General features: G+C 39.3%; 2 protein-coding genes across 4 annotated transcripts; both read left to right on the top strand.

Annotated features, from left to right (window-relative positions):
- Positions 1-17083: 17083 nt before the first annotated feature.
- LOC311186821 (HBS1-like protein) lies at positions 17084-52007 on the top strand (the record flags this gene model as incomplete). Its single annotated transcript, XM_084258020.1, has 13 exons — positions 17084-17349; positions 23424-23683; positions 24152-24317; positions 26971-27088; positions 32299-32445; positions 33919-33993; positions 34593-34710; positions 35113-35181; positions 37729-37833; positions 40935-41025; positions 41791-41899; positions 48759-48859; positions 51845-52007. The coding sequence occupies exons 1-13, from the start codon at positions 17303-17305 to the stop codon at positions 52005-52007; spliced, it is 1569 nt and encodes a 522-aa protein (XP_084114146.1). The 5' UTR covers positions 17084-17302.
- Positions 52008-64611: 12604 nt separating this feature from the next.
- ALDH8A1 (aldehyde dehydrogenase 8 family member A1) lies at positions 64612-86948 on the top strand (the record flags this gene model as incomplete). Of its 3 annotated transcripts, XM_084228190.1 has the most annotated exons (7): positions 64612-64749; positions 68899-69046; positions 70311-70466; positions 72591-72740; positions 74065-74321; positions 78349-78510; positions 86496-86948. In XM_084228190.1, the coding sequence occupies 7 exons, from the start codon at positions 64612-64614 to the stop codon at positions 86946-86948; spliced, it is 1464 nt and encodes a 487-aa protein (XP_084084316.1). The 3 variants fall into 3 exon arrangements, with proteins under 3 accessions (XP_084084316.1, XP_084084318.1, XP_084084317.1); XM_084228192.1 differs by lacking the exon at positions 78349-78510; XM_084228191.1 differs by lacking the exon at positions 72591-72740.
- Between the last annotated feature and the right edge of the window lie 57231 nt (positions 86949-144179).

Consider the following 144179-nt stretch of genomic DNA (forward strand, 5'->3'; position numbering starts at 1 on the left):
AATTCCTTATTAATTTGAAACTTGTTTATATTGCAGATAGTAACATTTTATTAGTGATAGACATTATAATTTCCCCAGTCTTCTATTTCATTTATGATTTCTTTTTCTGTAGAAAAATCTAAACTTTGATGTTTTTCTACATCTTGTATAACTGAACAGGTTCTAGTGTTAGATTAAAAAAATGACGAAACTCAACCTCTAGCTTGTACATATTATAAATTTTCTCGTGAGAATGGTATATGAATTTTCATATGCAATACTTTTAATTCCTCTAAAATTTACTTTTATATGTAGTGTAAAGGACAATCACACTTTATTGACTCCCAGATTTTCATTAGACTTTTAAAAAAGCATCACCTTGAGTAGAAAGGAGGTAAAGTAGCTATCGATTAGATCAATAACATTTTGCTACTCTGCACTGTCATTTTCTGTCTATATGATCTCGGTAAAATTAGTGGATTTCTCTGAGACTCATTTCCATCTTTAAAATGGTAATATCTACCTCAAAGTATCTTGATTTATCTTTTAATCCAGTATCTACCAAATTAGTAGTCATCTTTTTTTGTAAGATTTATTCATTTGTACAAGAACTTGGGTGTAGGTCAGAGGCGCGGGAGGGTGTGAGAATTCACCAGAGACAGTGTGGGGAGCAGAACAGGCAGACTGACCAACGACACTGCTGATGGGAGCAGCTGGTGAGGCAGGAGAGGTTTGCCATGCCATGTGGGTTTCTCCCTGGCCGTCTGGGAATGGAACCAGTGCTGCAGAGGCTCGGACAGCTTCACAGCTCAGTGCTCAACCTGCTGCACCACCGGGGAGGCCACAATAGTAGTCATCTCTTCTAACAATGTTAGTTTCCTTTTTCAATTGCTTTAAGAGTACATTCATTATTATAAAGTTATTTCTGAATATTGGATATTATTCCATATTCCAATAATGAATATTACCAAGTCTTCTTAAACCATTTAGGAATGACTTTTGGTTCCATATATGAAACAAGCTGTCAGGAGATAGTCTATGACCTATTTCTTAAAACAAGTTTGTTTGGGGATATTCAAATGCAATAGCCTCTCCCTTCCTTCAAGGTGATATTCTTGAAAATCCTTAAGGTAGAGTTTAGGAAAGAGATTGAAGGCTAGGTTGAGATACAGATTAGGTTAAATTTGTATATGTCTGTGTTATGTATGCAAATGTGTATATTTTATCAATAAATGAAACTTATTGATACCTAAATGAGAATATTGATGAAATTTAATGCCTTTTAAATTTGATATAGTTTAATTTTCATTTGTCATCTCTTGCTAGTTGGACACCTTTCTTGAAGTTTTCAACAAGTTTTTTGTAAACTTTATTTTCCTTATTTCACTTCCTGTTCATAGTGTTAGACTTTTTTATATCCCTATGCCTTTTTCTCTGTCCAAATGTTCAATGTTTTTAATGATTTTATGACTTGAAGTTGTTGATCTACCTGCTGGTTTCCACACTAATTTGGAAGAGCACATGCACTAGTTAGATTGCTTGGATTTATATTGCAACTGAACTGCCTGTTGTGTGAATTTAGGAAATTACTTAACACCATGTGACATAGTTTCCTCATTTGCAAAATGGGATAATAGTACTTATTCTTTATGGTAGTTTTGATGTTATATATTTGGCCATATGGCATTTCTTGGCACTTAGTAGGTGCTCATTAAATTTAGATTCTGTATTGTTGAGGAAATATTTCTCAAGTATACTTGCCCATAATCACAGCATATCCAAGTTTAAAATACAAAGAATTATGATTGTTGGGAAGATAGTCAAGGGTAGCTAATTCAGGGATGGGAATATAAAATGAGATCTCTCTGAGAGAGTTTAGAATGAGTGAAGCAGAAGACCTGGGGAAGAATGGCCATCAACAGTGTTATATATGTTTAGGAATTTTTATAGGAATTTGATATATACAATTTTATTTTGTAAAATAAAAAGACTTTTGTAGTCTGGTCTGTTTCTGGTCTAACAAGTAAAAACTTATCAATATTTACAAATAAAGTATAAATGACTTCTCATTTTAAGGAAAATTGTTAGTAGTTCATTGTGTTTTGCCTTTATTCCATACCTCTTAAAGTAGCAAAAATTCTTATTGCTATAGAATGGTCATAATATCATAATTTGAATGTGTTACATAGATTATAAATTTTGTGGATATTACCTCAGGATATATAACCCAATGTAGTGTGCAGGTTGAAATCTTCATGTAAAGTTCTTAATTTAAAAAGAATTGTTGGCTCAGCAATATTTATAGACAATTGTAATCTGATCCCAATGAATCATTTTGAGTAAAATACCTTTTCTCTTCTTTGTGATAGATGAATACTGCCTGATGTGTTTAATGAAACAAGTTATAAGACATTTTAAAGTGAAAAAAAATTCCTACTTGAATAAATCACAGTCAGTGCAACGAATACAGAAGGAAGTGGTTTGTTCTCTGTAGCCTCATTGGTGTACTTTCTGAATGTACACTGGTAACTAGAATTTAAGTGTGTAGTCAGATTCAGTGAAATGATTATATATCTGAAATAGTTGTTTTTCTACTGAAAATTAACACTGATTTCTTTGAAATTCTGAAAATCTCTTGTTTGAATGTGCCTATATATACTGGCATATTGAAATATACGAACAATAATGATTGATAGCAGTAAGTGTGCTTACCTGGAAAACCACTGTTTTTGTTTTTGTTTTTTTTTTTCTAAATAACCTTAAATGTTTTTAAACTTAAGATTTTTGATTTCAGGTTTTTTGGTTTTGCTTTACATTGAGCCTAACAGACATTCAATCTATTCAAAATTTATTAGAATGTTTCTGTCTTAACCATAGAAATATAAAAATATCATTTCTTCCTTGATATCTTTATTGCATTTCCTCAAAATAATACATTCTTTTGATACATTCATGATTTTCTTTCCTAAAGAACAATCTTGTGTTTTGCCAGATTCCTTTTAGTTTTTTTTCCTGTGCATTTTATTCTTTTTGCTATTAACTTTTGCACATAGGGCAAAATTTTGTATCCTGTATTTTCATTTTATATCCATCTATTTATGTTTTTTAAATGTGGAATCAATTTTTAGTTCACAGTTTGATACGGAGAATACTTTTAAAGCATTTTTTTAAATTATGAAAGCATTTTTAAGGTGAAACAAAAATTAGTGTTCTATTATTTTCACGTTTTTATAGGTACCATTTGTATTTGAAATTACTTAATACCACCAGATAAATATGTTTACTTTTAAAGCTCTTCCTTGGAAATATTTCCTCATGTTTAAGTATGGATTTTCACATGTCAAAACAAAACAGATCTTGGTTGTTTGGAATTAAGAATATTATTTCCTAGACTACTACCCTTTTAAATTTGGTTGATGGTTTTAAAATGTTCAAATATTGCAGACAATATTATTTAGAGATTAATCATTTTTATTGGTGTGCTGGAGGGAGAGATTCTCGCTGAATTAGACTGAGTAGTTATTTTTACATACAGGATTATAAGGGCAGGAGCTTTGAAAGGTCATTTGAACTAGTTTCCTGACTTTAGGCAAATCTTTTAAGTTCTTATTAGTTTTTAGACTGAAACCATAAGTGGAAGATAGCTATAATTTGCAAACCATGTTAAACTGGGTTGGATAAATTTGTCGAATTTACAGAAACTTCACTTCTTCTGTGAAATTAGTTTCCTGCCATATAAGTGATTCTCAGTAATTTTTCTGTGCCAGACATTCAAGAAATAAAACACTTTCTTGTCAGTACCAGTTATCTGCCAGTGACAGTGATATTCCAAGGCAGGGGTGGGGAGGTGGACAAGGATGTCTTTGCCCTTTTGAATCTACCTTCTCCCAAGCAAAGAATTACCTCTTTTCCCCCAAATATAAAACTATATAACCTTATTAAATAATTGAATGCCCAGTATGCCACTAGACTGAATGTGAGGAAAATATTAAAAAATAACCTGGAGCTCACAAATTAGATGGAAAGGTAAGGCACATACTTTATATTGATATTTTATAATATAAACAGAAAAGAATATATGCTGCTTGAGGATATACAATAAAGGTTATTGATTTCAAATCATTTTGTCTGGAATTATTTTCAAGAATTTGAGATTATGAGGTGTGAACCACAGTTGATAGCATTGTGCTGTATGGTACATGCTTTAGAATCTCTATATCCCTTTCCTCATCTACAATTGCCATAAACGGAGGGTAAGAAGATAGTAGTACCAGGTGTTTATTATTACAGGAAAAGTAGGTCATCTACTTTCTTTGCATATTAAAATTATATTAAAGTTTTCCTTTGTTAGAGAGTGATTTAGATGCTCACCTCTATATATTATATATGTGTGTGCATATATTATATATATATATGTGTGTGTGTATATATATATATTTAAGAAATTTTGAAATGGAATCTTAAACCCAGTAATAAGAATTACTGATTTTTAACATTAATTATTATAAGAAGTGTCTGAGTAGATATTAATGATGATTAGCCTTACTAAACCCTCAAAAGCATGATCTGGACAAAGCAATTAATTTTTTTATAGAGGTACTGGGTTGAGCAATTTTTGTGATCATTTAACTGCAGAAAAGCTAGTTCAGTCATCTTGAAAAAAATCACTTTCATGGGGTCCTGATGAAATGCAGCTAGTGGAAAGGGGAGGGGATCTTGGAAGCAGCCTGAAGAAAATGAGCAAAATTTCCACTTACCAGGCATGTGATCTTTAGAGATTTACTTAAATTTTTCATCTGTAAAATGAGACACTTGACCAAATGACCTGTAAAATTATGTTCTATAAAATTGCATGATTGTATGAATCTAAATTCCATGCTAGGACTCTAGAAGGAATGTGAATACTATTTTCTGCCTGCCTCTTTATTAGAGTTCCTTTATTGGCTGCATTCTTGCCCTTGTTTTCTGTATGCGCTCTCATTCCCAGTTCTTAAGTTGCTTCATGTGTTTTAATGATGCTCTCATTATTTTTGCTCTGCAAACTTGATTATCCAGGTTTTTATACAGTTCTATTTTTTCTTAAGAGGCTCTCAGACCCACTCTATATTCATATTCTAATCTAGAGTCCTAGGGATTTGTATCTTTTTGTATGTGTGTGTCCATGCATTTAATTCATCACCATGATCTATTAGTGTATTGTCTCCCACGCCTCTTACATTTATCCTATGGTATTCACTTACTTATGGTCATAGCAATGGTGGTTTCCGCAGAATTTTTTGTGATTTCCTTGTCTGTATTTAAAAAACTCACTTCTTGGTCAATAATCCCCATTTATTTAGGAGGAAGCATTTCCTTTATGGATTGTTATAATTTTGCAATTGGTAGAATTAATCAAGAAGCAAGCTTCCTGACCTGCATTCTCTGGTCGGAATGGATTCTCTATTTGGTGATGATAAAGCCATCCACTCTTTCTTTCAAGCTAGACAACCTGGGACTGTTCTTTTTCTTACCTCCTGACATACATTCAGGCTTCAAGGGCTACTAATTTTACTTTGTATTATCTTTTAGATGCCTGTCTCCTTCATTCTTAGGTCAGGTCCCAGAATTTTTTACAATGTTCTGACTGCTTTCCCTTCAATTTTGCACTTTAATCCATTTTCTATACTGTGGTTAGAGGAAGTTTTTTGAAAACAAACTCTTATATGTCATTCCAGTGCCTGAATTCTTTTAAAGATTCTTCTTACATTTCAAAGTCAGGTACCTAAATACTATACATAACTGTAAATGATTTGTCTGATTTTCTATCCTGATGTCTCCTATTTAATCTCTTTCCCAAATGTCCCAGTCATGCTGATCTGCTCTCAGTTACATGCATTGTGTCATGTTGCCTCTTTTCTGTTTTTTTTTTTTTCCTTCAAGATTTATTAGGAATTTTTCAAAGGAAACTGCCTGCTACTTCCAGTGGGCCTTAGTACCTTTCCCCTGCACTCTAATTGTGTCTGCATTATAGCAGTTCACATTGTAAAATATGTTTGTGTAGTATGGCTGTTGGGTGTAACATTACTTGAAGATAGGAATATTCTTTTTTTTGCCCGGTAAATTCTCACATGGCGTGGCAGACCTCCCCTGTCCCGCCCACTGCTCTGTCTGCCTGTTCTGTTCCCTGCTCTGACTCTAGTGAATTCTCTCACCCTCCAGCTCCTCTGGTCTGTAACCCAGCTCTTGTATAAATAAATAAATAAATCTTTTTTTTTTTTTTTTTAAAGATTTATTTATTTATTTATACAAGCACTGGGTACAGTCAGAGGCGCGGGAGGGTGAGAGAATTCACCAGAGCCAGAGCAGGGAGCAGAGCAGGCAGAAGGACCGAAGTACACTGCTGAGGGGAGCAGCGGGCGGCAGGAGAGGTCTGCGTGCCATGTGGGACCCTCCTCCGGTGGCCGGGGAGCAGCCGGGGATCGAACCAGCACTGCAGAGGCTGCGGGCAGCTTCGCAACCCAACGCTCAACCACTGCGCCACCGGGGAGGCCCCAAATAAATCTTTTTTAAAAAAGAAAATCCATTGCTTTATGATGGAAAAATAGGACTGCAGTTTAGTTAGAGTATCTGGGATGGAGATTGTGAGAAACTCTGATGGCTCCAATTTTGTCTATTAGGTAGGAAGACATGTCATTATGTGAGAATGATGAGGGTCAAAATTATTAGGGAATGTAAAGAAACAGTCGTCATTGAGAGAGAGAAAAAAGAATTGTAGTTTGCTGGGTAGTGTACATTGCCAATTTGAAATTATGTATTTTAGGTTCTGTAGAATTTCTCAAATATTAAATTTACATTTTTAAGGTATATATAGGGGGGAAAGACATACACAGTGGAAAATAGAGATTGTTGTTGGATAATTTGGTTCCCTCCCTTCCTTGTATATTCTGTATTTAAGTTTGAAAATTATCTTAATATATTCATAATGGAAAAAATGTTTTAATTTTTCAAAAGATAGGGAAGTAGGGCCTCCCTGGTTGTGCAAAGTTAAGTCTCACCATTATCAAGCGAAGATAGGAATATTCTTTAATCTGTTTATGCCATTACCCAGCATAGTATCACATATTTGGCATGTCATGAATAAATATGTAATTATCAGGGAGCAATATATGACTTTAGAGTACCTTATGTCAAATGAGGAAATAGAAGTTGGATATTTGCTGATATCAAACCTGTAGACCCTGTTGTTTTCTGTTAATGATGTGAAGCATTGTGTAATTGATATCTGGAGGGAATTGTTCTTAATTCTTTTATAGTATTAGCTTATTTAATTCTCCTAACATCCTTTTTGGGAATGTTATCATTTTATGTATGAGCACCTAGGCTTAGGGAATATGCCTGAAATCATGTAACTAGAACATGGCTTCAACCTGGGCTATCTGGTTGCAGACTACAAACTCTTGGTCACCAGGAAATTGGATGATTTTGACTTGGAGTGGTTACTGGGGTTTTCCTGTAGGAGCATGAAAGTATACAAGTAAATTTACATGTACTATAGTCACTTGCCAGTTGCACAGGGGAAGCATTCAGTGTTTTTACTTCATAAACTGTTAGTAAATCTTCATGAAAGGAATCCAGGAGTCCTGATCATACAGTGCTGAAGTGGGCCTTATCAAGAAACCTTGACTTCTTTGTATTAATCATTTTCATGAAAATAATGATATTTGCATGAACATGGGCATCGCAAGAGCCATGCCATGCATGTGAGAAAATGATTGTGTATGCCAGAGTCCCTGTCTGTTTATAGGAGAGGTAAGGGAGAGATGAATCTTCAACAGTAAGTGTAGACTTTTTTTTTTGGTACAGAGTCACAGAATATACTTTAGCAAGTGAGTGAGGTGATTTAAAACAAAACAGTGTCAGTAGTAGGTCATGATTTGGTAAAACAGATGAAAAAGCAGAGAGACAGCATATTTAACTCTGCAGGGATGAGATCCTAAGGACCTGTCCTTGTTAGATGGGAAAAGAAAAGGAAGGGCAGATCGGAGTAGTGTTTATGAGGGAGAAGTTAATAGAATTAGTATTTATTAACTGTAGAGTTTTTGAAAGGAAAAATCAGAAATGAGATTTCTGACAACTGGATAGGAAAAGAATATTAAGAATTGCTTGCTTTGCAGGTAGGAGAATGAGTTTAGGAGATAATGTTTTTGTATGTAAAGTAATATGCATTTAATTTTTTTCTAAAAACTTTATAGAGTAATTATTCTCAATTGGAGGTGATTTTGTTCCAGAAAGGACACTTGATTATGTTCGGAGAAATTTTGATATGCTGCTGAAAATCCTGCAATACAGACGGCACCCCCCAACCCAAAGGAATATGGTTGTGCCAAGGTTGGGAATCCTGCTTGAGAGTCTGATAGGGCCTGATTTTACTAATTAGGTACATTGTCAAAGAAGTCACATAATTCCCTTTTAGTTTCATCTCATTCCTTTAGGGACTTAGCAGAGCACTGTGAAAGCTATCAGTGACTGCTTTTTTTTAGCACAGCATTCAGCAAAGGTCTAAGTGATATATAATGCTTAGGTTGTGGAAATAGAGAAATCCAAAAGATGCAGTCCTTGCTGTCAAGGATCATCAAAATCCTTTCCTTTCAATCTTGCTAGAGCATTCCTTTCAATCTTGCTAAAGCATTCTGAATATAAAGTTATTAATTATTGAATGATTGATTGGGTGAGTTTTTGTTTTTGTTTTTCAAATATGAGCTTTTTGGTGGATGTTTTCAGATGTAGGTGGTGATCAGTGTCATTGATGGAAAGAGTTTGAGTTGTGTATATAAATTGTAAAGAGTTTGAGGTCTGTAAATGGTAAATTCTAAGTATTGCTACCAAGTAGGTTTTTACTTTATTAACTTCTAAGTAAAATAAAGAGTCTGAAGAATAGTATGGAAATAAGAGTTTTGTATTTCAAGATGTTTGCTTTCATATGTATGCTTTTCACTTAAAATTTTTTAATTACGAAATTATTATGTAGTCATTGCCACACAGAAATCCATAAATTTTGAGTCACTTCCTCTCTTTCCTAATGCCACTCCGTAGAAGCAATCAATTTTAAAAGTTCACTACATTTTTATGGAATTTTCAGTGCCAATAAGATAGTGATACAACATCTTTGCTATATAAATACTGTATTTACATTTTCCACCTACTATGTTATGGCTTTTAATGAATATGTGTCTACTTTTATATCTGAAGCAAACTGTTTGGATGCATTATTATTTCTTTATTGATGCACATCTACAATATATATTTACCTTTACAAACAGCAACACCGTTAGCAGTCTTGTTCACAAGTTGTTACGCAGTAAAGTTGGTATTTCTGTAGGTCACACTCCCACAAGTACAGAGTACAGATTACAGTTTTTGATTTTATCAGGTTTCCCCCTACCAAAACTTGTGCCAGGCTGAACTCTTGCCACAACTGTCAGGTAACTCTCTTCCCCACTTTTCCCCTTGGCAGCACCAGAGGTTAATAAAAAGTGTAAATACTTATTCCTCCACCCCCTGAACCTTCCTCTTCCACCACCTCCTTTTAGTCCTCACCTCTCTATATTTGTTCTTCTTACCCTCTGCTGCCCTTCTATTCTGTGTTCTCTTTCCTCTGCCATACCTTTGACTTGTTTATTTTTACCTGGTTTATTTATTGCTCAATTTCTTTTTCTGAGATACCTTACTAGTTTGCAGGAGCTTTTTTATTGTATTTATTATCCCCTTGTATGTATTTCTCCATGTACTTTGTTTCCTTGTGGCATTTTAAATCAAGAAGAAATTTTTAAAACTTTATATAAAATTTATCAAGCTGCTTTATCTTAGGATTATAAATATATTTTTATATTTTCTTCTTAAATTATGTTCATATCTTGAATCAGCAAGGTGTTTATGTTATAGACATGATGGAACCCTTTTTTCAGATGAATGCCCAGAATTCCCAATGGAGTATTGCCATCCTTTTCCCACTGCTTTGGACCATCTCTGTGCATACACTGAATTTCTAACTACCTATACATGCACATACACACACATACATATTCCTATATATTTTTAATACACTGAATTCTTATTTTTAGATACAGTACATATATATCCCTATTAGTTGGCCCATTTGCAGATGCTCTATTCAAGCTATTCTTATGACACTACCACATTTAAATTTACTGCAGTTTCTGATCATTATTCTTAATTTAAAATTTTATTGATCATTCTCTCACATTGACTTTTCCAAAGGAACTTCAACATTGGCTTGGCATGTTTCTCCCCCAAATTATTAGATCATTATTTTGGTTGTTGTTGTTATATACTCTTGAAATTTACAGTATGACATTTAAGCAAATGAAAAAAAAACAAAAAACAAAACTGGTTCAAGCCAAGGTAAGGAATATTCTTTGTATTACTATTTTATCTATGATGAGGTACATATTTATTCAAGCATTTTTGATCCTATAATCACTTAAAATCAGTTTAAAAAAGAAAGGTTGATGGGTGCAGCAATAGCCAAACTAAAAATAATTATACTGAACATGTACAGTAATTATTTTCAGTTTAGTTTCTGGCAGGGATATTATATGAATGGTGATGAGATAATTTCATAGACTAAAGGTCTAGTTTTTAATAATACTGTTTTGAGAATTTCTTAGAAATAGTAGTCTGAATACTTTCATATATGTAATATTTATTACACCATCTTTGTGAAGTAACAGTAAAGTGGTAATATCTTCATTTTACAGATGGGATAAGCTCATTTTCAAGAATATTTGATGAACTATGTCAAAGCTCAAGTTTTGTGAATTATCTGGTGGCAGAGCCTTAGATTCTGGGCATACTGGACTAATTAGAATTGGTTACTCCAGGGTATGAGATACTTGTAGAGTTTAAATAGCATCCTGGGACTGAGGCTTGGGGGAATGCATCATTAATGACTTGGGAAAATTAAAGAAGTTATAGAATGATGAGACATGACAGTGTATTTAATGGAGAAATCATTATCGTGCATAAATTTCTATGGTTCTTCTCTTACCTAATCTTAATTTGACCTTCCCCACTCTAAGTAGTCTTAGTAATTATCATTCCTAATTTATTCTGTTTGATACTACTCTTTTACTTCCTGCTTATCAAATGAGAAAGATAGAGTCCTTGAAAATCTTAAGAAGATTTTATGTGTTTAAAAGGCCTTACATTCATAGCCTCAGTTTTATATATATATATATATATATAGTCTTATTTAAAAATGTATTGACCACTGACCAATCTCTTTTTTTAAAAAAGATTTATTTAGTTATACATACAAGAACCGGAGTACAGGCCAGAGGTGTGGGGGGTAAGAGGATTCACCAGAGACAGAGTGGGGAACAGAACAGGCAGACTGACTGAAATACATTGCCGATGGAAGCAGCGGGTGAGGCAGGAGAGATCTGCTGCACCACATGGGTAGCTTCCTGCCTGGGGATCGAATTCCTGCTGCAGAGGCTGTGGATAGCTTCACAGTGCTGTGCTTAACCCCTTTGCACCCCCAGGGAGGCCCTACTGACCAATCTTTTCCAGAATTTTTGTCGCATTGACTCTTAAATATATCTTTCCTCATGTTATTTTTGCCAACTCTTTTTTTATTTTTCCAGGTCAAATCTCATTTCAATTGTGAAGTATTCCTTAATACTCAGATGTATACTTTGAATTATTTTATGGTCTCTATAACTCACCTCCACAACTTTTATAACTCTCACTCAGAATAGTATGTAAGTTCTTTGAGAGTAGCCACCTTGTGAGTCATATCTTTTTTTAATCTAGGTATGTCATAGGCCAAGGTTGTATAGCCTTTGGCAAATCAACCTCTTTAACCTCAGTTTCTCTAATATAAAGTGGGAATAATTATACTTATTCTATGTGGTTGTTATAAAGATAAAAGAGCACATAAAGCACCCTGTAGGATAGTGTATGAGGGTGCCCATAGTAAGTGCCTAGTTGGCTTTCTAGAACCCAAATTTCTAAACATTGGGAAATGTTTTATGTATTAAGTGCAAAATAGAGTAAATTGAGGTGGTTATTGCTTGAAGAAGAAATTTAGGATAACTTGTACAAACAATAGAAATCAACTCATGGTTTTAAATTTTAAAACCATTGGGGTTAATCATTAAATTCTTTCTTGCATGCTTGTTGCAGACAGAGCACTGTCTGATGTGCTATGGACTATATATATGAGCAAAATGTATAAGACTGTTTCTACCTACAAAGAGCCAGTAGTCTAATATTGAGGATGCTTAAAGACTAAAGGAATGAGTCAGAAGTGAATCAATCGTGTGGGTATGCAAGCAGGGTGTGACAGTTGGGTGGTGTTAGGAAGACTAAACTTTGAATCCCTTACAAAGGACTATACAAAAATAACCTTCAGGACAAAACCTAGATATTTCATATTCAAGCATAAATGTTGACTTTGCTGTTTAGATCTTAACCCTAAAGAGAAAGCAGCGCAACTGTGAAGGAAGCAGCCCATCAGGCTAATCACAGGATAGAAGACTTAAGAGACAACTGGAGATTGAGTATGAGAAGGGTGAACTGAACAAAGTAGATCAGACCATTAAATACAGGCCCTCCCATTAAGATGAAGTCAGTTAACTTCTCTGTCTTCTGTTCATCTGGATGAAAGACCTAAATGATGATCAATTCTTCATTCTACTGGAGACTGAACATGAAATACTGATAAATAAATATTTAGAATGCTTTTCTTTTTAGTGACCATGATTTGGTGGGTGGGTTTTACATGACATGGAGGAGGATATTAATATTTTTGGGGAGGGATGGTACATTTTTATTTCATCTCAAGATGTGTGTAGTTTGGTTTGAAGGACATTATAGTGGTTTAGGAATCCTAGACAATATACATTCATAGAAAAAGAAATTATTCATTTTATGGATGAGAAAACTGAAGCAAATTAACTACTTAAGCTGCAAGATATGTAGCTAATTAGTTGGCAGAACAGGAACCAGAGCCCACTCTCCCTTTTACCATTAATTACTCATTCTATTCTGCCAGATTTGGGGACTTTCTGAAAATTTAATGTTCATTTTCTTAAGGTTGTTGTATAGTGAATGGATTTCTAGTGGAGAAACACACTTTCATATTATTTGAATGCTCATATATGCATCTCTCATTGATCCACATGACTGGTTTTTTTAGTTAGTGGTTCATTTCTGACCTATGTGAGTAGATTTTGCCAGCCATCAGCATGATGCTGTTTTTAATGCCGACTTTGGCATGTGGTTGGATAAGTGGAAGGAAGTACATCACATTGCTGTTAAAAGCTCAGTGGAAAATTTGCTCAGTGTGCATTTTCTCTTCTTTGACTGTGGATAAAACGTCAAGTTTAATTAACATATTTCCAGAGGAGCCTGAGTCAAGGTTGTCTCTCAAGAGGAGCATTCTAGAGTTCGAGTTACTGAATCACTTAAAACAGCATGCAAAGTTTTGTGTGTGTGGTGCTTTTTCTGTCAAGACTTTCCCATTGTTTCATTAGCTTTTTAAAGGAGTATCTGAGTGAACAGATTCATACATAATACTAGACTTTTTTCCTCTTTAAAAAAAACCCTTTATTAAACTAAAAATTTTGAAATACTGCATATTGAGTTTGATGTCCCACAAGTAAAAATCACAGAAATGAAAATATGTTTATTGTATTCCTAGAAATATTAGGGTATCATATTGTGATTTTTTCTGTTGAAGACTTTTTAATGTCATTTTTTGATCCACTTCCTATTTTGAAAGTCAAAATTACAGTATTTAAATGTGCTAAATATGTAAGTGGTAAAGAAATGTTTTACATTCAGAGTGGCTGGAAGATACTAAAATGAATCTTAGTGGGGAGTGAAGTCCTGAATAGCCTGAATTTAGGCATTTTAATGCTCTGTGTATTTTCCCCTTAAATCATTTTGGCACTTTTCCTTGTCTTAGAGTTTCTCCTCCCCGCCGCACCTGTACACACACATCAATGTTCAGTTTTGTCTTTCCTTATCCCTCACCTTCATTCCCCTCCGCCTTTGCAACTATAATTCTAGGACCTGCTTTTTTCATGAAAAGAAACCCCTTTTCTAGTTCTCAGCCTGTTTTCCTATTGTTTCTCTTCTTCCTGGTCTTCATTTATGTCCTCTCAAACCATAAAGTCTGGATGGTCAATTTTGTTCTCTTTACAGCTTTTCCCAACATTGTTATTCTTCCATCTTCTTTTTACCCCCCTTCTTTTAAATCTCTGCTACTTTGAAGTTTTTGTCTTTTGCCTGAATAGCCTTTTGTTAATCTTCACTGTTACCATCTACTGAACAGCCTCACAGTCATTTTTCCTTATTCATTAAAGTCAGACAATCTGCTTACAGTTTTCTTTCACGTTCTTCGCTCTTAATGATCATAGCTTATTTGTGCATTGATGTGAAAAAACCCAGTTAAGTCTAACACCCTAGACTTTCAGTTCCATGACCACCTCATTTCTCATCAGCAATTCACTGCAATCCCATCTCTTTCAAAATAAAAAAATGTACACATCCCTTGGTGACCACAGCCACCTAGTTGTACTTCTCACATTGTGACCTTTTCTTGATGTGTGGATCCCTCTCATTTTCCCAGTGTATTAGCACTCTTCCTCTGCCTTTTTGTAGAGTTCATGATGTATAGTTTCAGTAGTCTTCCCCCGCACCACTTTGCCTTGTTTATCTGCTTTGTCCTTGTTCTGCCTACTTTGTGATTAATACCAAAGGTGGATTGAGATCACTATAAATTCATTAGCTAGACCCTCAGTACCTCAATTTATGTTCCATTCTTTCTCTTTTTTGCAACAATTACTAAAAACATTATTTGCATCAACCATCATTTGCTTTCTTTATTCAATAAAGAAAGTAAATAACTATATCATGGAGAAAATGAAAGCCATATTAGGAATTTTCATCTTTCAGCTGCCTTCTATTACAATAAAAGAGCCTGTCTACTTGTGCTTTGTATCTCATCCTTTTTTACCTTCTCAGGAATTCTAAAATTTCTAAAATGATCTTTTGTCTTAATATATTATTCCACCAGCCCCTTTCAGCTTTCCATCTGCTGATCCCACATCCCTCTTTTGCTACCATTTGACCACATTCCTCCAGTTCCAGCTGAACTTTTTAAAAGCCATTGTACAGACTTATGATTTATCTAAATTATTCTTGAGGCCAGATTCGATTCAGAATTTTGGGATTTAGAAAAGCAGTAACATGTACATACCTCCTAAAATGTGGTGACTGCGTTAGGGGAAGAGGCAAGACCCTGTAATCATTACACTGCTCTTTCTGTACTGAAATGCATAACTTTTCACTTTAAGTAGGGTAAATAAGGGTTTAGATATAGCCACATGTCTGGTTTTGCTTTCAAATAAGTTATATATAAAAATTTTTTTGAGAGCTTTTACATTCTTAAGTTATAGATAAGAGGTTATAGACATGTACTTGATGTCTGTTTTCTTACCATATATATTTTTTTAATCCATTCTGGCTTCTATATCCCTCTTTCCCAGTGACTCTTGCTAATAACTCTACCAGTGACCTCAGGGGTCATAACACCAATGAGTGTTTCTAGTCCTTATCTCACTTGACAAAACAGCAGCCTCAAATACCAGTGATGCCAACTCCATCTAGCACTTCCCTTGGCTTCTTCAGCACCACCTTAACCGGCTCTCTCCTTTTGCTATTTTGTAGGTTCATGGCCGCTTTTGTCTTCTTTCAGTTGAAAATTGAATTATTCTAAGACTTTCCCTTATTCTGTATTCACTCTATTTGTGATCTCAGTATGTCTGTACATTTCAACTAATTGTGAGCTGATGAGTCACAAATACATGATCCAGCTCAGGCCTCTCCATTGAGTTTGATCTTTTGTTCTGTCTGCCACCCCCTCTCTCCTCCTCCTACTTGTTTACATCATTTTGGTGGCTTCCAAATTCTGTTCACTCTAACATTAGAATCTTTGGTTTACCTTGAAGTCCTGCATCACCTGGCTACTGTTCCTCCTCTGAGCTTCATTTGACTATGCTTCCCTCCCCCTCTGCTTTTGCTCCCTCAAAAAACATGATGCCTCCTACAATGGGGCCATTTTACAAGCTACTTTCTCTCTTTGCTTTTGCTTTTGCTTTCTATGTAGTTAATTCCTACTCATTTTTTACATATTTTCTCAATTCTCACTTTTCTAAGTATTCTGTTTATCTTCTTATCTATGACAGTAATGCAGCTATAACACTAATAAAAGAATTTTTTTTTTACTTTTCTTTTTGTAATGTATTTTACCCAGGATGCTACAAGCTCTCTGAGCATAAATAATATGTCTGCTTTTGTTCATAGTGCTTCTGTGTGGGATAATGTGTGGGATATTGTAAGAAGATAGCAAATATTCTGAATCAACTATCATTATCTTTTTTAATTTAATTTTAATGTTATTGAGGCTACATTGGTTTATAACACTGTATGTGATACAGAGGTATAGGATCACATGTCTTCAGTTGTATGTTCACCACACCACATCCACCATTTTCTAATTTTCAAAAATAATTGATATATATGTGTACATGCACGCGTGTACACACGAGTGTAGCATATATAGTCAGTAGTTTAATGTGGAATACATGCATATATATTTTTAAAAAGATCAAGTGTGTTAAAGTCTTACTTTGATGTGGTGCATAATTATCCTCCGTGTTCTTAATAATTCCTTTTTTCTACAGACTATTTCCCTTAAGTCTAACATTTTGTGCAAGGAAAACATATGCAGTGTTATAGCAAAAATCAACAGACTCTGAATTTTCTCATTAGTTTATAGATATCATAGGATTAAAAATAGTTTAGCCATCTGCTAACTGACCAGACAATTTTAGTAGTGTGAAAGGGCGTGGTAGGAGAGGGAGATACAGGATCTAGGTATAATGTCAGAACAAACTCAGTGTAGAAACCACTTCGTGACCTCTTAATACTGAAACTTAAGAGTCAGTTCAAAATTAGGAAAAGATTTGGTGGGGGTTAAGCATAGCAGAGTCCTGACAATAGGGGATTTCCCAGACTAGGGGACAGGAGGATTTTAGTATTTTAAAATTTCACTGAATTTTTTTAGAGGAAAGAATGTTTTTATACAGACATGAATTCTGTGAAATATAATTGTAACATGTATTTATACAATACACATGTCTAAAAAATCACTTAATTAATTATCTTTTTACATTTTATTCTTTATCTAGGAAAATCAATAGATTGCCAGTCATCTCGAAGTGAATCTGAAATTGTGCCAAAAGTTGCTAAAATGACTGTTTCCGGAAAGAAGCAAACTATGGGATTTGAAGTGCCTGGGTAAGGGTTTTAACCCCTCTTCCTCCTCTTTTTTTTTTTTTTTTTTTAATTCAGTGTTGTCTACTATGCCATAAGAAAAAGTATCTATTTCAGTTTTGCATAAATTTATTATTAGCATTGAAGGATCACAGGCCCTCTGTATGATGTTCTATAAAGTGAAAGGGTAAGAGACCAGACTTTATTCTAGACTTATCACTGTATATACTTGATCTGTCTCACTGTCAAATTCATCTTATAAGTTAAATAATTTACAGCTACTTGAATATAAAAGACTATCTTGTAAAATCTAGCACTGAGAAATAAGGGATCCCTGTGCCACTAGATGGCGCAGGTAAACAGATTTTGGGAATTATTTGTAGTTTGTAAATTATGGAATCATTAGTTAAAAATTTTAGTTCTTGTCTGCATAAATAAATAAGTCTTTAAAAAATTTTGCTATTGTTAAATTTATATTTTCATATTGGTTAAAATGTATCATTATAACAAAGACATAAAATGTAAAATTAAACATCCCTAGAATTTCAAATATCTAATGAAAAATAATAATAAGTCATATGCCAGTAGCATTCATTTATTCTTTCTTATCACAGTCTCTAGAATTCTCCCAGGAGTTCTCAAAGACAAGGAAAGTGGATTGCTAGGGGCTTAATAGCACAGTTTGAAAACATTAATTTTTGACCTCATTAAAATTTTGCAAAATTTTCAATCATTCCCTCCTTCATCTACTACTTGTAAATTAGATATATTTGTCTGCTATTTATATAGATAAGAATCCTTTTGATCAGATATAAACAATTGAGGTTTTTTCCCAAACTTCAAGAAATGTAAATTCAAAGATCATGTTGTTTCTCCTTTGCAGCATTCTTCTATCTAAATTTATGTAAGTATTATGAGCCTTGATTAGGAAGAATCTTAGTGATCACCTAGTTTAATTTTGGAATTTTATAAAAGCAAGATTTTATTCACTAGATTTCAAATTCAGGAAGAAAAGAACTTATGTAGGATATAATAGACCTTAGTATATGTTACAGACATGATTGGATGAATGAAAAGTTAATTTTTTTACTTTGGGTAATTTTAGCTGATTAAAGTAATTTTGAATCTGATTTAGTCACGGAAAGTTTGATGTATGTTTATTCTCTCTGAATTAGGGTTGGGTTATCAGAATCATAATTACCTTTTTAATTATTATTTCTTCAATGCCATTTAATCTCATTATGTGATATTTTCATTGAGAAAGGAAAATAAAATAAATAGAATATACGATTCCTTGTTCTAAGCATTTTATTCTCAATACAAAAATAATTCAGAAATATTAGAAAGCAACATGCAAATAAGTCCAAATTAATATGTTAGAAGTAAATGCATAGTTATCTATAAGATTAATTATAAAAAATGAATAATAAATCACCAAGAAATAAAAATAAATACTAAATACAAGTAAATGATTCTTTTTTTTTTTTTTTTAAAGATTTATTTATTTATTTATACAAGCACTGGGTACACTCAGAAGTGCAGGAGGGTAAGAGAATTCACCAGAGCCAGAGCAGGGAGCAGAACAGGCAGATGGACGAAGTACACTGCTGAGGGGAGCAGCGGGCGGCAGGAGAGGTCTGCGCCCCATGTGGGACCCTCACCCGGTGGCCGGGGATCGAACTGGTGCTGCAGAGGCTGCGGGCAGCTTCACAACCCAGCGTTCAACCGCTGCGCCACTGGGGAGGCCCAAGTAAATGATTCTTGAAAACTAATCTCCGTACTTTGTAAGTGCAATGTGCAATGTAAGCTTTTCCCAATCTTACAAGGCTATGCATGATTCATGAGGACAGGGGTCATGAATGTCCATGTTCCTTTCATGTTTAGATATTTATTGAGCAGACCTTGGGGAAATGCATTTTTTTTGTTTTAAAAATAAACTTGGAAATAGTATAGAAGCTTTTTTTTTAAAAAAAAGCAGAAACAGCTTATGAGTTGATATTTTGATGTGTTCCTTAGAAATTGAAGTCATTGGCAAGTGAAGGTCTGTAGGTGAAGATTGAGATACGCAGAAATGCATAATATTGCTTAAGGACCAAGCTTTATTTGATTAAGTACTTTCACTGAATTTTGGGGGGGAATTTATATTCTGATATCATCTCAAGAAAGCACAGAGAAACGTAAGGGAACTTAAGGGAGTCAGGATTTCAGTATCATAGATTTCTTGACAACGTAATTCCCAGTGGCATCTTACAAAAAAGATGATAATACTTTGCTAGAAAAAGCTGAAATAACAAATGTTTTTTTCACTAATGTTGAAAATAGTAAATACCTCTCCAGAAATTTTGTGTAAGTAAAAATGGCTAGAACCTTGCATAGAGAACACTCTGTTTAACCTCTTAAATCTCAATCATTAGCTTCCACTCTCAGGTAACCCAAGAAGATTCAACCTTTAGATTCATGTAAAATTGTTCCCACTGTTGGAAAGACTATAGTCATTTTGTAATACCAGATAAGTCTACAAAATTATATCAAAAAGCTCTTGAGAGAGCATTTAACCATCTTACTTCCTCTTTCATACCAGTATAGTACTAAACCCAGAATGGACATTTTTGTTATTTTTAAAATAAAACTGTATTAACTTACCACTCATTTATAGTATTATGTAAGTTTTGGGAGTACAGCTTCACACCTCAATATGTACATATGTATACCTTACATTGTCCACTACAAAGGTCCTAGTCAAACTATCGTATTGACCCTCCCTGTACTCCTTCCTCTCACCCAGTCCTCTACTCCTTCCCCTCTGGTAACAACCATATTTTCACACAGTTTGTGAGTTATTTCTGTTGTGTTCTCTTTGTTTATTTGCTTCATTATTTATATTCCACAAATAAGAGAAACCATCTGGTAATTGTTTTTTACTTTCTGATTTCTGTAGCATAATCTCAAGTTCTATACATTTTGTTGCAAAAGGAAAAATTTCTTTTTTATAACTAATACTATCCCATTGAGTAGATATACTGCAACTTCTTTATTCAGTCATCTGCCAATGGGCATTTAGTTTGTTTCTATGTCTTGGTTATTGTGAATAATGCTGCTATGTTTTCATATTCCTTGGATAAGTTATTAGGAATGGTATTGCTGGATCATACAGTATTTCTATTTTCAGTCTTTTAAGGAATCTTCATTTTATTTTCCATAGCTGCACCAATTAAATGTAAAGAGAGCTCTTTTTCTCTGCACCTTTGCCAACACATGTTGTTTCTAGTATTTTTGATGTAGACCATTCACAGTGGTGTGAGGTGTTATCTCATTGTGGTTTTGATTTGCATTTCCCTAATAATAAATCAAGTCGAGCACTTTTTCATGTGCACTTTGGCTTTTACTGTGTCTTTCAACAAGTTGTATTCAAACTTTCTGTCTACTTTTTTGAGTGGTGTGTTTGTTTTTTGGTTGTTGTTGTGCATGAGTTCTTTATGTACTTTGGATATTTAGCCCCTTGTCAGAGGTATGATATTAAAATATCTCCCATTGAATAGGCTACCTTTTCATTTTTTTGGTGGTTTCTTTTACTCTACAAAAACTTTTTATCTTGATGCAGTCCCATTTATTTATCTTTGCTTTTGTTTTCTTTGACATTGGAGTCCAGTCCCCAAAAGATATTTCGGTGGTTGATGTCCAGGAGTATATTGTTTATGTGGTCTGAGTATTTTGTTCTCAGATTTTATAGCTAAGTCTTTAATTCAGTTTGAGTTAATTTTTGTGTATGGTGTTAAATAGTGATCTAGTTTCATTTTTATGCATGTGACTGTTCAGATGTACCAGCACCATTTGCTGAAGAGGCTTTCCTTTCTCCATTGTATGATCTTGTTTCCTTTGTCATAAATTAACTGGCCATATATGTATGGGCTTATTTCTTGCCTCTCAACTCTATTCCATTGGTCTCTGTGTTCCCCCGCCCCCCAATACCATACTATTTTAGCTTTGGTTGCTTTTAGCATAGTCTGAATTCAGAAAGCATGATATAGAATGATCATTTTTAGACCTCATCATGGAGATTGTAAAACATTTAACAGTGCAGAAGTTTTTATTAAGTACAGACTTTCATAGGATACTTATCTAAATGCTTTGATTCCTTTCTTTTCATACTATAAAATTTATTGAACTAGTTCATCATTTTCCTAAGATTTACTTTAAAAGTTATAATGAAAGTGAGAGAAAAGCAAACCTTTGATGTGCTAAATTGTAAACGAAATGATCAAGTTAAACTCATTTTTTGTGAAGCCCTTCCTAGACTAAGCAGTCCCTCCTGTGGACTTACTGGATTGGTGGGTGAGTTGGTTTCACTCATTCTGTGAACTGGATTGTTCTGTTTCTATTTTCCACATTAGAATTAGTGTAAGTTTTCCTTGAAGAAGAGATTCTATAGCTAAAAACTAACATTTGAAGTAAGAGCTTATGACTTCTCTCACATCTGTCTGGTCATTCTGATTGAATACTTTGATTGTCATTAGTAGTATTTTGTTTTAACTCCACCAGATGCAGATGCAGATGCAGATGCAGATGCAGAGTTGTCATGTTTTGGGTTTAGAACTAGCTGTAGTTATTCAGGTAAATATTTGCAAATTAGAGCTTAAGCTTGATTTCATTTAATTTAGCCTGTTGCAATCCTTTGAAAAATAGGAACATTTTTTCACATATTAATTTTCCCCCATATTTAATTTCTCACATATTAATTTCTCCACCAAAATTAGTGGAGATTTGCAGAATTAAAATAGAAACGGATCTGAGCTTTTTAATGAAATTGCAAAGATAACTAATATGATTTTTTTTTTTCCTGAGGATTAGGATGAAGTGTCAGTGTTGAGCATGTAAAAAGGCACTGAAAAGGAAAAACTCATCAGTTTTTTGTAGCAATGGGCAAGAAGAAAATAGATATATGGTACCTGTACATTTCCATTATGCTGCAATTTTAAGTGATTTTTTTTTTTTTAAAAGATTTATTTATTTATTTATACAAGCACTGGGTACAGTCAGAAGCGCGGGAGGGTGAGAGAATTCACCAGAGCCAGAGGGGGGAGCAGAGCAGGCAGAAGGACCGAAGTACACTGCTGAGGGGAGCAGCGGGCGGCAGGAGAGGTCTGCGCGCCATGTGGGACCCTCCTTTGGTGGCCGGGGAGCAGCCGGGGATCGAACCGGCACTGCAGAGGCTGCGGGCAGCTTCGCAACCCAGCGCTCAACCGCTGTGCCACCTGGGAGGCCCTAAGTGATTTTTTTTTTAAATAAAGTCTTCTCTGTATGTAGTTCTTCTAGCTCCACAATGAGTTGGATACACTCACTTTAGTTCTTAACTTACATATAACCTGCCTTTTGCCCTAATTCCATTATATGTAGTTAAAGAGTTAATGAAGAGCTAAGATCAACGTTTGTTTGGGGAGGTTATCTTTAATGTTAAAAAGAGAATATATTATGTGGTCCTGTTTTCTGCTCTATGTGAGTCCCTCACTCAATTCTAAGTTTTGGGGAATAATAAATAACTTTTTCTTTTCTATATCCTCTTCTCAACACCATTGACTGGTTTATTTTGTAGTTGTTAGTAAATCAAGCATCCTTTGATTTAGCTATTGGAGGCCCTTTGTCAAAAGTATTTAGAAAAATGACGACATTTATAGATATCTCCCTTAAGGATAGTATTTGACAGATAATGTCCTGTCTTTGTCTTGTTAAAAGAATGAGTTAGTGATAGAACATTTTAATACTAATTTATCTCTAGGAACACATTTACTTACCAATTTTTTTTTATAAGATAATCTGCTTTATGCCACTTGTTTTGATAGGATTATATGGGCTTAGGCTTGAATTTCAGTTATTTTGCAGAGTATTTTCTTCTTATCTTAGTGTTTGGTAGACTCTTTCTTCTGGGGTCTTCAAAGTCTGTATTTGTGTGGTTAGGGTTAATTATCATTTCCACCTTAACAGACTCTAGCCACTTAGCAGAGATCATTTTTGGTCTGCATATATAAGGAATGCCCTTTTGACATTATAAGATGTCAGTAGAGTTGATTTAAACACTTTTTTCCTATCTCTGCTTTCTGTAGAGTAACTGCTGAAGAAAATGGTCATAGTTTCCACACACCTAACAAAGGACATCCTAGTGAAGATACCGGCATTACTTCTGATATTCTTGAGACTGTTTCTAAACCAGCTCTTTCATCCCACACCATTCAAGCCTCAGAAGAGCAGAGTACAACACCAACGCCAGTGAAAAAGTCTAGCAAGCTGAGGCAGCAAATAGATGTCAAAGCAGAACTGGAGAAGCGGCAAGGAGGGAAGCAGCTCCTCAACTTAGTGGTCATTGGTAATGCCCTTTGCTGCTCTGGATTGTCAGTCAACTCTGCTTAAGCCTGACAACTTTTCTGGTGGCAACGCAGAAACTCTTGTTCCACTCTGAGTTTCTGTATAAGCGTAATGGACATAAAGCAAGAAGGCATTGTGCTAATGCTTCCTAGTCACCCTGGGTGAAATAATGCCAAGTTAACCAAGGAGATTGTTAGACTTCGTTGTGGCATTTTCACTTTGTGGACATTTTGAAAATAGCATGCCTTATTGGCAATTTTAATTTCCAAAATCAAGGAAATTTTGCCCTTTTTCTAAACAGATTTGCTCTATTTTTCATCACTTGGATGTTTTAAATATCATTGCATTAAAAATTGGTATTACTTTAAACCCTGACATGAACTATTGAGTTACATATTCATGCAATCCCTCAATGTGAACAACAGCTGGAAAATGTACCTAGTATTAATCCTGAATCAATTTTCCTTAGGTCATGTTGATGCTGGGAAAAGTACTCTGATGGGCCATATGCTTTATCTTCTGGGTAATGTAAACAAAAGAACTATGCATAAGTATGAACAAGAGTCTAAAAAGGCTGGCAAGGCTTCGTTTGCATATGCATGGGTCTTGGATGAGACTGGCGAAGAAAGGGAAAGGTAGTCACTATATTTCAAAACTTTCAGTATGAAATGATATATAGTCTGAAATAAATATGTAATATGTGTTGAATATGTATGAAACATACCATAAACTATAATTTTAAACATTGCTTTTAGAAAAAAGCTTTTATTATCAAGGTTATATTTTTATTGTCATTCTTATTGCAATCTACATGTTTTTTACTCTTCCAAAATCTGTGATTTTGGTTTTGAAAAATGTTTATCAGAAAACTTAAACACACAGGAAAAATAAACCACTTAAAATCCCCTACTAATTATTCTATGGGAGAATTTTCCGTTTTCATTTCCCTAAGTATGTATCATATTATTTTGATTTTGAATTGAAATTATGAGTAAGATATTTGTATCAGGTATTTATATATAAATTATGAGTAAGATATTTATAAGAAAGGTAACTTTTTGGTAGTTAACTCTTATGTTTAGAGTCAAAATGACCGGTAAATCCAAATTACCAAACTTAATTCATTTTTATATCTTTCTGTACTATGTTTTAATGACAGAGTCAACAAAGAAGTAATTAAACCTTTTTCCCACCATGTAAATTGAATCTAGTCAGTTATGCCTCCTGTATCTGTTGCCATGTTCAATGCTAATTTGGGGGTGATCCTAGTAGTAGAGTGTAGCTAGCTACTCTTACGCCTTGGCTAAAGAACAGCACTTCTTCTGAAGTTTTAGAGTGGTGATATATATCATATTAGAAGTGTTCTGGATGGGAAAGCCCATGGCACCTTTGTCAGGAAAGAAAAAGGATACCTTAATAATTTAGTCAAATTACAAATATATCCACTGCATCAAAATAATGCCTCTAATAATGACTCTGAAGATTCTGAAGCCCTCTGAAACTCCTTCTAAATCAACAAAGAAATTATGTATTCCCTGAGGTCTTCATTCTGAATATGATTAGAGAATATATTTGGATTTTCATACTTTTTTTATATATGTATGTTTATTTTCTTGGAGTTTTGGATAATCTACATTGATATATGAGGTAATTCTTAATCGAGGAGGTTACAATATGCCTTACCTCTTCTGATAAATGGAAATTTATATCATAGTGGTTTTGTTTTTGTTATAGGTCCCTTTTTTATTCTGTATAGTATCACAAGCTTGTTTTCTACCCTAATAAGATAATTTGGACATTTGCAAATTTTTTGAAACTAGTAATTGGATAACAGTGGAATTTTTATATATCAATATTAGAAAACTAATTTCCTTCTATCAGTTTACCAAGCGAATTATTAAAATGTATACCTTTTTAATTTTCTTTGTTTTATATATTAAGTAGGTAATGAGATTGTGAGAGGTATAAGTAGAATGGCTTGTTTTACTTAATATGTGAGTGGAGCTGGCAAGTGAACTATAGTCTTAGTCCTAAAATAATCAATTTCAGTAGGTTATTTTTGGTGCTGCTAGTTCTCTGTTGCTTAGCATGATGAATTTTTTATAATATTCCTTCATTCTATAAATAGCAGAAACTTCCAGATGCATAATGGAAGTTTTAACTTACCACTAGCATTTTCCTTAATAGCTTTTCAAAAATATGTGTTTATTCCACTGTTTTAAGTATTTGTAAATCCTCTGTCTTGCTTGTTTGTTGTATGGAAATTGATAAAGTGAGTGACACTTTCATATCTTTAGGGTTATACAAACTAGACTAGAATTGGATCAAAAGAGTAAGCTCTGATCAAAGCAGACTAGGAAAGAGTTCTGAATAATTCTGGATCCACTTTTGAAGGCAATTATTTGGGGATCATTAAAGAAAATTAAGTTTTGTTTTAGCAAACTCAAATGGCCCATGGTTTCAGATTAAACTAGATTGACTTCACTAAGGAGACCCACAGTTGTTTTACTGCTAGGGTAAACACATAGTGTATCATTGTTATTATTAGGACACAATGGGAAACAGAGTGCTTTGTCTTTACTCTGGGCTATCATGGACAAATCAGAACGAATAATTACCTAGATTTTGTTCACCTGATTTCTGCTTCTAAATTCTTATAGTCTAGGCTCATACAGCAGTACTCTTGCCTAGGCTTTCTTATAACCTGAAACTACATTTTATGACTGAGAAGAGACCACTGCAGATCTGTTGTGAAGAATGAAATGGGATATAAAATGAACTACCATTCAACTTTCTCACGTTTTAAAAAACTGAGCATTTACTTTGATTTCTCCCTTTTGCTTTCTAAATCTGAAACATACTGACCAACATTACAAGTGAAATTTTTGTAAGTTTATTTCTATAATTAGTAAAGCATAAGATGAGGATAGTTGCCATTCTTCATTTTATCTCTTTTCATGTGAAATATTTGCTGTTCCCTCTTCCAAATATTACCCTTATATCTTCCTTCACAATCTGTACTGATTCTTACCAAAAAAAAGGAAATGGAAAACTTCCATTATTTTGATTAAGCTCTTGCTACATATATAACCTTGTTTTAAAGCCATGTGGATATATTTCTATTACAGCAGAAATTCCAGCCCCAATTGATCACTAAATATTGAAAATAATAGTCTATATAATAAAATTACCATTGTTACTTAAGAATTTAGACTATCATTTAGCTTATATTATTAAATAATTCGATAATTATTCAGTGGAGTCTAACTATTTTATTTTTTCTTTAAGGGGAGTAACAATGGATGTTGGCATGACAAAGTTTGAGACCACAACCAAAGTTATTACATTAATGGATGCTCCAGGCCATAAGGATTTCATCCCAAATATGATTACAGGAGCAGCTCAGGTATCAGATATTTCCTTAACTATAGTTCATTGAGTGTATATAAAATTTCCTGATGCTGAGGTTGTAATTCCAGGATTTTAACCCTTTAATTTTTTAAATGAAAAATGTATACTTTTTAAAATTTAGAAAAGAAGAGGAATGTTTTATTTTTATGTTCTCTTTTTTCTGCACTTTATAAAGCATTTTCTAATTATTTACAAAGAAGCAAATGTATAGAAGTAAAATTTACAGTAAAAATTTATAATTTATAATAAAAATATTGATAAAGTAATTGATGAGGTACAACTTTATTTTTCATCAGACTTTTTACTATATTTATATTCAAGTCCTATATGTATTTTTAAAGAGCTAATATATGCAGGTAATGAAGCTTGGAAGTTTTCTCCTGAGGCTTTTCTACTTCTTTGTACAATTAAAAAACAATTATAGTTTGTAAACGTACACAGTTCATAATAAGAACACTGAAAAATATCAAAGATAGCCACTTTAAATAATTAAAACAAAAATAGCTCTGCACATGTACAACATTGGTTTCTTTTATTATAAGTGATTGGAAAATGTGGGGAGTTCAAATATTTGCCTGTGTTACTTGGCAAAAGCTGTTGAGCATTTTCTGAGTCATTCTGCTCATTAGAGGGGACTGTTAATGTGAACATTTGACAATCTAAAAAGGATATTATTTAAGTAGATATATTTGAGGATACCTGAGGAAATATTCTATATTAGAATGCATAATTTCAGAATATTAATTAAGGGTGTATGGATTAAATGAGATAATGAAGACTAAAACTAATAGTTTCTATTAATTGAATACCTAATACGGGACAGTGACTATTTTTGGTATGCATTTAGTGTAATCCTATAGATTAAATCCTATAATCTGATTTTAAATTAGTATACTTCTCATTGCATTTACCAAGTGGTACAAAATTTTTTTTCCTTTATGACTGTGTCTTTGATATGTGAGTCTGTGTCTGTGTCAGTTAATACTTATTGAATGCTAGCTATGTGCCAGGTCCTATGGGCAACCTGGGATATGATGAACTGCAAAGTACATTTTGATAGTTTAACGCAAGTACCAGAATAAACAGTTATGTAAAATGTTTTTGAATTTTGGAATCTTTCAGAGTCTATAATAACTATAAATTCCTTTCCAAACTCCTTTTGTAATTAGAGTAGGAAAGGATTTTAGAAATTATCTAATTGAATTCCATTACGTGACAAATGTTAAACATACTGGCTTAAAATCAAAACTACCATGAGATACCATCTTACACCAGTGAGAATGGCACATATTAAAAAAACTAGTAACAACAAATGTTGGCGAGGTTGTGGAGAAAAAGGAACTCTCCTGCATTGCTGGTAGGAGTGCAAACTGGTCCAACCACTATGGAGAGCTGTGTGGAGATTTCTTGACCTACTAAACATAGAGCTTCCATATGATCCAGCAATTCCACTCTTAGGTATTTACCCAAAGGATACAGAAACATTAATTCCAAAGGGCACCTGCATCCCTATGTTTATAGCAGCACTATTTACAATAGCTAAGCTATGGAAACAACCCAAATGCCCAAAAATAGATGACTGGATCAAGAAGATGTGGTACATATACACAATGGAATATTACTCAGCAATCAAAAAAAGATAAACACATGCAGTTTGCGGCAACATGCATAGAGCTAGAAGGGATCATGCTCAGTGAAATAAATCAGAAAGAAAAAGAAAAATACCAGATGGTCTCACTCATAGCAGGAATTTAGAAAACCTAAATAAGAGACCAGGAAAAAGACTAATCAATACAAAGTAAAAATCAAAATCAGCAAGCAACTATAAACCAGAGACACACTATGGGTGGGGGGGAAGGAGGGATGAGGAGAGGAAGGACTAGGGTCAAAATAAGGGGGGTGCAATTGTATGGGGAATATAACCAAAATGAAAATGCATACATTGTGCAAAAATGAAAACTGATGTAAGAATTATATAAAATAAAATATTAATTATAAAAAAAACCCCAACATACTGGCTTCGCCAGTGTGCAAAATAATGAGTTAGGCTTTTGCGGGCACCAAGAAGCATACAGGGCATACTACCTCTCCTCAAGGAAATCACAGTGTAGGAAGATAAGACATGTAAAGAAAGGTTTACAAAAATACACAAGAAGATGCACATAGTATATATGATAAGGAGAGATCACTTTATGTTACATAAGAGACTGCCTTAAAAATGGCAGAATTTGAGCTTCCAAAGACAAGCTCTTTGCATAGAAAGAATATTTATAGAGAAATTGCCTGATAATTTTTTGGAGATAATAATAGTAATAGGAATAATGTTGATGGAGTTAGTATCTTAATACCACTTCAGTGAATTTTAAATTTAATCTAAGAACGAAACTATAACTTGACAGGCATTAGCAAAACCTGATGAAAAAGAGATTTGTAATTATTGAGCCTAGGATTTGCAAAGTCAGGGCTGAGTGCTTTATAAACTATGTTTACATCCCACTGTCTCTGTGAAATAGGTATATTGACACTGAAAAAGATTAGACAACTTGCGTGAGCTGTGAGACCTGTTAATGACAACATTGGAGTGAAAGAATCAATTTTCAAATTGATTGCTCCAGTTTGTGCTCTTAACTAAGAATTCTTGATCAGAAGAACTGAATTTCATTGAAGAAATTAGAATTCAATATTATAAATAAGACAGATTGGAAATGAATTTTGTAGTTAAGGGCAGAAGTAAAGAAGGGTAGTATTTGTGTAAGGATAAAAGGAAAGGAAAATAGAGTGTAAATTGCCCCACCAGACAAAGTGTATGGATGGGATGCACTTTTTTTTTTTATAGATTTATTTATTCTTGCATGCAGGAGCTGGGGTACAGACCAGAGAAGCGGGGTGGGTGGGGGGGGATGAGAGGATTCACCAGAGACAGAGCGGGGAGCAGAACAGGCAGATGGACCAAAAGTACTGCTGAGGGGAGTAGTGGGCCAGACAGGAGAGGCCTGCCATGCCATGTGATTTTCTCCCTGGCTGGGCCAGGAATCGTACTGCACTGCAGAGGCTGTGGACAGCTCCATAGTGCTGCTCTCAACCTGATGCGCCCCCTGGGAGGCCCTAAATTACTTTTTGAAATATGTTCTATGCATACTTTTCTAACAGATTCTGTAAATAGGAGATGGTAAAGGGAGTGGGGGGCGTCAGGGGAGGGAGTTACAATGGGCCCGGATGGGATGCATTTCTAATTTAAGTTTAAAGTTCTGTTCAAAGTATATGATAAATTCTTGACTTTATGATCATTTTATTTCTCATTATCTGAAGATTATATGATAAGTGAATTTTTTTAAAAATTGGCACGAACATAAAGTGCTGTTAAAGAAACAACTAACTGAAAAGCTGTTGTGGACGCTGTTCTGACCTAAAGGCCCAATCACTTAATGATTTGGATGGAATGTAAGAAATAGGACCCTTGAGAGGTGATTATCATGTAACAGTCTGAAATAACTAAAGAGGAGAATGCCAGATTTAGTCATAGCCTGGATTACAGAAGAGCAGATTTCCATGAGAACAGGTATCCATGCAAGGCAAAAACTATAAAAGGGGAAAATGAATGAGTATTCCTTTAAAACATGTCCTGACAGTGCACTGGCAGACATAACTGATGTGAATGAAAATGGAGGAACATCTGTAGTGGCACAGACTGTTTACTACAAATTTTCAGAGTCTGCATTCACATGATGCAAATGGAGTCACATGGAGAAATGCCAACACAAGAAAAAACGGGAGCCTGAGAAACTAGTGTCAGTTAAAGAGGAAATTGAGCTAAGGCTCAGGTTAGCTTTTCTTCTTTTTATATAAATTGAGTATAAGAGGGAAATCAACTTGCATCTGATTCTCAAAATAGTCCTCAAAGATTAGGCAATTGTGTTATTCAACGTTTTTCTTTCAGAGGCTGTAGAGGGTGAATGTGCTACTTTTTGATGATTCATTTATTTAGTTTTTTATTATAAATAAGACTTGTGACAAATGTCTTTATAGCTCCTTAATTAATTTCTCTAGGATAAATTCCTATAATAGCGTTGATGGATGCAAAATATACACCTTTTTAAGGCTCTTGAAACTGTGAAATGTCCTCCAGAAAGGCCGTGTGTTTAGGGGCCTCCCTGGTGGCTCAAGGGGTTAAGAGGCAACATATGAAGCTGTCTGCGCAGCCTCTGCAGCACAAGTTCAATCCCTGGCCGGCCAGGGAGCAAACCACATAGCGCAGTAGACATTTCCTGACTCGCCCACTGCACCCCTTAGAAGTGTACTTTGGTCAATCTGCCTGTTCTGTTCCCCACTCTGTCTCTGGTGGAATCCTCTCGCCCCCCACATCTCTGGCCTGTACCCCAGCTCTTGTATGCATAAATAAATAAATCTTTGGGGGAAAAAAAAGGCTGTGTGCTTACAGTGCCACAGGCAATGCTACTGTACCCCTTCCCTGTAGTCAATAATTCCTCTTTTAAATCCCTGCCATTGTGATTTGTAGAAATGGGAAAAGAGAGGAATCGGTCAATGTATCTCTCTTTTTTTTTTTTTAGATGTATTTATTCATGCATTCAAGAGCTGGGGTACAGGCCAGAGATGAGGGGGGTGAGAGGATTCACCAGAGACAGAGTGGGGAACAGAACAGGCAGACTGACTGAAATACACTGCTGAGGGGAGCAGCAAGCAGGACAAGAGAGGTGGGCTGCACCATTGGTTGCACCCTGGCCGGCCTGGTATTGGAGGACCTTGTCATTTTTTTTTTTTAATTTCATTTTTGGGGAGAGTTTCAATGAATTTGAATTTTTACATGTTTATTGGCCACATATTTCTTTAACAAATTGTCTGCTTACATTCTTCAACTGATTTTCTATAAAGTTATGTCTTTTCTGGTTTTTGGTAAAGATTTTATATTATGATTATAGCTTTTACCTTGTATGTTACAAATTCGCCCCTCTTGTATTTTAATTTAATTGCTATATAACTGAAAATAGGAATGTTTTATTGTTCTGGATGTCATTTTTGTGGCCTCATGTGCTTTTTTCAACTTTAAAATTGTATTTCTTCTATGTAGTTTTTTATTCAGCTTTGGTGTTTGGTGTCAGGTTTAAAATCTAACATGATAGAATAATCTTTCATTTGAATTAAAATGCTATGATGCATTTAGTTTTAATTCTTTTTTTCCTTCCTTAGGCAGATGTAGCTGTTTTAGTTGTAGATGCCAGCAGGGGAGAGTTTGAAGCTGGATTTGAAACTGGGGGGCAAACACGAGAACACGGCCTCTTGGTTCGTTCTCTCGGAGTTACACAGCTTGCAGTGGCTGTCAATAAAATGGATCAGGTATTTAAAGGCTTTATGAGAACTCATTTTAGATGCTAATTAAGATATTATTCTGCCATATAGATGATCTCAGATGTGACTAGTGTGCATTTTGTTAGTCATATTTTTCTGAGTTGCCATATTTGAAAAACATTCATGATACTTATTTTAAATAAATGAGAGTACTTTTTAAGCAAGAAGATACCTTCTCATTTTCAAAATGAATTTAAAAATCTTAAATTGTTTTTGTAAAATGTTTTGTAGTATGAGGAAAACCTGAGATAACCTATATTTGTAACTCCCATCCCCTCCCCGCCAAACATTTTTAGCTCTTTATTCTGTATATCCATCCAGTTTATTTTTACAGATAGAGATAAAAGTCTTTCATTATTGCATTGGGTTATAGTGTACTACCTGCTTTTTCAAAAAATTGAAAATTCTCGTGTGTGTTTCTAATATTTAGTAATTTTTGCATAAAAAAGTTGTTTTATGTCTTTATTCAAATCTGTTTAAAACATATAATTTATTCAAACAGTGTTCAAACTTTGGAACACTTCCAGTTTGTTTGTGTGTGTATAAGTTTAAAAATTATTTAATCTGTGGAAATTTCTGGGCCTAAGAGCATATACATTTTTAAGAGTTGCTATAGATAATCAAAATGCCTTTGAGAAAAGTTTTATTTAATTTCCTCATTTTAAAACTTTTTTCATATCAGTCTTTAAGCAAGTTTATTTATTAAACATCTTAACCCCTTTTCTTGTCTTTTGGTATTTTTCCCAATTTATTTTTCTTTTCATTTTGCTGATGGTATGTTTTTGACATATACTCAAATTTATAAATATTTCTGTTTGACTTACTTCTTTATATTTAGATATTTTTACCCTAGGATAGGCAACTTACTCTTTTCTTTTTGTTCTTTTATGGTATCATTACTATATATATTTTTTATTCCTACCTTTTAGTATGAAAATTTCAAATATAGAGAAAAGTTGATAGAATTTCATAGTTAGCAACTGTATTATACCCACTACTTAAGAGTGAACTTGTTCAGTCACACTTTTGTCTATTCATGTATCCACTCAATTTTAACATGATGTTCCAAGTAAGTTACAGACTTAATACAGCATGTGTATTGTTATCTAGGGTTTATATTATATATGCTTTTTTAGTCTGTTTGTTTTGGGACTCATTTATTTCATTTCAGCAGATAGTCCAAGCACAGTTTATTCACTTTTTTGAAATTTGAAATAACTTTTAGCATATATCAAAAAATTCTATATTATATTGGAGTTCGTTTCTAAGCTTTCTGTTATAGGTTACTTTACTTTTAGATCATGGTAATGGTAATACCTGATATTCTGAGTTTTAATATATTTCATACTTGATAGGTTTTATATTTACATTTTATAGCTTTATATTTTATTGCAGAAATTAAAATTTTATATATAGCATGGTCAGAAGCATAGTTTTAAAAATAAACTGAATCTTTATCAGGTTAATTGGCAACAAGAAAGATTTCAAGAGATTACTGGAAAGCTTGGGCACTTTCTTAAGCAAGCAGGTTTTAAGGTAAGATAAACTTTAAATTTATTTGGTTATTTTTCTTAAGTCTCATCTTACGGATTTGAGGGGAAAAGCTAATACTTTAGTAATTCTTTTCTTACTAGGTATGTTTATTTTTTTTCCCTCATATAATGTATGTATTTTCCCTCATATAATGTATATATTATATTCTTTGGATTATTGCACCTTAGAAAATTGTTTATATTGTATAGGTTGTCTTAATATAAGTAAATGACTTCCTCCACCTATTATATTAGCTGTCTAGGTTTAGGGAGGTCAGAGGAATGTAGAAACTAGTAGAAAGGAATTTTTCCAGCAAAAATGTGAAATATGACTGTTATCAGGAAAAATAGTTGAATTCTTTTGGAACAAATTTGTAAGTTGCAAAAAAATAAAATTAAAATAGCTGGGAATTGTTGGATCAGATAACTTCAGGGCTATAGTTCTAAAAATTCTATCACTTTTTAAAAATATAAATTCTATTACTTTTTAAAAAGTGTGTTGATGTTGCTCTTGCAACTTGGTGCAGTTATGGTAATGGTAAACACTATGACTTTTTAAAACAATGTTATATTAAGTTTCATATATTCAACCTTTTTTAATAGGAGAGTGATGTAGCATTTATCCCTACAAGTGGTTTAAGTGGTGAAAATCTAATCACAAGATCCCAATCAAGTGAACTCACAAAATGGTATAAAGGATTGTGTTTATTAGAACAAATTGGTAAGTATACTGTTTACTGATTTTAATACATTATCAACATGATATTATTTACTATTTAGCATTCTTTATGGTACTGTGGAAAGGCAAAGCATTTGTCGTCAAGAGAGCTAGGTTACGAGTTCGGAATCACATGTAATATTTAAACTAATACTTAGTTTTCCTTATTTAATTACTAAGACTCATGCCAACCTTGACTATCTTACAGATTCATGCTGATATTAAATGAGATAATGTGTGAAAACATTTTATAAACTGCAAAGTGTTATATGAATGTCTCTCAATTCGCTATTAGTATTTAGAAAAATACTATTTTCAAGGAGACATGGACTATAAAGGACACACTGGACAAGAGTGAAAAATTGCTTTCAAATTAAATCTTGCTTTTTACCATTTTTTTTCCAGATTCCTTTAAGCCCCCTCAAAGATCTATTGATAAACCTTTTAGATTATGTGTATCTGATGTTTTCAAAGGTAAGTGCTATCTCTGTATTGCTTCTTCCATTTGACTGCTGCCTTTCCATTCTTTCCTCACCTCTTTTCTGAGACAAATAATTATATTCCTGTCTTTATGCCAACCTAAGAATCATTGTTAAATTAATCCTAAAGTACACAGTTCTTTAATCCTAAATTAATTAATCATAATTAATCCTAAAGTACACATTTAAGTCTACCCAATCTTCAGTTTTCCCACCATCTTCCCAGCTCTTACTCATCTAACAGGTATAAAAAAACCTATCTCTTATCTTTCTAGCCTCATAATTTTTTTCTCCCATTAGAGTCCTTTAGTTTCTGTACTTCCAACCAATCTGGATTGTTTACTGTTCCTTAACCACATAGAATATTTATTGCTATTATATCTACCCAGGTTTTGCTCTTTGCTCTTGCCCATTTCAGACCCATCTGAAGTAGTCTGGGTCCAATCGGGAGACAGATAACACCCATAGCTGAAACAGAAAGTATAACAAAAAGAATTAGTAATATGAGAAAAAAGTGACTGAACTATAAGGAAATCTATAGGGAACTCTAGGACTAAGGAAGAGTATCTAAGGACAGACAAATTTAGAAGGGGTTAAGATCTTGTTGGAGAAGACATTAAATACTTAAGAGTGCATCTAACGTAACTATAAGACCCTACAGAAAATATGAAAACAGCAGAAAACTAAAAAATGGAAATGGAATATAACATATTAATAAATAATGGATTTGAGCAACAATAAAATCACTCCACACATACATATTCAGTCTCTCTGTATTCCCTGAATCCTCTCTTTGCATTTTTCATGTGTAGTATAATTGCATGCTGCCTATTTACTTCATGTAGATTGCGAACTTCTTGAGAGTAAGCACTCTCTCTTCTGTAGCTATTTTTTTCTATACCTGGCTCAATACCTACCACATAATACATGTTTAATAATCCCTTAGTGATGTTGAAATTTTTCATTATTGTTAATAGCTTCCAATATTTCCATAGTAGAGGAAATAGGATAATGCTTTGCAAAATACCTACTATCTATTTAAAATCTTTCAGTTAAGAATATTTGCTGACTCATGATTTCTTACCTCCTGTGCTCTCTACAGGCTGCTTCCTAATTGCTACCTGTACTGCTTCCCCCCATACATTCCCACTGAAGTGCCAAGTGACCCTTTGGTTGCCAAAGTCAGTACACATTTTTCAAATCCACCTTACTTCCATTTTACATGAAGTTGGTGCTAGTTCTGAGGCTGGTAGCCATGTTTACCTTGAAAATTTTCTCTTTTAGTTTCTATAACCCACTTTCTCTTGCTCCTCTCTACTTCTCTGACTTCTGTATGTTTTTTTCTTGGGCTCCTCTTTCTCTGGCTCTTAATGGGTGTTCTGTCGCCTCAGGCCTCTTTTTGCTCATGTTCCTTTTGAACAAATACCCTTGAACTCCTGCATTTTGATGCTTGCTTGCCAAGTTTGTATCTTCCACCCAAATATGTTGTGGTTCTTCAGATACATGTTCTAAGTGCTGCTATAGGAAGTGTCACCCAGAGTACCATTCTTAGAGAATTTGAATTGCTTGGTGCCCTCTGAAATGCATCTTCTCCACTTAAAATTCACCCAGGCTAAAGTGGATTTTGTTCCTTAATTTCTTGTCTCAGGTTGCTTCCTTTTGTCATCTCCTTCATCTGTCATACCTAATTTGTACTTTCTTGAGTTTATTCCCTTTCTGTAGTCAATACGTCATTTTAGTTCACCTCTCCCTGCTGTCAGAAATACCAATCTTGTCATTCCTCTGTTCATATTTCTTTACTAGTTCTCCTTGCTTAACTAAGGGTGAAAGTCAAGCCCTATGTATGATCTTTAAGTCTCCATTATCATTTGTCCTTTGCCCACCTCTGTCACCTCATGCTTGCCTTTTCTTTGTTATTCCACATGCTCTGCTCACATAAACAACACATATGCACATCCCATGTGCAGTTGCCACGGTGCCTGTGCACTTGCAGTTAACTGGGCCAGCAGTGCTTTGCTCCTTTCTCTCGCTCCAAAACACAGGCTCCTTGGTAACTCAGTCCTTCTCCTTCAAGTGCCAAGCCAAAGTGTAATCATTGCCCCCTATTATGAATTCTTCAGTGTGCTTTTTTCTGCTTTCACTATATATTATAAATTGCAGTTTATTTCAAGACAAAGTAAATGTTGTCCCTCTTCACAATTGTAAACTCCTTAGAGCTGGGACTTCTTAATTTCATCTCTTTATCCCCAGAGCTTAGCACAGTGCCTGGCACTTACTAAGTACTCATTAAATATTTGGGGGAAAAAAAAATAGAATGAATTCCCATGTTTCATAATATGAATACTTTATTTGTAGGAAAATCAAGAATAGATTGTAGTTTGCCATATTTAGTACCTTTGTTTAAAATTCTAAAATGAGCATTGCTCAATGTTTTTTGAACTACTAGTTTGGTATAACTACCAGGAAACTAAATAGAGCTAACATTATTAATCATCAGATAATACTTCTATATGAATCGTAAGATTTTGGCATTTTTTTACAGATCAAGGTTCTGGATTTTGTGTAACTGGTAAAATTGAAGCTGGTTATATCCAAACTGGTGACCGACTACTAGCAATGCCTCCTAATGAAACGTGTACTGCAAAAGGTACTCCTGAAAGATTCTTTTGTTAAACAGCACTTAAGTTGAGGCAGCAGATTTTTAAAGTAGTTTAGTTTTTAGCTCCAGAGTAAGTAACCTGTTACTGAAATTGTAACTGACTGTCAAAATGATACTAACTGTTAAAGATAAAAATGTGAAAACATTAAACGATTTTTTCTGACTATGTGTATGTATGTATACATATAACATTCTAACTATGGGAGCATTTTTTTCTTTGACACTGATCTGAGAAGCCTGGTTAAGATTTAACCAGATGTACAGACACCTGACTGGTATTTTTGAAATAGTACTCAGTAGCAGAAATTAAATCTAACCCCAACCTGGACTAAATAGTCAGTGACAAAGCAGACTGTATAGTCTGTTGTTTGGAGATAAGTATTTCACAATTACTATAAATTAACAGCTTCAGCTATCATTTTTAACTAAAAATATTTTACAAAGACCTTATTAAGAAAGTGAGATGCAAATGCAGAAATGCCTATTGTTGAAAGGAGAAACTGAATTGGTTCTAAGAGCCACAGATGTGTTTTTGCACATCAGTTTTGTATATTACTTTAATGGTGGCTGATATTTCTTTTTAGTCATTTGACTGTATACATATATACAGAATATATGTTATTCTTTTCTGAATTCTGTTTGGAAGTTTATATTTCTATATTTATCTTCATCTAGCTTCCAACTAAATTTCCAAATTAAGGAGAAAATTGAATATCTGCTTAATACTGCAAGTTAGTATTATTTGTAGTAATTATAAACAAAAGTATCTTACTGGGAATGTTAAAAAAAATTTTAAATTTCATTACTTTTTCTTCTGTTGCTCATATTTGTAGTTTATTTCCAGATTTGTACCCACTTGGGTGGTAAATAAGAATGTACATTTTGTTTGTATTACTTTGCTTACTCTGAAAGTTTATTTGTTAAAGTAATAAATTTATGAATATCTGTTTAGATAACAGATTAATTTTAGCTTAAACCTGAATAAGGGAATAAAAGCCAAAGTTATTTCCATTTGACCTTTTTCTTCTTGCTTACTTAGGGATCATGAAAATTCTGTTACATAAAAGTAATACGCACTTTTTAAAAAAGTATCATTTATAGTTTGCAAGTTCAAATCTCTGCTTTTGTTTTGTAAAGTGAGCGAGAACTTCAGTGCTTTTGAAATAATAATTACTGTGTCTATTGATGTTTTTTTGAGAGTGGGAATTTTTTTTTTTTACTATTATACATTAATTAAAACCACAGTCTGGAAATTATCATGGAACTTACTGATTGGCTCTTTTGGAACCTCCAAAATCACACTTTGATCACCTCTGAAAGTCCCACATTCTTTCCCTCTATCCTTCCTCCCTCTTTCCTACCAAAGAAACTCCAGCCAATTAGCTTTTTAATCCAATTAGCTTTTTAATCCAATGGCTCTTCAAGGATAAAGCCAGATCAGAAGTACCAGCTAGCAATATCTCACTCCTGGAAGCCCACACTTCTCATCCAACTTGTAGGTTTTCAGTCCTCAATTTCTGACCCTAGATTTTGTTTGATTTGCTTCAATTTAATGCACATTTCTATCTGAACACTTTAGGTGCTATAATGACTCACTAACCAGTAGTGTTCTAAAAGAGAGAACTGACTAAACCTATCACCAAGAAATGGAAATTCTTAAGTTTTCGCTTTATTAACATATCAAGTTCTGGAATGTTTGAAAAAGAATCTTTTTGTGTAACATCTATGCAGTAAAGAAGATCCTTAAGAAGAAAATATCAAATATGAGACAGTGTGACATGTTTTGGGGGAACAAAGATTTTATGTTGTATTTAGAAAACTTTATATTGTTAATTAACCATCTAATATGAAAGCTTTTCAAAATCTTAAGTCAAAGACAATCTCTAATATATGTAATTATCTATCCGTATTTCATAGCAGAAATCATAATCATAATCATTTTAAATGTACATTAAAGAAAACAAATTTAATTAGTTGAATATATAGCAAACATTCAAACATTTCTAAATATCCTAACTGTTAACATTTTTGGAGTCATGAAGCTCCTTGATGAAAGTTATGGTCCTTAGATTAATGCAGATATGCATATACATAAAATTATGAATAAAAGTCTAGGTGGTCTCAGAGCTCTTAAGTCCTCCTTGAATCCTTAAAAGTCTGAAAGAAACCACTTAAATGTATATTACATGAGAAAAGTGAGTATTTTTAGAAAAATGTGGATGAATTATAAATTTACTAGAATCATATCAATATAGGACTATTTTCACAGGGGTTGGCCTAACATCTTCAGCAAAAAAGTTAAGTTGCAGTGGAAAGCAACTTATATCATAATGACCCTATGGAATCATAAAGTATGAATATCTTTTAAAAAGCCTTTGAATAAAGTAGCTGAGTAGTCTTTGGAATTGTTCTCCAGGAATATGCCTCCTTAGTAGTACAGGTATATTGCTATCCTTATAGTGATATGTCGGATGACTTTTAAATTAAATTTTCTTACATTACTAATGTCTTCCTTCACATATAACCAGTTATCATTGTTTATAGCTCTCTGGAAAGCAGTTTTCTTGAGCCAGCAATAGTGAAGGGCCTGCCTAGAGGCCCAACTGAGTGAGCACTAGAATTGGAAAACATAGGTGATTATTCAGCTGGTTATCTAATTAATAGCAGAGCTCAAAGGAATAAAATACTGCTAGATTGCCTTCCCAAACTCACCTTTTATGTTATTAAAAGTATTTTGAAGTGTTATTATTACGCCTACATCCATTAACATAAGAGAAATATTTGAATGGGGACTGCTGAATAAATAAACTAGTTTTGTAGATGAATTTTAAAATGATTTAATAAACAGAAGTCAGCCTTTTGTGGACAAATGTAAGTCACTTTATTTTTAAGGTGGTGTTCCAGAAGGCTTAAGTCAAGAGGAAGTATGTTTTCCTCAATGCTCACAGTTATACTTCTCACTCTCAATTCATTCATACTGAAAATGATGAGTAGTGACTGATGAGGCACAAACCAGCCAAACTCCCTTGGTTGTTATGGTTTGATATTGAAGTGTTTCACTGTATGCTTTGGTTCTTACTCATTTCCAGGAATCACTCTGCATGATGAACCTGTGGATTGGGCGGCTGCAGGTGATCATGTTAGTCTTACACTGGTTGGGATGGATATCATCAAAATCAAGTAAGTGAGAAAATAAGTTTAAACAACCATTGTTTTGGATGAAGGGCCTCAAAACACATAAATGTTGCAATTCAGTGGCTCAAATGAAAGAATGACTATCATTTCTGAATTCTACTTGGCCAAAAATGTGCACTTGTGAAAGTATAAAAATTATAAGCAAAACTTATTTAAGGACCTCCCTGGTGGCACAAAGGGTTAAGATGCAACCTGCGAAGCAATCCATAGCCATTGCTGCACGAATTCAATCCCCGGCCAGTGAGCTACCCACATGGCGCAGCAGACCTCTCCTTACTTGCCCGCTGCTCCCCTCAGCAGTGTACTTCAGTCTGCCTATTCTGTTCCCCACTCTGTCTCTGGTGAATCCTCTCACCCTCCACACTTCTGGCCTGTATCCCAGTTCTTGTATGCATAAATAAATAAATCTTTAAAAAAACAAAAACAAAAAAACCCACCAAAACCTACTTAAAATTAAATTAATGCACATCAGTGCACATACTAACATGTTCTTTGAGTGAAAGCTATAATGTCTGAAAATGATAAAAGATTAATCATGGCATAAAGTCATGCTTTAACCAAGAAGGATACTTAGAAAAAAACCCTAATTTACTTAATTGTTTTATTTTGTAAGTGATTTTAGAGGGGTCTCTATTGGATATAAATTTATCTGCCAACTACCTTTTCTCTCTCTCTCTCTCTCTCTCTCTCTCTCTCTCTCTCTCTCTCTCTCTCTCTCTCTCTCTCTTTCTCTCTCTTTTTTGTTTACAGTGTTGGCTGCATATTTTGTGGCCCCAAAGAACCCATTAAAGCTTGCACTCGTTTCAGAGCCCGAATCCTCATCTTTAACATTGAAATTCCTATCACTAAAGGATTTCCTGTAAGTTTCAAAATGTTTATTGTTAATTGTTTTCATAAGTTAAAAATAACTGTATCCTAAAAAGTAATAACTTTCTTTGCAAGTGATGTGCTATAGTTATTTTGAACTAGCATCTTATTACTCTAACCCAGAAAAATATGACATTAGAATTTTTAAATCATTTTTATGTTATGCTTTTTTTTTTTTTTTTTTTTTTTTTTTACTTTGAGCCTTGATCTTGGGGATTTTTTTTTTTAAAGAGCGACAAGCTGATGATAATAATAAAATTCATCTAGGGAAAATGGTAGATCCCTTTTTGGTGTATTTCAAAGATTAAGTGACTAATCTTCCAATGGGTCTTTCTATTTTTGTTTTGTTTATATATATATATATATATATATATATATATGTAATTTTTCTGATTTAAAAAGTAACACATTATAGAAAAATTTGCAAAGCACAGCAAGTATAAAGATACTAAGAATGTTCTATAATTACTCTATCATAGAGAACAACTCTTCCCATTTCAGTGTATTTTTATGTGTACATGTTATCCACCCTTTAGTATTAATGGATAAACTGTGTTTAAACACTGTATTCAGACCCTGCCTACTATGAGGTTGTCTTGCAGGTCAACTCTGGCCAGTATCATTTGAATATACACATTTGAATTCCTGTTTTATATGTATTTTTTTCAGATATTTGGGTTTATACTATTCTTTTATGATTTCTTGTTTTTGCCCTTAGCAAAAAAGCATATTCCCATTAGACTTTTTTTCTTAATCACTTATATACAGTTTCCACATGACAAAAAATGTTAATCAGTAGGATTGACTTGCCTTTGAAAATATAAACAGATGATTTTCACCACTTGATGCATCTTTAAAACAAAAGTAAGCCTGGGCCTCCCCAGTGGCGCAGCGGTTGAGCGCTGGGTTGCGAAGCTGCCCGCAGCCTCTGCAACACCGGTTCGATCCCCGGCCGCTGGGCGGGGATGACCATGGCGCACAGACCTCTCCTGCCGCCCACTGCTCCCCTCAGCAGTGTACTTCGTCAGTCTGTCTGTTCTGCTCCCTGCTCTGGCTCTGGTGAATTCTCTCACTCTCCCGCGATTCTGACTGTACCCAGTGCTTACATAAATAAATAAATGAATCTTAAAAAAAAAAAAAAAAAAGTAAGCCAGTAAAAGTAATTGATCTGGAAACTTTTTTAAAGTTAGTGATGGTGTCACTTGTAATCAGGGAAATGCAAATCAAAACTACCATGAGATACCATCTTACACCAGTGAGAATGGCACATATTAAAAAAACTAGCAACAACAAATGTTGGCGAGGGTGTGGAGAAAAAAGAACTCTTCTGCACTGCTGGTGGGAGTGCAAACTGGTCCAACCACTATGGAGAGCTGTGTGGAGATTTCTGGACCTACTAAACATAGAGCTTCCATATGATCCAGCAATTCTACTCCTAGGTATTTACCCAAAGGACACAGAAACATCCATTCCAAAGAACACCTGCACCCCTATGTTTATAGCAGCACTGTTTACAATAGCTAAGCTTTGGAAGCAGCCCAAATGCCCAAAAATAGATGACTGGATCAAGAAGATGTGGTACATATATACCATGGAATATTACTCAGCATTCAAAAAAGATAAACACATGCAATTTGCAGCAACATGGATGGCGCTGGAAGGGATCATGCTCAGTGAAATAAGCCAAAAAGAAAAAGAAAAATACCGGATGGTCTCACTCATAGCAGGAATCTAGAAAACTTAAATAAGGGACCAGGAAAATGAATAACTATAAAAAAGTGAAAATCAAAATCAACAAAAACTATGAACCAGAGACACTTTTGGGGGGTGAGGGGCGGGAGGGGAGGTATTGGGGTCAGAATGGGGGAGTTGCAATTGTATGGGGAATATAAAAATAAAATTTATTATTTAAAAAAAAAAATAAAGTGCTTGCTTAGAAAAAAAAAGTTAGTGATGGTGTTTTAGAGGTTAAGAACTTATTTATTTACTTCATTACATGTTTAACCACCTATATTTGAGATAATTGTAATACTTTGCTTATAATTCTTTGTAATAATTTCTACGTAATTTTGATCATTTAAAGTCATTTGTAAGATGGTGTTTAAATACTTTAATTTTAACAATTATTCCTTTCATATGCTAAGGAAGTAATAAAAACTATGCAAAAAATTGTTACAAATGAAAATGTTTAATTTTTAAGTTATCAAAATTTATGTATTGATAGGCAAAAAAGATAACTTAATTGCTATGAGCGAATGGCACTCATTCTTAGAAAGTAGTATGTCCTATGGGGAGAAGCTGGAGAGGTTGGTTACTGTGTACTTTTACTCATGCAGCAATCATTTTTGCCAGTGGAGAGATAGAGAGGTCAAGAAGTCAATAGTTACTTTGAATAGTAATACTGTCTTCCTGTCTACTGTAGTTTCTTAAATGTAAGTATGAATTGAAAGTTTTTCAGTGCTGTTTTATTGGATTCTACCAGCATACATTGATTCACAAATACCTGGTTGAAATTCTTTTCAGAAAAAAATAGTCATATTTTCCCTTTGGGGGAAAAATAAACACCATAATTTGTTAAACTCAGAAAAGGCTTCCTAAGCAATTAAAATTTCACTATTTAGGAACTAATTCCTTAGCTCTGCATAGATATATTTAAATTTTCCTTGGTTTAAATGGTAAATTCCACATATTATTGTTAACTAAATTCATGTATTTTTGCAATAAAATACTCATAACATGAAATATACCATTTTAATAAGTGTAAAGTTCAGTGGCATTAAGTTCTTATTGTTGTACAGTGATTAGTACCATATATCTCCAGAACTTTTTCATCTTTTCACACTGAAACTCTGAACCCATTAAACAGTTACTCCCCATCTCACTCCCCCCTCCCCCTGGCAACCACCATTCTACTTTCTTTATGAATTTGCCTACCAAGGACCTTCATATAAGTGGAAACATACATTATTTGGCCTTTTGTATTTGATTTATTTCACTTATAATGTTTTAGACCTTTATCCATGTTGTAGCATATATTAGAATTTCATTTATTTTTAAGGCTGAATAATATTCCATTGTATGTATATGCCACATTTTGTTTATAAATATGAAGTGGTATATCATTGTGGTTTTGATTTGCATTTCCCTGTATGATTTACAGATATATTTTCTTCCATTCTGTGGGTTTTCTCTTCTCTCTCGATAATATCCTTTGATGCACAAGTTTTTGATTTTGATGAAGGCCAATATATCAATTTTTCTTTTGTTGCCTATCTTAGGGTATCATATCCAAGAAATCATTACCAGATTCAATGTAAAGAATATTTTTTTCCTAAGAGTCTTAAGGTTTTAGTTCTTGTATTTAGTTCTTTGAACCATTTTGAGTTAAATTTTTAATATGGTATGGGGTAGAGCTTCATCTTCATTCCTTTGCCTGTAGATTGCACTTTCCCAGCACCCTTTGTTGAAAAGATCATATTTTCCCTATTGGATCACATTGGTACCCTTGTTGAAAACCAGTTAATCATGTATGTGTTTAATTTTTAAATGCAGGTTAAGGAAGTGTAAGGAAAATAATTTATTTTTGACAACTAATAGATTCTGTATTCTGTTACAGTTTATAAAACACTAGATAGTTTGATCCCCATAGCACCATGTAGAGTCCCAACTTTTATCTGAAACTCTTCAAGCTAGTGTTTCAGGATTCAGAAATATTCACATTTGAGAAATGTGACATGATGCATGAATGTTATGGAAAACCCCTAACAGAGGGAGCAATACCCTGTGATCAAACATATTAATATGTCTGCACCACACCTTATAAATTCCCTCAACTCTAATCCCATTTTACTACTTAACTGGGTTTATAACAGATTTAGAAAAAACTTAGGTTTTTACTCTTTTGGAGTTTTGAAATTGCAGGCAAAGAGATTGTGGACTTGTATTATTAGTATTGACCCCAATACTGTTAGAGACTGAGAGGTTGTAACTATCTGAATAATAAATGATTAAGCCAGGACTCAGCACTTTTCACTCTGAAATTCAACACTTTTTTTTTTTTTCCTGTTACACTCCTGCATATTGCTTTAAGCTATAGATGACTTTGGTTGTATGCCACATGAATTAAAATGTTAAAAGATAGTGTACACTTACTTCCCACTTATTTGCATATGGATTTTTTTCTCTCATGTATTCAATAAGCATTTTGTTTGAACTGTGCTAAGCTATGGAGATAGAAAGGCAAATAAAATCTAACCCCATACTGCCACAACCCATTTTATCTACCCTGATTTTACCCTGGAACCCACATATAGCTCACAAAAGTTAAAAGTCTCTTAATTAGATTCATATGCCTCTGTTCTTTCAGATTTAGCAAGCCATAGAAACCAGTACCAGTTTCTTAGTCACACCCAAGCTGAGTGAAGGGAATCCTGCTTGTTTACCCAAGTTGCTTATTTCAGAAGAGCTATTTCTTAGATGTTTGGGCCTACATTTACCTTGGTGGTGTTTGAGTCCTTAGTTCTTTGAATGCACTAGCATGTTTTTCACCACTTTGCTATGCAGTATTAAAGTTTTATTTCCCCTAAGAGTTGATTTCTAATACTTTTTGAATCTTTCCACTTCACAATGGCCAAATGCCATTGAAAAAGAAAACTAATTTGTCTTTGTGGAATGATGAAGATTCAATTGTTTCTTTTAAAACCCCCAAGTGACTGACTTTGTTCATGCATTTTAGGTGTTCTTTATTCCTTCATTCTCATATTCACTTCACATATATTTAGTGAGTGTCAACAAATGTCTGTCACTGGTATACCTACTTCCTTTTCTCACAGAGTTCATATTTGCAGTGGATGACAGCTGGCAATTACAATAAAAATTGTAATGTTATGTAGTAAGATTATATTGTAATGTTATGTACTAGATGTTATGTTGTAGGATTATGATAAATAGAAAGGTATCCAACTCAGACTAGAGGTTCAGGCTTCTTGTGGGAAGTGAATCTATACTGAGACCAGAGGTAGAACAGGATGAATAGGAGTTAGCCGAATAAAATGACAGGGATGGAAGAGTGTGTTCTAGCTAGAACATAATATGTGTAAATGACCTCGATGCATGTAGAGAATGAAAGCTCTCTCTCTGGAGCTTTAAATACAGAAGAGGATGGAGAAAGATGATGCTGGAGAGTTAAGCAAGAGTCAGATTGGGAAACCTTGGTGCCTTATAGTGGAATTAAAGTTTACATGTTCTTAAAAAGCAAGGACACCATTAAATACGTATTTTAGAAAATCAGTTTGGTAGACATATGAAGAATGGATTGTAAAGGGGCAAGAGTGGATGCAGAGACCAGCCAGGAGCCTGTGTTTTCTTTCAGATCAGATATAGTTGTCCTGGATTTATCTTTGTAAAAGTAGGGAAAGTATACAGAAATAGAGTATACATTAATAATTTTAGAAAGGTTTATCCATAGTCCCTCTTATATTTCTGTTTTATGAATGTGCCAATTGTTTTAACCAGGAGATTCCAGTGTGGAGAAGTCAGTATTTCTTCAAACAAACAGCATAAAATAGTGTTTACGTCCAATTCAGCTCTGCCACTTCCTGATTGCTTGTTTTTTCTACTCTACTCAAACTATAGACACATTGAACTTTATGTGCTTATTATTGAATGAAGATAGTCTTAACTCACTCCAGTGGACCTAAGCATAAAGTTCAGTTCTGATCATAGTCACATTTTTACTTAATCTTTTTGATATTAGATTTCTTTACATGTAGGACATAAAAATAATAAATATATAAGTTCATGAGTTAACTGAACAATTTACCTTGTGCTAGACACCTTTAAAAATATTACCTGATTTTCATCATTTTAGTGATAAGGAACCTGAGATTCGGGCCTCCTTGGTGGCCTAAGGCCTAGGGGTTAAATCTCAGCACTGTTACCACTATGTCCTGAATTCGATCCCAGACCAGGGAGCTAACCCACATACAGCTTAGCAGACCTCTCCTGTCTCGCTTGCTGCTCCCCTCAGCAGTGTACTTCAGTAAATCTGTCTGTTCTGCTCCCCACTCTGTCTCTGGTGAATCCTTTCACCTCCCCATATCTCTGGTCTACATTCCAGTTCTTCTATGCAAAAAAAAAAAAAAAAAAAAAAAAAAATCTGAGACTGGAGATGTTAGGGGGGAAAAGTTCTTAAAGAATTTAGTCCAAATCCTATAGCTCAAAAGCAGTAGAATCAGGATTTGAACTCAGATCTGACTTCAAAGGCTGTCTAAACTCCCTTATGTTTCATCTTCATTATCCAGCAATGAATACATTAATTACTACTGAATATGATGTAATTTCCCCTCCCTCTTATTTTTATGATGAAACAGTTCACATTTGTTGAACATCTATTATCCCAGGCACAGTGTCTGATCCTATTTAATTTTGTCACAACCCTGTAAGAGTGACATGTTACACTGAGGAAACTGAGGTATAGAAATATTCATGTAAAAGCAATGAAATTCAATTCCAGGTTCTTTCCCTGCTACTCCTTATAACAATAATTGTCCTAAGTGACAAATTCTCTTAATCTTTACCACACCCCTAAGATGTTATTATTATTACTCTCTTCCTTTAAAGAGTTAAAAGCTGAGAGTAAAGTTATGACAGTACAGTTTATATAGTAAGTGATGGAATAGAAATCTGAGCTGCCTCCTGTGACCTTTCCCCTGGTAAGTTACTGAACAACCTGATAGAGTGGCGGGTGGGTTTCAGCAGGGAACAATGAGCCCAAAAGCCCCCCAGGCAGCAGTGCTGAGTTGAGTGTAATTAAATGTGAGTGTCAGAGATGTTGAAATTTTTTGCTCTAGGTGCTGTTACACTACCAAACTGTGAGTGAGCCTGCTGTCATCAAACGATTGATTAGTGTCTTAAACAAAAGCACGGGAGAAGTCACAAAGAAAAAGCCTAAGTAAGTGTTTTAATGCATAAAAAATAACCACAGCAATTTAAGCAGATTCCTTGCAGATAAATTCATTTGTGTTGTATTTCTCTTTGTGGTTAAGTGAAATTTTTTTTAACTTGTTCCAGAAATAATTGTTTTCAAGTACAAATGCAAAAGCAAATATTAAACTCTTGTTTGGGTATGATTGCTTGATACAATTTCTGTTACATGTGGCTCTGTTACAGGGCAGGGAGAGGGGCACCCCAGACTCTGCAAACCTGCCTGCTCTAAATAGGTTCTGCCATCTGCCGCATCAACACAAAACATATGAGACTTTAATGGGAAGGAACTTTAATACAATTAGGAAACAATACAGGAAAGGCAAAGCATATAGTTTCTAAATCAAGCACCCAAAGTTACCCATCCCCTCATGGGTAAAAGTCCACCCAAGCAGGACTGGCCCAGAGCAAGGCCCCAAAGCCTGCCACAAGTCTAAAGCATCTTCCAGTGGGGACCCACAGAAAAGGATCAGAAACAATCAGACAAGTCTGGAGGGAAAAGAGCAACATCAAAATCAAGACAAAAACTGCCTTTGTCACCTCCCCACTGGTCTCTCACCCATATCTGTGTCACCCAGTCCACGACCAAAAGGCAAGTGCAGTTTCTTCACGTGTATCTCTGCTCCATGCGCCTCCTCCAGGTCTCCTTCTGGCTCTCCATCCTGCCTCCTTCCTTCCTCAGTCTCCTCTGCAGCTTCTTCTCTCCCTGCTCAGCTCCACCCTCCCTTGGGTGGGGGCAGGGAACCTGAAACCTCCCCCTTTCCTGGGGGCATCCTGTTACAATAGGAGGGGATATGAATTGTACGTAGACATTTTAAAAACTAGTTTGCTTAAAGACATTTTTAAAAAATAGTTTGCTTAAAGATGAATTTGAATTATGCCTAACCAGAGGTTAAAGATTCCACCTATTAACTTTCTTATCACCTCCTTAATAAGAATTTTATTTCCTTTGCTAAGAAAGTCCTGAAAGAAAATTCTCTATAAATTCTATAGTTTCTAGTTTTTCCCCCCACCCAGAAAGTACTTTCCTTCCTGCTGGAAGTCCACCTGGAGCCATAGTTGAGGTGATCACCCCCAATTTGGTCCCCCCTGATTATCATTAATCTAGACCTGGCTGTAGACAATTTCCCTTTGACTGGGACAAGACTGGGATTTTTCAAAGGAAGTGCTTCCTCAGAAACTTAAGTTTCTTATCCTAATTCAACTAAAGACTAGCCACAGTTTGGTTTGGCTGCTTCAGCTTTGGGGTTTTCCTTATTTCAACCCTATGGGGATTTCCATCCAAAAATCCCCTTTTTTCAGTACTTGGGTGTTCCTCCTCTTTGCACCTGTGTAAGAGGCCAGAGGTGGTTAGTGGGTTAATGGGTTTGCTGCAGGTGGAAGAGAGAATCTTCACACTGCTGTACACCCCTGCCTATTTCTCTCTTAGTCAGGAGGAAAGATTTGTTTAATCTCTCTCTTAAAGATGGTTCTTTATTTTCAACCTGAGTCTCCAGTTTCTAGCATGGGTGTCTGTCATGATGTTCTGAGAAATATGACATGATTAGTACTTACATTTTTTGAGGACCACAGTTGTCTAGACTGTCATGAATGCTTTCATGTGCTTATATTCTCAGCAACTACTGAGCAGGTACTGTTATTCTCCCTTTTTGCAGATGAGAAAACTGAGATGTAGAGAGGTTGTATGTCATGTTCAGAGTCACAAAGCTAACAAGTGACAGAGCCAGTATTCTAGCCCAGTCACTTCATTCACACAAATTATACTTGTTTTGGCAGGACCTAGGTGGTTTGACCTGGACAATCGATTTGAAAAATTCTCAGTCTGATATTGGCTCATCATATCTAATCCTGAATTTCTCCTCTCTGCACCTGCTGCAAAATCCTAGCTCAGTGGTACTTGGTCTTAATATAGTCTTATGTTAGTTTTCACTTTTACTTTTTTGTAGCTTAGTCCTATTCTCTTATTAGATACCAGCACATTTCCACTTTTCCACATTGCCCATTCATGATGACCATTTGGCCTTTAACCTTCATTTCCACTACTACATCACAGAATTGATTGCTTTATATGGAGTGAAAATGAATAGTCTGGAAATTAAATTAAGCGCAATTACATGCTTCCTAAGAAATGGGTCTTTGGACTGAAATTGTCCCAAACTAGTGCTTAGAGACCTTTTTTTAGAAAGTTATTTGACTGACTGTCCCTGAACTAAATTTTCACAGGGGGAATTTATGATTGTTACCTTCTATCCTTCCAGAGCACTTCAAAAGTAACTTAGAGAATATTTTCAAAATGCCCTTTTCACTTTTACCTCTTTTAGTGTCTGGGTCCACACACAAGGACTTCTGCTGGTTTACTTATTTGCATGAAACTGTTTACAATCAGCCTCATGCCCCATCCCCCTTATATGATGTTGTCCTGAACCCCTGTTAAAGAACTTCTGTTCCTCTCTGATAAAAGCACAGAGGAGGAAGGGAGATTTAGAGTAGTCTTCTGGCTCTAGTTGATTATGCTCTTTAATAATAACTTCCTAACTCACAATCCACAAATATGATCTTACTGGGGAAGACACAGGGCTTTGTGCTCTCTTTTAAAACACAATTCCTCACTTTCCTTATTAGATAATTAACCTTTCAATTTCATGAGGGAATGACAGGGAAGGCCTTGGGAGAGGGGCCTTGAACCTTTAGGGTCCATCGAGGGATAGAGTTGTATTGGAAACTTGGTAAACACATATATAATCTAGCTAATATTTCCTAAATCTAGAATCACTCTAATTTCTTTCAGCTAAACAGAAAAAAACAAAAGCAACTATTTTCATTTTAAGGAGATCCTTTTAAGTTTTTAACCGGCTAAATTCATTTATCTGTTGAATAGGAAATACTTATTTTTCAGGTTATTGCACTTTCTGCTATTGAATATCCATTTATTCTTTTTTTTTCCCTTTGGTAGGTTTTTGACTAAAGGCCAGAATGCATTGGTAGAGTTACAGACACAAAGACCAGTGGCCCTTGAGCTCTACAAAGACTTTAAAGAGCTGGGGAGATTTATGCTGCGTTACAGTGGATCCACGATAGCTGCCGGTGTGGTCACTGAGGTATCTTCGAGCACCTGACTGTGTGCCCACAGTTATGATGTCTTTTCTCTTTCTACCTTTTAATGATGATTACTAAGATTTTATGCTTAAAGGACAACACAGTTATGGTATTAGAAGACGATTTTATAATTCATAATAATGATGCAAAGAAAATGTTATGTCTTAGAACTTCTCATAGTGAAACTTCCAAACTGCTTTCGTCAGTAATATTGCTCAAAACCTAAGGAAATCCTTTGAAAAATAAATCTGTAGGTATGTAATCCAATTTATGAGAATATAGACTTTAAAAATCAAATGAGGGGCCTCCCCGGTGGCGCAGCGGTTGAGCGCTGGGTTGCGAAGCTGCCCGCGGCCTCTGCGAACGCTGGTTCGATCCCCGGCTGCTCCCCGGCCACCCGAGGAGGGTCCCACATGGCGCGCAGACCTCTCCTGCCGCCCGCTGCTCCCCTCAGCAGTGTACTTCGGTCCTTCTGCCTGCTCTGCTCCCCGCTCTGGCTCTGGTGAATTCTCTCACCCTCCCGTGCTTCTGACTGTACCCAGTGCATGTATAAACAAACAAACAAATAAATAAATAAACATGCCTCTACTAAAAAAAAAAAAAGAATTTAAAAAAAAATCAAATGAATTGGGGTTTGTGGTTTTACTTCATAGAAGAGCCCTCATTCATTTTTTCTTTAAATTAACTAGCTCTCAGTGCACTTGAAATGATTCGTTCAAAATATTTACTTAACATATTGGTAATGTTTCTGAACCATACCTATTATATAAGACAAGGTGTAGTTGAGTTTTAGAGAAAATGGTCAGAAATTAACAAAAATCAGTCATTTTATTTTTTTCTGTGCTATCATAATTAGTATAAATATTGTAGGTATCATATTTTTTAAGAGTTCTTACTTTTATTTTTCAGTGATTGTATTCTGTGTAAACTTACATTTAATTGGTTGTATACTTTAAACATAAGATTTTTATCTTGCTTCCAATTCAGTTGATACATGCCTTGTGTAAAAGATTCTGGAGTTAAACAGCCCACATTTGTGTCACTGCTCCCGATTCCTAGCAGCACAAGTACATTTCTTCAGTTTGTTTATCTATGAAGATAGAATAATAGAATCTGCCTCCTAGACTAGCTTTGTGAAGTGAAATGATTTAACAAAGCCCTTGGCACATTAATTGGCGTATATAAATTATGAGATAAATGTTATATCATCTTTGTGAGCAGCATCACATTAACCTCTCCAAACATTTTTTGGAGAGGTTATTCTAAAAATAAAATACAATTTTTTGTGGAATATAATGGAACGGTTATAGTAAATCTTAGAAATAGTAGAGTAGGGAAGAAAGTTGCAGGAAAAGGAAAAATAAGAGAAAAAAATACTATGAATAGGGGGAAAGTTGCAGGAAAAGGAAAAATGTTCAATTAGATTAATAATTATTTCACTGTTATTTTCCTTTTGTTATTTTATAATATGATTTATTAAATACAGCAAATATCTTTTTTATAGATTAAAGAATGATGGATCAGAATTTCAACTTGTTTCCAAATTCAATGAAATAGCTAAACTCTCTTTTTAAAGAATCCGAGCTACTTTTTAAAGAAACCAGTTAAAGGAACAATGTGCAATTGATATTTTTTTTTACATGGAAGAGAAGATTAAAGTTATCATCAGCTGTGAAGAAGTATTAATGATCACTCCTGCAAAAATGTCAAGCTGCCAACTGGCAAAGAAAGGCTAATACTGCACTTTCAGTTAAAAACCCAGCTTTTCTTTTGAAATGTTAGTAAATGGATTTACTTTGCTGAGATTTATAGAAAGTATCAGAAATGTGTATTGGAGACATCGAATCACCATGAAATGAACTCTACTTTCAGCCAATCCACAAAATGTTTACAGTTTCTCCTTTGATTTTCAAACTATACTGCACACATTTTTAACAAAAAAAATTAAATTGAGTTGTTGAGGTAGTTAATATTGAACTGAGCAATTTTTTTAGTTAACTCAAAAGATTTGCTAAGTAGAAATATTTTGTGTTGATCAGAAGAATGTTCTTCCTCCGACAAATAAAGTTTTGAAAGCTTAGTTTGGGATGGCAGAAACTGTTCCTTGGTCACCAAAATACTATTTAAAGGTGTAAAACCAACTAATAAAATGCCTTAGTTTGAGCATAACAGCAAAATGTGTTTTGTTTCTTGGATATTTATGAGATTCTCTGCCTCTGTCACTAAATATGATGTGGGAATTCTTTTTCACCTAAGAGTTTCTTTCATTCATCTTTCTTGTGAATTCTTGCTTTTTTATACTAATAACAGATCAAATTTAATATCATCTGTGTCTAACTATAACTTGGCCTTATTTTTCCCATCCTTACTTTCAAATGACTTGTACGATGACTTAATCTTGCATACCTTTTAGCTGTAAATCCCTTGTAAGAGTCGTTTTTTCTTGGAAGTTTCAACAACAAATTCCAGAATTTATTTGTTTAATATATGTTTGTTTAAGCTGCCTTCTGGACAAAAGTTGCTTTAGAGTACATTTTGCCCTTTGCTGTGCCATGGACTCTGATCTGATGGACTTTTGTGACATTTCTACTGAATTAAAGACTAACATCCATCTGGTGAAGTACGCGAATCACACACATGCTATTTGGTGAAGTGGTCTTAAGACTAACTCCACACACACAATACTTTGTTTACTAAGAAGTATTTGTGTAGTTGTCACTTCAGAATAAACTTGCAAAAGTGAGAGTTTTATTTATATACTAGCTAGGCATTGAAAAGATACACTTGATAGAAACTTGTTTTAAAATCACTTAGGAAAGACTAGCAGCGGCCCTGGCTTTGGATCAGTTTCCATTGAACAGTTCTGTTTCCACTGACACCTCTGTGTATTGCCTTCTCCAGTGCTGGTTTTGCCCTCAGACCACATACAGGACCCACTGGGCTTCCACACTTAGGTCATCAGACATTCTATCCAGGGCAAAAACAGGCTAAATAAACATGTCTTTTCCAGAAGTCCTGGAAATATCTCATCATTGATGGTAATTGACTTTAATTTCTTTCCTTAGGGCATCCATAGAGTTGGATGTGAAGTGTACATCATCCAAATCATGTAGTTGTGAATTGTAAGGGCACTGGAAAATCAGTATGCTATTAGGAATGGGAATATGTTGGGGTGAGGGCATAAAAACAAGTAACACCCACTCACACAAGGCCGTGTGAGAATTAAGAACTCTGATAGTAGCAGTAGTAGAATGAATGAGTATATATCTTTTCAAATGGTGGTAGTACAATCTTTTTACCCATGTTGATTATTGTTGAAGGTGGTGGTGATGCTAAGAGGGCCACTGTGGGAGGGGTGTTGGCAGTAGGAGTTTGCTAATAAATGACAGGTACAGCAAACATCTCCAAGCTTGTTTTTTGTCTGAAATCATCCCCCTGAAACGTCCATCCATACTAAATACTGCATTCATTTTGCTTCAGGTACTTCTTGTCTTGACTTCTTCCTAAGTATGATTTCACCATTTCTTCACACCATTGGCTTTGTCCTCTTACCTTGATTCTTTCTAAAACTCTACTGATCAGCTGCCTCTAGGCTAAACTGCATTTACATTAAAGATCAGTGTTTTAACTTTCTAGTAGTTTTTCACATATTCATAATGGCAACATTTGAACTCCTCTGTATTGTGAGAAGTTTTGGAAAAAATATCTAGGCATAGTTTTTTCCCTGCCATTAATAGGTCAATAATAGCTTTAGCCATTATTAAAATCTAATCATAGTTTAGAATTTTTTTATGTAATTATAGTCATTAGGATCTTTTCATTTTATAATCAAGATTTTTTTAGCAGAAGTACTAGTAGATTTTTAAAATGTACAAATACACAATTACAGATGCTGATGTATAGGAATTAATCAAGATCATACAGCTAAAATAAAATACAGATAAGAAGACCCAATGAAAACTGAGTCATTTTCCAGTTTCCCTCTAAAGTATTGATTGAAATATGAGTAGAATAACATTCCATCCTCTCCCCACCCCCATATGGACCTGCTGTATTATTGAAGTAAAATTTTTATTTATACAAAAGATTTTCTCCAGTCAAAGTAATTCAACGTGTACATCGTAACCTCTACTGCCAAATCAGAAATTACTGAGCAGGTTTTGTATTGGCAAAAATCACCCAACAGGAAACCTTTTGGTCTCCAAGCTGACAAGATTTAAGATCCCGTGAACATTTTTTTTAAAAAACCACCTACCTCTATAAAGAGCTACACCAGTGAGATTTTAATAGTGGAAAGCTGACACAGCCAGCAGAACCACACTACCCAACACAAGGGCGGGGCCAAGAGGCAAGATGATGAGCCAGCTGTCACCCTCACCCTGGCCTGCCCTCCGTGCTCATACAGCTGAGGTCTTAGAATCTTGTCAGCAGAAAAAATGTAGGACTGGCTAAGGAACCCATGATCTGGCTCTTTGAAAGTGCCAAAGCTATTTCAGATTTTAAAAAATAAAGCTCTAAAATGTTAGAGTGGAGATGAAGCCTATGACTATGCATTTTGTGAAGATTAAGGAGAATATATCCTGCAACATTAGGTTTAGCTCTAGTGTGCCAGCTCATTGCTACTTTGGCTTTCAGAAAGGGAGGGGGAGAGAGAGGTGAAAATGGGGATGGGGTAGGGGAGACCACAAAGGACTAGGGTGGAGGACTGTGGGTCCTTTAGCAATGAAGGGCTGCTACACATAGAGGGGTACTCCTGTAATGTCAAAACACTAGCAAGGATGTGAAATAATGGTACTTCAATAACAACATTAATTAAAAAAATGGAAGTTTCTAAGATTAAAACACCATGGGAATGAAGCAAAATTCAAGAGTCACTTTCCAAGAAACAAAGTCAGCCTTGGGATGTTCTGCAGCACTGAATTCCAAAAGGGACTCAGAAGGTAAAAATAACAAAAATAATAAAAAAAAAAAACTTGGGCCTCCCCGGTGGCGCAGCGGTTGAGCGCTGGGTTGCGAAACTGCGCGCGGCCTCTGCGGCGCCGGTTCGATCCCCGGCTGCTCCCCGGCCACCAGAGGAGGGTCCCACATGGCGTGCAGACCTCTCCTGCCGCCCGCTGCTCCCCTCAGCAGTGAACTTCGGTCCTTCTGCCTGCTCTGCTCCCCGCTCTGGCTCTGGTGAATTCTCTCACCCTCCCGCGCTTCTGACTGTACCCAGTGCATGTATAAACAAAACAAACAAACAAACCAGCAAACAAATAAATAAAGCATGCCTCTATAAAAAAAAAAAAATAATAATAATAATAAAAAAAACTTTTACAGTGATTGTAACTCACAAGTACATTATTGTTAATAAGAGTAAGAAGTTCTCTGATGATGTCCTGGGAGGAGAGAAGGAGTGGAAAGACCGCATTGTACATGCTCAGATCATGAACAAGTTCATGGCTTTAAGACTGGCCAGGCAATGGTAGAAAATTCTGCAGCAAGCATTTGGTTAATACTCATCCATGATGTAATGAAAACCAGTAGGGACCTCCCTGGTGGCGCAAGGGTTAAAGACAGCGCTATCAAACTATATCCAGGCCAGCCACTGCAGCTCTAGTTCAATCCTCGGCCAGGGAGCTAGCCACATGGCTCAGCAGACCTCTCCTACCTGGCCTGCCAGCTGCTCCCCTCAGCAGTGTATTTCAGTAGATCTGCCTGTTCTGCTCCTCACTCTGTCTCTGGTGAATCCTCTCATCCTCCCACACAGCTCTGGCTTACCCCCCAGTTCTTGTATGCATAAATAAATAAATCTTTAAAAAAAAAGAAAGAAGAAAAAACCACTATGATGCAACTAGCTAAAATTATTTTTACTGATGCTTGCAATAGCAAGGGACCACACTCATCACTGGAGGGCATTGGGTGTCTCTTGGCAAGGAGAAAGAAGCTTGTTAAAGAATTTGAGCACTATTGGTAATTTTGAGGTGGGCGGAAGTGTGTGAGGATTTCCTTTGGGTAGGCTGCTATCAGAAAGTTGAAGTAATTCTGTAATTGGTATCTTAATTTTTATCTGGGAGGTAGGGGAAGTGGAACAGGGTGAAGCAGTTACTCCTATTGGTCACAAGGTGGGTTGGTTAGTCATATTTATGGTTTGCAAAGTGACTTTGTCTAAGCTCATAATTACAGTATCTTATTTCATTAGCATCGCTGAGTGACATTTGATGTCAGAGATTTAAGTATTATTAATGTTCAATAGAAGAGCACCATGGTCTGGCCGTGAGTGCCAGACTGCTTTTAACTCTCAGAAGTTCCTTTTTCTCTCACATGTTGAAGCCACTTAAATACGTGAAATAAAATTAATAGTGTGTCACAATAAAGAAATAAATTATATCTCAAATATGATGACATGAAAAAGAGGAACAATAATAATTGTTACTTATAGCCCGCCCATAAATGAACTTTATTTTGATAATCACTAAACAAAATTTTAAGAAAGTTTAGGGTGGTCAATAATGGAATAAAACTATATTTATCAATGCAAAAGACATAAACACAGAAGCCTATAGAGCAAAAAAAAAAGAAATAGAAAATCAAGGAAACAGCAATGAAGCTAATCAAATGAAGACAAAGGTAGCAATTATTGCAATATGTGAAATAGTTTATATTTTTCTCTTAAAAAGAGACTCCAACTGCAAAGTTAATGACATGCTATTTACAAAAGATGTGCCTAAAATAAAACCACATATTGAAAGGCGGGGGTGGGGGAAGGCAGACATATCAGGGAAATAAAGTTTGTACTATGAGTGGGCTGTCTAGCATGTGCCAGGCAATTTTCACACAATAGTTCATCTAACTTGGCATTTCTATAATTATATGAAGCAGGCATTATTAACCTCAGTCTGTAGATGAAAACACTCAAGTTCAAAGAGATTAATAACAAAGAAAATCAATTACAGAACCATGACTTGAATTTGGATGTAAGTCTGACTGGAAGGCAGGATCACTATATACTACACTACTGCTTCAGAAATCAGGAGCAACAATATTGGACCAAGAATTTAAAGCAAGCATGCAAACAAACAAAACCTTCACTGTGGTAAGGAGAATAATTCCATATTGATAAGAAGCAAAATGCTCAAGTATAAGAATGAAACTCAATGTACCAAATAGCATCCAATTGTGAAAATTTACCAGAAATAAAAAATTAAAGGACATTATTGCAAGTATTAAGAAACTCATACAAATGTTGCCGTATAACTTGAATAACAATAAAGTTGAATAACACATATACAAAGAGAATCAGTTATAAACCATTTTTCCTTCAAGAATTTAGTAATGAGAGCCTCCCTGGTGGTGCAGCGGTTGAGCGCTGGGTTGCGAAGCTGCCCGAAACCTCCGCGGCGCTGGTTCGATCCCCGGCTGCTCCCCGGCAACCGGAGGAGGGTCCCACATGGCGCGCAGACCCCTCCTGCCGCCCGCTGCTCCCCTCAGCAGTGTACTTCGGTCCTTCTGCCTGCTCTGCTCCCCGCTCTGGCTCTGGTGAATTCTCTCACCCTCCCGCGCTTCTGACTGTACCCAGTGCTTGTATAAATAAATAAATAAATCTTTAAAAAAAAAAAAAAGAATTTAGTAATGAGACAAGTAATATTCAAGTCATAAAAGCAACTCAATGGATCAGACTGTATATATGGAGTTATCATTTGGTTTTATAGTGTCTTAAATAGACTAAGCAACCCTTCCTGGACTACATATTTTGTGATTACAAGCTATAGAATATAAAATAGCTGGGTGAAATATCAAGTATTTCCTTAAATGAAGTTGGAAATGTGAGTAAGCAAGAAGAGACGATAAAGAAATGACCAGACTAGCTTAAAATCAACGAAATATAACTCTTAGAAATGAAAACAGCTATTTAAATTAAATAGGTACAGATAAAAAAGAATTAGTAGCTTGAGACAAGTATTATATATATGTATAGTACACAAATATTTATAAACATATATAGGTATATATGTGTATCATAGACAGTAATACAAAGTAGAATCAGAGGATAACCTTAAATATTTTTTATGGAAGATAAATTAATAAACATTAATTTAAAAAAAATAGAAGATATGGGCCTTCCTGGTGGTGCAAGAGGTTAAGATGCAACCTATGAGGCTATCTGCAGCCTCTGCATTATGAGTTCGATCCCTGGCTGGCCAGGCATTTGCCCACATGGCACAGCAGACCTCTCCTGACTTGCCCGCTGCTCCCCTCAGCAGTGTATTTCAGTAGATCTGCCTGTTCTGTTCCCCATTTTGTCTCTGGCGAATCCTCTCACCCCCCACACCTCTGGCCTGTACCCCAGTTCTTGTTTTTTGTTTTTTTTAAAAGATTTATTTATTTATTTATACATACATACATACATACATACATACATACATACATACATGCAAGCACTGGGTACAGTCAGAAGCGCTGGAGGGTGAGAAAATTCACCAGAGCCAGAGCAGGGAGCACAGCAGGCAGACTGATGGAAAACACAGCTGAGGGGAGCAGCGGGTGTGACAGGAGAGGTCTGCTGTGCCATGTGGGACCCTCGCTGGCGGCCTGGGATTGAACAGGCGCTGCAGAGGCTGCGGGCAGCTTTGCAGCCCAGCGCTCAACCACTGCACCACCAGGGGAGGCCTTACCCCAGTTCTTGTATGCATAAATTAATAAACCTTTTAAAAAAATTAGAAGAGATATAAAACAGCTGACTTTAAGAAATATATGTGAGTCCATACTGATATAAATAAACGACTGAATAAATAAAGGGGAGGATAAGAGGGCACAAATCTCCCTGCCAAATAATTTATGTAGATACTCCATGCTCACAGAGATGGAACATAACTCCCCACAACGTAAATGTGAACTAATCACAGTGACTTCTTTCCAAAGAGTACAGTATGAAAAAAAGATGAAGAATACCTTTACAGTAGAGAAACTTGGCAAATATTACCTCCATCAGTTAAGTCAACGATGATTATGTCATGATTATGGTTTGATGAAAATGGCATTTTACCTCCATGGTCATCCTTCCCCAAACTTGTTATACCAACCCAATTAAAAAAAAGAAAAAAACTAACTGGGTCTCCCCTGGTGGCGCAGTGGTTGAGCGCTGGGCTGCAAAGCTCCCCACAGCCTCTGCAGCACCAGTTCGATCCCCGGCCGGCCAGCAAGGGTCCATATGGCGCGCAGACCTCTCCTGCCACCCACTGCTCCCCTCAGCAGTGTGTTTTGTCAGTCTGCCTGTTCTGTTCCCCGCTCTGACTCTGGTGAATTCTCTCACCCTCCCGCACTTCTGACTGTACCCAGCGCTTGTATAAATAAATAAAATCTTAAAAAAAAAAAAAAACTTCCATTGGGGGGCATCCTGCAAAACACTTGACCAATGCTCAGAAAAATTGCCAAGATCATCAAAACCAAGAAAAGTCTGAGAAACTTATCACCAAGATAACCCTAAAGAGACGTAACTAGATGTAATATGGTCTCACACATGGAATCCCACAACAGAAAGGCATGAGATGAAAACTAAAGAAATGTGAATAAACTCTGGACGTAAGGTAATAATGTTTCACTACTGGTTCTTTAATTGTGGCAAATGTATTATAACATGTTAATAACAAAACTGAATATAAAGTTTATGAGACTTCTCTCTATCTTCCCACTGTTTCTGTAAATCTTCAAATGACCTAATAATAATGTCTCTTTTTTATATTTGGAGGAAACTTTTCCACAGGGGCTGGGCCAGTCTGCACCCACCAACAGTGTCCAAGAGTTCCTTTTTGTCCACACCCTCACCAACATTTGTTCTTTCGGATTTTTTTTTTGATATGGACAGTTTCCAGAGGAGTGAGGTGATAGCTCATTGCGGCTTTGATTTCCATTTCTCTGATTATAAGTGATTTTTTTCATGTGCCTGGTGGACATCTAAACCAATTCCACCCTGAGGTATCTATCAGAAGATTACAAAATCACTAATTTGAAGGGCTATATACTAAGTGAAATAAGTCAGAAGAATAATACTTAATCATTTCACTCATATGTGGAATAGGGAAACAAAGAAAAGGAACCAACAAAACTAAATCAGACCAAATCCTAGAAATCTGACTATAGAATTTAGGCTACCCAAGGGGGAGGATGGGAGGCAGGGGGCACACTGGGGAGAAGCCCAATGACCTATGGTGGAGGATTAGTGTGCTTTAGTATGGCCTGGTAACATACATCTTAAGAGGTGTGAACCTGTACTCTAAAAAATTCCTTTCCAGTCTGATTAGCACCTCTCTGTATTACACTTTCCTTGGTTAGCAATGAGGAGCGCATGATTGAATACATCCATTAGCCAATTGTACCCTGTTTGCTATGCTTTGCTTTTTAATTTCCTATTCTTATTTTTCTCTTGGGTTGTTCATTTCCCTAACCAATATGGCAACACTCTTACACATACAATGGCTATGAGCTTGTTTGTTACACAGCCCACACCTGTTTGGGGCTGGTATCTTCATCTCTGTGGCACATTCCAGATTCAAGAAGTGGAAGATTCAAGCTACTGCTGTCTCCTCTTTGCAGGATGGATGAAGAGACAGTTCAGAGAGAAGACAGCCAAGGTAGCTGGAAAGTGGGCAGCATTGGCGCAATTGTAGAGAAATGATAAGGGAAGGGGAAGGGGAATGAGGAGACGCAGATACTTGATCAAGGTGTTGACATCATCCTGCTGAGGGGCTTGGCAGTCCTTCATTTACACTAAGCAAACCGTGAGTGCATAAGCATAAGGTAGGAAGATAATAATCATTGCATGTTCTTTTTCAGGAGCAGCCAAGGGTCTGTTTGCCTTCCGGCAGAGGTGTAACATTTATTATTCTTTGCTTAAAGAAGGCACAGTTGCTAAACAAATGTTTTCAAAGTAGTTATTTACTTTAAACAATCCAACAGTTATTGTATTACTAGCAAAAAAGCTAATGTTTCTGCAACTAACATTTCTAGTTTGCCATGGTGACAATTAACTAAGGGCTGAGGGAAAACAAGGGCAGGAAGTTACCTGGGGGAAGGGAGACAGATGATTTCTAACTAACCTATAAAGTTTAGATTAACATATAACTAATTGATTAAAGTAAAAAACAGAAGGCTTTTATATAGAAATCATCATCTATAGTATATTGTTTTAATATTGATTTGATATTAAGGAACCAAGGGCCTGGAGGGCGTTCATGCCAGGCAAGCCGCACTGACTCTTCCCTAGCCCCCAACTCTCAATGAAGGGAGAAAGTCTCCTAATCTAAACAAAGAGTTTTCTACTTCTCTACTTTATCTAGTCAGCCTAGTTTCTGTATTTAACTATAAGATCAAGGGGCAATTTCCTCTTCCATAAGGTTGCTGGTTGTTGTCCTAAAGAACTACAAATATTTCATCAGGGGCAGAAGCGGAGATGGTTATAGCCTTTGATTCTCAAAAATGGTCAATATGTGACATATCAGTAGTTGTAACATTGACCATTTCCGAGTGTGTTATTTGTGCTGCCGTGGTTACTAGCTCAACCATTCACAAAATTGCTGTTGACTTATTCTTGAATGCACACTCTAACAGCTATCATACCAATTGTCACATCCTAGGGAATTAGCCCTAAACAAACAGGAAGAATTTAGCAGGAGTCGACTATGGCGTCTCCTGGTTTATCAGGAATTTTCTTATACTTGGAGCATGGCTCGCCTCTGGCACCCAACTGTTATCTTTAACTTTAAAGTAAAGGAATTTCTTTCTCCAATTAGCTCTTGCCTCAAAAGACCACATCTCTATATCAAAGACTTGGCCGATAGATGTTTACAACCTTTTGTTTCCAGAAGTTTTTTCACTGGTTAAGGTAAAGCCAAATGTTGAATTGCTGCCTTTTTGGCAGAGGACTACTAATTTTATGAAAAATGTAATATTTGTATCATGCAGTACCATTTGTCATCAAATTGGTTATTCAGTGATTGATCAGTATTTGCAGTTTTACTTTTAAATGCGTATTTTAGCAATGGTAGAAACTAGCCATAAACAAATGAGGAGAATCTTGGAGTCAGCTAACGAGATTCCTGATTTTTCAGAAATCTGCCCCATGCCTGGACTTTTGTCAGGTGACATGAGTAGCGCGGATCCCAATAGCTCCCACTTTACTATGAGACTTAGGGCAAATCTTCTAGCCTCTGAGGCTCAGTGTCTTCCAACAAAGAGAGGAAGCCATCACACATACTTTACACAGGATTGCTGTGTGAAACCAATGAGAAGATTCAGACGAAGGACTTCTTCAGGGCCTGGTACTTCATCAACATTTGACCAAGGAACAGTTCACTCTGTGGACCCTAAGACGATGCATGCAGACACCTTTTGAATTCATGCACTGATGATTACTGGACACTGTGCCATGCGTTTCCCTTAATACAGTGAAAACCTGAGAAATGCTGGAGGATACTTCTTTCAGAGCAGGAGGCTGGAACACTCTGTTAGGTCCACCCACCTTCATGGGATGGCAAATGAAGTCACTGGGCTGGAGAAAGAGGTGGGGACTAAGCAGCATTAGGGGTCAGTGGTGAGGTCAAACCTAAGTGAGTAAGAGTCAAGGGGATAGGCTGTGTCATTTCCACCATGGCTGGGACAAAGGAACTTCTGGTGCTGGAAAACTTCATAGGTGGAAAATTTCTACCTTGTAATTCATATATTGATTCTTATGATCCATCAACAGGAGAAGTCTACTGCAGAGTACCAAACAGTGGGAAAGAAGAGGTGAGTATGTTCATTTAGCAAAGACTGATAACTACTTAATATGTTGGTGAATTATGGGAAACTTAATTTTCTAGATGCCAATGGATGAAGTATAGAATGGTTAAATACTAACAGAAGGATGATGTTAGTTCTTGAAAGGTTTACTATGCAACTGGACATGCAGGATATATAGAACAAGTCTCAGGTTACCAAATGCAGAAGACTGTCCTTAAGCTGGGCTATCTAACACACAGCAGCAACGTTTCTCAGGTATTTTTAAAGAGGTGGCTACTAAATTATCAGTATTGTAAATGGAGGAAGCTCCCTTTTTTTTTAAACAAGTATTACCTAAATTTATCCCCATATCCCTAGATTTCTAAAAAATGTTTTACTTCACTAAAACAAAAATTTTTTTAAAAAGGGATTTACTTTAGTGCTTAATGTCACACACAGTAAGATTTTTTTTACTAATTTCAAAGTAATTTTAGTTGAAGGATTTTTTTAAAATATTTGATTAGTTATCACTTACTGCCCTGAGAATGCAAATATAAATGGGTGATAACCAAGGGATATATATTGAGACACTTCATAGATAAATAAGAAGTACACATTTGTTTTAAAGAACTTAACAGTTATTTTTCTAATGTTGATAGTATTCTAAATCTGGTTAGCATTAAACCTTTAGACTTGTGGGTTAAAGTGTACAAATAATGCCTAGTTTGCTAGTTAAACTGTAACCCACAATTTTGTTTGCTTCTGATGACTAAGGAGAGATGTGGAAAAATTGACTTTTTTCCCAGTTCTCCTTATCTTACTGTGTTTTTCAAAGTGAAGCTAAAAATGACAAATACGCCAAATTCAGCTGAAATATTTTCTGGAGTTAATGGTCCATGCCTTTTCAAGAAAATAGAATGAGGTGCGGACACACTGGTTAGTAGAGTAATAGATGTTTTGGATTTCCCAGCAATCCAATCTATAACATTCCCTCTGATATCCTAAGTCCCAGGTTGTTCTGTAACAGGGTGGTCCCCAGGAAAGGGGGAGGTTCCCTGCCCCACCCAAGGGAGGGTGGAGCTGAGCAGGAAGAGGAGAAGCTGCAGAAGAGACTGAGGAAGGAAGCAGGATGGAGCCAGGAGACATGTGAAGAAACTGCTCTTGTCTTTCGGTCGTGGACTGGGTGACACAGATGTGGGTGAGACCCGTGGGGAGGTGACAATGGCAGCTTTTATCTTGATGTTGATTTTGCTCTTTTCCTTCCGGGCTTGTCTGGTTGTTTCTGGCCCTTTTCTGTGGGTCCCCACTGGAAGATGCTTTAGACTTGTGGCAGGCTTTGGGGCCTTGCTCTGCGCCATTCCCATATGGATGGACTTTTACCCAAGAGGGGATGGGTAACTTTGGGTGCTTGATTTAGAAACTAGACTCTTTGCCTTACCTGTATGTTTCCTAATTGTATTAAAGTTCCTTCCCATTAAAGTCTCCTATGTTTTGTGTTGATGCGGCGGATGGCAGAACCCATTTAGAATAGGCAGGTTTGTGGGGTTTGGGCTGCCCCTCTCCCTGCTCTACAACAGTTCCTGAGTTGAGAACTGTGGTCACCATATAAATTATATGACCAGTTACCCAAAAACTTACTCACAATGCTGCTACTGCTCATGGTGACTCCCATTTATTCAGCGTTTGCTGTGGACTTGGCATTCACCAAGCCCTTTAACACAAATGGTCCCAAATATGGGTCATAACAACCAACAAATTTGAATCTATCATTATCCTTATTTTACCACCCTCATTTCTGATACCGACAACTATGCAGTTTCCTGCTCTCTTTCTCCTTTCCTCCCCCCTCCCTCCCCCTCTTTGAGATCTATGTACATTATCTTTTTGCAGTCACAAGCACAGCCTAGAGACACACAGACTAACCTCAAAGACCACCTGTAGTGCCAGGAAGGGCACAAAGCTGGTTCTCTATGATCCGAGCAGACCAGATGGGGTAAAGGAGAGTCCTGGAGCCCTCGGTGGCTTTCTCAGACTGTTATTGAGCTTTTACATGTAGTACAGCAACCAGGTACATGGCAGGATGGGGTGATTGGGGGCCAGGAGGCTGGCAGGCCTCTCAGTCCCCAGTGAATCTTCACTCTATTCTGGGCTCTCTGTCCTTGCACTTCTCTGCTTCTCTTGGGGAATATATCAATACTGCAGCCATGGCCCACAGAAGTAAACACACAACTGAATATAACAAAGTAACAAAATGCAGGTGCTGTCATCAGGCGTGCAATCCTAATGTCAGGAGGGCAGAAAAGATCTCTTAAAGATGGCTTAGTAGCTTGACTTAAAATCAGACCTCTTTGTGCCTCAGTGGTCTGATCTATAAAATGGGGATAATAATGATACCTATTCTGTAGTGTTCTTCTGAGCACTAAACAGACTGCAAAGTGTCTGACATATAGTAAATGTGTTCTAATATTATCATATATAGTAGTAGTAGATCAATGTTTTTTATATTACATGGACACAGATGTGTGCATAAGATGGTTTAGAAAATATGTTAGGGCCTGAGTTTCCTGCCTATCACGATTTTTATTCCAAATAGGTGGGAAGGGACCCTCCCCACATTGGGTAGTTGGTTCCGCATGGCTGCAGTCGGTGGTGAGATCACCCCACTCACATCTTTTCCTTCATCTTATCTGTAGCCCCAAATTTGAGAGTCTGTCTTTGAGGTGAAAACACTGCCCAGAAAATTATAAATGAGACTCATTTCAAGCCTGAGTTCAGCTCTACTGAAAGTGACTTTATTTGCATGAAGTAAAGCAAGGGAGCGAGGTGGACCAGATTTGGGGCAGAAGGTCAGCAGAAACTTGGGTGGCTGAATTGTCAGGTCATGTGATTCCAGAAAGATGCTCCGAGCTGTCTGAGGCCAGTGTTGGCTGGGCTGAGAGTGTGCCAGTGGTGGGAGAGGGCTGGAAGTGATTACAAATATTTCTCATGCACGTAAGAGAGCAGAAAGTCAGGAAAAGACATCGTTTAGACAACAGCAGATGATCTGAACATTCATTTTGTCTACATGAATTGTGCTTATGCATACCTTTCCACATATTATTGTCTTTTGGATTTAGCTCCCAAGCCAGGTACCTAAGCTCTCTGACCAACCATTGCTGCCCTCCGCTCCCACAAAGACCTCTTCTGTGGGGACAGCCAGGCAGGGGTCAGGTACTCTGGGTATGTCATGGCAGGCCAGCCTGTGACTTGGAAGCCTCAAAGATCCATCAATCCTGATACGGCCATTGATTAGCTATGTGACATCTGGCAAGTTACTTGAGCTCTCTGTACTTCAGTTACCTTATCTGTACAAGGGACATAGTAATAGTCACATTACAGGATTTTAAATGGAGTTAAAATGAAATAATTTGTACAAAGTATTTAGCAAATTCTCCTGCATATAAAAATTAGTCCATGAATGACAGTATGATTTAGTCGTTCCATGTGGGAATGGGTGCTGGGGAGGACGTCATTTCAAACAAAATTTTGGACTTTATCAGATATCAGAGCTGGATCAAGAGCTTTAGAGAGTCTACAGATCTAGCCTAAGTTTCCTCATATGATATTCAAAAAAAATTCCTTATTTTGAAATAACTGAAAACATATGCCTGATAAATCCCTCTAGCTGCCTTCGGATGATCTGATTCTCACATTCTGGAAACCTTGGTTAAAATGGGCCATTTTTGGGCCGCCCTGGTAGCGCAGCAGGTTGAGCACAGCACTGTGAAATTGTTCGCAGCCTCTGCAGCACAGGTTTGATTCCTGGTGGCCAGTGAGATACCCACATGGCATGGCAGACCTCTCCTGTCTCGCCCGCTGCTCCCCTCAGCAGTGCTTTTGGTCTGTCTGCCTGTTCTGTTCCCCACTCTGTCTCTGGTGAATTCTCTCACCCTCCCGCACCTCTGGCCTGTACCCCAGCTCTTGTGTAAATGAAAATAAATCTTTACAAAAAATAAAATGGGCCACTTTTCCTTTGTCTTTATGGTGCCCTCCTTTGCCAGTGATGAAACACATCTTTGTGAGAAACGGTGAGTGTTTGAAATGAGGGAGATAAAAAACGAGGTGTGTGGATTCTGGATTCATGAATCCTCTTTGGAGCGTGTCTTGAGGTGACCTTCCCCTCCTTGCTCCTCACAGGTGGAAGATGCCGTGAAAGCGGCCACAGCTGCCTTTCCCGCCTGGTCCTCACGGAGCCCCCAGGAGCGCTCGCAGGTGCTGCTGCAGCTGGCACATTTGCTGGAACAGTCTCTAGAAGAGTTTGCTCAGGCAGAGTCCAAAGACCAAGGTAAGAGGAATGTGTCCATCAGGAGAACCACCTCTGCCCTGCTTTTCAATCTTCTAGGTCTTTCTCTCATAGAGCCGGGGTGGGTGCACTGTCTTACTAAATGTTTCATGAAGAAGACAAAGCATTTTTCAGGGGCTGGTGACTTGCCCTCTCCCAGTGTGACAGTGACCAGAGGCAGGGGTAGGGGCCCAAAGCAGAGCCAGCAGATGCTGAGTCCTGGAAGGCAGCATATGCCTCTCCTGAGGACAGAGCTAAGTCATCCTGCACCCAAGGTCAAGGGCTTTCTGTTGGTTTTGGTGAAAAGAACTGCAAAGATGTATGTTAGGGCGTAGGCAGGGGAGAGCTCGGACTGATCGTGCAACCTCCCACCAATTCCAAGCAGAGAATTTCCAAGCAGAGATGATTTGAAGAGCAATTTCACCGTGAAGTTATTTAGAAAGTTTTTTCATGTTGCCAGTCACTATTCCATTCCCAGCACACTATCCCAATTTTTCAACTTCTTCCCAGAGTCAGGGGAATGGAGTAAATCTCTATAAATAAATGCCAGTAAGGAAAAAAGCAACATCACTAAAAATTATGTGCAGGTTAATAAACCAACCTAAAGGAAGCAGCCCATCTCAAGGGCGCCAAAGAAACTCTCCTGTTAGCACTCCTGGGTGAAGCTATCTGAATAACAATCCAGGTAATCTTTTGTCTCTCTTTTCTGTGGACTCCAGGAGCTAGAACTGCCTGGGGCACAACAAAGAGGGAGCTCAGCTTCCTGCCCCAGCAGGAACTCATCCCTTCTGCACTGGGCCATCTGAATGACTGCCATGCCCTGGGGGATATTTGATACACATCATATCTTCATCAAAGTGGCTTTTGTGATGTGCAAATACAGTTGTCTTAGCAACCATTATTTTAACCCCTTGTGGCATCTACAAAACTTGGTGATTTTGATTAAAAAGCTGATGTGCACGAAGAGGTCACATCTAGCAAATTCATGATGACAGCTATGAATTATTCAGTGTGCCAAGTAAAGATGATTTGACTCAATTTGACCCCTCCCCTATTTCATGTTATAACATCCTATTAATTATTTCATAGTTTAATTAAACCATGATCCATGCTCTGTGTAGTCAATGAATGTCAGTCCCAGGCTGGAAGTAACCTCTCCGGAGCAACCAAAGTTACTTCAGTGTGACTAAGAGTACACCTGTGCTAGGGGGTCCACTAAGTCCTTGGTGAGGTACACTGATGTGCTTTTTGTTGCAATCTGTTCCAGGAAAAACCATAACAATGGCAAGGACTGTAGACATTCCCCGCTCGGTGCAGAACTTCCGATTCTTTGCCTCTTCCATCCTGCATCACACGTCGGAGTGCACCCAGATGGACCACATGGGCTGCATGCACTACACCGTGCGGACACCTGTGGGAATCGGTAAGTCTGGTCAGTGAAAGCCTGGGCTACGATGGCCTGGAGAGATAACTGGGCCAATTCTGTAGAAACTGATCTAAGGAACAGACTAAGGAAAGGGAAGGTGCTGAGTTCTACTTTACGCTGTCTTATAAAATCACAGGGAAAAGAATGATGCTGTGTATATGTCTACATGCCAGAATTTTTCCCCTTATGAATTAAAAAAAGTCTATTTCCAGCAAGTGTGGCTCTGAGCATGGATTTTAGATGTGTGGGCAAGTTACATAACCTTTGTGTTCTTCAGTTTTCTTATCTGAAAACCTGGCAGAACAGTTCAATTATTTATATTTATGTAGATCAAATATTTTAATAAGTGCCGGGGACCAGCCTCAGACAAAATGTTGTGTCAGGGGTTTCTGAAAGGATGAGACGGGGTTGGCGAAAACAAAAGGACTGAGGGGAAGGGGATGAGGTAGTATAAGGAGACACTGACACTTGGTGAGGTGCTAGTATTTTTTGTCGAGAGACTTAGCAGGTGTTTATTTATTATTAGTAATTAAAAAATACATTATTATGTGTAAAGCAGAAACAATTACTGTATTATGTTCTAGACTTCTAAATAAAAAATAAACTTCTAAAAAACAAAACAATAATTTACTATAATTGTTATGCTGGATTGCTTGTCAGATATATACAATAAATTGTCTCCCATTGTTAATTGGGCCGAATTGTGTAGTAACTAATTTCTAAACAGGTAATTTTCCATGCCAATTGCTTGCAGTCTGCTGATACATATAATTTATAGCATAATGTACTTTTTGGGAAATTTTGTCTCTCTTTATGACCAAAAACAAAAAATAAAGGGGTGTTAAGTCTTCAGCCCCACGGTGTGAGGCACAAGGAATCTTCGGCCCCACGGTGTGAGGCCCTTTGAGCTTCGCTGCTTGCCAGTGTCTTATCTGGCTGGGTCATCAAGGCCTCCTGCAGCAAATAAGAGTAGGACACTAAGATTAGAGCCAGATATGTGGTGAATAAGTTCTGGTCATTCATTGCTGCTTCCTGCTTTGCAGGGCACATAAACGTCTGTAGTGACTAAAACTATCCACTAGATGTCACTATTTCCCCTGAGAAAATGCCAGCTTCATATTTTATTAGTCAAGTTTAGGATAGACTAAAAGAATGTAAGTTAAAAGGAAAGAAAATTAGACACCTAACCCCTTTGACTGTTTGAAGCCACTGGAAAGAATGTTTTCAAAGGATGAAAAACTCAAGCCTTCTCCTGAAAGTATGCTAATGTATTATGTCATAAAAATATTCTGCTATGCCTTCAAGAAAGATTTTCCAGTGGGGAAATTTAATATTATAAAATATACATTTGCTTTTATAGCACACACTCAAGGATAGCATATAAAAAAGGTGAATCCATTTAGCTATTCATGTGGTGACTTTAATTTTGCATGGTTGAAATCCTGGATTGTATCGAAGTAGAGATACCCTCCCTCTAGGTGTTGGTTCTCTGCCTTACCCAGCAAACCTTCCCTGTCAGGATACAGGTGAACACCCAGAGAGAATGGCTAGTCAAAATGCATTCCACAGTCTATGTATGCATCAAAGTTCAAGGGCTCTGCTAATAGGAGGGTCCTCATGGGAAAGACCCAAACCCTTTTCTCCTTTTGTTATAAGCTTAAGATTTTTCTGCTTCCATTCACACACATTAGAAACAGAGGGAGAAACTTCAAGGAAATAGTAGCTGGTCAGTTTTAGTAAGGAAAAGATTTCAAAAATTGTGGATTCATCTATAAATTTCAAAACTCATCACATTTTGGAGTTTAGTCACAAGTGACAGCTTTTTAGCCATGGGACTTATATTGCTGTTGTTCATAATTATAATTGTCAGCCATCAAGAACGGAATAAATTGTATTGATCATAATTTTAAAAGGTACAGTTGTTGACAATACATTTTAGAGTCACTTCACTAACGTTGGCTGCAAATATCCAAAGTTTGGGGTTTTGGGAGTACAAGCTTTAGTTTCATGTAACACGAAGGAGTTCTGATTTAATAAATTTAATCAAGTTCTGATTTAAGTTCTGATTTGCTTTGAGGGAAATGTCACTTCATTGTTGGCGATGCGTCTGTTCCCTCCTAGCTGGTCTGATCAGTCCCTGGAACCTGCCACTCTACTTGCTGACTTGGAAGATCGCTCCTGCAATTGCTGCAGGCAATACCGTGATAGCCAAGCCCAGCGAGCTGACTTCCGTGACTGCATGGATGATGTGCAAGCTCCTGGGAAAAGCAGGTAACTCACTCTTTGGGGTTCAGGGAAACACAGGATTGGCTCGGGGTTGTAAGATTTGTAAACTTCAGCCACCTTAGGGCCTCTGACATTTGCAAAGTTGTTTTACATAGAAATCTGCGCCTCATAAAATTGGTTCCAATGTCACCTTTAGCTATTCTCTCCCCAGTGCTTTTCTGAGAAATCCTCTTGGCACATGCTTCTTCCCCTGCACCAAGGCTTCCTGCCTGCCTGAGTTGGCTGGCAGCACAGAGACAAGTGAGCTCCATGGTCCTGCCTCCACAGGCATCAGGGTCTCCTCAAATCACAGCCCAGCCTGCTCCCGAGTGTCTTAAATAGGCTATTTATTGGTGGATTGATTTTTCTTTTAATAGTTTTATACAGAGACAACTTAGAGGGCCCTGAGCCATTCAAATAGACTTGACAAATGACCTTCTTTTAAAGTGTATTCATTTTTAGAAGTACACTGTGAATACCACTTTGGGACTCCTAGAATAAGAATATTCTATTTTTATTTCCTTTGGTGTCACCATGTTTGCCCTCATTCCTGGAAGCCCAGTGTATTTTGGTTTTCTGGCCCTCTCTGTTAGCTTTTGCTTGCTGACTTAAAGCTTAAAGGTTTTCTTGTTGTCACTCTTCATGGGAGGGGCTTCATGCCTTCATTGTCTGTTGGCCACTCATTTGAGTCTTACCAAATTGTCGTCCATTAAAATGCTTTCCTTTTCTTATAACCAGGATCTTTTAAGACAGATATCTCTAAAAACATTTCACTAATGTCTGGCTCAAACCACAAAATGGTACTGAGGCAATGTTGGCTATAGATGGCTTCTAAGGTCTTGACACCAGAGCTCAAGGAAGCGCCATGAAAGTGCTACGGCTGTGGCGTAGCCGGTGGTCAGTCTCCTGAAAAACGTGCATTTCCTCGTGCTGATAAATATGTGGCGTTTCTCTTCTACAGCATTCACCCCCCTCCTCTTCTCATTTCCCCCCTCACACTTGTGATTCTTGTTGTCAGCCGGGAGCAGGCTCCCCTCCTGTCATAGACTTGATTTCCCTGAGGGTGTCTGTGCATCCTCAGCCCTGAATCTTAGTACTGTCAAATGGATTATCTAGAATGTTCTCGCCCCGCCACACCCCCTCACCCTACCTAGGGTGTAGCATTGCAGAGTTGATGCTGCTGTCTTTGCTTTACTGTTAAACCACTGGCAACCATAAAAGTTCCCTCCCATCCCATTCATGCTACTGGACTTTCAAGGAGAATTTGTCTAACCTGAAGACTTTGACATACTGAGGAGAATTACTGTTGCTGTTACTGTTTCCCACGCAGGTGTTCCTCCAGGAGTGGTAAATATTGTGTTTGGAACAGGGCCCACGGTAGGTGAGGCCCTGGTGTCTCATCCAGAGGTCCCCCTCATCTCCTTCACCGGGAGCCAGCCCACCGCTGAGAGGATCACACAGCTGAGTGCTCCCCACTGCAAGAAGCTCTCCCTGGAGCTGGGGGGCAAGAACCCGGCCATCATCTTTGAGGATGCCAACCTGGAGGAATGTATTTCGACCACTGTCAGGTCCAGTTTTGCCAACCAGGTCTGTCCTCTGGGTTTATTTGCTTTTGCTGTGTTTCTAACTGGATCTATTCCACCAAAGTGCAAACCTGGAGGTGAGCAGGTCTCCCCGGCACTGTGTCCGCGAGGGAGAAAGGTCTGTGTTAGTCCCTTGCTCATGCTCAGAGTCAGTTTGGGGGCTTGTAGAGTGACAGATCTGTTCAGCAGGCTCTTCTTGAGTTACACAGCATTTTCTAGGTACCAGTCATGGGCAGAATGATTGATTAATGTTGCTCGGAGCTTCTCCATCCCTTTAACATACAGTTGTCTCCAGATTCTTCTTTCTGTCTAAATGTCCTATCTCCAGTAAACCTTATTTTCCCTCAGAAGCATATCCAATGCATTCACACTCTTAGGAATAAACCCTAGTTTGGTGCAGGTTTCTTACCTTGGAGTCATGGATAAGTTTCTGGACAACTTTGCATTTCCCGAAATTGTGTAACTGATGTTTTTCTGGAGTCCACAATTTTTATCAGATTTTTATTTAAGACCACAGTATGTCAAAGAATTAACCACCCTGATCAAATGACAAGAACCAGCTCTGCTTTCATACAGCACTCTATTGTTGATGCAAGCACAGAGCAGGCATCCTAAATAATGAATAGTTTATTCCAAAGGCTATGTTTTAAAATATATTAAGCAGGGAAAAAAGACCTATGTCGAACAGCTAGAAGAAAAGAGGAGTATAAAAGATGAAAGCTTTAAGAAAGATGAAATCTTGCCATTTGTGACAACACAGATGGATTATGCTAAGTGAAAAAGCCAGATGGAGAAAGACCAATGTTGTATAATATTGTAGCATATAAAGAAATAAGGCAAACAAATAAATAAAACAGAAACAAACCTTAGACTCTGGCGACAGAATGGTGGTTTCCAGAGGAAGAAGGAGAGAGGTGGGATAGGTTAAGGGGCTGCTGGGTTGGTGGTGGAGGGTGACTGGATGTTTGGTGTGGGAGGTGCGAGTAATATACATGCAACTACTGAGGTGAGAACTACATCTGAAAGCTGCACTGTGTTGTAAACCAACATCACCTCAATTAAAATACAAGCACATATAAAGAAAGAAGAGAGAGATGAACTATACCTTTATTTACCTATTAAGCTGCAAAACTTTTAAAACTTTATTTCTTTACTGTGAAATCTCAGAAGCAGTCATGTCTTCCAACAGGGTTTCTTTGAGCATAAAAAGAAAATCTTAGAATGATTGTTTTTGTGGTTATAATTGTCATTATTTTTCCTCACTGTAATTCCTAAGGAAAGTGGCTTAGGAATACATAGAGCTTCTGGGTCAGTGATCTTTTTTTTTTTTTTTTTAAGATGATCCTTGATTATTATTATTATTTTTTAAAGATTTATTTATTTTTATACAAGAACCGGGGTACAGACCAGATGTGCGGGAGGGTGAGAGGATTCACCAGAGACAGAGCGGGGAACAGAACAGGCAGACTGACTAAATACACTGCTGAGGAGAGCAGCGCTAGACAGGAGAGGTCTGCCACACCATGTGGGAACCTCCCCAGCCGGGAATCGAACCCACACCGCAGAGGCTGGGGACAGCTTCACGGCATGGCGCTCAACCGCCTGCACCATCAGGGAGGCCCTCTGGGTCAGTGATCTTAATGCTATTTTTTTTTAAAGATTTATTTATTTATGCATACAAGAGCTGGGGTACAGGCCAGAGATGTGGGGAGGGGGGGTGTGGTGGTGAGAGGATTCACCAGAGACAGAGTGGGAAACAGAACAGGCAGACTGACTGAAATACACTGCTGAGGGGAGCAGCAGATGAGAGAGGAGAGGTCTGCTGCTCCATGTGGGTATCTCCCTGGCTGGCCAGGGATGGAATTCGTGCTGCAGAGGCTGTGGATAGCTTCACAATGATGTATTTAACCCCTTGTGCCACCAGGGAGGCCCTGATCTTAGTGCTATTTTATGATACAATGTATTTACAAATAAATATCAAAGTGAGCAATTAAACCAAGTGATTTGAAGACAGCTCAACGGAAGAGATCAAACTGAGGCCTGAGCACCTGAGGTAAGAGGAGGAGAGGTGAATTCTCTCTATGAAAACAAATGAAATCTGAGACTAGATAGTCCAATGGCTTCTCAGCCCTCAGAACTATGCAAGGATGAGCTCACCCGGAGTCTTCCCCTCAGGGGTATTTGAAAATGTCAGTAGGAAAGAAGACTTGTGTCTAGGTGATTGGCATTATAATCCATGACAACAAATGGACTTTCAGCAAAATCAATAAAGCAGCTGATTGCCTTTTACTTAGCTGGGTGCTGCGTTCACCCTGCAGACTTGCTCCTCCATGGAACATAATAGGTGTTTTGGAAGCATCTCTGTCTCTCTCGGCCCTGAGCACACTCACACTTAAAGACACTGAGTCACACAGAAGAAATGAATGTGACCTTCAGGATCTCTCAGACTGAGGTTGAAACTTCCTGTGCTGAGTGGCCTTGGGCTTATATTATTAAGTACGCCACTTCCTCATTGTAAATGTGCTTAGTTTAATGCAGTGAATCCACTACAGAATTATTTGGAGGAAGGCATCCTGCCCCATGTCTGTACACTAGGGACACGTCATAAATGAGCATGTCCTTTCCTCATTTCCTGTAAACTCATCCAACTGGAGATCCTTGAGTTACTTGTGCATTTTCTGAGTAATCCTCTGCTCCCATACCTCCCTCCCACAGGGCCTGGAGCAGGGCACCGTGCTAATGGCGATCCTTGATAGCAGGAAGAATTTGTTGTTTTAAAGCATTGACTGCTGGATTTGGAAAATGCATCTTTCTATAAATAATGAGATAATTAGAAGCATTCTATTTCTTAGGATTGTTGTGAAGATTAAATATAAATGTGATAACACCAGTCATTTATGCATACATGTACTTACCCTACATATTTAATGCTTTGTCTAGAATGTGGTTTGTAACTATTATGTGCTGTAATCAAATGATAGTAAGGATCGTGTTTCCCAAAGGAATCTGCTAGGATCTCACCACTGAACGCTTAGTTTTTCTGTTTGGGTGTCTGTCAAGCACCTAAAACTCCAGTTGTGAGCAGAACTCTTGATTTCCCTCCCTTTCTGTGCCTACAGTACTGCCCCTGGATTTCTGGAGTACTCTTAACTCTCCCCTGTTCATTCTCCACAGAGCTGCCAGAACGATCATTTAAAATGTCAATCTCAGGCCTCCTCTGGTGGCGCAGGCGGTTGAGCGCCGCGCTGTGAACCTGTCCACAGCTTCTGCAGCGCCGGTTCAATCCCGTCCAGCCGGCGAGGGTCCCACTTGGCGCGGCAGACCTCCCTTGTTGCGCCTGCTGCTCCCTTCAGCAGTGTATTTCGTCAGTCTGCCTGTTCCGTTCCCCGCTCAGTCTCTGGTGAATCCTCTCACCCTCCCGCACATCTGGCCTGTACCCTGGTTCTTGTATAAATAAATGAATCTTAAAAAAAATAAAATAAAATGTCAATCTCCTCGCTTCACCCTGCTGCTTAACACCCTCCAGGTCCCATTCATGGTGCTTAGAATAAAAAGCAGGTCCCTTGTGAGCCTTTGGGACTTCGTGATATTGCCTTGCTGCCTCCTGACCTCATCTCCTACCACCCCAGAATATTTAATGTCATTCCTGCCTCCACTCCCACACTCAGCCCCCCTCACCTTCCTGCCTTGCCTGTCCAACTCCCTTACATCAATGTCAGTTTGAACATCCCTCTCACAAGTGTCTTCCAAGCCTCTGTAGCACAGCTCCCCACCCCATCACTTTCTTTTCCCATCTTCTGCTTAATTTGCTTTTGTTGCTTTGATCACAGTCTAAAGTTACGTTATTTATTGAATCTGCTTTCTTGTGTCATTGTGTACCCTAAGCCTGTGTATTCTACAAGGTGGGGACTCTGTTTACCACTGTCCCCCATTGTGCAACCAGTGCCCCACCCACGGCAGGGTGCCTGGAGGTCTGTCCTCGGGGCCGTGTCCTCCAGTCTTGACACTGTCCTTGTGTGTCATTCTTGCAGGGTGAAATCTGCCTCTGTACCAGCAGGATCTTTGTCCAGAAGAGTATCTATAGTGAATTTTTAAAGAGGTTTGTGGAAGCTTCCAGAATGTGGAAAGTGGGCATTCCCTCCGATCCATCGGCCAGCATGGGAGCTCTGATAAGTAAAGCTCATTTGCAGAAAGTAAGTAAATCTCTGTCATGTAAGTTACGAAAGGAATTCTTATCTGGAGAGAAGCTCAGTGCAAAGCATAGCACACATTCATGCTTTGATATTTTGCTAATTACTACCCTAGTTTTGAAAAATGATGACCTGTGGGAAATTGTCCCCGGTTGCAGAATCTGAAAATATTAAATATGAATGTACAATTGTAGCCCACCTTAGTGTAGCAGCTACCTGATATGAGTGAACTTGAAAAGTTGGCATGGAGAGGCCACCAACTGCGTGAGGAACGCACATTTCATGACATTAGTCTGTGATCAAGCTAGATGGACTATGGGTGGCAGGAACCCCCACAGATATATGTTCTCTGTGGGGAAGGCTCTGCCTCTGGCTTGCAGCAGGCTGGCTTTTATAAGTGCCAGCACAAACAATCCGAGTGATGAATTGGGTGGGTGACCAGTGACAGCCTACCTGGGAGAAGCCTCTGGTGGTCTGTGATTTACAAAACTTCTGTCACTAGGGTCATTTTAATTTAATATCAGATATGACTTCCCAAATCAGTCATGTAATCTTTTTTTTTTTTTTTAAGATTTATTTATTTATGTCTACAAGCACTGGGTACAGTCAGAAGCGTGGGAGGGTGAGAGAATTCACCAGAGCCAGAGCAGGGAGCAGAACAGGCAGAGGGACTGAAGTACACTGCTGAGGGGAGCAGCGGGCGGCAGGAGAGGTCTGCATGCCATGTGGGACCCTCGCTGGCGGCCGGGGATCGAACCGGCGCTGCAGAAGCTGCGGGCAGGTTTGCAGCCCAGTGCATAACTGCTGCGCCACCGGGGAGGCCCAGTCATATAATCGTGGCTCTGGAGGGACTGGGTCCACCAAGGAGGATGTCCTGCCTTCACTTAGCCGAGGCAGGACAGAGCCCTTACGTGTTTGTGGGAGTAGGGTGCAGTGTGAAAGCAGGGTGGGAGGGGATCAGGGGAGGAAGACAGGTTCAAAATAGTCTTGTAGGGGGTCAGCAGGGAGAATGGCCTCAGATATAACAGAATGGCTAAGCAGCTCCAAGGGCTCGCTTGAGACCTGAGGTCAATTATTTCCAGCGAGGACAGTCAACGCAGCCATGTTTTCCTCCAGTTGGAGGTGCCTATAAAGCTACAGGTGTGTGGGCAGCCTCCCCAGAGTGCCTTGGGGGAGCCAATGTGTGGATGTTGTCCCTGGTGGAGTGAGGAGTCACCAGGTGCAAGAGGCCCCATCCTTTCTCTCATCTGGATCTTCTGGGCATTAGGGCCCCTTGCCTGCCACCCACACGTGGCATAACTGGTGAGAAACAGCATCAGCAGTTTCCAGATGCCGACTCCCCAGCAGTACCTTCTAGCCTGTCAGGCAATAGTGTGTGAGGTCCGCTTTGCAATTCACCTCTCCCCTGAGACTCAAAGGTCTCTATCAGCACAGCAGAGCAACTACTTTTCTTTTGTGGGTACTGCCGTAAATCTATTTAAGTTACCCAATGAGGTGGATGAAGCAAAAAATTTGATTAACAGCTTGTAGCCCCACTTTGTGTGTGCACATGTGTGCACACACACGTACAGCGCATTTTGTGTGCAGAAACCTTGATGCTGCACGTTGACTCATACTTGTAGCTATGGCTTTCCTCTGCCACACTCCACTCATCCCTTTTGCATAGCATGGTGAACTCGGACCATGCAGGCTCACTAGGATTCAACACATGGGCTGTAAGACTGTTTTTGATGTCCCGGCTTGCCCAAGGGGCCCCTCTCTTCAGCCTGCCCCTATACATGTCTGTCTTCTGAGAGCAACCACAGGCCCTCCTGAAGGCAGCTTTGCTATTCTCGAGCCATCTGAGCTGTCTGTACCCCATGGGCAGTGGGATCTCTCTACCAAACCCGATTTCCAATAAAGAGGAATCGAGACCAACATGTGGCCCTGTAGCATCCACTGTGTGCCCCAGAATGAGAAGCTGGGGCCGTAGTGTGATGAAATCTGAAAGGAGGCAACTAATAACTTGTACTGAGCTCACTCACTGCCCTTCACAGAGGATCCTGAGTCCCTACTGGTGTTTCCAACTTAGCTTGCTCCAGTGACCCCGTACATTCCCCCTGACTGTGATGTAGCACGTCATGTGCGGCCTTACACCATCTTGTTCACAGTCAGGCCCAGTCTGTTGCCTCTGTCCCAGTTCCCCATCACTTTCCGTCACTCATGCTGCTCCTCTGTACTGTCTCCCTGTTCTTCCTCAGAAATATTAGGCACGCTCCTTCTTGTCCTTTGCTCTTGCTGCTGGAAGCTTGACTCATACTTGGAAGGCTCTTCCTTCAGATGTTTGCCTGGCTCTGCCCTGAGATCCCGTGTCACCTTCAGAATGAGGGTGTTGCTTCTCCCCTCTGTAAATGCATCTCCCAGAACTTCTTCTACCTCCTTGATGCTTCATTTTTCTCCATGACTCTTGATTCCATCTGCCATTTAATATATGTTGTTCATTTCTTCGTAAACTCTCTTTCTTTGGCTAGAATATAAGCTCTGGGGTCTGTTTTCATCACTGCTATAACCAAGACTCTAAAAAAGAGTCAGAAACATGGTAGGTGCATAGTACTTGTTGGGTGAATGACCGAATTAACACTCCATCATGTTACTGTACACAGTGTCACTCCCCAAATTGGTGTCCATTTTCTTTTTGAACTCTTGAATACAAGAACCTAGTACCTCCCATCATTCACAATAACAATAAAGGACTCTCCTACACCTTAAAACCAATGTTGAGGTTTTACTTACGATCCTCCTTAAACTCTTCCTCTTTTCATAGGTTATTTCAGCTTATGGCACCAGCACTTTAGTATTAAATTCTAGATTCTAAAAAGCCTTTGACTAAATATTGGTGTACTGATTTTTTTTGTTGTTTTTTTTTAAGATTTATTTATTTATTTATATGAGCACTGGGTACAATCAGAAGCACAGGAGGGTCAGAGAATTCACCAGAGCAGGGAGCAGAGCAGGCAGAAGGACCGAAGTACACTGCTGAGGGGAGCAGCGGGCGGCAGGAGAGGTCTGCGCGCCATGTGGGACCCTCCTCCGGTGGCCGGGGAGCAGCCGGGGATCGAATCGGCGCTGCAGAGGCTGCAGGCAGCTTCGCAACCCAGCGCTCAACTGCTGTGCCACCGGGGAGGCCCTGGTGTACTGTTTTTTTTTTTTAAATAATATACAAGTCCAATGTTTAAAGCACCAACAAGTTTTCAAAACATACAGCCAGAAAATATGTAACTGGAAAATGTTCTACAAATCCACATTTTCCAGAAGTTCTTGCTTTCTCAAGAACCAGCTTATAAAATGAGCAAGTCCTCCTTTGCATGCCGACATTAGGGAGAGACTGGCTTCCCCCATGTCCCCCAATCTTGGCCAGGCCCACCACTTTGCACACAGCAAACAGGACATGTGGTAGGCTCTGTACTTCACACCAACTCTCCCAGGGGAAAGATTCCTGAGTCAGAGGCCTTAACATTTTTTCAACTAATTTGCATCCCTTGTACTGCCTCATGGTATGAAAGTTGCCTCAACTTAGTACTGACATCACCCCACCTAAGAAACCATATTTTAAAAACTTCATCTTTTCTTAAAGGAGGGGGAAATAGTGGACTCTCCAATCTCCTATGTTTCCAGCATCATATACCTAGAAGCTATGGACAAAAGCCAAAATTCCTAATGGATCTAAACCACAGGTGATATCTGATTTTCTTAAGACTTAAAATATCGGCAACTTCTCAGATCAGAAATTCCATCTTCTACCAATCCAAATTATGCCTGAAAAACAAGCATTTATTTAACATGTTGGCTATATTGTCTTTCTTAATATCATTTCAATTTAGTGGGCTTAGGTACCAGGGATCACTCTGGAAATAATGAAACTTACAGTTAACAATTTTTTTTAACCACATTCAATCAAACATAAAGCCATAAACACATTTTTATCTTTCAAACAAGGATTTTTTTTTTTTAGATTTATTTATTCATGCATACAAGAACCGGGGTACAGGCCATATGCACGGGAGGGTGAGAGGATTCACCAGAGACAGAGTAGGGAACAGAACAGGCAGACCGATGGAAATACACTGCTGAGGGGAGCAGCAGGAGAGACAGGAGAGGTCTGCCGCACCATTCAGGTATCTCCCCAGCCAGACGGGATTGAACCCGTGGCCTCTGCAGCCTCTGTCCACAGCCTCTGCAGCGCTGCGCTCAACCACCTCCGCCACCAGAGAGGCCCTCAAACAAAAGTTTTTAAGGCTCCTACATATTTTCCCCTTTGTATTTTTCTATCTCTGTCAAATACAATGGAAAAAGATAAATTATTTTGGAATAACAGGATTTACAGAAACATTTCCCCTGTGTTAATATCTTACATCTCTGTGGAGTATTTAGTTGTCCACACTAAGCAACCAAGGTTAGCACATTATTATTAACTAAACTTCAGATTTTTCAGTCCATTCCTTTTGATTTTCCACTTGACCTTTATAAAAAATGTTTTCAGCCACTTTCTTCATTATAATAAAATACAGTTTATTAGTTTGCAGTTAAATCAGACGTCTCCAACGTTCTGCCGCATCTAAGGGAAGGATATTGCACACACTGTTAAAAACAGATATTCACAGTTAAAAACTTAAAACTAGGTTTTTATCATTGGCTACCACTTTTAAAATTTTGTTAGGGAAGAACAGCGAAAATGGTGTTTCCATTATCTCACCACAAATTACTGGGATCTGTGGCGTTTCCCTCGTCTTCCTTTATGTTCAGTCCCTCCCACCTTCACAGAGCTCTGCTCTGCTCTGCTCTGCTTACTCTTCCTTCATCCTATAAAGTCTCAGAGCATCGGTGGAGGTGCTGAGGGTCCCTGGCCCCTCTGTCTTCACTGCCCCACTCAGAGGGTGTGTGCCCAGATTCAAAAGTCAAGGCCTCACTCTCTGAGTCTTCCCGGATGGACCTGAGCTGGGAGCTCTCAGCCTGTTACTGTGAGGAAGTGCTGGTGTCTGTGCTCATTGAGGGAGCTGATGGAAACCTGGGGAGTGTAAGGATGGCCTCTGCAGGCTGTGACTCTCCAGTACAGTGTGCCAGACCATCTGGAACCAGGATGCGTGGGTGGTCATTTGCCCCCAAACTTTCACTAGAAAGTTTGGTGGCTAAGTGCCAAGGAAGTCCTAAATGCCATCCATCTCTCTGCTATGGCTTTGTCTTCGCCAAATCAATTTAGCCTTGAAGAACTTGGGGTCCTTGTTCTAGCCTACTTGCATGTAATTGTCACATAGATAACAAAGCAGTGACCTAGGGAACCCAATTAGAATATGAACAAGTACATTGTTATGACAAAGGACTGGAAGACTCAGAGAGATACAACTAGTTGCCAAGTGGCTAGGTGGCTTCCCAGGCTCCCAGTGACTACAGGGGATGCAGAGTAAATGGTAGGTGATCTGTCCTCAAGGAAGGAAGAGTTGCTTTTGCTTTTTGTTTTTCTTTTGATTGTTCTGACTCTTCCCCACTTGACTATCTGGACAATCTGGGTGTATGTCAGCTTTCCAAGACTGCATGATCTAGTTGTAGAGGAACTCGAGTTCCTTGAGTTCTTCAGTGCTTACACTGAGGCCAGAAGAAGCATTGGGCAGGTCACAGGTTCATTCCTCAACAGGTCCAGGCTCAAGGCCTAACAAGATCTACTCTGCAGTTTCCTATTCTCTTTTGTTAGCTAAACTGACTTAGAGAGTGTCAGGTTATTTAATACCTCATCTCCATCGTCTTCATCACTGTTATCATCAGAGCCAACTGCAGCTGACATTCAAAGGACTCTGTGTCAGGCATTATGTCAAGTGTTTTCTATAAAAGTATACTATTTTATTTAATCCTTTCCAGTATCCTATGAATAGATGGCACTGTTAATCTTATTTTTCAGATGAGATAACTGAGGCAGGAAGCATTTAAAATTCTCTAGTGCTATGTGTAGAGATTGGGATTTAAACACAGTGTGCTCAGGCCTCCCTGGTGGCGCAAGGGGTTAAGATGCAATCTGTGAAGCTATCCACAGCCACTGCAGCACAAGTTCAATCCCTGGCCAGGGAGCTACTCATATGGCACAGCAGACCTCTCCTGACTCACCCGCGGCTCCTCTCAGCAGTGTATTTCAGTCAATCTGCCTGTTCTGTGCCCCATTTTGTCTCTGGTGAATCCTCTCACAACCCCCACCCACACACCTCAGGCCTGTACCCCAGTTCTTATATGCATAAATAAATAGCTCTTTAAAAAAATAAAAAATAAATAAATACAATGTGCTCTAAGCCACACTTCTCCAAACAATCTGAGCTGATTTTATGCCCAAAGCTATTATTACTATTCTTTACTTTCAAAATAAACATGATAGCAATTCATTACATTTTATGGCATTGTTAACAGTCATATTTGCTTTGTTTCTTTAGTTTTTACCAAAGATCTCAATTCCTTAGCTGCAAGGGCAGATATCATTCTATCATCCTGGATGCTTTCACTAGAAAATATATACAGCTGGGTGTGAATGTGAGACCCTTATACTTTAAATATTTTGATAAATTCATGGCTTGAAAGCTGACACTGCCCTTCAAATTTTATTACCCCAAGAAGATCTATGAGATAATCATGTCACTGTGGGAAGAGCCAGGGTTCCCTGCACTCTTTGAATCCCTGACGGAAGTCGTGGTGCTTCATCCAGCTGCAGCCTCTGGAAACTTTTGCCTCAACTTTCCCCATTCACACAGGATGCTGCCTTGGCATCTTTTAATTAATGTGGGTGGGTTGTTTCAAAAGGAGCAAGCGAGTAGGGGAAAGAAAGTCCAGATCTAATTTAGTCTCTGCCCACAAAATAGACAAAGACTTTTCTGGGAAGGCTTTGAAGTCATTGTGCATGTTTAGGGAGGAAGACCGTGAGAGTGGGGAACACAAATCTGTACCAAAAGTCCTATTTCTTAACAGTTTTTGATCTCACCACTTATTAAGTATTCTACACATTGAAACAAAACTAATAATAAAATAGCATTTTTTAAAAACACGGTGAATAAACATGTAGCCTAAAATGAATATAGTTCTACACTGGAGCACTAACTCCATTCTGGGGCAGGACACTCAGAGAAATGAGTGATATCCAAGACTCCAAAGCACCATTTCAAAATTTCCTCAACCTTTGATTATCTACTTGATTTTTTTTTTATACTTTTAGCTTTTTGAGATTACTTTTCTACTACTCTGTGCTAATAATTTCCTCCAGGGATAAAGTAATATATCATTGTCACTTTATTAACAGTTTCAATATACAAATTATCACTATGATAATGAATCATTTCTATGACCATTATTAAACATTTTTCATTATCTCTGAGTCACTGACTTAGGTTATTACATAATTTATTTCCCATTACAGTTAGCTACACTGTATTACCTAGATGTTTTTTCAGAGTATGATCAGTCATGAGACTAGAAGTTAAAAATTATTTGTTCTGGAGGCTCACCTATTAAAGGGTATCCTAGCCTTTAATTAAATCTCATACATCATTTACTTCGCATTTTCTGCAATGATCATAACCTCCCTCCCCGAATGAAAAGATATTATTATGTGTGTTAAACTACTGAATATACCTGAATGTGAATTCTAGCCTTCCTATTTATTAGCTGTATACACTGTTACCCTTTGTGAGGCTCAATTATATCACCAGTAAATAAGGGATGATAATACATATTTAATCAAGTTTTAAGAGAATAAGGCAAGAATATATGAAAAGTATTTACTCAGAGTGCCAGGAACTTAGACTTCATGTTTAGCTACTTCTACCCCCAGGCTTAGCAACTTGCAATAAAATAATCAACCTTAGACTTCTGAGCTATGACCTTACATATCTTCCCTAGATGTATTGAAAATAATGAAATTTCTGTTGCTTTGCATCAAGTCAAATGGTCAGCTACTACTAATCATGGTTCTTCCCACCCAGGTCAGAAGTTACATCAAGAGAGCTCTAACCGAGGGGGCCCGTATTCTGTGTGGTGAGGGAGTGGACACATTGACTCTCCCTGCCAGGAACCAGGCAGGCTACTTTATGCTTCCCACGGTGATAACAGACATAAAGGATGAATCCTCCTGCATGAAGGAAGAGATATTTGGTCCAGTGACGTGTATCGTCCCCTTTGACAGTGAAGAGGAAGTGATTGAAAGGGCCAACAGTGTGAAATATGGGCTGGCAGCAACAGTGTGGTCCAGAGATGTGGGGCGTGTTCACCGAGTGGCTAAGAAGTTGCAGGCAGGTTTGATCTGGACCAACTGCTGGCTCATCAGAGAGCTGAACCTTCCTTTTGGAGGAATGAAGAGTTCTGGAGTGGGTAGAGAAGGAGCCAAGGACTCCTATGAATTTTTCACTGAAGTTAAGACCATTACTGTTAAGCATTGACCTTGGTCTGGTGAAACATTGTGATTGTCATTGCCTGGCTGTAGAGAATCAGTTGTCCAATGTGCTAAAGGGAAATGCTGGCATAAATTCTAATTTCATCTTGACTCAGCAGAAGATTATCTCTAGATGATCCTCAGTAGTTAGTATTTTTAGCCGGTGTCGAAGAGATGCTATTTTCAATGTGGAGTGAAAGAAGAGAAGGCTTCTGAATTGAAAAACACAAAATAGAAACCAAGTAATTGTCAGACTCTGTCCATGTTGCACCTTCAAAACATTTTTAAAATCATTTTGATTAAATTCTTGGAAAGCTACAGATAACCAGTATGTGTAAAATAAATCTACAAAACCAAAGAAAAACAAATCATGATTTCTCACCTTTGGGGCAACTGTCAAGATGATTTCGACATCCATCAACCACTAGCCTGGTTAGTTGACAATTGAGTGAACCTCATTATGCAAAGAACATGGAAATTACCAAAAAAGACACATATGTATCTGTACACAGATAAAGAAAAATGAAATAAATACTACTTTTCAGAGAAAGCTCGGATTAAGGAAAGGAAACAGTTTGATTCATTCCTACACAGAGTCTATCAGTTTCAGTTCTTAATGTGTATATCTCATGAGATTTATAATTTACTAATCCTAAAAGAATAAATAATTTTAGTAACCAGTATGACATAAACTCTTCTTAAAGTGGCCTTTATTCTTCCTTACTCCCACGCTCTAAGCAGTCTGGATATTATACAAGTAATAAAGGTATTTCTTGTGAGGTTTTTTTTTTTTTTAAAGATTTATTTATTTATGCATACAAGAGCTGGGGTACAGGCTAGAGATTCAGGGGGTGAGAGGATTCACCAGAGACAGAATGGGGAACAGAACAAGCAGATATATAGCAGCAGGCAAGTCAGGAGAGGTCTACTGTGCCATGTGGGTTGCTCCCTGGCTGGCCGAGAATTGAACTCATGCTGCAGAGGCTGTGGATTGCTTCATAATGCGCTGCTTAACCGCTTGTGCCACCAGGGAGGCCCCTCTTGTGTGTGTGTGTGTGTTTTTAAGATTGATTTATTTATGCATACTAGAACAAGAGCATAAGCCAGAGGTGTGGAGGATGAGAGGATTCACCAGAGACAGAGTGGGGAGTAGAACAGGCAGATGTACTGAAATACACTGACTGCTGTGGGGAGCAAAAGGCGAGACAGGAGAGGTCTGCTGCACCATGTGGGTTATTTCCCTGGCCGGGGATCAAACTCATGTTGCAATGACTGGAGATAGCTTGATAGCGCTGTGTCTTTAACCCTTGTGCCACCAGGGAGGTCCCTCTTGTGTTTATTTACCCCTGTATTCCCCAGTGACTAGAGGAGAGAACTTAGGTTTACTGAGATTAAGTAGCTGAAAGTCATATAAATGGTGTGAGATGGAGGCAGGATTTGAAACGAGGGCTCTCAGACTCCCAAGCGCATCATCTCTGACTGTTTCACTCTGACCTTGGATGGTGCTTGAGGAGCTGCCAAGTAGTTGTGATTCCCAAAGCACATCATTGTCCCCCCTACATATCTTCCTGCTTTCCCTCTCCTCTCCCCTTTCCTGCTTCACTCCATTCATCGACACAACTTGAGAACTTCTCCAGCACAACCCTTTCCATACTGTTCGCAAGTCTGACCCTCTGGGATAGGAACTGCCCAAGGCAAAGGCCAGCGGTATTCCCCTCTGAAGTCTGAATTCAGAGCCCGGTGTCAGGCACACAGAAGGGGCTCAAAATGAGTTCCAGGAATGGCACCAGGTCTTCCTAGTGCATAGTGCTTGTTGCATGGAGTATGGGAATATTGGGTCAGAAGGATAATATAACCTACATGATTTCCAGATATGTTGACTTGTTCATGAATCCAAAAAAATACTGAGTTGTCAGAAAAGTCATGATGCAGTTTTGCATAGAAAACATAGAAAAGGGTCTCCCTGGTGGCACAAGGGTTAAGCACTGCGCTATGAAGCAATCCACAGCACAAGTTCAATCCCCGGCCATCCAGGGAACAACCCAAAAGGCAAAGGAGACCTCTCCTGACTCGCCCGCTGCTCCCCTCAGCAGTGTATTTCGTCAGTCTGCCTGTTCTGTTCCCTGCTCTGTCTCTGGTGAGTCCTCTCACCCCCCCAGGTCTCTGACCTGTACCCCAGCTCTTGTATGCATAAATGAATTAATCTTTTTTTTTTTTTAAAAAAAGAAAACAGAAAAAATATGTCATGGCTTTTCTGACAACACGACATAACCCTTTGGTCCATACGTGGTTCCTAGTTTCTACTTTTACTCTTGTCTTCTTTTCTCACTTCCACTGCCCTCTCCTTCCCTCACCTCCCCTTTTCCCCAGCTGAGGGCCCTTGTCATTGATTAGTGTAACCCAGGTCCAATTCTGAGTGTCAGCCAGGAAAATTGCAGCAGTTCCAGTCTCTAAGAATGTGTATCAGTCTTGTAATTTGTCTGGTCCAAGCTCATCTTTATTTCTGAGATCTTAGCTTCATTTTGATTCTAAATACCTGTCTCCACAGTTTTCTGCCTAGAAGACTTTGTTCTCTCTAGGCCTTGGAACCAGCTCTGCCCCTGTGAGTACTTGTCCGGGCTCTGAATGCTGCCTTCTGAATGTGCCTGCTTCCTGCTGACATGCATCTTTGAGGCTATTTCCCTGGGTCTGTGTCTGGCTTTGCTAGAAGCTCATCCTCGGATCATAAGGCAGTCTCACTAAGGCTCGCAAGGCATAGCCATAAGCTGTCCTACCCATCCCAACACTATCCCATCTCTCAATGGATCAATCCAGTGGCTACAATGTCTAACTACCCAAGTGAAATTTTCCGTGTTCTTTTCAGGCCATTTAAGTGAGAGAGCATAGTTCTAAGACTGTAACTTTCAGGCCATCCCAGACTGTCTCGGATCCCACATCAGCTAAGGGTGCTGTTTGGGTGTGTGCCCATACCTCCACACAGTCCCACCAGACCTGGTTCTCTGTGCCTGGGGCCTTATGGGAGTGGTTGTCACACTATGATCAGGACTAATGTGGAGAAATTGGGACATGGACAAAGGATTTCAATTATACTTGTAAAGTTTCATTTGTAATCTGGATGATGTGCAGTTGGGTGTTTCCTATACTACATCACAAGTAGGAAATAGAGAATCATGTATCACTTAATGACAGGTCAACCACAGAAGTGACTTCAATAGGCTATACCTATCAAGACTAGGTGTGTAGTAGATTATCCAGCTAGGTTTGTATAATTACACTCTGTGGCAGTCGCATGAGAAAAATCACCTAACAACACTTTCCAGCTCTAACACCTTTAAGGGAGACGTGGCTGTGCACCAAAGTGCAGAAGTGGATCATAGTGAAGGATACTTTGGGGCAAACATGGGTGATGGCTCCAGGAGTGCAGCCACCCTTCCTGGCAGAACTCAGAGGCTTTAGACTGGGAGTTGCAGGAATGGGGAGCAAGAGTTGAAGGGCTAGGAACTGGCAGTGGAGGAGTAGCATTTCTCAGACTTGCATGAGCTTCTGAAGCACCTTGAATGCTTGTTACAATGCAGATTTAGATTCAGTAGTTCTGGGGTGGGATCTGCTTGCAACTTGAGTGTTAAAGAATTTGAAGACACTTCATGAAACCTCAGCTCTGGTGACTATCCCACTTCCCCAGTCTGGGGAGCAGCTGGCTGTAACATTTGCTCCTCCTAAAGACAAAGCAATTACTCAAACACCAGCCATTTTGTGCCAGCACAAAGTCCAAGGTTACTCAAAACCTTCACAAGCAAGTCAGAGGAGGCAGAAGAGGAAACAAGCCCCACCAGGGTGTGAAATTCACTGAAGAACTACACCACCTGAGGTAAAGTCCTCCTTACTTGAGAGTTACAAGGGTACACACTGAACTCTCCACACATCCTGAAAAGAAACCTCTCTCGGACCTCTTCACACACAGATCCATAGTTCATCCCCTGCTCAGTGATGGGCTTTATGGGTAAACTCTTCTTTCAAATTGTAAAAATAACTTAGCTAAGTAATTGTACTAATCAACCAATGTGCCTTTTATTAAAAAAATAAAAAATTGAAGAATGGGGGCCTCCCTGGTGGCGCAAGGGGTTAAGCACCACACTATGAAGCTATCCACAGCCTCTGCAGCACGAGTTCAATCCCTGGCCAGCCAGTGAGCAACCCACATAGTGCAGCAGACCTCTCCTGACTCGCCAGCTGCTCCCCTCAGCAGCGTATTTCAGTCAGTCTGCCTGTTCTGTTCCCCACTCTGTCTCTGGTGAATCCTCTCACCCTCCACACCTCTGGCCTGTACCCCAGCTCTTGTATGCATAAATAAATAATCTTTTAAAAAATAAAAAAAAAATTCAAGAATGACCAAATATTTTGCAAAATAGAAACACTAAGATGTGTGAATGAACAACTACGTATGGGAGAAAAAGATAAAAGAACAAAGACATTAAAAATAGAATTAATATCTTCAGAGCGCTTTGAAAGGACGGTGAGTTCATACATGAAAAAGGAGCAAGCAAGGAAGGTGAAAGAGGTCTTGAAAAACTAAACCTTAGTTCCCCAAATAATTTAGAATTGAATCATTGACTTGACTGAAAATTAAATTAGTAATCTGGAAGATAAAGTTGAGAAAATAGAATGTGAGAATGACAGGGAAAATACAAGCAAGGAATTGAGAAAAGGGATTGATCTAGAATGCTTTACTATGTATGAAAAAACAAAAAAGAAAGATGAGAAAACAAAAAGAAATAATCAAATAAATAATAAAAGTTAATTTCCCTGAGCTAGAAGGATTTTCATATGGAAAATATTCATCGTGGGTCATGAACTATTCAGCTGAAAATTTAAAATCCCAGTACAAGGCTTACAGAAAGAATTATAGGATAGTTACAAAAAAAAAGCATAAGATTTCCATCACACTTTTCATTAATAATATTGAAGCTAGAAGACAGTGGAGCCAGACTCAATATTGACCAGGAAAATCATTTTCAAGTTAAACTTTGTAGACAGGCAAACTGGTGCTCAAGAACTAAGGCAAAAAGAAGACACATAATGACTTAGATGTTTCTTTTATTTGCTCTTCCTGGGATGACTTGAGGATGTAGTATAGCAAAAGGGAAACTGACCCAACAGACAGAACTGCCTGAGGAATGAAATGAAAAGAAATTTCAAGTTATCAGCCTGTAAACAGGCCTGGAAAGCTATTGGCCCAAATTAGAACAGGGAAAACAGAAGGGTGATTGAAGAGCATTAGTTTAAAAAAAAAAAAAAGTTTGATAACCTAAAAGATTGTAGGTGTGTAAGAAAGCACATGTATGTCTCATTAGAATGAAGGAAAAAAAAAAAACTCCTCAGAGGTCATGGTAAGATGAAGCAAACTGCAATGTGCTGTGACTTGGAAGTACAGAAGAGGTGTAAGTAAGGAAAGGGAAACATTTTCTCATTAATTTTGCACGGATATTTTGACAACATAAAAATCACATTTTTATCCTTATGCATCTTATGTACCACTTGAGTCTGTGATTAATATTTATAAAATTCTAATATTATGAGTATCTCTTATTAGCTCTCAATTTTTCAAGTCATACTATAGACACTTTACGAATCCAACTTAAAATTGCGGAACAGATTGTAAAGGTTACAACAAGGCTGGGTAATGATATTAATCAGCTGACAAGTTGGGAGGAGGAAAGGGTGGGAGTCGAGGTTAGCAGTCATGAACTACTGTCCTTATCTTGAAGAATAGGGAGTAGGAAGTTGATGTCAGAAGTTGGTGAATCAAGAAATAGGGGTGTATGCCTATTATTTAAAGTTATGCATGTCGCCATTAAAGATCTTAAGTGCTAATACAACTAATAAATTGAAAGGTGAAATGCAGATGGAAAAAGGGGTTGGATATGTGTAAATTTATGCAGATTGCATTGTAGGAAACGGATAAATATTATTTTAAGTTGGCTAGAGTAGAAACACAGGCACACCCATGTGGGTTATTTCTATGGCTTATAAATCCTAAAACCAGAATTATTTAAAAAGATTACTCCTGGGAAGTAGAACTAAGGATAGGGAGGAGGGTGTTTTAACATAGATTTCCGTTTGTGTCATTTAGTGCCCTGAGTTTGTTAACATTGTGAACAGTCTTTTATAAATAATGATGTGTGTATTTAAAACTGTCTGGTGAGGCTTTCATGCCTGTGGGAATTTGGGAGCTGTGCTTCATCCTATTCAAGGAATTCTAGGTCCCTCGCCCTGGGACCCCAATTACTGTTAAGAGATCTAAGATTACTGGGAGATCCAGTCCTACCAGGAAACCTGCACCAGGCCAGGTCAAAGGAGAAAGACCCCTCTGATTATCCCAATGCTGCTCTCCCACTGAGCCTATTCTTTCCCTCCTGCCTGCTCAGGTAGGGTGAGAGGCTGTTAGGGATAATTCCTCTGCATTAGGTCACCCATACAATATATCCCCCTGAACCTGAGTCCAGACTTTTAAAGGAAAATTTCAAAGCCTGTGGTCCTTCTTTGTCTTGTATTGCTCATCTCCTGGGAATTTCTGGAGTCCTTTTCTTGAAGGTGCCTGAAGTTCCCTGTGACTCCATTAAAGGCTCTAGGACATCTGGAGGTCAAGTCCCTCACTTCAGATTTTGCAAGTGAGTGTTTCAAGGTATAGTTCAACAACAGGTTGTTGTTATTGTTGATGGGAGTTTAGCAAAGCTTTCTGGAATGTGTCCTGGCGTTCATCAATCTGACGATCCCAAGCATTCATGATGTCATTCTCTGCTGCCACCCTCGTCAGCACCCCAGTCAGTGCTGACTCATTCCAGGACCTGTGCAAACCATTGGCATCACTGCCAAGAAAATTATAGGCAACTGTTCTGGGAAGAGCCGTATTTCCATTTGCAGCTGGCCATTCATCAAACATCAGGAATTTGCCTAATCGTATCTGTGGCCAAGGATATGCCATCTCTGTGCTCCGATTACGCCTCCCGTCCCACACCTCATTACATTCCTCAAACATATTCCTCATCAATCTTGCCCCAGGGACATCATTATGCTCCAATCCCATTTTGTGATTGCCATCCCAGTGTGATGCAACAAGTTCCAACAAAGCATGGAAAATAATCCTTGGAAAATGAAAGACTCGTGGAGCTTCTGAATCATAACAAGGCAAAGTGATCACCAAGGGCACCTTGCTCCCCATTCCCGGATAGATAACAACTGAGGCACAAAGAAGAGAATTGGCTTGCCAAAGACCTACTTCTGTCTAGGTGGAACTAGAGTCTACAATCTATAAGTACTTCAATCTACAAGCATCAAAGAGTTAGAGGTATTCCGAGGACAATAAAAATAATTGCAAATCCTGGTAAGTATCTTGGAGTTTCCTCCCACAGAGAGTAAGCAGCTGGCCTCTGTCTCCACCAAGTACAAGATTTAGGGGGTTCTTAATTACAGTTTGAGTTTATATGTACAAGAAACACTTTATTTTTCTGTTTCCAGCTCAGAAAGAGTGAATCGTGGAAGAGGGTGGAAACCCCTTTTCTGGAGGACTCTCAGCACAGCAGGGCCTGTGTCAGGGTGGTTGAGCAGCCGGGTGTGGGATGGGGGAGCAGTCTTGGATTCTGTGTAATTTCTGTGACAGCAGGAGCTGCGGACTTGGCTACACCCTGCTCTGAGTACCCGTGGGGAGCAGATTCCTGCACTGGTGTCAAAAGCGCACAACAAAACGTCTACAAGTGGAATCACAAGGTAGCCTCAGGGAGTCAGCGCTGGAGAGCTCGCATTTCTAAACGGGAGAAATCTCATTTTCATGCAACATCCTTGAAAAGTTAAAGCATGAGAACCTCAAGATAAGTAAAACCTTGAAGATCAGCATACTTTATCACGCCCAGGGGATTTTTGAACTAGTTTCTGAGATTTACACTTGATCTTAGCCAAAAGGCCGAGAAGCGATAGTCTCTGAGATTTAAAGTTCAGCAAAATTCATGCTTCTGGAGTCCTTTCTGCATTCATTTTAGAATCTTTGGAAAATGTACTTGCTCACTTCGTAGTAATAAATCATCAGAAAGCATTTCTGAGGGGTTATTTATAACTCTCTGGGCTCCCCAGCCACTGTTTGGGACTTGGGCTGTTAGTGAGCTGTGATCAGGCTGAAATTCACCCTGGGCCACGATGGAGCTTACCGAAGCATCTGCTCTGACCTGAGATGGCTGCGTCCCCCACCCCCTACCCCATCCTCTGATATCCTAAATAAAGGGAGAGAGTTCACATCTGCAGGACCATATTTGCAGATAATGTACTGCACCCTTTCCTCAGGATGTATTAGTTTGTCCTAATCTTGAGAATGACTTGAAGGTTAGAAATAATTAGACAAGAAAGTACCTTCTCTTGAGTTCTTGTAACTGTCCAAAATGATGACTAGTGGAAAAGTTGCTTCAGGTCAGATGTCTCACTCTCCCTGAACCTTTGCTCCACATTGTTTATAGAAAGAATATAGTGGTGTGATAAAGCGTTGCTATTTCTGCCTTTTGACGGTTCGCTGTTTTGCTATGGTAACCAAAGGGCCGGATAGCTGCAGAGGCCTGTATAAGTCCCAGGATTGCTTGGGGCTGTGCAGCACTCACCCTCCATCTCTCCATCACTGCAGAAATCACCTCCACATAGCGGGCAATTTGACAAAGTAAAATAGTTCAAAAATTAGAGTATACGTTAATACTGGAAGTCAAGATTCTGAGTGTAAGAAGGAAAGGGAGAGAGAAAGGAATAAGGGACAGGGGTGGGGGAAGTTTAGAAAATTAAAATTATGTAAGGCTTTTAGAAAAAAATCACCTCCCTTTTTCTGGACATATTTTGGAAAAAAAATATTTCAATCTTGGAAGCGAGAAGTTGCTTTTTATCTCTTAACTTATCTTCAAGGTCAGCCATACTGAAGACATTTAATTTTCAAACTCTGGACCTTAAGATGATCCATTCTGTTTGTCATTTTTCTTTTTGTAATGATTTTTGTATGAAACATAGGTAAGTGTCACTTTAGGTTTCTCATGCAGCGCTTTGAAAATTCCTTCTGACACGATTCCCTTCTCTAAAGAGTGCAAGCTCTTGAGGTCAGAGAATTTTTTTTTTATATTAGATGCATGCCAGGATTTCTTTTATACCTACAGATCCTAGATCAGTGCCTTCATTAGAGGAGATGTGTGCTGTCCTGAATTCAATAAAAACAAAAATAACTATATGTCTATATGAACAGTTCTGAGTCCTGGGGAGACTTGTCTACAATGAGGGGGAAAGCAAATTGTAATAATTATGTTAGTTTCACTGATTTCTGAGTAGGCCCATGCATCCCACAAACAATAATGCAGAAAAGCCAGATGTCCAGGCTCATTAGACAATGCAAAATACGATGGCAGTGCTTGTTTCTCAGCCAAGGGTTGTAGCTTAAGTGGCGGGGAATGGAGTCAGGGACCTCTTACCATCAGGCTGACGGGTGTGGCCTAGGCTAGCCCAAGTTCAAGTGCTTTGTATTCAGAAAGTTTGCTGAATGTCACAACCTGAGTAACACTCCCGGGGGCCTTGCTCCATTGTGTAGCTGAAAGCTGGTGGTATCATCCTTGTCTGATAACCCCTCCTAGAATGACTCATAGCATTTCTGTAATTCATCACTTAGATCAAAGGACACGAACACTTTCTGGTTGAAAACTTGAGAGAGTAGATACCAGTGAATCAATCTAAAATGAAAAAAAGTTGAATTGGGAGCATAGACTAATGTAATTGTAGAACTTTTAAATCAGAATTATACTGACTCAAGCATTCCAGATTAAACTCACTAAAGCAGTCAATCAATAACTCATCATTTAGTGAGGAGGTGAGTAGGGTCAGGTAAAAGTATCAGCTTTTCAGCCCTCCTGCCATTAGGATAGATGACAGAACCCTGTGGTCCCGAAAGCATGCCTGATGGCGGGCACCTGGAATAGGGTGTGGGCATATGTAGATGGGATTCACCTGGGTTAAGACTGGGCTTTTAAGGGCAGCATCACGGAACGCCAGCAGAAGCCGAGAGAAGGAGAAGGAGAAGCAGAACCACTAGAGAAGCAGAGAGAACGCTGGAGAGCCCAGATAGAGTGAAGACTTGCTGGGGGCTGGGAGGCCTGCCAGCTTCCCGGCCCCCCAGCACCCCTGCCTGCCCTGTACCTGGTAAATCCCAATAAAAGCCTGCAAAAGCCACTGAGGTCTCTAGGACTCTGACTCCTCCCTTACCCTCTCTGCTGGGATCATAGAAAACCTGCCCTGTGGCCCGTCCTGCCTCTACAAGGTGACATCATGGCCTAGTGAAGTCCCTGAGGTCAGTACTTGGACATGTCACTACTTCTTCTTTTACATTAAAATCCAGAAGCCAGGCCTCCCTGGTGGTGCAAGGGGATAAGTGTCAACACTATGAAACTATCGACAACCACTGCAGCACTGAGCTCTATTCTTGGCCAAGGAGGTACCCACATGGCACAGCAGACCTCTCCTGTCTCACCCCACTGCTCTCCTCAGCAGTTTATTTCAGAAGATCCACCTGTTTTGCTCCCTACTCTGTCTCTGGTGAATCCCTTTCACTCCCCCGCCTCTGGCCTGCACCCCAGCTTTTGTATGCATAAACAAATAAAATAAATCTTAAAAAAAGAATCCAGAAGCCATCCGCCACTTTTTTTTTTATTCCAGTGTTAGTTCTCTTATCATGGCATAAATTTTATTCATAACTGAGAATCAAAAATTAGATGAACATGCTTTTTGGTCTTATTTCTTTAAGGGAGGAAAAGCCTTTCCTCTGCCTTCCTGGGTCCTGTTTCTAGGACCTATAACTTAACAAGAGAAAAGATACATTTTATTTCAAATTTTACATGCACAGGGGGCTCCAGAGAAAGAACTGAAAACTCAAAGAAGCTGATAGAATGTGGGGGCTTATGTACTATGTTAAAAAAAGGGTGATAATGGGCCTCCCCGGTGGCGCAGCGGTTGAGCACTGGGTTGCGAAGCTGCCCGCAGCCTCTGCAGCGCCGGTTCAATCTCCGGCTGCTCCCCGGCCACCTGAGGAGGGTCCCACATGGCACGTAGACCTCTCCTGCCGCCCGCTGCTCCCCTCAGCAGTGTACTTCAGTCTGCCTGCTCTGCTCCCTGCTCTGGCTCTGGTGAATTCTCTCACCCTCCCGCGCTTCTGACTGTACCCAGTGCTTGTATAAATAAATAAAAATAATCTTAAAAAAAAAAGACTTAAAAAAAAAAGGGTGACAAATTGTGGAAAAGCAGACTACACAAAGAAAAGAGACTTAGGGCCTCTAGGTGAGGTGGAAGAGGAATTTAGCCCAATGGCTGCAGACTCCTACTTCTCCCATCCAGTATTTCTGCAAAACAGCTGTGCACATTTCAGGACTAAGTGACTCAGGCCCTATTAGTTTTACTCAAACTATTATCTCACACCAGATGCTGATAGTTGTAAAACTTCTATCTTATTTAATGAACAGGAGGTTAGAGGTCAGGTGCTTTTGATAAACAAAATTGGCCAAATCTCATTATCCCAGTCTAAATTCCTGCCCCTTTTGTTCAACAGTAAAACTGGCCAATACCCATTTAGGATCCCAACTGTGAGGCCCTGCTCTGTACCATCCTTCAACAGGTGGGGCAGGGAACCTGGAACCTCCCTTTTCTGTGGGGATGACACAGTTAAAATCGCTTTTAGAAAGTCTGTGAAAAAGACAATAATCCCCTAAAGGAATCAAACTCACAGAAACTCTGCCATTCTAACTTTCTTTAGTCCGTCATGAGAAGGTGAACAGGACACAGGACCGTCAGGTCATAAGTGTAAATGAAAGTGGCTATTTTTCACATTTTTCCCCAAGAATTTGTATCTGGAATTGTTAGGGGGAAAAGGATGTCCCAAAGCAAATTCCATATAGGCTTTGTGGACTCCACCCCCACCCCAGGTCAAAGCCAAAGACACTGGGAACTCCAAATCCCATCACCACCAAAGGGAAGGTGGCTGGGACCTGAGGGTGGGGTTAAGCAGCCAGGTGGATACAAAAGGCAGACACGTGGGCTTTGGGGATCCCCCATTTTTGGGCTCTCCACCAGCTCGCAGCGTCCGGCCAGCTCGGAGAGTTGTTAGGGGGAAAGGATGTCCTGAGCTAATCCCATACAGGCTTTGTGGACTCCACCCCCACTCCAGACTAAAGCCATCAGGACATTGGGAAAGACAAATCCCATCACCACCAAGGGGAGGGTGGCTGGGACCTGAGGGTGGAGTTGGGCAGCCAGGTTGGATATAAAAACCAAACACGTGGGCCTTGCTCGCTCTCTGGCTCGCGATCGCTCGCCTCCTGGCTTCACGGCTCCTGGCTGGCGGCCAACTCTGAGAGCGCCATTTTGGGATTCCTGATCAGCGGATCGGGTAGGACTCATTTAAAACTTTGTCTCCCACTTTTCTCCCAGAGCTGTACATTTCCTCATTTCCCCTTCCCTTGTAAATAAACCTTTTATTAACCTTTCACGTGTGCCTGCAGTAGAGCATTGATAAGTCCTTTTCAGCGCGCAGGTGAGGACCCACAGTCAGGCACCCCGTTTTGTATCGGGGTTGCTCTACAACAGAGTGACTTTGGGTTTCCAGGTCATCGGATCGGGTAGGACGCATTAAAGACTTTATTTCCCTATTTTCTCCCTGAGTTGTACGTTTTCCTTATTTCCTATTCCCTTGTAAATAAACCTTTTATTAACCCTTTTGCGTGTGTCTGTAGTAGAGTATTCATAAGTCCCTTTAAAGCGTGCGGGTGAGGACCCACAGCCAGGAACCCGTTTAATATCGGGGTTGCTCTATAACAGAATGAAGGAATCTTTACTGTAGTAACTTAGAACCAGAATTCCATCAAGGGTTTACTTTTTAATATGTTATAGTTTCAAGATCAAATGAAAGTGTCTTGCAAGCCCATTGTAATCACAGGAAGACAGCGGTGCTTGGCACCGCTAAGCATGAAAGGAAAAGCGGATTCTAAATCCATCATTTTATACAGCTGTTAAGAGAGGGTGAGTGAAAAAATGAATAAAGCATAGATAATATAAATAAAATATAAAAAGCAAGGTGGAAATGATCATGAGGTGGTATTCCCCCACCTAAGAAAATGTCAGAAAGGTCTGAAGTAGAACAAGATTTCGTTGACTGGTGAGACAGATTGGGGTTGGAGAACAAGAAATGTATTTATGAGCATGGAGAAAATGTTAATAAAATATGTGATTGTGTTGTCCTTTTCTAGGGGATGATTCTATTCTTGGGGAAGTGGTGAATTTACTGGTGCTTGTGAGGATTGCTTTGAAACACTTATTTATTTATTTATTTATTTATTTATTTATTTATTTATTATATTTGTTTGTTTGTTTTGTTTATACATGCACTGGGTACAGTCAGAAGCGCGGGAAGGTGAGAGAATTCACCAGAGCCAGAGTGGGGAGCAGAGCAGGCAGAAGGACTGAAGTACACTGCTGAGGGGAGCAGCGGGTGGCAGGAGAGGTCTGCGCACCATGTGGGATCCTCCTCCGGTGGCCGGGGAGCAGCCGGGGATTGAACCGGCGCTGCAGAGGCCGCGGGCAGCTTTGCAACCCAGCGCTCAACCGCTGTGCCACCGGGGAGGCCCTGAAACACTTTTTTATATGTATATCTTTGCCCAGCCTGAGGTAACTGAGAGAACTAGGTTGAGCACATTTCCTTAAAGAAGCCAGGCCCTTGGAGGGAGAGTAGCTGAAGCAGTGCATCCTGGGGCTGGACATCTCTTTTTCAATCTGGATAAGCACTGTCTTTAGCAGAGCTCTTTGCTTCACAGCCTCATTTCCTTCCCTTCAGAAATTTCTCATAGTTGACCTGATGGACACTTACTCTATAGTATGGAGTGTCCCCACTTGGGTGTTTATTCTTTTTTTTTTTTTAAAGATTTATTTATTTATGCATACAAGAGCTGGGGTACAGGCCAGAGATGCGGGGGGGGAGAGGATTCACCAGAGAAAGAGTGGGGAGCAGAACAGGCAGACTGAGTAAAATACACTGCTGAGGGGAGCAGGAGGCGAGTCAGCAGAGGTCTGCTGCGCCAGGTGGGTAGGTGGGTTGCTCCCTGCCTGGCCCGGGATTGAACTCGTGCTGAAGAGACTTCGGATTGCTTCATAGTGCTGTGCTTAACCCCTTAGGCCACCAGGGAGGCCCTGGGTGTTTATTTTTGACCTGGTTTTTAACTGAATGTACCTTTCCTGGATTAAATAATCACATCCTGGAAAACATATATTTTGTGCAAAATCTTCCTTTCTTTTAATAACTTCTCAGGTCCTTGATTGTGTAATTTTGCCAACTGTTATGTCTCTCCAGCAGGGTTTACCTTAAAAATGTTAGCACAGAATTTTAAAATGAAAATATTTCCACAGCAACCACCTACTATTTGAGCTCTGAAATGATATACATTCGGAACTGTACTTTGGGGCACATCATTCCTAAATCCTATTTGATTTTAACAGTTATTTCAGACTCACTCGGCTCAGAGCCCACTCCACTGTTATGCTGGGTGGAAAATACCATCACGAGAGGCTGCTAGGGGTACCCTTGGCTGGATGGGGAGGAAGAGGAGGGACTTAGTTTATTAAGGTTGAACAACTGGGAAACAGGATGTTGCAATGCACTAGTTAACCCCAAATTCTCCTGAACATGAAGGATGTTATGAGTTGCTTCCTGCAGCTTCTTGGCCTGCAGCTCCCTCCTTCTTTGATGTTCAGAGTTTCATGGTGTTGAAACCTAATTGTTTTCTAACTGGTGGCTGAAGCCAAAAGACTGTTACAGGTGGTGTACCCTGGAGGGGGTTGCTGGTGAGGATAGATAGCCCCAGAGAAAATGCTAAAAAGTGGGGTGGAGCAACTAATAACATAAGTGACCAGAAGGGGGCACGGAGAGTCATTCAGCATTTAGGGATTCAGCATAAGGGGTCAGCGGAATTGGGCCCCCACCTCGTTGATCTTTCAGGAGGTTGTTCTGAAAGTGGAAGAGTTCAGACAGAGGCTTTGCAAGTAGCCAAGCAACTGAAACTGTTCCCGGTTTTGCTGCTGTTGGGGCCTGGTGGAAAAGGCGAAGACCCAGAGCCAGGCGTCTTACTGAGATGCGTAAGTGTGGTTGTTGTGTCATTGACTGCTGTAGCTGCTGTTTTGAGTTCAGACAGAGGCTTTGCAAGTAGCCAAGCAACTGAAACTGTTCCCGGTTTTGCTGCTGTTGAGGCCTGGTGGAAGGCGAAGACCCAGAGCCAGGCATCTTACTGAGATGCGTAAGTGTGGTTGTTGTGTCATTGAGTGCTGTAGCTGCTGTTTTGAGTGTTGCTTGTCTGGTGTTGTGCTGGGGCATCTCGGCAGCTCATGGAGCATCTCCTGTTGTGTCTTCTGCTGTCTTCATGAGTTGGAACCTGACCCATAGTCTGGCTGCTGCATGTCCACAGTGGCAGGAAGATGCCATCTTGGACACATGGCCTATTGTTCGGAAGAGGAGCTCTGTGTCCTCAGTGGTGGGAAGATGCCATTTTAACTGCTTTTCTTTAGGAATGAAACACTGGACAGGGTTTTGGGTGAGGTAAAAGGCCATTTTTGGCCTCAGTAACGCTTTGATTTTCCATGGTTTGTTAATAAATGCCTTTGTTGTTGTTCTTTGAGACTGAGTAGTCTTGCAATTGTGTGCAGGTGAAGAACTCTGACAGTGACTGGTAAACTATTTGGGCAGTGCCCTTGGCCAGTTTTAGTGCCCCCAGCTGCCCTGTATCAGTTTGTCTTTCCATCCTGGTGACATCTGATTTCCAAAGTTGAGGAGGTGGAGGCTGATGATTTTGAAAACATTAGCAAACCAGACAGAGGGTCTGCAGCAATAGCGGGCAGGGTGTGTGTGATGCCTATGTGGGCAACTCGTGTTGGGGGCAGGCTTCCTTGCCTTCTTCATTTACATTCCTTTCCCTCTTCCTTTCTTTTCCTCTTCTCCTCCTTTTCCTTCTCATCCTCTTTTGAAAAAGGTTCGGTGTTTTCACGTAGCTGTGTTATTAATGTGCAGGTCTGCTCCATCACACATTCTCCACTCACTGTCCCCTTAATACCCCCACTTAGGTATTTCTTAGACTCTGTCAGAACAGCCTGTGCTCAGAGCTCATTTCATGGACTCCCCAGTGGTCTGTACACACATTTTATGTCTCTGGGTATTGCTAAGGAAGATGAAGTGCTAAGATTATGGGATTTGTACTGGGTTACAGATTCACATATAGCACATGAAGTGGCGTGACAACTAATGTTCCCTGGTGCAATTTTTGAATTTGTTCTTTTTGCAATCTGCAGTTTGCAAGGAAATGCCTGAGTGGTTTTATTTTGGTCAGGTGGCAGGAGACAGGGATATCCTCTCCCCTCCCCTCTTTTCCCTTTTCTCTTTCCCCCCAACTCTCCTCCCTTCTCCTCCTCTTCTCACTGTGCCTAAGAGGCAGAACAGAATAAGAAAAAGTCTTCAGCCTTGGTGGGGCATGTGAGCTTATCACACTGCAGGGCCCTCCTGGTTCAATGATTGTGTGGGCTTTTTTTTTTTTTCCTTGTGAACTACATGTTTCCTTCTACAGGGCTGTTCAGTATTGGGAAGAGTTGATGTTTTTCCCTTGCCTGCTGCCTTACATGCCCTAGTGTGGGAGAGCCTGAGGTGGGGGCAGAGGTACCCTGAAAACTGGCAGAGAAACTGCAGTCATCAGTAGCCTTTCCCCACAGAATGCTGGCTGACCTCAGGACGGGAAGTGTGACATCTGGTCAGATCTATTTGTGTGCCATGATGTAATCAGCATGGATCCTGGCCACTTGGTTTATAACTCCTGGTCTGTCAATCCTGGTCTGTCAAGAAGTGTGAGTTTCAGAGGGTTGAAGGTGGCTTCATTATGAATGTCTCTTGACTGATGGAGAAAATATATACTGAGGTTGGCAGTGCTCCTTAATTAATTAAAATAAAACCCCCCTCTAATGATAATTTTTTTTATATCTGAATTGGATTTCATAAATCGCTGTTGACATAGTTTTATTTGCTAGTTAAAGGATGTGGGTGAAATATAATGGAGACTTGACTAGATGGGGGGCTCAAGGACAGGTGATTCTGTTGCAGTTCACTTCAGGGTCTCCATTCACTGGGGATGGCCTGGTTAATGGTAGAGGACTTGGCACAGCCAGGACCCTGCACTGAAAGTGTCCAAAAGCAGGTGCTGAAAGGGCAAGATGGTGGCAGAACTGGGCTAGAAGTGAGCATGGACTGGGCCAATGACCACCAGGGGAAAACAGTTGGGAGCTGAAAGGTCCCTTCAGGGCCTGACATTACAATGGAAAGTTCAGAGGTTCTCAAATTCTGGCAAACAGGACCTGTGTTTGTAGATGGGGGGCTTCACTCAGACACAGAGGCAGGTTATTTTTTTCCATTTGTTTTCATATATGAGTATCACATGTAAATGAAATCATATAGAGTCCGTCTTTCTCTATCTGATTTATTTCACTAAACATCATACCCTCTAGTTCCATTCATGTTGTTGCAAATGACAGGATTTCATCTTTTTTATAAGTGAGGTGGCGTGCCACATCTTCTTTATCCAGTCACAGGTTGTTTCCAACACTTGGCTTTGGTGAATAACGATGCCTAGAACACAAGAGGTGCATATATCTCTAAAAATTAATGTTTTTGTCTATTTTCAATAAATGAAATACCATGAGTGGGATAGCTGGAACATGGTATTTCCATTTTCAATTTTTTTTTAAATTTTTGATTTTTTTTTTTAATAGAGGCATGCTTTATTTATTTGTTTGCTGGTTTGTTTGTTTTTTTGTTTATACAAGCACTGGGTACAGTCAGAAGCGCGGGAGGGTGAGAGAATTCACCAGAGCCAGAGCAGGGAGTAGAGCAGGCAGAAGGACCGAAGTACACTGCTGAGGGGAGCAGCGGGCGGCAGGAGAGGTCTGCGCGCCATGCGGGACCCTCCAGCAGTGGCCGGGGAGCAGCCGGGGATCGAACCAGCGCCGCAGAGGCTGCGGGCAGCTTCGCAACCCAGCGCTCAACCGCTGTGCCACCGGGGAGGCCCTCCATTTTCAATTTTTAAGGAATAGCCATCACTTCTTGGCCTTTTGATTAAGATCAAGTGTAGTTCTGCTCTTATTCTTCGGTTCTGTTATTTGCTTGAACTCAAACCTTTCAGAGAGGGTTCACTATTCAAATTGTAGTTTGATCAGCTTCAAAAAGGTATTGCAGGAAATGCTACTTTTACAAATTTTGGGTAGAATTTTGTGGTCGGTAACTGGAAATGGCACTTGAATTTTTTTGCTCTTGTCTTATGCAGAAAGCTCAGTTCCAACCACCTACTGAGTAAGGATAGGGGCTCTAGAATATCAATTCTGAGGCACATATCTCCACCTAATACCTAAGGGAAATCTGGTTTCAACACCTCACAGCTATGTCCTTGAAGGTCTTTCTCAATATTTCATTTTACTATGTTGTATGACTTATTACATATATAATGTACATATAATCCAGTATTTTTCAATATATGTACATATTTTATCCAGTATTTCTACCATTCTGCATGTTAGGAGTAGAAACACTTCGGATATATGTTTAATTTACTATCTCAACTAAGAATGGAGCTAGGAATCAGTATTACTAAGTTCTGATGATTTTGATGCTTAGACTTGGACATCCAGGGAATCAGGGGTCCAAGATGGTACTGCTTTGTGGAACATGAGCTGGGGATTTATGATCCTAGTCTTTTAAGAGGAAAGGACAGAACTCACACTTCACCACAGATAGGGCTAGTCTTTTTAAGGTGTGAAAATTATTGACTTATCTTGATTTAAAGTAACTTCATTTCCATGTGTTCAATAATAGGCAGACCAGGGTTAGGACTGAGGACTAAGAGGGAAGATTGGTATAGGAGGAAATATGACACATGTAGGAAGAGAAATTGAGGAGGAAGAATACGAATGAAGACAAAAAAAAAGGGTGTTGGCAAGAAGGGTAAATTGGATAGTTTGAGGCAGAGAAAAGAGTAAGAAAGGACAGGGGAGGATGGGCACAGGGAGAATGCTGCATTCTTCTCTCCTGCTTTCTAGAAGGAGTGAGCTTGCTCCCCACAGGCTGCTGGCAGCAGCAGCCCAGCCTTGGTCTGGGATTGCACATTGTGGTAGCAGCTGGCAGGTGAGTGCCCTGAAGCAAAGCCTCTCCAGTCCCTTTTCTTCATTTGTCAGGACATGCCATGTCCCACTCAGACTGTGGAACCTGCTTCCATTTGGCCTAAGGGCAGTTCATTTTCAGCAGACACATCTTCCAGGAAGTAGTCAGTTGTTATTTTTCACAATTTCCAGTCACTGACTTTAGAACAAGGCTGCTGTCACCACTATATTTTCTTTTTTGATCTGGAGTGGGGGGTGCATTGGGGGAAATTTTCTACCAACAGTTGCTGTGTAGCAGGGAACATTGGTAAAAATCCAACATGCAAACATTTGTAATGAAAAAATTTTGAGAGTGTTCTTAAATGCTCTTGAAGACTGCAGACGCAATCTATCTGACTGACTTTCTGCATTCAAATGATCTGCTGTACAAGCTCTGCTCCAACGCACACAATTAATGTGGGACCTCAGAATTGTGAGATTGATGAATTACAATTAGTTCCTCTTTAAATAGTAATGTTTGGTGTTGGGTGCTATTTGGAAACTTCTAGCACCCTGATCTATTTATAAATTGCTTTTATAAGCATAGGAAGGATCTAAAGGCTGAAAGAGACCTTAGAAATGCTATAATGAAAAGAATACTTTCCAGTTCCAACTCTGAAACCCAATTGTTCGTGACCTTGAATAAACCACTTAACTTCTCAGTGTCTTATTTCCCTCCTCTGTAAAATAAAATGCTTGAACTGACTGAGGTTACTTCAGTTCTCATATGCCTGTATGCTCATACCCCTTTTCCCTCTCTGTTGTTTAATAGTGAGAAATGGAACCTCTGAGGCTTAAGCAACCTGGCCAGGGCTGCTCCCTCCTTTGGACCCAGCTGTGTAAGTCCTGTCATTGCTCTCCCAGCATCCCCCCACATGCTCTGGGGTGCTATGCTGTCTGACTCATGCTGGGCCCAATCAGCTCAAAATGGAGACCTTTGATGGGTAGGAAAAGGACCTAATTCCCAGAACTCACCATGTTGACTCTGGGGGTTTTTCTCCTGAGAGACTAGCATCTATGCCAGAGAACATCCTTCTCACCTTAGAGAGAATAAAGACTTTCCAGTCTGAGTATGGACACTATTCACAGGAATTTTTCATCTGCTAAGACTCACTCATTTATACCTTCAGGCTATTTTTCATCTCCTTCGCCTTTCTTTCTGAACCAAGACTAAACATACCCAAATAGGTGGGCCAGAACTTACTGTGTCAGACACTGGACTCAACACTAGCGCCCTGGCCCTACCCAACTGTGTCTCCTTCTCCTGTTTTCTATACGCATGATCACAGTTGAGGACCCAGCATATACCACATGATCCAAGCCAGATATCTATGTTATTTTTGATCATACCCTCTTCAGCACTCCACCACTGCCCACTGGATTAGCTTCCTAGTACTGACTCAAAGTACTTGAAACAGAAATATATTCTCTTAATTGATTTGTAGGCAAGAAATCTAAAATCAGGAGGTCAATAGTGTTGGAGGAAAGGAGATGCAAGGTCAAGAACCTAACTCACACGGGAAGGTAGGGGCAGAGGGGATTAGTGTAAGCCATTAACCCAGTTATAGAAACCAAGACCCTTAGGCATCAACTCCCAGATCAGGAGGCACAACACCCAGAAACTATCAGACTGCTATAGGGAGTATCAGGAGCACAAACCATGCACCCAAAAAGATAAGCCTCTCCCTGAAGATGATAAAACCTAATGCTGCCCCCACAAGGGGGCAGCACTCCCACTGCCCACCTGTGCCTATGCAGGTGCTTCTTTTCACCAACCCTCTCCATCTGCAGGGCAGCAGCTTCCTGCCTGCCTGTGACCTGTACCTGCCGGGGCTTCTCTTCACTGACCTCCCTCAGGGGAGGCAGCTCTCCTCAAGGCTGCCCACCTGCAACCATGAAGGCCTCTCTCAGCAAACTAAAAAAAAAAAAAAAAGAATAATCTGATTTCTGAAAGTCAGGGCAGCTCTTCCTGCCCACTTATGTCTATGTAAGTGTCTTTTACTGTCCTATCCCTTTTCTAATAAACCAGCTATTTAAATATAACTACCGTCTCATCTCTGTCTCATGGAGAAACTCACTCATGCTGCTGAAACAGGAGCTCTGGTAAAACCTTTCCCAGAGTGAACCCAAGGACCTCGCACTCCAAATCTGAGAACCCAATGAAATAGGGCCAAGCTCTCCGAAGATTCCAGAAGAGAATTGTTTCAGCCTCTCAATTTCGAATCATCTTGGCTTGTGGCTACGTCACTCCAATCTTTGTCTTTGTCACATTTCCGCCCCTGTTTCTGTGTCTCTTCTCTCTTCTGATAAGGACATCAATCATACTGGATTTAGTACCAACCACATTGAATAGGACAACATCTTAATTAGATTATGTCAGGACGCAAAGGAAATCATCAGTACTGCTCTGAGTTCCTTTAGGCTGACAAGTAATCAAAAAAGCATCATACAGACTGATAAGAGAAAAAGCCAATTAGAAGTTTAATAATAACATGTACACTTCCTTTATCACAAGAGAGACACAACCTAAATTATTAACTGGCCATTTTCAATAGCTTAGTTAAGAGGAGGGAGGTGGGGGAAGAAATGGAAAACCAAGGAATGCAAATGTAAGTTCTGCCTCCTCCAAGGAAAAGAGATAAGGAGATTAGGTCTCCCAGGAGAGGCTTTTACAAAGAGAAGTTAACAGATGAATATCAAAAGCAACTTCTATTCAACCTTTCAGAGTCCCTCCCATGAAATAAATCTCTTGCCAAAAAGAGTTACTTAGGGGTAGATTTTCTTTTTTTTATAATTACATATGCTCTGCAAGGAGTGTGTTTCCAAATAAGGTCATGTTCTTGGGTACTGGGAATTAGGACTTCCATATATCTTTTTGGGGACAAAATTCAATTCATGACAGCCTCTAGGCTTAGTTAATTCTACCTATCAACTATCTCTTCTGACCATCTTCTCTGCAGCATCCATCTTCTTTTAATTTTTCATTGCTACTCTCATAGTTCAAGGTCTTTTCTGGATACATTCAGAGTTTCCCAACTGTTCTGCTCCTCATCTCCCAACAACTTTGGGAGATTACATATTTTTTCTGTAAGACAGAATACTGGAAGAGGAATTAGTGGGGTAAGAAAGCTTATGTTTTATAAAATTAAAAGATACTTCCAGTGGTCCTCTAATAAGAGGTTTTGATTTGTAGTCATGTTAGCTCTGAGAGGTAACCTCCAAACTTGCAGACTCTGAATGGGTTCTGCCATGTACCTCATCAAGACAAAGCATACTCATAGTGTGAAAGAACTGAAATAGACCAGTGTTCATAAAGAGAGCAGAGAAGAAAGGATAACAGTTCCTCAATAAAATACCCAAAGTTACTCATCCCCCCATGGGTGAATGCCCAGACAAACAGGGTTGGCTCAAAACAGGGCCACTGACACCTAACATCTTGTCACAAGTCTAAGGTGCCTTCTGCTCAGAACCAAAGAGGTTCTGAAGCAGGTGCAGAAAGCTGGGATAAAAGGAGCAAAATCAAAGTACAAATCAAGGTGACTGTTGCCCTTGTCAACCTCCCCCATGTCTCTCACCCATGGATATTCTCCAAGTCTCCTAATTCCCTGGAGCAAGTCCAAAGTGGAGAAGGAAGGGAGCCCTTCTTCTGCATGTGCCTCTCCCTGAGCCCACCTGCTTTCTGTGCTATAGAACTTCACTTGGCCACTCAGCTCCACCCACCCTTAAGTAAGCAGGGTGGGGGGAAACTTGGTACCTCCCCTAGCGGTCATCTATGCAATGTTTATGTGTAGCCTTTCCCCATGTTCTTGCCAGCATAAGATTTTATCAGTCTTTAATTTTTGCCAAATCATCAATATTTGCATTTACATTTTCCTAATGACCTAGAACTCTGACGACATGTCACTGCTGTGCTAAATGGTGGGTGTGCCTGCCATCTCCAGTCAGTCTCCATGTCTTTAGGATCTCCAGTGAAAGAAGGCTCCAGTAGCTCGTACTCAAGTGCTGTGGGGGCACACAGCAGTCTCTCTTATGAAATCCCTTGTCTGAATAAGCATGCAGGTCGACATGCTCTTTACAATCAGTACTCTTGTTGTTAGTGGGCAGAATAAAGGGGTGTCCCAGGGGCACCCAAACATGCATGCTCAAAATAGTTTCTTCCATCCACTGCATAAAGACAGAACTTACTTAGTAAGACCACTAATAGGAAAAAAAACTTTAATAAAATTAGTGTACAATAGAGAAAAGAAAAAGAATATGGTTTCCAAATTTACCCATTCTTTTGTGGGAAAATGCCCAGCCAAATAGGGTTGGCCAAAGCAGGGCTACTGAGGCCCAAAAGCTTGCCACAAGTCTAAGAAGATAACTTCAAGCAAAGTCCTTTTCCAAAGGAAAGGACTCACTTTAAATTATTATTTTTTCTTTTTAAAAAAGATTTATTTTATTTATACAAGAGCTGGAGTACAGGCCAAAAGTGCGGGAGGATGAGAAGATTCACCAGAGACAGAGCAGAGAGCAGAACAGGCAAATGGACCGAAAGCGCTGAGGGGAGCAGCGGGTGAGACAGGAGAGGTCTGCCGTGCCATGTGGGTATCTCCCTGGCCAGGCTGGGAATTGAACTGTGCTGCAGAGGCTGTGGACAGCTTCACAGTGCTGTGCTCAACCCAATGCACCATCAGGGAGGCCCTAGATTATTTTTTGAAATATGTTCTATGCATACTTTTCTAACAGATTCTATTAGCTTTCTTTTTTTGCAATCCCACAATGCCTTTTACAAGTGTTCCAAAAGACGAGATGGTAAAGGCAGGAAAGGAGGAAGGGAGGAGGGGAGGAAGGGAGGGAGTCATAATGGGAATCCTGAGGACTGTGCAGAGGTGAGGCTGTGCAGGGGTGAGATGCGGAGGACTAAACTGTTCATTCTCAAGACAACTCTTTATATAAAAGAGGTCACTGTTATTTAAATATATCTTTCAGTGAAAATCAAAATCAACAAAAAACTATGAACCAGAGACACTTTTTGGGGGGTGGGGGGTGGGAGGGGAGGGATTGGGGTCAGAATGGGGGGTTTGCAATTGTATGGGGGAATATAAAAATAAAATTTATTATTTAAATTAAAAAAAAATGAAGAGAAGTAAGATGCTATAACCTGTCCTTTTTCTACATTTAATTTTTCAAGGTTAATCTTGAAAAGATTAAGAGGTTGATACTGAAAAAGAAAATCACCATGACCAAATATATTATGATCAAAAACCCTTGTGCACTTGCTTATGGAGACTAATAAACAGTCTCAGAAATTACCTAAAATAGAAATTGAAATCCCTTAAATTATGTACAGTGTTAAAAATGACATAGTTCTCCATCTTAACTCATTGGAAAACAGACCAGATGGTTATATAGATTAAAAAATAATAATAATAAATAAATAAATAAATATATCTTTCAGAGATTGTATTGCAAAGCTGACTCTTGCTTTAATAGGAGATAGTTTTCTGATTACTGACTGCAAGACCTCTGAGCTGGTTTTTGTCTTCAGTAATGGCACAAGGTACTCTTCGAAGTTTTTCAATTCAATTCTATGCCCAATGGCTATCTGTAGCCAAGGAATCAGATTGTATTTCAAGAATTGGTCAAGTGCTTGAAAGTGGTGGAGAGATAGCCAGAACCACGTGACTTGTGACCCTAACTACAGGCCTGGAGCCTGTTTTGTCAGCTGGTTCTTGGGTTACAAACTTTATTGGAGCCTAAGCTCCAGGGAAATGAAGATGAGCTAATGCTTTCTTCTCAAAAAATTAAACTGAATTATCAATTTAAAAACCCACAATCAATGAGAACAGACAACATATCATACATGTCCAATACCTGGAAACAACACAAATCATCTCATGGGTTCTTCTTGGCCTGCATGAGTAATTAACAGAACATCAGACAGGTAGCAAAGGAAATGCTGCCAAGAAGCTTATTTCTGGTCAGGGAACCAAAACTGATACCTCATCCTAACTGTCCTCCAGAGGATTTCTGACAACCCTGGCTTATATTCAGCAGGAATCCTATTAAATCCAAGGTCCAGTTTTGTCCACAAGAGAATCTGCTTCTGGGAAAATTCTTGCTTTCATGATGTAAATGGGACAGACCCAACCCTCATGGACCTTGTCCTTTTCCCCTTGTTCATGCCGGAATGTGGATGTGAGGCCTGTAGGTGCAATAGGTGCCTTGAGACTAGGAGACAAGAGCATGAGTATGAAAGTAAGGATGCTAAGAAGGATGGATCTGAAAAGATGGCATCACTGGGCAGCAGCCCTAGCCCTGGCTGCTCATTTCCGTATTTACTGCCATCTGAGAAAAATAAAATTGTTGTTCATAGTTTTGTGCATGGATTTTTCTATTACTTGCTGCCAAAAGTATTCCTAGCTGGTGTAGTAAGTATGTCAGATTCTCAGATGTTTGGAAATCGAGATGAAGGGCAAATACATTGATGGACAGAATTTAGAATACATTTATTTATTCTTCCACTAGATATTTATTAAATATTTTACCAGGCAGTGCTAGGAAGGGACTGAAATGCTATTAAAAAGATAAAACTCTACAGGGAGTCATGGAAAAAATATGCCACATTTATATTCCAACGATCAAGTGCACACATACAGAACTGAGTTGACCTTGCTCACTCAAATGTCTAATAAAAAGACTGGCTGGGAGTCCAGCAGACTCCCACTGAGTACAAGCCCCCCAACCTCCCCTCTATGTAACAAAGTAGGTCGATGCTATTATCCTGTTCATTGCTCCAATTTTCAGGCCATACCTAGAGCAATGTGCTCATTGCTGACCTATGATTTTTAGGACACTGGCAAAATAGATAGTGTGGAATGATTGGGAGATTTGGCCTTAGAAAAGAAAAGAACAGGTTGCTTGGGTGAGATCTGATGCCTGCCTCTGCAAATGCGCGGGTCTCTGGGGGTACCCTTAGCGCAATGCTGAGTGTGCCTTTTGGCACAAAGCTGAAATTGGAAGGTTATTATGAGGAAGTTGCATAAATTGTTACTGCACCAAGAGGGAGATGATTGCTAAGTTTCTTTCTTGCCCAAATCTCTATAAAATAAAGTATTACATGATTAACCAATCAGTTAATACATTCATTTTTTATGCATTTTATTCTTCCAGACATCTCAGGGTCTGTGGAACTTTAAACACTGTTACTGTTTCTCTCAGTCTTTGGGTGAGGAGCCCTGCTTCCCTCTATAGTTCTGTCCTTGGGGGTGTGTGTGTGTCTTTTTCCTTTTCTATATCTGGACATCCCCGTGGTTTAATATTCAGGTTATTTTAAGTTACTACGTCCTCTTGGATAAGAAGAGTATTACAGAGATTCCTTTTCTGCTTTTACATACATATTTGTGACCTTGAAAACCTTTCTTTTACCTCTGTTTTTTTCCCATATCAGGGCATCTTTTCACAACTTAAAATCATTTTATCCTGTATCTGATTGCCAGGTGAACCTTCTTTAAGCACCATCTTATTTATTTTATTTTCCTTCCCAGAATTCTCTAATGCTTTCTGCTGCTGACAGGAACAAAGTCAAATTCCTTATCCTTGCATTTACCGAACCATCTAATCATCTCTCAGTTTCCTCTTCCTGCCTTATCTCAGACTATTCTCCTAAAATGTCTTACTCAGGTTAAGCTGATCTTCCTGGTGTTCCTGAAACACATTGCATTTTATTTTTTTTAATCAAAAACTTTTAACATGTTTTCTGCCTCTGTTTTTTTTTTGTGCTTGCTCCATTTTCTCCTATTGTCCCTGACAGTGACCCAAACCCTAGTAATTTTGCCAGATGCAGCTCAAGAAACCCTTCCTCTGTGCCCCCTGGCCTGAAGCACTGTTTCTCAAAGCAGTTGAGATTCATTCATTCAGTTCCCCACAATGAGAGATCAGGAATGCATAGTACATTTCTCTATATCCTTCATTATATAAGAGCCCCATGATCTTTAATGGGACTCAACAAACATGATTTTCTTCATGTGGCTGACTGGAGGGTGGAACTAGAGGGAGACTTAGAGATCTGACCGGTTAGCTGATTGATTAATGGAGTCTGAACTAAAAGGGCACTTAAGCTTTTGAGAGTGGCGATGGAATCAAAATAACAGATTTTCACTAAGGTGATTTTATTAGTGTATATCATTGAGGCTGATTTATAAAGAAAATGTTACAGCGTGGGATAACAGTTTGATACAAAAGTAAATCTAAAACATGGCTAAACTTAACCTGTGGAGAAATCTTTCCACAGACTGGTGGCCTGTCAAAGTTTAAAGGCTCATCTATTAAGTAAGACTAATTTTCCTGATTTCATATGCAGTGAAGCCCCAGAGGGTCAATTCTGCATGATTTATATTTTCTACATGCAGCATCACCACATTCCAGCAGGTGGAGCTGCTCGTCTACAGAAATTTTTCATGAGTTGCTCAACAGCTATAACATGACTTACCTGCTTTACCCCCACCCCATTGTTCCCTCAAAGGCCTGACCCAGAAAAGTGATTTGAAGTGGAAATAGGGATTGCTTGCATTTATTATGTATTCTTTGAAAGATAAATGTTTCAAAGAGCCGGGTTTCATTTTATTTTCATGGCTCTTATTTTGACATTTCTGACATTGGAAACCAGGTTCTTCATTATGATCTCTTCATTATGAGCTCTTCACACACTGAAAGGGTCTTTCAGATATTATAATATTAGATATTATAATCATCTTAGACTGATAGGGCTTGCGTGGGCACCTTTCCTTTCTTATGGTGAAGATCTTACAGACCAGACCCATGTCATAATAGTCATGTCATAGCCATGTCCTGAGTAGCCAAGGTCATTCATAAAAGTCAAAGGCAGAGCCATGAGTCAAACCCAGATTTCCTGTCACATCTTCACTGTCCCATCCTTTGCTGGGAACTCCCAAAATGTGTGAGAGAATAAAACTGGGGTTTTGTACAATTTGTCTTATTCTTTCATATCATTTGGCTTGCAGTAACCCTCCAGTATTTGTTGAACAAGTGAAGGATGGAAGGGGATGAAAAAAGAAAGGAAGGGAAGAGGAGGAGGGAAGCAGCAGAAGAAAGGAGGGACATAAGGGAAAGAAAGGGGGAAAGAAAAAGAAAAGGAAAGGCAGAAGGAGGGACGAGGAAGAGCACAAGCTCTGGCAGTGACTTGAAGCTGTTCTGATCACCGGTGACATCTGGTAGACCCGGAGATGCTTCAACCTGGTGTAGAGCACGCAGAAATAAGATGTAGAACACTGGCTGGTGAACTGGATCCTTTTCTTAGTCTCATTTCATCTTATTCTGACACAGACAATAAATATTAGAAGGTGACTTTGGCATCTCATGTCTCAGTGAGGATAAATTTCCTCCCACCACTTGTGTAGCACAGGAGCCGGCAGGCACCGGCGCCTCCTGTGTTCCCTCTGCTGACATCATGGAAACTGCCCATTCACGAGGGTAGTCGGAGCATGGAAGGTTTTGGGAACAAGTCCATATTCAGAATCAGAAAAATTCCAGGAAATCCAAACACATGGGTTTATTAGATTCATGTCTAGAATGAGAATTATTGCTCTAAGTGGAGGCAGACCAGAAGAGGCTGTGGCTTGAGGCAGGAAGTGGCCTCTCCTTTTTCTGACTCAAAGAGAAATTATTGCTCTTCTTTCTTTTTTTTTTTTTTTTAATTTTTTTTTTTATAGAGGCATGTTTTTTATTTATTTATTTATTTGTTTGTTTGTTTATACATGCACTGGGTACAGTCAGAAGCGCGGGAGGGTGAGAGAATTCACCAGAGCCAGAGCAGGGAGCAGAGCAGGCAGAAGGACCGAAGTACACTGCTGAGGGGAGCAGCGGGCGGCAGGAGAGGTCTGCGGCCATGTGGGACCCTCCTCTGGTGGCCGGGGAGCAGCCAGGTATCGAACCGGCGCCGCAGAGGCCGCGGGCAGCTTCGCAACCCAGCGCTCAACCGCTGCACCACCGGGGAGGCCCTGCTCTTCTTTCTTTTGATTAATCTATTCTAGAGGCAAAGTCTAATTACTCAGTCTTATTTCTGTGCTTTTCCTTCACACCCAGTCTTTCTGTGGCAATGCATTAAGCCACAAATCTTTCTTGACCTAATCACCATCAAAACACAATTGTCCTATGTCCCATTCTTTCAGAATCTTGCTAATTGACTGAATGGATTGATCTGAAGTGATAATTCTTATCTTAGAGGACATGTTTGAATTTTTAACGTGGGATTCCTGGACACATAATACTTTAGCTCGGGGGTTGAATCTATTCAGCTAGTCGAGGTTTCTGGCATTATATCATGTGAGGAGGTATGTTTGAATTGCTTCTGTCTTCCACTTGGTTGCCTGCCATTTACACCACCTGGGCAGCCTTATGTTCTTGAAAATGCATAAAGAGATTGTAAGAAAATCATTCATTAGTAAACATGATTGAGGACATGCTAGGTGCCCACATGGTGGCCAGTAGGTCTGTGCCTTTAGTAAAAGGAAGATACAGGCGAGGATTTTAGTGGTTACAACACAGTTTGTTAAGAGCTGGGGGTGGGGAGAGAAGGGCAGGAACTAGAGAATTTGTAGGGAGGGAGGTTGAGGCAAATGGGGCTGCCCAATGCTGATGGAGGGAGAGATAAAGGACTCAAGGGTGATGTCCAGTTTTGTTTTGCAAGCTAGGGAGGTAGAATGAAAAATAACCAGGAACATAGTCATAGGGGAGCCAGAGTGACACATACAAAGTGTGTGTGTTTGTGTGTTTGCTTGAGGAAATGTGAGTGCATTGGGGGATGGAGATTTCAGTTTAGGGGACTAATGACTTTGGGTCTAAAGAAAAGCAAACCTCAGGAGACCTCACTGTTACCAACCAGGAACACAGCACACATCACAATCTTTGTCACAGTCATAACATATCAATTATTAAGAGGCCATGTGGGTTTTCTCTTTACCCTATAAGGAGAACAAGTACGTATAGTTCTTCATTTCAAGCTCTTGTGACTAAGGAGAAGCATATACATGAGGACCATCAGTCAGCTGAGCACACATGAAGCCCAAAAACAGAGTGTCAGGAAGCAAGAGAGTTCCCGTGGGAGCCTGTGGGAGCCTCCCTCTGCCCCAGGCGCCTCCAGCACTGGGCTGGGGCTCACTAACGGGCTGTCATGCTGCAGACATATTTTACTCACACTTCTTGGTGACTGGGAAATGATGTCTTGCTTTGTCATCTACAAACACAACTTTTTAGCAGGCTCTAAGGCATTCTTGTCTCAGCAGTTCCTTGGAGTTCATGGTGATTTGAGAGCTGTTCTGGAATAATCTGTAGCACCATCTCTGTGCCATCTCTCTAGAAACCATTGACTTTCTAGTCTACTAGTATTCTGCTTTCGTCTAAAAAAAAAAACACACAAAACAACAAACCAGTGAGTAGAAAAATGGAGTTCTCTGTGTGCCCCTGAAGGCTTTGCATGTAGCTTTGGGCAGAGGAGGAGGGGATGAGAGTTCTGCTGTCATGTAATGCTCTGAATATGAAGCACATTCCACAGGAGTGGGAGTGATAAGACTCTTCAAAGATTCTCTGGAACTCACTCTGGGACTTACTAGTGATGATAAAGAAGCACTAGTGTCTTATTTCTTTTTTCTGAGAGTCCATACTTTTGGTGGAAGAGAGCAATATATTACTTAGAAGGAATTGATAATAATGATGAGTAGTATAGTTGGATCAAATTAAAGTAAATCGCAGTACTTTAAGGCTATTTTATTAAGAAAGCTCAGCAATTTTGTGTGTTTGGGAAACCCATGATACTTTTTCTTCCTTGTGGAACATCACTGGCAACTGAACGGTCCAAGAACTCCCAGACCTTCAGTTTAATAGAGCAACATCTATAGTGTCTCGTGACTATTTCAGTGATCTGCTCTGCGGCAGAGGAGGTCTGTGCGCCATGTGGGACCCTTGACCGGCGTCCGGGGATCGAACCGGTGCTCTGAGGGCAGCTTCGCAACCCAGGGCTCAACCGCTGTGCCACTGGGGAGGCCCCATTCTCTTTTCTCATGCTATAAACCTTTAGCCACATCAACAGTGCACTTGAATGCTTTGAGGCAGAGCGTGGGTTAATGTATTTGGGATGAATGTGAAGACTTGTGGGCATGGGAAAAAACAACGGCTGACTTTGGGAGGCAGCTGCCATCTGGGTTCCAAGCACAGAGCAGAGTGAAAAGCCGGTTACCAGAGGTGCCGTGGGTGGGCAGAGGAGGGTTCTGATAGGTCAGACAAAGCATCCTGGAAATGCTAGCTAAATGACACTTGGAGGGTGAATGGGCTTACCCAAGTGTTCCAGGTTACATTGCTATAAACAAATCATCCCAGAGCTAAGAGTCTTAAAGTAGCCAGTTCATTTTGCTTGCAATCTGGAGGGCCAGGAGATTAGGGGCGTGTGGGATTGGGCAGGTTTCACCTGGAGTCTTTCACGAATTTGCTCAGATGGTGGCAGGGCTGAGTTGTGTACGGGATTGCCGTCACAAAGTGCCACAAACTGGGTGGTTTAAAGCAACAGAAATTTACTCACAGACCTGGAGACTGGAAGTCCAAAATCAAGGTGCTGGCAAAATCATTTTTTGAAGACTTGTGATGCCTCTTAGTAGATGCCGGTGGTTGCCAGCCATCCTTGGCATTTCGATATACCCCTCAGTTTGACCTTTACTGTTACCTGGTGTTCTCCCTGTTTCTTAACAGGTCATCCTCACTTTGTGTTTGTACTATGTCCAATGTTAACTCATCTTAAAAGCATTAGTGTTTAGATAGGTTCTTGGACTGTAGTTATTAGATAGTCATCGGACTATCTAGTTTGACTTCTTAATTTGGTTATAGCTGTAAGGTCGTATTTCCAAATAAGGTCATGTTCACATGTTCCAGAGTTTAAGACTTGAACATATTTGGTGGTGGTGGTGGGGGGGGGGCTGGGGGTGGTGGGAAGTTCAAGCCCTAAAGGCTAGTCAGGGCTGGACATCTAAGATGGTTCATACTCCCGGCTAGCAGTGGAGTTTGGTTGTCATGAGGAGCTCAGCTGGGCTGTGGACCAGAGCACCAAAGTGTGATGGTCAGAGAGTCACTGAATTTCATACATGGTGGCTGGTGCCCCTCCCACATCTGTTCCTGCAAACATCCTGAGAAGCAGGAGGCAGTCTCATGGCTTTGCCTCAGAAATCATACAGCATCACTGCTGCCCTAGTCTATTGGTCAAGGAAGCCATGAGCTGCCCAGATTCAAACAGAGGCAACTTGCATCAGTTCTCAAAGACGAAATAGCAAAGAATGTGTGGATGTTTTGAACAGTTACCGATGAAGTAGATGGGACTGGTGATGGTATTCATGAAAAGCAAAACTGAAGGCCTAGGAAAAGGCCAGATCAAGGGCACTTTGCAATTTGCATGGAATTGATTTCTGTGTATTTGCTCAAATTTGTATGAAATTTTAAAGAGAATACACAGACAATGTGATGGGCATGGGCATGTAATTTTCTGTAAAGGTGTCATTAAACTCAGGAGAAAAAGATTCTTCCCTCCTTCCTCCACTATTTTTTTTTATTTCTCTTTCTTTATCTCTGCCCTCTCTCCTTCCATTTCCTTTTCGTTTTCTTTGGAATCCCTGAGCATGTAATAGAAGCATTAACTTTTATATTAGCACATACATAAATATTTGTAGCATTTCATAATACAAATCCAAATTGAGTGCTATGTCTATATCGTACTCATGATCCTTATAATACAAATAAACAGTATCTTAATTCATGAATTAGTAAATTGTTATTCTCTAGCATGCTTTATAACACCAAACAAACATGCATAATTTAGAGTTATATAAATCTAATCACTAATCGGTTTAGTTACATGGTTTCAGTTTAAATAGCAAAGCTATATAGAAAAGTCAAAGAAGGAAATACCTCAAACATTCAAGGTGGTGTGGCATTCTGGGGTGTTTTTTTAACTTCCTTGTTAATATTTTTCCGTATTTTCCAAAATCACCTCAACAGACAAATAGCACTCAGGAAATAATAAATGATTAAAAAGTTATGGCTCTACTTTTGCTTAATTTTTTGGTAAAAATGTAGAGATAATATGTTATTTTATTTCTCAAATACTGAAAAATCAATGCTTACTTTAAGGCTTTGTATAAATGGAGATAAATTATTTACTTTCAAATAGAACATGGGTAGGTGGTCTGGGGAGCTCCGTTAGAGGTTGTGTTCAGAGATTGTCTTTGGGAAGAAATGTCATCTTTGTTGAGTCCTAACAAAAAGAAGCTAGTCAATAAAGAGATAAGCTGAAGAGAAAACAGCAAGTTCAAAGGCCCTGGGGCTACAAATATTTTCAGCTTGACCTTGGTAAAGATTACTGGTAAAGATTTACTTGGTAAAGATTACTGTGGCCAAAACAGTAAGTGGTTGGTGAGCATCTGGGATGAGAATGGCAAGTAGAAGATGCCAAATAATGTAAGTTCTCTAAGGCAGGGGTCAGGGAAATTTTATGTAAAGGGCCAGTTAGTAAATATTTTGGGCTTTTTGGTCTATACATTGTGGTAATTATTCAACTCTGCTGTTGTATGAGGAGCAGTGAGGACAACATATAAACAAATAACCATGGTTAGGGCTGAATAAAGTTTATTTCTTAACCTGTAATTTGAATTTCATGCCACTTTTAATGTGTCATGAAATTTCCTTTTGCTTCTTTTCAACCAGTTAAAAATGGAAAATTTGATCTTGTGTCATGGGTTGTGCAAAACCAAGCAGTGTGCCAGCTTCAGTTCATGGGCTATGGTCTGTTGACCCCTTCTGGAAGACCTTGATCAGATGTAATGATTTTTTTCCTAACAGCAATAGGAATTTGTTGAAGGATTTTAAGAGCATGTGCTTGTGACACCATTCCATCCAGACTTTTAAAAAATTTGCAGATGTGTGGGGAATGAGGCTAGAGGGCCACAAATGAAGACAGAGCTAGCTGCACATCAGGAAGCTGGAGAGCTTACCACAAGATGGTAGTGGACTAGGTGAGGGTATTTGTTAGACGGACGGATCTGGCAGAAGAGACCTAAGAGGATTCCAGTCCCACTGGGTAGCAGGTGTTGCTACTTCTGATTTGAAGTCAAGTGCAATCTCCATTGTCTCTCAAATACTGAGCTTGAAAGTCGCATGAAGTTCTTGCCATTCTTGTCCAATTTTCCAATAATGTCATTGTCCTCACAAAGCTCCTGTTACCTGGATAATTAATATACTCACAATTGAAAAAATTAAATTGCTTGTAATGTCTGATTTGTCATATTTTCCTAAAACACTTGAAAGTAGAAAGCAGTGACTGAAAGAAAGGAATGAAGAAATGATGAATTTTAAGTGAGTGAAGTAAGGAAGACCAGGGCAAAAATATCTTCCCTTGAGGAAGTTGTGGGGTGAGTGGTGTGGGAGAAAAGAAATAAATGTTCAGTTATGGGCTGGATTGTGCCCCTCCCACAATTCATGTGGAGTCTTACCCTCCAGTCCCGCAGAACAGAACTTGGATTTAGGGTCTTTAAAGAAGTGACTCAGTTAAAAGAGGTCATTAGGGTGGACTCTAATCCAGTATGATCTGTGTCCTTATGCAAAGAGGAGATAAGGACTCAGTCAGGCGCAGAGAGAATAGAGTGCAGACCCAGGGAACTGTTCTATTGGTCGAGGGAAAGAGACCTCAGAAGAAACCTATCCTGCCTATACCTTGACCTTGGACTTCAAGCCTACAGAACTGTGAGGAGATATATTTCTATTGTTTAAGCCCCCCAGTCTGTGGTGCTTAGTAATGGCAGTCCCAGCAAACAAATACACCAACTAAAGGCCTGGGTTGATGTGTTCCTCGTAATATAGAGATATTTGGGCCAGAGTTGGTTGTATGATAAATTTTACTATTATTAGGGCTAGGACAGTGTTATGACTTTTATGATCTCAAAAATGCATTTTCTTTATATCTGGAGCTTGGGGAGCAAAGTGAACACTGGGGAGCTTCCTCAGTAAATGCTGGGGGTACTACATTAAAGAAAATATTCTCACTGTCTTTGAGCTCAGTGACTCAGGGTCCTCTGCTTAACTTTTTGGAGTGACTTTGTTGCCCTGTCAAAGGAAGAGTATGTTTTACCTTCAGATTCCAGGGCATATTACACCATTCTTCCATTTTGCACTTTAAATTGACATGGTTTTTCAAAGTAAAATATGGACGATGCTTTGCAATTTCAGTTCTGTTTGAAGTTACAGTCACAGCAGGCTAACCTTCAAATTCTTCTTATCTCTCATAGTCCTCCTTCTTGCAGAATAAACAAAGTATTTTTTTGTTTTTTTAAAATCTGTACTGGATAGCTAAATGAGATCGTTTCCTCTGTTATTAGAAGGACATGGAGGAAGAAGTAATGCAGAATGAAGCAGGGGGAGAGCATAGGAGCATGGTGGGTTTTTCTCCTTGCCTCCATGCCCCAGCTCTGTCTTCTGTGAGCCTCGTCTGCCCTCCTCCCTGGGAGCTGACCTCAGTGGTCCCCTGAACTCTTGCCCTCTGCTTCCTGGCTGGCCTGGCCACTGGCAAGCTCAGTGGGGAAGGACGCGGAGAGAGAGGTCTGGATGTTAATCTGGCCCTTTCCTTACATCTTTTTTTTTTTTTTAAAGATTTTATTTATTTATATAAGAGCTGGGGTACAGGCCAGAGGTGTGGGGAGCAGGGAGGCGGGGTTGAAAGGATTCACCAGTGACAGAGCGGGGAACAGAACAGGCAGACTGACTGAAATACACTGCTGAGGGGAGCAGTGTGTCTGCTGCAGTCCTGGGAGTTCATCTGTGGCTGGAGTTCTTGTTGGGTGACTCCAGGAAGAGCATCTGCTTCCTTTGCTCCTTCAGGCAAAGAAGCATTGGCTCTTGCCTCTTCCCTGGGCTCCTCTCCATCCCTTATTCTTTCCTTTATCTTCCCCACTGTTTTGCAAGTAGGCTTTTCGTTAGACTCTTCTCAGTTAAACTGTTGATTATGCCAGTGCTGGGGCTCTGGCCGATGCACATTCCTGACTCAGCAGACCTTTGCTTACATATTAGATACCTAAAAGGAGATCTTATATCTGGCATACCCTGGAATCCTTTCTGCTTTCACTTATAATATGCAGAGGCAATATAAGATAGGTTCCATTGCCAATCTCAAAGGGAACTAAGGGAATTCATATACCTTTTAATCATTCATGTGCATGCATTCTTATAATTTTTGCGAGGTCAGACCAGTCTAGGAAGGGGGGAGCCTGAAGTCCCCTGTATGAAGTAATAACAGATGTATATACATCCATTGTTATGCTGGTAAATGTTTAAAACTCAGCTCTTGGTTGGAGTGGGGAGCGGTGGGTTGGGAGTAAGGGACGGGATAGAAAAAGCCCTGATGTGTTGTAGTTGCCATTTCCTAGGTGTAAATATTTCTACCGTGGCAGAATTTAAACCACCAGTGTGACATTATTGAACATAAATTGGGGAGATACTATCCAATCATCAGTTCTTGCTAGTTGGTACAAGCCCCTTCCAATACCCACATTTCTCTTACAGTGGGAATTTAATAGGCTTAAACATTTCAGTAAAGTAGTTTGTTGGGAAAAATCACTGTGCGATGAAATAGAGGTATTAATTAGTTGGCAGGTGAACATAAACAGGAAGCACAGGTGTGTTTGTGTTTTCAGTGGAAGGGACATGTGCTGTTGAGTGTTTTCTTGTCTCCAATGCAAATTGAAGCAGCCTCATGACTTTAGTTAGGAGTCTGTAAACTGTTGAATATGCTGGTGTTTTATTTGCAGATAAAGCTTCAGTTATAGCTTGAGGGTTTGCTTTTCTCCCTTCTTGATTGAGTTTTATGTCTAATTAGCAATGAGGAAGAAGTGAAAAAATTATCTAAAAATGACAAAATGACCAATGCGGTTTTATTTAATCTGCTCTGAATATATTCTTGGAATGTTATTAAAATCACATAACCAAATATTGGAATCCAAAACTTAGGTCATAGCTCTTCAAGTGTGAAAGAACAAAGATGAATGACAACAATAAGCAGAACTACTAAACAGCAAGTGTAAAAGCTACGGTACTAATAACCCCCAAGTATAGGCCATGATGAAAACACAGACAGACTCCAACAAAATTGTTTACAGAGATTCTGGGAAGAAAGGGGTACCAAAAGTTATTATGAAAAACTTGTTAAATTTTAAGTTAATACTAACCTCTTGAAGTGGAATAAGTGCCAGCCATGATCCCCTACATATTATATTGCTAAATGAAGCCATCAAAATATAAAATACAACAAAGGACTGAATAGAACTTAGGGAATTTATTACAATATTTTCTAACTTGTGTGCAAATTACATACCCACTTTCTGCAATTACTTCCTATTTGAAATATGTTAATAGAACTCATGACATTGTGGGGGCAGGGAGCATTAGCCTCTGCAGCAATACCGAAACACATTGTCTGCAGAGAATTAGCAATAATTTAAACAACTACAGGTCATTCTGCTTTTTATCATCACCTTGTACGAGAATTTTAAACAATGTCAGTAATGAACAATGAAATGTTCCTTGAAAAAAATCTATTGTTGGTTTAAGTTACAATCTTATGGTTAAGTTTTAATTATACCTAAATACATACACACACATGCACACACACATATATGCTTCAAAATCACAGGTATTTATTACTTCCCATTTAATAAGCATTGATTTTACATGGAATCTAATTTGGAGAAATCCACAACTATCTTTTCTAACACATGTGGACCTATTTGAACATACTGGTTCCTAGAGTAAGTTCATAATGCTTTAAAATTATTCCAGCTTGCCTTTTGACAAAATTTTTGTCTCCAACCCTTACCATATGCTCTTGCATTAAGTTGTAGATTTGAAATAAACAATGATAGTATAGCAATTATGACTATGAAGAAGAAACAGAACTTAAATTATTTCAATATTTAATTTTTTTGTCACCACTTTTGTGTTTAAATGAGAAACAGTGTTAACTACAGGATGGAGTATTTTTATTTCGTTAGTAAAAATTTAATTCCTGGGCAGGGGTTAAAGACAGTGCTATCAAGCAATGGCCAGCCACTGCAGCATGGGTTTGATCCCTGGACAGGGAGGTGACCCACATGGCACAGCAGACCTCTCCTCGCCCCCCTGCTCCCCTCAGCAGTGTGCTTCAGGAGATCTGCCTGTTCTGCTCCCTTTTCTCCTAGTGTATCCTCTCACCCCCTGCACCTCTAGCTTATATCCCAGTGCTTGTGTGCATAAATAAATGAATCTTTAAAAAAATTTAATTCCTACATGATATAGTTTTGTGAATTTAAATAATATCTTTAAAATAGAATTTTATTTTTCTTTTAGTTGGTAATTATTTTAAAACTACAGAAAAATGAAAAAAATCAAGCACTGTATTAGTGGCTTGATTCAGAAGTCAACTACATTTTAACTTCTGTGGAAGTTTCAGCTTAATTAAATCACTTCTTGTATGGCTTGATTATATAATCAAAGTTTAATAAAATTATACATTAGTTATATTTCTTTTCTGTCTGTTATTTATTTCATTTCATATTTTTACTAAATCTGTCATGTGGAGCAGGAGAGGGAAAGTGACTGTCCTAGCTGTTAAATACACTAGGTATGTATTTTAGATAAATATGAGAGACTTGTATAGGTTTTGTAATTTTCTTGTTATGTTACCATAATTTTATATGTTCTTAAAAGAAATATCCAAGTTCAAACTACTGGACCACAGGTATATTTATCATATTGATTCATCAAATATGTATTTCTGGTTCCAAGTTAGTTATTTCTTTATATTGATTATGGCTCCTCATGGTTCAAGCAAGACAGATAACTGACTGTTGAAAGGAGCATTTAATCTATGGTAGGATAATAAACTTGAGAACTCAGCCTGGATATTCTCTTCTTCTTGTGACCACATCTCACCTGGGCTGGGAGAATTGGGAAAGATGTCAGAGTTGTACTTGTGAACAAATAGAGTAAGTTTATAATCTTTTAAACTTACAAGTTATAGGTCCAGATATAAGACAGAAAAATATCCCAAATATCCCTACTGTGTAACCGGCAGTGTCATTTGTCTTCTCTGTCTTCCCCAGGTGGGAGAAATGACCCCTAAGCTGGGGTGGGATTCAGGAGACAGTTTGGAAATGGAAAATGCTGTGGTGTGTTTCTAAGTGTGAGAAGGCTGATGTGACTTCTGGAGAAAATAGTGTATTAGAAAAGCTTTATTCAGTTATAAATTATAGTGGTGCTGGTTATGCATTCAATGCTAATTCTGTCTTTGAAAGGATTAAAGGTAAATGACATGAGCTAGCTTTGTAATTGTGAAACTTCCATAAATGAAGATCCCTAGGTTTGAAGGCGTGGAAGTCTATCAGAGGCTATACGGCAGCAGCAGAGAACAAAATAGCTATTTTCCTATCACAGTGTTAACTAACCTGTGTTAAATTCAAAAGAGATTTAGATTGAAGCTTGCTGTTTCTTGAGGAAGTATGGTCAATTTTAACTGAATTTAACACCCAGTTTCAGGTAAATCAAACTTTAAACTCTTCCACTTGTGTCAATAAAAAATGTACTAGCCCTGAAGACTTGCTTGAAAACCAATCCATCCTCTTAATTACAAGCATTAAAAATAAGAGCATTCTTTACTCCACAGCTTGCATTTATCAACACATACTGAGCATGAATGGCTATGTTTGTTTGAGCAACTTTGCAGTGAGCCAATTTTAATGCCCTTGTCTCTGACTTGAGATGTAGTGTCGGTATGCCCCCTCACTTTCATTTGACTGGAAATTGACAATATGCCAGAATTGTAAGCATTTGCCATTTTATTTGTATCTACTAGCCATATTTTATTTATTGAGAAATTTTTTTCTTTGTAAAAAATGCTTCTTTCTTCTTTTTTTTTTTTTTTTTTACTTGTGACTTGTTTTTATTTTTGGAGGGCATCTGCTACTTCGTTTAAATCTGGAAATAATATCAAAAGTTAGTTGTCAAAATTTGTCAGCAGCCCTCATTCTCCCTTCTGCTTTTCTCTCTTCCTCTACACTTTTGAAGCTGGATAAGCATTGAAACAGAATCTTCAAGCATAAGATTCTGAGACATTTACCTAAATTTTCATGTGTGGAAGTACATTTCCTACGAAGTGAGTGAAGCTTAAACTTCAGGGCCTGTGATGTAGAGGGACCATTTCCAAGGTAATGAAAAGTCCCTAGACAATGTCTGCAACTCTACCTGGCCCTATGTATTTTTGAAACTGTTATAATTTCACATTCTTTCTCTTAAAAGTTCTCTGTCCCTTTCACCTCCCTGAAATACACATGGTCTAACAAGTCCCACAAAGGCTGAGTCCATCTCAGCATTGTGATTACATGGCAGGGCCCTAGGCCTGCTTTGTTCCTTCTGTACCACTGGCTTGTTCCTGTGCCTGTTCCTTCCTAGCACAGGAAGTAGAGGCTGGTCATGCATTCTGTTTCCGTGGCTCCTTTTTCAGGAACTGGCTTAGGCTGACAAAGCTATCAGGCTCAGGTAGTATCCTGTAATAGCTGTTAATAGTTTTTAGTTTCCTCTGTGTACCATTCAGGGTTAATAGAAGATGTGTGTACATATGTATGTATGCAAGTATATATGCATGTATGTATGTGAGCATGTATTATAAGGAATTGGGTCATACTACTATAGAGGCTGATAAGCACAAAATCTGCAGAGCTGATGTCGCATTTTAAAGGCCATCAGGCAAGAGAATTCTGCTTACTTGGGGAGGGTCAGATATTTTGTTCTACACAGACTTGAACTGGGTGAGGCTTGATAGCACTGAGACTTAAACTCTGTTCAACCAGGGAGACCCTGTTTCTATAATTTAGAATGTATTTTGATTACTAGAAATCGGTTTTAGATCCCCTAGAAGGCTTAATTTCCAAAATAACAACAAGAACACTTTTTTAATCTACATCAGTGTAGCAACCGGGGTGATTTTGTCTCCCAGGGATACTTGAAAGTTTGGAGGCATCTCTGTTTATTACAGATGAAAAAACACTACTCACACATCACAGATAGAGACACTGGATGGTAAATAGCCTCCAATGCCCTGGGGAATGCTCTACAAAACAGAATTTCTGACCCCAAATGACAATAGATCCCAGGTTGAGAAACCCTGGCCTACACAGATCTCTCCAGTCTCATCTGGCATTCGGTGTTGGTTGCCTCTTCATTTTTGAACACATCTTTATTTTAAAACGTGAAAGTCAACCTAAGTGATCTCAGCAGAATAACATGCATGCAAGTATTTGGGCTGATTTTGAATTATAAATGCTGCTCTTCATGCAAATACTCTTAAAGTAATGAAATCAAATCATTCCACAATTTGCCAGCAATGTGAACAGAGATAATTTTTTCCCCAGGAGGAAACGACTGATTTAAGAATTCCGAGTCCTGACAATTGTAGTCATGCCTAGCGTATTGAAAGGCCATCTGGGGCTTCACACTTTGCCTCCATTGACCTTTACCTTGGGATTGTTGATGATTTTCATCTGATACTCAGTAAAAAAAATGATCATCCTGATTCTTTGAAAAGCAGAGACCAGTTTACATAAATTCTAGCACCTGCTCCAATGTAAACGACAACACCACCCACAAGTCACGTCCTTACGGGATTCAAGGAGAGCCTGGCTGTTTTGTTCTTTTACAGCCTCCTCCTAGATGGCAAGTCAGTTGGTGGGGGCTGAGGGGCCATCTTCAGGCTTGGGGTGAATTTATTCCCTGACTGATTCCTTTCACTCTGGCAATGATCTCCATTTTCTCCAGGTCCACCTGGGCTGCTGCACAGAGAGACGTTTACAGACATAAGCAGAAGAGTGAGATTTTCATCTTCAAGCATTTGCTATAAAAGAACACTTACAAAACTAAAAAAAGTGAGCTTCTTACAATTAAAGAGAAGCGATGTTTGAAACAACGCACTGAAAACTATTTGTTTAACTTCAAGCTTGACCTTGTTTGACATCAAGTTGTATCCTCTTATCTGCCTCATGGTGAGAATTTTTCATCAGCGCCTGCAAAATATTTTGACTACAGTGAAAGCTGATCTATCTTGTTTTGCTCAAATGGATTAAGAAACAAAATCATGTGAAAATCCTGGGGTTAGAAAAGAAGTCCAGGGCCTCCCTGGTGGCGCAGTGGGCTGAGTGCAGTGCTGTGAAGCTGTGCGCAGCCTCTGCAGGGTGGTTTGATTCCCGGCCAGCCAGGGAGCAACCCACATGGCAAGGCAGACCTCTCCTGTCTCACCTGCTGCTCCCCTCAGCCATAATTTTGGTCCGTCTGCCTGTTTTTCTCCCTGCTTGGTCTATGGTGAATCCTTTCACCCTCCCCTGCCTCTGACCTGTACCCCAGCTCTTGTATAAATACATAAATCTTTAAAAAAAAAAAAAAAGAAGCCCAAATGGGTTAGGGTTTGTTTTTAATTCATGTATTCTGTTGATACAGGTCACTGCTTATAAATTGGAAATGCTGCATTTGATTCCAAAAGGTAGTTTTAACATGTGTGTGGATTATAGATCTGTTCCTGATTGTTTACAGTGTGTGTTGGAGTCTCAGTTCTAGGGAAATTAAAAAACAGGGTTACTCCTGGCCTTAGGAGAAGGTGCAGTATGTACAGGAGGACTCGTACGCCTTTTCAAACTGGGCCAGAGTGTAACATGACCTCGTTGCTGTTGATGGACTTGGTACCGCAAAGGAATGAATGTCTAGAGATCATCATTGGGTCCTTTGATAAAAAAAGTTGATCTAGAAGAAAGAAATCCCAGTCAACCTGAGGAATCAGGTAATCAGAGAAACCAGAGAAGAAATGGGACTCTTAGCAGCTGGCAGACAAGGCAGAGTCTGCTGGGGGAATAAAGCAACCATTTTCCAGGTCATCCAACAGGGAAAAGTAGAGAGTGACCTGGAACAACGGGGCCCAGCACTCTGTCCATTATATAATTCACTCTCTGTCACTTGGGGGAAGAGTTCCACAGTTTTATGTTCCATGCTCCTTCCTGCTGCTTGACTGCTAGCCATTTTGCACTTGACACCTTCAGAAGGATGTCAGTTTTCCTAAAGAGATGTTAGAACACTCTACCCCTGCAACAACAGTTAAAAAGCAAGGGAGATCATTGCATTATTCCCATTATGACATTAAAAAAATGCTTTGCATTTTCATCATCTCCTTACTTTACTGAAGACCAGAGGCATTCTCAAATTTTTGTTCAATAATCAACCCATTTACTGATATAGCTCAGCTGATCTGAAGTCAATATTGACTTTTCCCTTCCTTGGACCAAAGAGATTCTGGGGAAGTACTTAGCCTGGAGACTTCATGTTGTTGCTACATTCTCACATCAATTAGTAACAGAAATTTTGGTCAATGCTTAGACCTGGAGGGGCCTTGAAGGAGATGACTCTTTTACATTTGCAGAAATCCTGACAAAGAAAGTCACAAGGATGTAAATAAATGAGTCAAGATTGCGCTTGCTGTGTTTAAAATATGTTCAAAGGCTCAATCTCATGTTAAGTGTTTTTATCACACACAGAAGGACACAAGGATATCTTTGGAGATGATGCATGTGTCTTCCACCTGGATTGTGGTGATGGTATTGTTACAGAGCAACTCTGATATAAAATGGGTTGCCTGACTGTGGGTTCTCACCCATGCACTTAAAGGGGACTTATTAATGCTAAACTGCAGACACACACAAAAGGTTGATAAAAGGTTTATTTGCAAGAGAAGGGAAAATGGGGAAATGAATAGCTCAGGGAGAAAAAGAGGGAGATAAGTTCATAAATGCTTCCTACCTGTTCCACTGACCTGGAATCCCAATGACCTGCCGAGCTGGCAAAAAACTGAGTACGCCTGGTGGCCAAGAGAGCGACCCCCAGCTGCATGGCCGATTAAAGACTCGAACAGAGAACATAGTTGCTTAACTCTGCCCTCAGGTCCTCGCAACCTTCCCTTTGGTGATCATGGGATTTGTAGTTCCCAGTGTCTTGATGGAATGAAGAGGGGGCATCCACAAGGCCTGTATGGAGTTTGCTCAGGACATCTTTCCCCCCTAACAGTATCACAGGTGTTTACATATGTGTAAACACATCAATATGTTCACATTAAATGTGTGTATTTTTGCATGTCAATTAATCAATAAAGTTTTTCATTTCTTTAAACAATGCTTTCTTTTATCTTTTTTCCCCAGCTTTATTGATTTGCATGCAACATTTGCATGCACCATTTGGCAAGTGTTAAGTGTACAACAATCAAACATTAAAAAGAATATAAAGAGGCAAGCATCGCCTGAGAGAATATATCTGCAGTAGGTATCTATTAAAAGACTTATGTTCAGTATATGAATATAACTGTTGCAATTTAATGCTAAAAAATAGCCACTGAAATATGCAAAAATCCCAGACATGTAAAAAATAAAAGAAAAAACTGTAACAATAAAGATAAACAAAAATTTGGAAGACCAGAAATTTGTTCAGAGGTGTTTTGTGTCCAAATTCATAGCCTTTTTCACTATACCGTTCTGAACAAAATTATCCGGTCCTAGAGTTGGGCAATGCAAATAATCATCGTAATAAAACATTTATTAACAATATGTTATACCCAGGTGTCCAAAAGACTCAGGTACTGAATATAAGTTCAGTCCCCATGGTTTTTGTGTTCATGTGTCTTTAATAAAATGGGTTTTTCTGAAACTAGACTCCTAATTGTTCCAAAGGGATAGGTGGGGTGCTTCTGGAGCTTCCAGGCTCACTGGCCACTCGGAGTCCAGAAGTAGATGCCACTTTCAATGAACTCATGGTTCTGATGCCATTTTAGTGAGGTTTGGGGTTCAGTGAGTAGGGTCATTAGGTATCGCTAAGAAAAGTTTCACCAGAGCTCCCTATTCAGTGACACAGGGTGAGTTTCCCCACAAGGCAGAGATGTTTAATTATAACCAAAAGGACAGGTTTATTACAACTAAAAAATTAAAACAGGAAAGCAAAGGACATTTGCACAGACACAGGTGGGCAGAAAGAGCTGCCCTAAAATAGACAGGTTTGTTAAAACAGATGCCTGCATGGTCACAGGCAGGCAGGAGAGCTGCCTCTTGGCAGTGTAGACATTGCTCTGATAGTCTTCTTTTTTGGAGGGGTTCACTCACTTGTGGAATTATCATCTATTGTTAAATTAATTACTCCTAGGGTGTGACTAGGTTGATATGTAAGGACCCTTGATTCTCTACAATAACCCTCCACTTCATGTCCTCACCTCTGGTCTGCTCAGCTGGTCTGCACTGCTGGGCACATGCTATAGCGGTTGGTACTTTTTTTTAACATTGGGGCCTACGGATTTTTCATTTCTATAGCTGGCTTAACGACTATGTTGATCGTTTTAAGCCCCACCTCTAGCTTCTGGTCTTGTGATGCCTCAATTTTCTACTCTTAGCCTCCATCAGCTGGACAAGTCTGTCTCCTTCCCTCCATCCTGCAGCTCTCTTTCCTCAGTGTATGGCACCGAATCTCAGTGAGTAGAGAAACTAATAAGGTTACCTATATTTTCTTCTCAAACTAAAGATGGGCAGGAGAGAGTCTTAATTCTGTGTTATTTGTTTTTATGAGTGATGTTGAAATTTATCTTATAAGCACTTAAATAGCAGCCCACCAGGCAAAGGACAGCCTCAGTATATTTTATTTTTTTTAAGATTTATTTATTTATAAAAGAACTGGGGTATAGACCAGAGGTGCGAGAGGGTGAAAGGATTCACCAGAGACAGAACTTGGAGCAGAACAGGCAGACCGACCGAAGACAATGCTGAGGGAAGCAGCAGGCGAGGCAGGAGAGTCTGTATTTTTTATAGCAAGAGCTAGTATGATGTGATTTAAGCCTGTGGGGGGTTAGCCTGTGGCTTTCTTGAGCTGAGGAAGAGCTGTCTGTCTTACTGTAATAGGGTGGTCCCCAGGAATAGGGGAGGTTCCAGGATCCCTGACCCACACAAAGGAGGGACGAGCTGAGTAGGGAGGAGAAGAGGCTGGAAAGGAGACTGTGGAAGGAAGGAAGCAGGAGGGAGAGCCAGAAGGAGGTCTGGAAGAGGCACATGGAGCAGAGAAAAGTGTGAGGAAGCTATGTCTTTTGTTCCTGGACAGGTTGAAACAGATGTGGGTGAGAGACCCGTGAGGAGGTTAACAATATCTTGATTTTGCTCCTTTGGTTCCAGACATGCTGGGCCCCGTACCTCTTTCTTATGAATCCCCAAGAGGAGGTAACTTGGAAATGTGGCTGGCTTTTGAGACTCAGAGGCCCTGCGTTGGGCCAATCCTGTTTGGCTGGGCATTTACTCACAAGGGGATGGGTAACTTTGGGTGCATGACTTGGAAACTTTATTCTTATCTTTTCTTTGTTGCACACTAATTGTAGTAAAGTTCCTTTCCATTAAAGGTCTTACGCACTAGAGTATATTTTGTCTTGATACGGAGGATGGCAGAACCTGTTTAGAGTGGGCAGGTTTGGGGGTTCTGCCTGCCCTTTAACATAATGACCCTTCTGTCATCAGTTTCTTCTTCTAGGAGGGTTCTATAGGAGTAAGACTGGAGATAACTGGTTGGTAATCATGTTGGGGAAATGATGTCTTGAACAAACTCCACAAACACATCCCAGAACAAAGAATCCAAGACACCAAGGACTACAAAGCCCATAATGTCATCACCACCAAAGGGAGGCTTGCTGGGAACGGAGGGTGGAGTTAAGCAGCCAGGCTTGGTATATAACCAGACATGTGGGCCTTGGGGTCCCTTGGTTTTTTGCCAACTTTCAGTGTGCTATTGGGGTTCCAGCTCAGCGGAACTGGTAGGACACATTCACCAATTTATCTCTCTTTCTCCCTGAATTACTCATTTCTTCAGTTCCTCTTTTTGTAAATAAACCCTTTGTTAACATTTTTGTGTGTGCCTGTGGTTGAGTCTCATTATAAGTCCCTTTTAAGTGCGTGGGTGAGGACCCACAGTCAGGCAACCCCATTTCACATTGGGGTTGCCTTGTAGCAATCAGGGATCCTCTGCTGCCTTTTGTAGACTATTAGGGAAGATCTTTGTAAACAACTGCGTAGAATGGGAGTCCTCTGTTCTGCATTTGTGTCACATGACCGGGGGTGGAAAAAGAATCTCAAAACTTAACCTGCTTCAAAACCCCAGATTAAACTGAACCTTTTCTTGACAGCCCACTGAGAGGCTGTTACTGCAAGGACATGTGTTGACACTTTATTATTTTTGGTGGGATCCTGTTATTTTGCTTCTGAAGTGTAAAGGTTTCATTTACAACATGTCTCCTCACAAAGACCACATCATTTTAAGATTCCATTTAATGAAATGTTCCCAAAAGGCAAATCCACAGAGATAGAAAGTGGATTAGTGTGTTCAAGAGGCTGAGGGAGGGAAAATAGGCGTGATGTCACTGGAGAGGGTCTTTTTGGGCGGATGATAAACAACATCTTGGATTCCATGGTGCTGATGGCTGCAGAACATAGCAAATATATGACGAACACCAAATTGTACACTTTTAAATGGTGCGTTTTATGACATGTTGTTAGTGGGCAGATGAGGGGTACCTTGGGACCTCCAAATCTGCCACTCTAAATGGGTTCTGTCATCCTCCACATCAAGACAAAACATACTCTTAATGCATAACATCTTTAATAGAAAAGAACCTTTTTTTTTTTTAAAAAAGATTTATTTATTTATTTATACAAGCACTGGGTACAGTCAGAAGCACTGTAGAGAATTCACCAGAGCCAGAGCGGAGAGTAGAACAGGCAGTGACGAAGTACACTGCTGAGGGGAGCAGTGGGCGCGGCAGGAGCGGTCTGCGCGCCATGTGGGACCCTCACCCAGCGGCCGGAGATCGAACCAGCGCTGCAGAGGCTACGGGCAGCTTCACAACCCAGCACTCAACCGCTGCGCCACCGGGGAGGCCCTAGAAAAGAACTTTAATGCAATTAGTATGCAATAGAGAGAACAGAATACAAAGAATATAGTTAAAATAATGTTTCCATGAAGCACCCAAAATTACCCATCCCCTCATGGATAAATGCCCAGTGAAACAATGTTGGCCCAAAGCAGGGCCACTGAGGCCTGAAAACCTGCCACAAGTCGAAGGCACCTCATAGGAAAAGGGGCAGAAGGGCCAGGCAAATCTGGAAGGAAAAGAGAAAGATCAAAATCAAGACAAAGAATGACACTGTCAGCCTCCCCATGGGTCTCTTTCAAGTATCTTCTTCCATGTCCCCCAAGTTGCTGGTTCAAGTCCAAGGCTGAGAAGCAAGTGCAGTTTCTTTACATGTCTTCCTTCTCCCCGTGCCTCCTCCAAGTCTTTTTCCTGCTTCCTTTCCTTCCTTCCTAAGTCTTAAAAACTTCGCCTTGCTGCTTAGCTCCATCCTTCCCAGAAAACCTGGAACCTCTCCTTTCTATAGATATCACATGGTTACAAAGTAATTTATATTTCAATAAAAAGTTACTGTCGGCTGGGCCATCTCACAAAGACTGGGGAAAGAGACACTGGGGTTGGTGGGTCCTGTAATGGTCTGGATGATCACGGCAGCTCATGTTTACTGGGCACCAGCCATTGAGCTGCGGGCCTGGCACACCTACTCTCATTTCATCCTAAGGTCAGCCCCCTGAGCGGGGAGGGTGGTGCTGTCATTACTTCCATTTTACAGATTTGGGAACTGAGGCACAAAGAGGTCAGGTACCTGGTTCAATGGCAGAGTGTGAGGTTCCCTGCCAAGCGGCCTGGATCCAGAGTCTGCATCTGGACCTGGTTGCCCTGTCCTTGTCTGGATTCTAGCAAGGTTACTGCAGGCAAGAGATTGAAAAGGTAATCCTGAGAGACCAAATGAATGCAGGAGCTCAGGGTGGCCCAGTCGAATGTTGGCATAGCTTCAGCTTGCAGCCTGGGTTATCTGCACAAACAGATTGGCCCACCTGCCTTTCTTGCCAACCCTGCGGCTGACGTCAGCCCACTCCTGCCCTTATTGTTCAGAGCTAGGGCATGCAGGCATCTTTCACTGCAGATAGGTTTGTGTAGACACACCTCTATTATCTCTCAGAGATACCCTTCCTCCCACCCCCATAATAGGTTTGAAACAGGAAGTTTGGTGCTAGCTTCTGATGCAATACTGGCAGTTGTCCAAATGCATATGACCTTGAGTGTTAAGGTGTGCACACACCATCCAATTTAGATTTTGGTAAGAAGTAAGCTTTAAAACAATTTTGTATACTGTTTCATGCCTTTGAAACTAGAAATACTGATACCTGAATGAAAGAAAAATGATACACCTTGGATATTTTAAAATGATCCTGATTTTAAGTCAATGACACATAAAAATATTGATCTGGGCCTCCCTGGTGGCGCAGGAGTTAAAGATAGCGCTATCAAACTATAGCCAGCCACTGCAGCACCACTTTGACCCACAGCTGGCCAGGGAGCTACCCACATGGTGCAGCAGACCTCTCCTGCCTTGCCTGCTGCTCCCCTCGGCAGTGTATTTCAGTAGATCTGCCTGTTCTTCTCCCCACTGTCTGGTGAATCTTCTCACCCCCTGTACCTCTGGCTTATACCCCAGTTCTTGTATGCATAAATAAATAAATCTTTAAAATAATAATAATAATAATGATGATGATGATCTGACTACTTTACATTTAACTGACTATTTAAAAAGTATAATTTCCAGTCCTCCCTGGTGGCGCAGCGGGTTGAGCACAGCACTGTGAAGCTGTCCGCAGCCTCTGCAGTGCGGTTTTGATTTCCTGGCCAGCCAGGAAGAGACCCACATGGCTAGCAGACCTCTCCTGTCTCACCCGCTGCTCCCCTCAGCAGTGTATTTCAATAGATCCGCCTGCTCTGCTCCACACTCTGTCTCTGGTGAATCCTCTTACCCTCCGGCTCCTCTAGCCTATACCCCAGTTCTTGTATAAAAATAAATAAATCTTTAAAAAAAAGGATAATTTCCCATTCTTCTTTATCTTCAGAAGCTCTTATTTTCTCCTAACGAGTGAAGTCTGGGTACATTTTGGCACCTGCCATGGGTGAGAACTCTTTGGGTTGGGCCTTATTATATATCATTAATTTCTTAGAATGAAAATTTTTAAATATGGAAGATGTGTCTCAAGATTCAAAAATATTTGAAGATCAAACAGCAGAGCTGTGTTATTTGAGGGGTAGAACCTGAATCCAGCACTTTAGCTTCTTGTTAATTCTACGGCTTCTAGAGAGAAAAACCCCTGCTCTCTGGTGTTTGTTCATGGATTATACATAGATTGTTCAAGCCAGGAAGGAAGTCGGGGGTAATCAATATTAACCTTTGATTTTATGGATTAGGAAACATTTCCAGAGAGTTGGTATGACTTCATTGAGACTTTATTGATCTCTTTCCTAGCCTGATGTCCTTTCTGTATCAACAAATTCCCTCCTGGGGGTAAAGGAACCTGCAGTGACTACACAGAACCTGCAGTAGCCTCCTCTACCTGTTCCTTATGCTCCTTATTATCAGGACCTCTCCAGGTGGAGGGGCCTCGGGAAGCAGGGCACCTCCCAAGATACTTTCTAAAGCCCAAAGTTCAGATATAGCAGCAAGAGGGCAAACAGTACTTCTTTCTGGAATTATAGCAAAAGGCTCTCTCTTCTGTGCCTTGCCCTTTTGTAACATGTTTTCTGCCATCTACAAGAAGATTTGGCAAATGATTAATTTCTCTGTGAATCAGCTTTTCCTTGTAAAATATATACAACTCTCACCTATTTCTTAAGGTTTTTGAGGAGGTGAAATAAAGTTAATGAATGCACATGACAGCACAATCTGGTACAAAGTATGGTTAATTTTGTCATTATTCAGAACTGTTCTTCAGATGCATTTAATAGGAGTAGATGGAATGTATTGGTGACAGTGGGGACAAGGGGTTTGCTTGGGGCTCCACATCCCTTGTGCTTGGGTCTTCAGACTCATCCTCTGTTATTTAGCCAACTTCAATCCTAGCATTTTCTAATGAAAACTTAGCTAGTCCCTTTTCACAGAGCCCCTCAAGTTATGGTTTGATTTCTTCTCTGATTAGAAGATATGAGAAGAAACAATTATATCCAGAATGCTAAGGAGAATGGCATAAGCCATGAAAAGAAAGATCAGGGCCTCCCTGGTGGCACAGGTGGTTGAGCGCAGTGCTGTGAAGCTGTCTGCAGCCTCTGCAGTGCCGGTTCGATCCCCGCCAGCCTCAGAGCAACACACATGGCCAGTTGACCTCTCCTGTTTCACCCGCTGTTCCCCTCAGCAGTGTACTTCGGTCAATCTGCCTGTTCTATTCCCCACTCTGTCTCTGGTGAATCCTCTCACCCTCCTGTGCATCTGGCCTGTACTCCAGCTCTTGTATAAATAAAAAAAAATAGAAAAGAAAAGAAAGATCATGTGTGGAAACCATGATGGAAAAACCATCATGTGAAACCAAGATCATGTGTATGGAGCCATCCAGGATGGGGGTAGTTCCCCTCCCTGGCCACACCCTTCCAGTGCACTGCCCTCCTGCAGAGTCACCAGCGGGAAGGCGTGTGCTGACACATTTATTTTGAAGGGACGGTCTTGCACATTTCTCTGAACTTGCTTGCTCACCCCTCTGTTGTTGACAGCACAGCACTACCTGGCATTCAAGCAGTCATGGGACTTTTCATGCTCTATTATTGGTGATAGGCTCTTTATTGGTAAAGTTTGACTTGTTCACCTTTGCATCCCTAGCTCTCAATACAGTGCCTGGCACACAGTAGGTGTACATTAAGTGCTTTTAAACTAAATTACTAACTAGATAAGCTTCAGAGAGAGGGAAACAAAGGGTGAATTTATTAAACCTTTCAGGCTTACAGGCAGCATTGGCATTATCTAGCCTCTGCCAAAATGCATATTGCTCTCCTGTTTGCCCTCTGGGTGCTGAGGACTCTGGTCTTTGATGTCCCTGTGCTGGTTACGTCCTTGTAGAACACACAGTGTGGCATGCCAGGTTGGGCAGTGCACAGACGATTCCAGCAAAGAATGTGTCAGCACTGTCCAGAATACATGGCTTGTAAACCTAAGTCATGAGTCATATGTGCAATTGAAAATTTTCTTGTAGCCATATTAAAAAGCAGTAAAAAGAAAAGAACATAATGTTTTATCTAACTCAATATGCCCAATATACCACCTTGACAGGTAATCAATAAATATAAAGAGTTGAGAAATTTTATATTTTTTGCATTCAATCTTCCAAAGTTAGAGTATTTTATTTTATTTTTAGCTTATCATATGTTAGACTAGCCACCTTTTCATGACTCAGTAGCTAACTGTAACTAGTTGCTCTACCATTGGATAGTACAGGGTTGTGTTATTGACAATCCAGATAATGGAGAACTACATAAACAAGTTTTCTGGCAAAAAGACTTGCTCTAACAAAGCCATTAAATTATGACAATTTTCCAGAGGAGGTGCTATGTCTTTTATTCTAATTTACACTAAGATGCTTGTGGACATTATGACCACAGAGCTTTTGCACAAGCTGATCCTGCTACCTGAAATTTCATCTCTCTTTGGCTGGTCAGTATCTGCTCAGTTTTCTATTAAAGTGTCTTTTTCCAGGAGGGCTTTGTTCCATTTTCTCCTAGAGATAAGTTTCTTTGCCCCACAACATTTACTTGTATTTATAATGATATATTCATATGTGAGATTATTTGGTTAAATTCTGTCTCCAGCACAAATCAGCAATCACTAAGAGGGCAAGTTCTTGCCTGCCTTTGCTCACCATGGAATCCCCAACTCCAAGCATAGTGCTGGTGCACAGAAGGAGCTCGATACAAGAATGCCAGACTGATGGAGGAAGGCCTTGTCAACCAACCCAGGCAATGCAGAACACTTCTATTCTTATGGCCCCAGATACATTTTACTCTCTGCTTCTAGGCTGGGGTAGAGACTAGAACGTGGTTCAAGTTCTCTCCACGGAAGAAAGGTCGCTGTCCCCTCTCTTGCTGCCCTCTCATGTTTCCTGTTCAAATTGTGTGAATTCCTCTAACCAATTTCTCCTAAACATGGTGCAGCTGCTCGTGTCCCCTTAAGACTCAGTGACCCTAAATTTGATCCTGGACTCATTCTGGAGATTTAATCTTTAGTGGTCACTTTAAAACAAACACATTTTAAAAGTAGGTTAGTTGAAAATGTAGAGAGCCAGCAATTTAGTCAAGAAAACCCTGGATTTTGAAACATACAGGATTGTGCAAGCTCTTATCTGAAATCCAGGAGCCACAAGCTGAGAAATATATTTCATTGCTTCATAGACTGTTTCTCCTCATCCTCCTAGCATTCCCACCAATAAGTTCAATCCAGATACGGGGCAGTTATAAATAAAAGCTATATAATTAATTACGAGCACAAGGCAAAATGATTGCTCATTAGCTAGCATAAGTAATAAGTAATAAGTATTGTTAACTAGTGGTGAAGATTGGGGACTCAGGTGTTATCACACTGCCTAGTTTCAAATTCTGGACTTGTCATTCCTAGCAGTATGATTTAGGGTAATTTACTTAATTTCTCTGAGGCTCAGTGAAAGATAGAATAAAAGAACCTACCTGACAAGTGGGTTGGGACATTTAAGAGAGCTATTGATCACACAGAGCTTGCAAAACATCAAACACTATAATAACATGTTATGATATAATACCAAGTTATAAAATATAAAGTAATATTATATAATGATACAATATGATAAGCATAACTTATGCTTATTTTTTGGAGTTAGTACTCACATGACCTTAAAGAATTGGTTAAGAACAGACACTTCAGGTTATGACTGGGCAGACACAGCCTCATTGGAGAGGAAAACCAACAGGATCCAGTACCCACTAATATTTTGACTGTTCCTTGAATCTTCTTTGATTAGGCCTTGTGAAAAAGTGTTTCAACAGAGAAAGACCGTCCATAAAGAAAGTGAAAATAGAATGTGTGGCTTTGGGGAGTTACGCTGGATCTCCTGGAGGCCTCTTTGCACAAGAAATCCATGTTTTGTGGTGAACAGAAAAAATAGTTAAGAGATATAAAAGCAATAGAAGTATTTCATAACTTGGGAAATTACAGTGCTCATATCAGTCAGCTTATTCTCACTGGACTCTTGCGAGGCTGGAGGATAATTTGGCTCAGCCAGGAGGAGAGTAACGCATCGTTCACTAAGTGCTTTCTGTTTTTCTTTCCACCAAGCCTGACCAGATGCGAGGAAGGTGGTGTAGCTGCGGAGCTGTCTCCCATGGGAACATTAAAAGAAAACTGCTGACTGGTGTCCTTGGCAGAGACTGCATCTCATGCAGGTCTCCCAGAGTGCCCACGAATCCCACCACTGGAGATGTACTCATGTGGGTGGAGGTGTTAGGTCTCTGGCAGTGTTGGGTTACAATGAAAAATCCCCCAAAGAGAAAGAACCCATTAAGCCACCCCCGGCTACAGACACCGTAGTATGTATTGCCGCTTGGTAATGGGGATGGTTAAAAAGGACATCAACTTTCAGATCCCAGATATTGGGACTTAAAGATTATATAATTTTTACAAATTATCAGGTTGTTGGGGATGTCACCCAAATCCATATGCTACTCTGTGGGATTGTCTTGAGGATTAAATTAGTGATGGTGCAGTTAACCCATAACAGTCGCCATTTCCCTGTGAAGTAGAGGGGCAAATTATGATAGACGAAGGCAAAAGAGCAGAGTAGAGGTTCTTGCCTGGACCTGAAGCTCTGTAAGATGGGAACATGCCTGTGGCCCAGTGACCCTGAAAGGGCAGTGGGATGGACATGGGGGGAATAGGAACCAGGGAAGATAAAACATCTAGGGTGGGAAAAGGATTAGGAACACAAATGTCAGTGGTTACAAGCCTCATACCAAAATGCCTGAGTGATGTACTTGTGTTAGAATTAATAGAATGGGAGTGATAATGTCAGTACTTCAATTAAAATAAAAGTACTGCACATATGGAAAGAATTTAATATGTGACAAAACTACTTGATATGATGTGTAATCCAGATATTAATTTAAATTCACTGATTTACAAAACATCTTTTGAGAGCTGGCCCCTTGCCAGGCACTGTTCTGAGCACAGGAACAGGGACGAGCATAATTGCCTGCTGCCCGTCAGCTCCCACGCTGATGTGGGGAGACAGACAAAGCCACTAAGAAGTAATGATGGATGTTAAGAGAAAAATAAAGTAGGTAAAATACAGGGAGTGTTGATGGATGGTATTTTAGATAGGGTGGTCAGGGAAGCCCTTTCTGATAAGATAACACCTGCATTAAAAAGAAACGAACTTGGGCCTCCCCTGGTGGTGCAGCGGTTGAACGAGGGGCTGCGGGGCTGCCTGCAGCCCCTGCAGCGCGGGTTCGATCCCCGGCTGCCAGGGCAAGGGTCCCACATGGCGCGACAGACCTGTCCTGCTGCGCCCGCTGCTCCCCTCAGCTGAGTATTTCGTCGGCCTGCCTGTTCTGTTCCTGCTCTGTCTCTGGTGAATCCTCTCACCCTCCCACGCTTCTGACTGTGCCCAGTGCTTGTATAAATAAATGAATAAATATTAAAAAAAAAAGAAACAAACTTTATTCATTTCATTCAACACAGCTTTACTGAGTACCTACTATGTGTTTCTTGAATACTAATTATGTGTTAAGTACAGAAATGGGAACATAATAAGGAATGACAGGGTTAGATGAATAAATTCCCTTTTTATTATGGATCTTTCATTCTTGTGACAGGGTGGGTGTGGGAAGAAAAAAATACATAAATAAGCAATTAAAAGTACTTAAATAAGCAAGATAACTTCACATAGTTGATAAAATTACAATAGTTGATAAAATTGGGGAATATGATAGGAGAGTGTGAGGGATTGTGTAGGGGAAGTGGATGGCCAGTGGTTAAGGCAGAATTAAAATCTCCAGAGAAATTTTGAACACACACGTGTAATAAAGATAACTTATTTATAACATCTAAGGTGTGTTTGCACTATTTAAGAAGACTAGGGAGGACTCTATCAGGAGACGTAGATGCTAAGTCTTGAGTGAAGTGTAGATGCCAAGCAGAAAAGGCAGGATGGGGAACATCAGGGTGAGGAAGGTCTAGACTGAAGGACATTTGAACATGGAGATAAGAGCAGAGGCACAGAGGATACAGGTTCAAGGAATGCAGGGGGTTAGGGTGAAGGGTCTCTGGAGCGAAGGGAGAGCCAGAGGGGCAGTTAGGGTCCCTGTCCAGACATTTTTTGTGAACCAAGGGTGGATGAGACTGAAAACCCTGGCTCACTTGTGGAGGAGTTAGGGCTGGTCAGGGGTCACTGCTGCTGACTTTTAGAATGATCAGGAAGATGCAGGTGCAGAATTGAGAAGGGTCTGAATTAGGACAAGTAACTGCTGGAGGACTGGAGGAGAAGGGATAGATCTGAGAGATGCAGAAGAGTAGAATAAACAGAGCTTGATAACGAGTATGTGGCTGCAGAGAGATGCGGTGAAAGAGCAGGGGAGGTGGGTACCGTGACCTGCACTTGGGGTCTATGAAAAATTCATGACCCGGATCAACAGGAGACCAATGAGTGTTGTTTTTCGAAGTAGTCATTTTGAATTTTGAATGGAACCTAATCTTTTGAGGATGAGCAGAATGTAGTGTTATCACGGTGTCAAATAATGTACACTTAAAACTTATCTAATGTTATATGTTTATATAAACCAAATTTACCCCAACAATATTTACAGTAATATTCATTCAGTTAAAAATATATCCCCTTAAAACATTTTAATTTTAATTTCTATTTTGCATAATCTGCCTTTAAAATATCTAAATACTTTACCTCAGGCATATGATGTAATAATCCCTTTGCTCAA

Source organism: Talpa europaea, assembly GCF_964194135.1.
Source record: "Talpa europaea genome assembly, chromosome: 2".
Taxonomy (NCBI): Eukaryota; Metazoa; Chordata; class Mammalia; order Eulipotyphla; family Talpidae; genus Talpa; species Talpa europaea.